At 48.3% G+C, this 142,604-nt stretch overlaps 4 protein-coding genes across 10 annotated transcripts in view; 2 read left to right on the top strand and 2 right to left on the bottom strand.

The window, feature by feature from the left end:
- Positions 1-32,349: 32,349 nt before the first annotated feature.
- Rnf186 (ring finger protein 186) lies at positions 32,350-33,627 on the top strand. The gene has a single exon (XM_003471362.4). It carries the CDS (start codon positions 32,569-32,571, stop codon positions 33,244-33,246), a length of 678 nt encoding a protein of 225 aa, XP_003471410.2. The 5' UTR covers positions 32,350-32,568; the 3' UTR covers positions 33,247-33,627.
- An 11,617-nt stretch (positions 33,628-45,244) lies between these two features.
- Positions 45,245-124,393, top strand: Tmco4 (transmembrane and coiled-coil domains 4). 5 transcript variants are annotated; one of them, XM_013154020.3, is made up of 16 exons: positions 45,245-45,401; positions 54,421-54,582; positions 59,770-59,938; positions 62,235-62,409; positions 63,511-63,538; positions 71,503-71,635; positions 79,320-79,417; positions 79,651-79,794; positions 80,444-80,563; positions 84,144-84,308; positions 84,821-84,957; positions 88,915-88,999; positions 91,797-91,862; positions 111,225-111,342; positions 118,347-118,464; positions 123,456-124,393. In XM_013154020.3, exons 3-16 carry the CDS (start codon positions 59,778-59,780, stop codon positions 123,858-123,860), a joined length of 1,953 nt encoding a protein of 650 aa, XP_013009474.1. In that variant the 5' UTR covers positions 45,245-45,401; positions 54,421-54,582; positions 59,770-59,777; the 3' UTR covers positions 123,861-124,393. The 5 variants fall into 5 exon arrangements, with proteins under 5 accessions (XP_013009474.1, XP_003471411.1, XP_023421497.1 ...); XM_013154021.3 differs by lacking the exon at positions 45,245-45,401 and adding an exon at positions 45,723-45,819; XM_003471363.5 differs by lacking the exon at positions 91,797-91,862.
- A 580-nt stretch (positions 124,394-124,973) lies between these two features.
- On the bottom strand, positions 124,974-137,280 carry Htr6 (5-hydroxytryptamine receptor 6). Of its 2 annotated transcripts, XM_003471364.5 has the most exons (3): positions 136,567-137,280; positions 127,039-127,197; positions 124,974-126,876 (listed from the first exon to the last, which is right to left on the bottom strand). In XM_003471364.5, the coding sequence occupies exons 1-3, from the start codon at positions 137,278-137,280 to the stop codon at positions 126,436-126,438; spliced, it is 1,314 nt and encodes a 437-aa protein (XP_003471412.1). In that variant the 3' UTR covers positions 124,974-126,435. The 2 variants fall into 2 exon arrangements, with proteins under 2 accessions (XP_003471412.1, XP_013009476.1); XM_013154022.3 differs by having other exon boundaries at positions 124,974-127,197.
- Positions 137,281-141,907: 4,627 nt separating this feature from the next.
- The window catches only part of Nbl1 (NBL1, DAN family BMP antagonist), a 10,257-nt gene continuing 9,560 nt past the window's right edge, over positions 141,908-142,604 (bottom strand). For both annotated transcript variants that reach the window (XM_063235627.1, XM_005004329.3), the window contains exon 4: positions 141,908-142,604. This exon is cut by the window's right edge and continues 816 nt beyond it. The gene's annotated coding sequence lies outside the window, so the exon portion shown is untranslated.

Raw genomic sequence — 142,604 nt, 5'->3', positions numbered from 1 at the left:
GGACCACTGGGTCTCCAAGAATGAATTCCACAGTATGTTCACCCTACCTATATCTGAGTATAACAAAGGTTTCAGTTCCAGCTATCAGGAGGGGGAGCCTTGAAAGTAAATCTTCATTTTATAAATCGAAATCCACCTTACTTCCTCCATCGGATGTTTCTCTTCAAGGGAGATAGAATAGTTTATAGGTTAATCAGTGTTCCCTCGAGTCTCATAAATTGGGAGGCAAAGGTGGGACAGTGAGAGGGGAAATATTTTATTAGCCCCATTTTGCAAAAGCAAGTTCCAGGCCAACGCAGGTGAGTCATAGAGGTGACAATCCAACACCCTTTCTCATCCATCCACCTGAATTCCTTCCTGCAGCGAGAGACTTTATGCCACCGAGAAACTCACTTCTAGGAAATACGCAAAGGAAGCCAGGAATGGTGGGATATTCCTGTAATCCTAGCACTTGGGAGGCTGAGCAAGAAAAGAGGGGCTGGGGATTTAGCTCAGTGACGTAAGACCTGCCTTGCAAGCAGGTGGTCATGAGTTCGATCCCTGGTACCGATAAAAAAAAAAGAAAGAAAATAATCATGATTCTAGGACAACCTGGGCTATGTACTAAGACCCTGTCTTAAAGAAAAGAAAAATATGCAGAAAATTTGGGGCTCCAGGTTGCTACTGGTAAGAAACAGGTGCATGCCAGGTCCTTAAATCTCCACTGTGTGGTCCCATCTACTAAATTTCCAGGACATAAATAATGACCCAAGCTTCTATCACATTTGTCACTGTGCTAAAACACTTTTATGCAGTTTTGTTCCATCTTCCCACATCCCCCGAAGGGTGTATCATTAGTCTCACTTCCAGGTTAGGAAATTAAGACTCCAGAAGTTAAGGCATTTGCGTGACCAGCTAGTTAGGAGGAGCAGACATTCTGAGGTCAGAGGCCTTCCACTGCCATTCCTGCCCACCTGGAAATGCACACCTAACTCCCAGGAGAAAGAGGGAGAATCCAAGAGCTTCTCTGACACCCATGCTTACGCAAAGTCATGACCCAGAAGCTGAACCCTAGAGCAAAGGGCATCAGGAAAAGGAAAGGGTTTTTCTGAAAACAGAAGATTGACGTGACAGTTGACATGGCAACCTGGACACACCTGGACACACCTGCTCCACCACCCAGATGTCCCAGAGTGAGGCAAGTGTCGCAGTATCGCGCTCTGTCTGCTGTTATTATTGTCTCTCTTCTGCAAACTTGTATAAAAGTCAGTTTTCAACAAGAGGATCCCACAGGACGAAATCTGGAGAACATTTGGGCACAAAGGTCTCTGCTAAGACAAAGAAAGTGCTGCCTCAGTGGCATCATCTCAGTGACGCTGAGAGCTATCCCTGCTCCAAAAGAGACCTCCTCCCTCATCAAGTCCCAGAGGCTGAAACTGTATTATCACAGCTATGCTTTTCCGATCAAAAGAATGAAACTTCTTTGCCAGTTTTAACATCTCTGCTCGATATTTGCTTATTTCAATATCACCCCATGTAAAGATGTACTTCCCAGGCTTTGAGAAGTTTATGAAACTTCCATTTGTCTGCTAAATGTCTGTTATGGATTGAGAACTGGTGAGGTCAACTTAACAGCAGCTGGATTACATCAGCATGGCATTGAGTGAAGATGCTCCACCTGAGGAAAGTTGCCAGGATAAATGGGTGGAGAAGAAGGGAGGTGTTGGAGGGTTGAGGCGTTAAGGAGGCATTGTGGGTTCTCCTACGAGTTGCTGTCTGAGGCGTTAAGGAGGCATTGTGGGTTCTCCTGGAGAAGCTTTGGTCCTCACATCGAGCATTGCTTCCTGGCTCCGGAGAGGAAGACATGTGCTGCTTGGTCTCCAGGATGAACTCGTCACGCTGCTTCCTGGCACATACCTGACTGTGCTTGTCATCGGAAGAGCTCAGAGCCTCCGTGTCACTGAGGACAGCTGTGGTGCCTTTCAGGCTAGCCCTGCCCTTTGTTGTGAGTGTGACTTCTCGGCTCCAGCGTAGAACCCTCATCCCACTAGCACAGCTCCTTCATCCTGCTGGCATAGACTTTCTGGCTCCACCGCTGACCCTTGGGTCTTCCCAGCACGGATCCATAAAAGAGACTGACGTGAGTCCTTCTTGTGGGCTCTGGGCCTCCAGTTGGACTCGTGAGAGGCATTGTCATGAGCTCTGGGTTTTTATCTGGACTCATGTGGGACATTGCCGTGAGGTTTAGGCTCTTGACTAAATCATCTATGTCTTTGGTGTTGCGGATAGATTTCCTACATTTTCCTGTGTTAACCCCCAGTGACCATTATAAAAACATTATAATCTCCATGTCCTAATCCTAGTTGTTCTCTGTGTACAACTCCTGACTACAACAGTGTCTGATACATGACGCTTGTTAGTGCCTCAGAGTAAGTAAGTGCTAGCACCTGAATCATGTGGTTTCAAAGTCATCCAGGTGCAACAGAACCCTGAGATATAGTGCTCTTTGTACTGCAAAAATTTTATATATTCTCCCCAAAGAACAAGTTAATGCCATAATATATATGTTAGATCACATCTATGGCAGTGGTTCCCAGACTGTCGTGGAGCTGAAAAAGCCCTAGGACCTTGTGAGGGAGTTGCTATCATTTGCTACACAAGATGTTACCCTGTGTATGTGGTGGGCTGGTACAAACAAGCCAGCAGCACTGCCAGTCATAAAAATACAGCACACACTATTACATACAATGCACAATCCTTGATAAATAAATGACCGTGCCTCAGCTTTATGTATTTATTACACTGTAATTTCTAGTGTTAAAGTGTGCTGCTTTATTACAAAGAAAAATGAACTGCAAAGCAGGCTCAGACATGTCCTTCAAGAGAAGACCTTCTACAAGATCTTGGCAGTTTGTGTTATCGTCCTCAAAGAGTTCTCGGCAGGACAAGATGTGGCGGGTAGAAGACAGTGATTTTGATGATCCCAACTTTGTGTGGGCCAAGGCTAAAGCATATGTTTACGTAGCAGTTTGTAACAAAACATTCAACGATAAAAGCCGATTAATGTTAATATTAAAAAGAAAACCGTAATGTTCAACTTTCTAAGGGATTACAGAAATTTAAAAACTAATAAGTCAAGCATGGTGGCACACATCAGTAATTCCAGCAGTCGGGAGGCTGAGACAGAAGGAACAGGGCAAGTTTGAGGCCACCCTGGGGTACAAGGCCAGCCTGAATTACATACTGAGACTCTGTCTCAAAAAAATTAATAAATAAAAATAAATTAGTGTTTAAATATAGAAAAACACATAGAATAGGTGTATAAAGGAAAAAAATATTTTTGCACAGCTATACAGTATGTTTGTGTTTCAAGGCCAGCCTAGACCCTCACACCTCACTCACCAGCTCCCCCAGAGTAACTTCTAGGTCTGTGAGCTCCCTTCATGTGGAGGGCTCTCTACAAGGCTGTCATGTTTCATCTTTTACACTTTATTGTCACTGTACCTTTTCTATGTTTAGATACACAAATGCCTACCACTGTGTTGCAGTTGCGGGCTTGTAGCTGTTGGGTCTGGGTACACGGCGCTCCCATCTAGGTACCTGTCTTGATTTTTCTCACAATGACAAAATCTCCCGATGATGGCTCCCTGGGGTTACGTGATGCATGACCGTGCCTTGGCAATCTGCCTTTCTTCTGCATGTTTCTGGGACATCAAGAACATCAATAGGGAAGGATTTCAAAAGGTTTGGCACAGAGTTTAGAGTAAGCCCAGCAGAAGATGCAGCTGGAATTACTGGTCTTTGGGGACTTAACCGTGAGATCTTTGGCCATTTGGCTATGGTATTTTACACCATCCTGTTCTGTCTCTTACAGAGCATTGACTAGGGCTGGCTGGGTTCACCGCAGAAAATGGGACACAGAGCCTCCAGCAACCAGGAAGCACAAATAGAAATTTCTCCCACAAAGATTCATGAGAAGCGTAGACAGCCAGGGGAAAAGGGAAAAAACAGAAATGGAACGTCAGGGAAAGAAAAAGAAAGCATGAGCAATGGACAGAGGGTGAGCGAGGAGAGAGGCCACAGGTTGGTCTCTACCTGAAAGGCTGACGGGATGTACTGGGTGGTGCCTCTATCTCGTCCTCCATGAGCACCGGGAAGAGGAAAGAGGGAGGACATGAAACTGCAAAGGAGGATCCAAGGACCTCGAGGAAGACACCAGCCCCATGAGGGCTGCGTTGTCCATCCCGTGGATGAGTCTAATCTTCAGATCGCGCAGCACCCAGCACAGGGTGACCGCCAGTCATCTCAGCCTGCATTTCCCACGACAGCCTCTTCTGCTCAGGACCTCCACCAAGTGACCAGCAGAGTATCCAGGACACTGCAGCTCCGTCATCCACTTTTATCAGCTCAAATATAATGATGTTTGCACTTTAGAAAATGAACAAGAAGTGGAACCAAACCCCAGAGCAAAAGATACCAAGTCAAGGAGAGGATTTCTCTGAAAACCACAGGATGGGTGTGCCTTTAAAAAGAATAAAGAAAAAAATTGCCATTATTTATTATCCCACCCCAAGAAATAATAATTGAAAATAATAACTGATATTCACTGCGTAATTATCATGTGCTAAGGGCTTTACATGACCTATCTCATTTAGTATTGACTTAGCCACTGTCAATTATCTTTATCTGTATACGATACACATATTTTTTTAATAGGCGTACTATGCCCTGTGCATATGTTCTCTTCATCTTTCTTCATATTATTTTTCTTATTATCTTAACTCAGCAAACCTGAGTTTCTCCTCCCAGGTTACAGGTGAGAACCCGGAGGCTAGGAAATAAATTGCCTAAGATCCCCCAGCCGGTAAAGAGAAGCGCTGGGTTTGAACTAAAGCAGAACTAGAAGTAACACCTGTGATTTCAAGCATTGCTTGTTCTGTCCCTGCTTTCCGAATATCCTTCCTTCACTCTGAGATGTGAATGAGAAGAAGCAGACTGAATGTTCCCAAGAGAGTCTAAAGACAGGCCTTTAACACAGTTCTGGGCCTGGACATGTGTAAGATGTGTTACGTGCTATAAGCCACCAAAGACATCCTTGGTTCATACGCCTGTGAGGACAGAGCCTGGTGACAAGGAGAGATGCAATCACAAAAACGTAGGCGATGCCAGGGTCCATCTGGGATGCCATCATGGAAACCAGGGACCAAGAACGCTCATCTGATGAGGATCACTTCTGTGACCACCTGGCCTTTTCTGTCTATGCGAGGACTGAACTTGCCAATGTCATGAGGGTAGAGCTGCCAGACAAAATCCAGGGTGTCCAGTTAAATTTGAATTTAGTTACTTAACCACCATCAGTAGTACAGATACATGTATACGTCTAAGTGTGATGCCACAAATATCATGTTCCTTATCTGAAATTCAAATTTAACTGGGTGTCCTGTGTTTTTGCTTGCTAAATATGGCAACCTGAGTAAAAAGCATCTTATTTTATTTTACTGTTTTTATTATTTTCCCCTTCCCTTCATCTTCCAAGTACAGTTGTTTTTTCCCAGCATAAGCATAAAATTAATTCTAATTAAATCTATCTAGTGTACCTTCTATTTGTTTTGATGTGTGTATATTAGAAAATGTATCCTATTGATTTGTGTGTTTTTAAAATCCACACAAATTACATTGTAATGCTATAAATCTCCTTCTGCTCTGACCTTTGTTTTTTCAAACACACGCTGCTTGAGATCACCCACGTTGCTACTGTAAGCCTGGATTGTTAGTTCTGGGTTTTAAACTGCAGTTCATTAAATGCAGGGTTTTACAGCCCACCCAATCCACCCCGGTGCACTACTTTCTCCTGATTCTAATAAAAACTTCTGGGTTAAAGTGTATACACATTTGATGGGTGTCAAGTTAGTGTCATTGTATTTTTCTAGTTATTCATGAATGTGAATACAGTAATTCTTCCTATATTTATTAGCTATTTGGGTTTCACTTTTCTTGAGTTGTGGCTCATACCTTTTGCCATTTTCCTATTGGATTTCCACTCTCTTTTGCTGCATATGTCCAAGAGTTACTTGTAGAGTCTGGAAAGTGTTATGTAATGAAAATGTAAGATGACACACATATAATTGAAATTGTTGCGATAGATATTTAAAAATAAAACAGGCATGATTAATTTTTACAGTACACTTTATTTAATCTGATACAGTACCTAAATATTATTGAAACATGTAATCAGTATAAAATATTATGGATATACATTATATTCCTCTGTGCGTGCTCACACTTTGAAATCTGATATGTATTTCACAGCTATTTTTGTCGTAAACAAGAATTCTGGAGACAAACCATCCGTGACAGGTATGGTGGTTCTACGATGCACCAGGGATTCATCTGCTTTCCTGTCTTTCTGATCAGCCATATTACACATCTCAGCTTGGACTAGGCCACATATGAAGAGTTCTGTAACACTACCTCGTGGCAACTATATTGGAGAATCCAGGTTTAGAATGTGATTCTAAATATTAATGTCCTTTTGGTTTTAGGTTAAAATACATTCCCGGTCCACCCATCACTTAATTTTGTTTATGATATCATTTGTTTAAATAGTATTCTGATTTTTATGTAACTGAGTATATTACTTTTCCCTAAATTTGTTGTTTTGACATCTTTAAAATTTATATCCATTGGGGCTGGGGATGTAGCTCAGTAGCACAGGGCCTGCCTGGCAAGTGTGAGGCCCTGAGTTCGATTCCCAGTACAAACAAAATTCATATGCATGGAAAAGAGACCAAAAAATAAATAAATTTATATCCATGTCAATAGGTCCGAGGTATAATCTTATACTTTTCTTCTACTACCTTTAAAATTTTTATCTTTCTTAGAAAGTTCTCCAACCCATTTAAGGATCTTTTTTAGATACTGTAGGAAACAGAAATCTAATTTTATTTTCTCCTATAGAGTGAGCTGGCTTTCCAACACCATGCACTAAGCCATCTGTCCTTTACATACTCAATTGTGAAGCCAATTCTATCATACATAAACCTCACATATAGATGTGAGTCTACTATTGAGTTTCGTGTTCTGCTATTTAATCATCCCAGTAACCCTTGTTATAATATGATCATTACATTACAGAGATTTTGGATAATTGGGGGGACTTGAATCCAGAGATGCCTGATACCATACAGTTAAAGTTGTATTTGGCTCCATGTACCAGAAACCACATTATGATGGCTGGAACATAAAGGGCTATTTTTGTCATAAACAAGAATTCTGGAGACAAACCGTCAGTGATAGCTATGGTGGTTCCATGATGCACCAGGGATTCATCTGCTTTCCTGTCTATCAGCCATATTAACATGTGGCCCTTATCCTCTTGGACAAGATGGCTTCCACGCCTTCCAAATCTGTCCTCATTTCAAGGGAAAAGGAAAAAAGCAAAAGCAAAAGCGAAAAACCATGCCCCGCCAAGCCTGGGCCTTTCATCAGGGAAAGACTTGTTTTTTACAAGTGGTATCCAACAGACTTCCAGAACTGTATCACATGGCCAAGCTTAACCGCAAGAGAACTTGAGGGATGGTGGACTGCCTGTAATATTTCAAGCTGGAAATAAGGCCACCGAAAGAAAATTTGAGTTCTGTTAAAAAGCTCAGTGGAGAATGAATATTGAGAGGTATTAGGGCAGGTTTATTGAAAAACAAATGAAACTTAACAACAGGGTGTCTTGTTCGGCAGGCTACTTCCTAGGCCCTACAGCTAACTTTGTATACTCAGGTTTATATTCTTTTTAATCCTCTCCCCATCCAATTGCACAAACTTCAGATCCCATAAATCTTGGCTCTGTCCCCCCTTGGCATCTGGCATTGCCACATATGCCAACGCCCACATTCTACTTAGGACTGAATTTCTCGGGTTGTAGAGTACTTCTAATTAAGTCCGCCAGGATTGACATTGATGCTTTTTGGCTCAGGACAAGAGCCTGAGAAAGAGTGTCAGTTCAAGAAAATTATAATAACTGATAACACGTATTGATTCTTAGTATCTAGAGCTTTCCTATGTTTTAGCCAATGAATTCCTTTTTTTTTTTTTTTGAAGGTAGTAAAATACAACAGTACAAGACAGAACAAAGCCAATTGAGACAGTGCAGTGAAATTGGTACAGAACTTTAGAGCAGGTTACTGGGGTGACAGTAATAGATATCATAGTATATCTCATTATCTTCATAATAGTTGTTCTTTCAATCACGTATAGCAAAATAAAACATTATAGAACTTATACTCAGAACATTATAGAACTTATCAAAACAGAATATTGAATAGAGCAGTATCATTGATCAGAATAAAGCAAAACAGTAGTAAAAATATTTGCTTTCAAAGAGATGGTAGAAGGAAATGCCCCTTATTTGCTCTATTGCATATGGTCAACCTTGCAAGAGATGCTCAGACCTCTGGTTCCCATTTGCTAATGGGGGGGGGGCAGGGGAAGTGGGATGTTTAACTCTCAGCCCATGCATCTGTAGACTTAGTATTGCTTAGCAAGGAGGCAGGCTGGTTGCTTGGTTTCCCAGTGCCCTAAGTTCCAACATGGTGCAGATCTCAGGAATCAGTGGTGGTTCTCCCCCTGGAGGGTCCAAAGTCTGCCACATCACAGCCGCTTACCAGAGGGCAGAGCTGGTTGCTTGGTTTCCCAGCACTCTAAGTTCCAACACAGCCAATGAATTCTTACAACAACATTTTGTGGCTAAGACGATTGAGTCACTTGTCTAAAGTCACAGAGTCTGTGGGACCAAATGGGATGTTAACCTAATATCCAAACTTGTCCAGGCTTCCCACTACACTATGACCAGAAGTTCCTTAAGAGCTTTGGGAGCTGTGTAGGTTTGTGATATTTAGCAATAAAAATACAGATAGGAAATGAAAAAGATTGTGTTGTGTTATGTGGTGTTGTGTTCAATGTAAGGATTATTTGCTGTCTATCTGAAATTCAAACTTAGCTGACCATCCTGGATTTAATCTGGTGGCCCTGCCTTTTACACATAGCCATGCAGTGAAGAGTACACAAACTACGTACATACATTTCTTAAAAGTTCAACAAGATAAACTATGCAAAGTTCCCAGGCCTCCACAAGGTAAAACCATCCAGTGCAGAAGTGTTGGGTTACAATCCTGCCAGGCAACTAAGTCACATTCTCTCTCTGGGGACAGCTTCCCTTTCTGTCGGGATGAAGGTCCATGACTCAACATCTTGAAGCTGCTACATCCTGTGACAGTCTGACAACTCTATCACCCTCACATGAGGCGATCCTGCTAGGTCCGTCATGTCAGCTCAGCTGTCCCTTTGGCTGTTTTCAGAGATCAGGATCACTATATTGCATGTGGCTATAGAGGATGACATAGTGAACAAGTGAAATGTCCTCAGCTGTCTGCAAACCACAGCTAGGCTTTCCATTTAGTCCTGGAAGATACTCCAGCTAAAAAAGGGGAGAGGAGTTCCCTGATCAGATAAGTTTGGAAACAATTTAGTGTGTATTTATTTATCCTGCACACCCTTTGGGAATTTACAAGCATTTACAGTGAAATGCAGAAGTGTGTCCTGTTTAACTTTACCATCCACTCCCCTAACTTTTTGGATGGGCTCCCTTGTTTGCAAACACCCCATTTAACATTTGTCCTGTGGGACTCACCTTGGGAGACACCAAGCTACAAGACCTAGGGCTGCTGTTGTAATACTGTTGTAATAACATGTCTAAAACAATAAAACTGTGCATGCTCCCAGGGTGGCTTTAAAGCAGGGCAAATAGCCACACATAACCCGGGCTTCAGAGAAATGCAGCAGAGTATTTCTGTGTTGACCTTCCCTTCCCCTCACACTGATCTGGCTCTCTATTTGGATGTGAATGGAGAATCTGGGAACCATGTAAGACAAACCAGCTAAGGTGGGCACCAAGGAGACCCGGACTGGAGCAGAAAACTGTGAATCCCTGTCCGACCAGTTCCTGCTCAGTGACCTTATGTGACTTTCCTAGCTTGTTCCTTTCCTTTGCTGAGTCTCACATTCCATGTCTAGAAATCAGACAGTAACACCTCCCACGTAAGAGGAAATGAGGTGGCTTAGGAAAAGGTCTTGCAGGTCCCTAAAGTATAGGAGGTGCTCATCGCAGCTGTGTTTTGCTGAACAAGTAGAAAGAAAGACAGAAGTGTCTCTATGTTAAAAGATTAACCTGCCTGGGCTCATAGGCAGGCTTGGAGAGCAGATACGGGACAGGCATAGGGTGTCCTCGTATGCGCAGGCCAGGGCACACAAAGGAATGTGACTCTGACAAGCAAGCTTTCATCCAGTCTTGTGCTGACCAGTGCCGGTAACCAGATTTGGGGTTGGGTAGGGCAGCATGATATCTAACCAAGGCCTCATAGGACCCATTAAAGAGCCACGAAAGACCCATGCGTGGGTCAGGTTTCTCTCTGAGTTTTGGCAAAGGAGGCAACGCCTGCCTCCTCCACCATGGAAATGTAATGGGAGAGGAAGTGCAGTTTGTGCAGGACAAGGTTTTATGGACACTAATAAAGCATCCAATGGGACACACCCACATAGATAAAATAGCAAAGTAAAACAAATACAGAGATGTTCTGTAGCACAGAGTCAATGTTTATGTAAGGGGTGTGCATTGAACTCAGGAAAAAAAAACATTTATTCTCTAAATCAGCTAATGGGCCCTACCTACCTACTGGAAAATTCCGTCTTGGCCATACTTTTGAGAGACCCTCTTCTCCCTAGCGTGATGCAAAAGTCCTTGGAGCTTGTGCCATGTAGAAAATTCAGGGATGGTCCCACCATTGACTCTGCTAAGTCCATGGTCCCAGCCTCTCTGGAAAGTGGCATTTCTGCAGTCTTGGAGCCAAGCTTGAGCTCCAGGGGCCTTCGTCCAGGCCAGAGAGCTCTGTGCCTGGGTCAGAACTCCCTCAGCTCAGCCCATCATCGCTCCCATCCCAGCAGGAACCGGTGCCTCTCTTCTGACTCCTGTGACATTTTCTGTCCAGCTCCTCCTAGTCTCTGGGGAATACATTGCAACTGGGCCACCCACCAGGATTGGAAACTCAGTCCCAACGAAAAAAAAAAAAACAGAGGGACAAAGCTTAACAAAAGAAAGACGATTTATTTGTAAAGAGGAAAAGGCAGGGAGAGGCAAAAAGACAGATAGCTACCCTGATAAGAAAGGGGGCTCCAGAAAGATAAAAGCCCTGTGGGCCCCTTGTTCCTGGCTGCTTTCATTGGGTGGTGAGTGACCCTTCCCTGCGCGCGTACACTTGTGTTAGTGCATAGGTGTGAGTACAGCCTTAAAGTTAGCCCCTCCCCCCTTGCTTCCCCTATATTTTATTGTAGGTGGGGGCAGCTTAATGTTTGTGCACCTGGCTTTCTCTCTGTGTCCTGACCGACAACTTTTTTCCTGGTCTCTCGGTGCAAGTCCCAAGGCCATCTGGTGCTTTTTTTTAAATGGTTCTTTCCCCTTCACCCCGTCCCCCATCCTTATCTAGCTTCCCAGGTGAATCTCTCTGGTAAAGTTTGTTTTTATCTCCTTCTAGTCAGGATTAGCTAGAAAACCCAAAGAGGCCACAATTTTGTTTTTCCTCTCTACAAACCTCTAACCCTGTAAGTGCTCCCAAATTTCTCCTCTCTCTACTGAGTGCTCCTGTGGCTCACCCCATCTTTTCTAGCCCTTGATGCAAAGACCCTCTCAGACAATCCCACACTGGTCACCCTGCCCTGGTCAGGACAGACTTAAGGGGTCCTGGAAATTCCTGCCTCTGATTGCCTTCTTGGAATGAGGAAGGGGAGACTATCTACTGTCCCGAGAGTAAAAATACAAATTGGTGTCTCAGCAATTAGGATGTGTACTCTTCATACAAAGTATGCTGGCGGGGGCAGGCGTTGGCTGAGTTTATTTTATTTCTAAAATAGTGTTCGATTTTACGTTAGTTCTTTGCTCACTCTTTTCATAAGAGATCCCTTTGTTTTCCAAGCAAGCGGTGCCTCTGTCAGGAAACTTACCCTGCCAGCCCTCTAGGTCCCCACACCAACCGGATGAAAGTCGCCCCAGTGCTAATTTAGTTGTCTTAAGAAGCAAATCAATTTCTTGAAGGCACATGGCTAATACCTGCTTTGTAGGGGAAGGACAATCTTCATGGTGTGTATGAAGATTAATGTGATGTCTACCTTTCCCACTGTGAAGGTATTTCTCCTTTCGTAATTAGTTCATTGTCATGTAGAGAGGTGCTTTGAAACCTTATTTTCTATGGCATTTTCAATTTGTTTCTTTTCTCATTTATATCACGTTTCCTAAGTTTATATATATATAAAATATTTTTAAATCGGGGATCAAACTCACAACCTCGCACTTGCCAGGCAGGCACAGTGCCACTAAACTATATCCTCAGCCCTGCCATATATTTGAATGTATCATTCTCATAGCTTTCGATACCAACTTGTCTCTGCTTTGGACAGAGGGACATAATTTTTTAAGCGCTTTCTTTCTAGCACAACATGTTCCTGATTCATCCATACTGACTCCATGCCAGTCTTGGGATCTGTCACCTTTCCAAAGAGTCCTGATTCCTTGGACTCCTTAGTGAGGGTTGGATAGCTGTGCTCACTGCTGTGGGAACGCCACTTCTCCTAGGTCCCACCAGCCAGAAATAAGCACTGTTTAAGCACATTTAAATTTATGTGTATTTCAGTACCTGTCTGCATGCATTGGAAGCCACAAACTCACACCTAAATTTCCAATTTCCAACATAGAAACCACATGCATGTATCTTCCTTCCCAAACAATGAAAATTAGTTTTGTCTCATTTTTGCAATACTAAGGGTTGAATCCAGGGCCTCACACTGAGGTACATCACCAGCCTTTTTATTTGCATTTTGAGTCAGAGTCTCGTTATATCGTTAAGATTCCCAGCCTGTACTCAAAATTTTAATCTTCCTGCTTCAGCCTTCCAAAGTGCTGATATCATGGGCATGCACCATCTCACCCATCGAGGTCCTTTTCTTTCTCTTAATTAAAACATGGCTCCCATACTACAAAATTCACCTAAATCGTCCAACTCAGTGACTTTTAGTATATTTACAAGGTTGTACACCATCACCATGGTCTAATTCTGAAACAGTTCATCATCTCCAAAAGAAACACTAAATCCATTGGCAGTGACTCCCTGAGAGCCTCCCTAATCCACTAAATTCCAGCAATCCCTAATCTTCTTTCTGACACTCTGTATTTGTGTCTTTGGGCATTTAAATGGATTACACAGTATGCGACCTTTTGTGACTACTTTACCCTAGTATAATCTTCCCAGAGTTTACTCACGTTGTAGCACATGTTAGTACTTCTCTTTTATACCAGAATAACATGGCATTTTACAGATACACCGGCATTAGGATTACCCATTCATCAGTTGGTGGACATCTAGGTTGCTTCTACCTTTGGAAGTTATGAAAAATGTACGAACATCCATACATAAATTTGTATACAGACATATTTTTCCCAGTTCTCTTGAGTGTATACCTAGGAATGGAATTGTTGAGTCCTACAGTTATTCTATACTCAACTTTTTGAGAAACTGCCAAAATATTTTTCAAAGTGGTTATTTTATTTTATTGTGGGGCATTTTCTCCATTCATCTCAATGTTGCATGATTCTATTTTCTAGTTATGGGTATTCTGATTTCTCCACATTTTCTTCAATAAAGTTAGCATCTGTCTTTTTATTATAGTCATTCTAGTGGGAATGGAATGATATCTCATTATGGTTTTTGTTTACATTGCCTTAATTATATCAAGCAACTTGTTATGTGCTTATTAATCATTTATATGTCATCTTTCAGGAATACCTGTTCAAATGCTTTGGCTATTTTAAATTGGGTTATTTGTCCTTTACTGCTGAATTTCAAGTTTGTTTTATATTCTGGTAATCAGATATAGAATGTGCAAACATATTTTTTCATCCTGTAGATTGTCTTTTCACTTATATAATAGTATCTTTGAAGCACAAAAGCTTTTCATTTTTAAAAAAGTTTTTATTTTTTTATGTTATTGGTACATGTTTACATGTAGTTTGCAACCATCTTGGAAGGTACCTGACACACAACAGCTTGTTTCTTTTTCTTTTCAATCCCCTTCCCCTTTTCTCTCCCTCCCTAAATCTTTCAACTTTAATGAAATGATTTTATCTATTTTCTTCTTCAGTTGCTTGTGCTTTTAGTGTCACAGTGAAGAAACCATTACTAACCCAAGATCATGAGGATTTACCTCTATGTTTTCCTTTAAGAATGTTATAGTTTCAACTTTCATATTTAAATCTTTGACTCATTTTAAGTATATTTTGGTATATGTTGCCTAATTTCATTCTTTTGTATATTTACAATCATTTGTTCCAGCACCATTTGTTTTTTTTTTATTTATTTAAGAGGAAAAAGAGAAAAACACAAAACAAAACAAAGCGGTGTAAGGGTACACGTAATACAGAACTACAAAAAAAAAAAAAACAACAACAGTAAGAAATCACCTGTTAATAGATTACATATTATCATCTTGAAAATAGTTCCTCAAATCACAGTATCAAAGAATACAAGGTGGACATTCAAACAGGGAGACTGCAAACAGCTGTGTTCAATGATCCAAAAACATTGATATAGTCAGCTATTTAACACCCCTAAACACACTTGCTGTTATATCCGTTAGAGCTCTTTTTTTTCCCCCTCTCTTTTTTACAACAAAATTTACACATTTTGGATTTTATTACTCCTTAGTGCTTATTACTTTTTTGGGGGGGAGAAAATACAGTCAAATATGGCAAAACAAAGCTGTCAGTCAAAACCAAAGATAGACATAGCACATGGTGTAGAACAGAGTACAAGGTTATCAACAATGGTTATCAACGTTGTCTCTTGTTTCCTTAAAAAGAATTGTCTATCTCATTAGATATTATAAAGTTGGACAAAACAGTAGAGAACAAGACCAATAAACTTAGGCATTGTAAACATTACAGGACTTCCAAAGAAGACAATAGTCAAACCAGAATGGGCATCTTAGTGAATCTTATTGCCTTCAAAGTAGTTGCCTATATCCTCAAACTTGATACTATCATACAGAATGGAACAGAGTCTAATCAGTCAAAACAAGATCGTGGAAGTATTACAGGACTTCAAAACAAGTTAATAGGAAATCAAAAAGAGTTACTATTTGTATATCCTAATTTTTTAAATTTTTTCCCTTAATTAAGACAAACATAAGTAATGACTAAATAATTTTTTTAAAAGAATAAGGGGGAGATTGAGATAAAACAGGACATAACAATATAACAATAGAGGTCAAAGCTTGACTGTTTCAGCAACCTAGTACTTCACCACCAAATAACCCGACTTAATAGTAGTTACCATAGTGTCTGTCTTTTTCCTTGAAATATTTGGATAAAACTTCATATACTCTAGCTTCAAATATTTCCATATCAAGAAGCCCAGAATAAAGCCTTTCTAATTAATGAGTGAAAACTTTATAAGGCTTCAAGGCCACCTAATGGGGAATCATGATTACCACATATTTTTATATATTTGAATCATTACTTACATTAGGGAAACTATTCGGTATTCACACATGCGAGATTGATTTATTTCACTAATGAGTGTGGTCTCAAGCTGCGCCCATTTATTGATAAATATCTCAATGTGATCCTTCTTTATAGCTGAATAATACTCCATTGTATAGAAATACCACAACTTTTTTATCCATTCCTCAGTTGATGGACACTTGGGTTGTTTCCAAGATCTGGCAATTACAAATTGTCCAGCACCATTTGTTTAAAAAAAAATGTTCCTATTGAATTGTTTTAGCATCAATGAATCAAAAATATGTGCATTTATTCCTGATCTTTCATTTCTTTTTTTTTAATTTTATTTAAGAGGAAAAGAAAGAAAAACAGAAAAAGGGTACAAGTTATACAGAATTTCAGAAAAAAATAAACAGTAGGAAATCACTAGTTAATTACGTATTGTCATCTTAGAAATAGTTGTTGAAGGTGCTGGGGATGTAGCTCAGTGGCATAAGCACCTGCCTTGCAAGCAGGCAGTTGTGAGTTCAATTCCCGGTACCGATAAAAAGGAAAAAGACCAAAAAAAAAAAAGAAATAGTTGTTGAAGTTACAAAATTAAAGCATATAGAGGGGACTTTCAAACAGTGAGACTTCAAACAGTTTTGCTCAATGATCCAACAAAACTCAGTAATATGGTTATCTATCTTATACACTTAAATATATATGCAGTTATATCTTTTAGAGAACTTTCTTTTCCTTTCTTTTGTACAATGACAATTACACATTCTGGGTTTCATTACTCCCACAGTTCTTATTACTTTTTTTTTTGAAGAAAGTAAAACCAAATGTGACATATCAGGACAGAGTCAGTCAAATCAAAAGGATGGACATAATACATAATGTAAAAACAAAATACAAGGTGATCAACAATAGTTACCATAATGCCTCTTGCTATCTTAAAAAGAATTGCCTATATCATCAGTTGTAATAAAATTGAACAAAACAGTAAAGAATAAGACCATTAAAACCAAAACATTGGAGACATTAGAGGACTTCAAAAGAAGACAATAGTCAACCAGAATGGGTGTCACAATGAATCTTATTGTCTTCATAGTTGCCTATACTTTCAAACTTGATACTATCTAGCTTAACAGAATAGAGGAAAATCAGTCAAAACAAGATGGTGAGAGCAATACAGAGTTTCAAATCAAGTTAATAGGAAATCAAAGTGGGTTACTATAATATATCCTGCTTTTTTTATTTATTTTTCCCTTAATTAAAAGGATAAAAATGAAAAAGTAGATAATAAAAAGGAGATTGAGATAAAAAAGAGGGCATAACAACAAAACAGTGCAGGTCAAAACATAGCCATTTAAGCAAAATAGTGTTTCACCACAGGATAATCTCAACATAATAGTAGTTACCATAGTGTCTCTTCCCTTAAAATCTTTGGGTATAACTTCGTATACTGTAGCATCAAACATATCAAGACAATGTAAACCCATTCAAGAGAATGACAGTATTATAGGGTATTTAGAACCAACTAACAGAAAATGAACAATGGTTTCTGTATAAGCTCCCTGTCTATAAAAGTTTTTGTTTATATTATCACATATAATAAAACCCAATAAGATACAACATGTTAAAATGGATGGAGACAGAAGAACAAAAGCTTGATAGGACTTCAAAACAAGAGGATATTAAATCAGCACTACCTATTATAATGTCTTGTTTTCTCCAAAATGGCTGTTCCTACCATCCAACCTTCTCTGCCTCATTTCTGTTGAGCTCTTTTTCTGTCATTAGTTGTCAGTTTGTCCTCTTCATTTTGCTTTCTGCTCCATTCATTGTGGCTGCTCTGCCACTGTTTCTGGAATCTTGGTATTTTTCATTTTTAGAATATCCTGCAGTAATCTCTGTAGAGTTGAATTGGTGGTTGCAAATTCCCCTAGTTCTTCTTTATCCTGGAAGCACCTTGTTTTTTCATCAATTTCTAGGGACAGTTGTGCAGGATATATCAATCTTGGCTGGAAGTTATTATCTTTCAAAGCTTGAATTATTTCCCCCCATGCTCTTCGTGATTTGATGGTTTATGCTGAGAAGTCTGCTGTAATTCTGATGGGTGTTCCCTTGTAAGTGATCTGTTTCTTGTCTCTGATGGCTTTTAATATTCTGTTCTTATATTGGATTTCTAGAATTTTGATTATTATATGTCTGGGTGTAGCTCTGTTTGGGTTGTAGGTGGCTGGGGTTCTGTATGCCTCATACATCTGAGTATCTTTACCTTTTGCTAAATTAGGGAAATTCTCCTGGATTATTTCTGTGAATAGCTTTTGTAGTTCATTTGTTTGGGTCCCTACTTCTTTTTTTATGTTCTTAATTCTTAAGTTATAGATCCTCTTATCATCTTCTAGTCTTTGTATTATTGCTGTTTGTTTTCTTGTTATTTTTAAGAAGTTTTTCATTTCATGCTCCCAACCTTAAAAATCTGTCCTCCAGTTTTGATAATCTATCCTTAGTTTCTTTCAAGCTATTATGCCAGCTTTCAATAGAGTTTTTAGTTTCCTGGTAATCTCTGCATGTCTAGTCAACTGATCTAGTTGCCTATTCATATACCACTCTACAGAGTCTTAGTCAGGATGGTTTGAAGAAGTTACAATATTTTCATTATTGTGAAAATTATGCAAGCATTGTATCTATGCTCCCAGCCACTCTAGTGGTAACTTTTGAAGTAGAGAAATATGAATCTTCAAACTTTTTCTTTTCCAAAATTGTTTCAGCTATTCTGGAAACTCCAAATTTCTATGTGAATTTTAAGGTCAGTTTTTCAGTTTCTGCTATAAAATCCTAGCTAGGTTTTTTATATAAATTGCATTGAGTTGTTGCACTAATTTGGGAGGTATTGCTACCTGACAATATTAAGTCATATATTTATGGTTAGTACAGATATTTACAGCTACATTTCCCTTGAACCACTGTTTTAGCTACATACAATCTACCTTTTTATGTTGTGGGTTTTTTCCCCATTCATCACAAGAAATGTTCTGTTTTATCCTCTGATTTGTTTTTATCTAAAACTGTTGTTAAATTACCACATATTTGTAAATTCCACAAATATCCTTCTGTTACTGATTTCTAATTCTATCCCATCATGGTCAGAGAACAGAACTTATATGATTTCAATCTTTTTGAACCTATTTAGACTTGTCCTGTGATGCAACATATGATTAAATTTGGAAAATTTATGATGCTCTCTGGAGAAGAATTTTTATTCTGTTCTTGTCAGGTAAAGACTTCCATAGATGTCTGTTTGGTCTAATTGCCCTTTAAGTGTTATTTGTATCTTCTATTTCCTTGTTGATTTTCTGCTAATTATTCTACCATTTTCGAAAACCAGGTTTTAAATCTTCAACTCTTGTTGACTGGTGTATTTCTCCCTATAATTTTGAGAATTTTTGTTTCATATATTTTGGAGCTCTGTTGTCATTACATGTACTTTTATAATTGCTATGTCTTCTTCATACATTGCCCCTCTTATCATTACAAAATATGCTTTTTCTCTAGTAATAAATGTTGCCCTAGTAACTATTTGGTCTGTTACTAGTATAGCCACTTCAGCTCTTTTTGGGGGTACAGTAGTATTACATAATATATCTTTTTCCATCCTTTTACTGCCCATTTGTTTCTATACTTGAATCTATTTCTTCTTAGACAGCATATAGTTTAATGATATTTTTATCCAGTCTTTCAGTATCTGCTTTTCAATCAGAGTATTTAATCAATTTACATATAATACAAATACTTATAATGTTGATTTACCATTTTGCTGTTTACTTTCTACGTGTTATGTATTTTTGTTCCTCTATTCATCTACTACTGCTTTCTTTTGTGTTAAATAGACAGTTTCAGTGTGTTACTATAATTGCTTGTCCTTTCACTATATGTATCTTTAATTTTAGTTATTTTCTTATTGGCTTCTCTAGGAATTACAATTAATCCAATTTATCATTATCCAGTTCAAATTAACATAAATTTCAATAGTATAAAAATTTTTCTCCTGCACAGCTCCATTTCTCTCCCTCCTCTTTCAAATGTTATTGCAATATAAATATTTCTCATATATATTTTATATCCATTAATACATATTTATAATTACTTCTATGTGGTTATCTTCTAAATCAGATAAAAAAAGAATTATAAATAAAAATACAGTCATGTTATCCTATATTTATTTATGCAACTATCTTTAATAGTATTTCTTATTTCTTCATGAGGATTCAAGTTATTGTCATAGTGTCTAGTGTGTAGTGTGCTTTTGGTTTAATCAAAAGAATTCCCTTTAACACTTCAGTGGTGTTGGTCTACCAGTCTTGAATTCTCTGGACACACTTTTCCCACTGGATGTTTTGAAGAATATCCTTGTGGATATAGAATTTTTGGTCAAAAAGTCTTTTTGACCTTGTACTTTAAATGTACTTTATGCATTTCATTCTGGCTTCCATGACTTTTGGTATAAAAAAAAATCAGCTATTAACTTTGTTGAGGATCCCCTGTATGTGATGAGCTGTTTTTCAGAAATTCTCTTTGTCTTGGTCTTTTGAAAATTTTGATTATGATATATCAAGCTATGAAATTCTTTGAATTTATCCTCCCTAGAATTTATGGAGCTTCTGGGATATGCAGATCATAGTTTGGCATCAAATTCAGGGTTTTTTTTTTCAAGTATTTCTTCTGCCTTGGGATTCCCATGGTGCACACATTCATACGTTTGATAGCATCCCACAGCTGTCTAAAGTTCTGCTCAGTTTTCTTTTCTGCTCTTCCAACTGGATATTCTCATTTTACCATAAAGCTCATCAGTTCTTTAGTCCACCCGCTGAAATCTGCTTTCAAGCCTTCCATGGGTTTTTCATTTTAGTTATAATTTTTAACTCTGTGATATCCATTTTGCTTCTCTTGTAATCCAAAAATGAGCCCCTTACATCCCCAACCTTGAGTCCAAAAATGGGGCAAGACATGTTTTTAAAAAGCAGTGCTATAATTTATTTTATCCTGGACCCAGCAACACAATGCAGTTGGAGTTCGCAAAAGCTGTGTGTCTCCCTCAAAACTTTTTAGACTTTTTGTAGAAAGCACTGTTTACAAAATAAGGGGTTATGGGTGTAGATCAGGAAATGGAAGATCCTTGATCTGCTAAGGAATGAGGAAGACCTTTGTTTCCCTTTGCACAGGACAGAGAAGTTTCACAGGAATTAACAATCGTTTGTCAACTTATTTTAGCACTCAATTTTAGATAACATCTGTTGTTTGCAGAGGGAAGCAATGGTTAACATATCAATTAGGTCAGATTCCCAGGGATTTACACTTCTTTACAGAGGGGAGCATTGATTAACATATCAATTAGGTCACCCAGGTACTTTGGTCATATAACTTAGGCATAACACAAACATAATGAAGCTCTTTTTGCTAGTGTATAGCAGCTTCCTTTAAAAATAATGTATCTTTATATTAATCTCTATTTAGTAAAAAGTTCTTCTTATAATGTTATAGCCTAGTTTTAACCCTTGTGCCCCCTTCCTGTTCTGTATGCACCATTTCAATAGAGATTAAAATTCCATCTCCAGTAAAGACTTAAGTTTCAGCTCCTTGAAAATCCCCCTCCCTTCCTATCTATCTAGGTTAAGTATCAATTTCCTGAGAAAGCTGTAAAAGCCCTAGGTATCAGTTTCCTGTAACCCCCTCCCCTACCCCTCATCCGGCTATCTGTAATAAAATGTGCTGTTCTTTAAGAAATGCTTAACTTCAAGGAAATTACAGGAAGTTCTATAAAGCCCAGATGCTACCTAACTGTGTCAGGGATTACAACATTCCTGTGGTTTTCGGCTTTAAAACCCAACCTTTCTAGCTGTAAGGAGTGCAGTCTCCAAATTGGCTCCTGGAGACTGTGATGCCAGGCCTGGCCCAAAAGAAAGACTTTGCTCCCCAAATTTTAATTTCTTGCTTCCTTGGGTTTTATTCCAGGGTCCGAGCTATCACAATACCCTTTTTAGATTTTTGAAAATTTTTTTCTATTTTAAAGATAGTAAAATACAACAAAGCAAGATGTAACAAAGCCAATTAAGACAATGCAGCAAAACTGGTGTAGAACTTCAGAGCAGGATACCAGGAAAACAATAATAGCTACCATAGTATATCTTGTTATCTTCACAATAGTTGTCCAGTCCATCAGGTATAGCAAAATCAAACCAAAAACAAAACATAATAAAACCAATCAAACAAGAATATTGAATAAGGCAAAACAATTAATCAGGACAACAATCAAAACAGTGAAAACAGTATTAGACTTCAAAGACAAGATAACAGGAAATCCCCCATCTTTGCTATATTGCCTACTGTCATCCTCTGGAGAGAGGCTCAGACTTACCCTAGGTCTGCATAATCAACCAAACAATACAAACATTTAGGCTTTATGTATCTTAATTGCTATCAACTCAGGCTGTCCTCAGAATCATCCACTTGCTAAGGGCAGGGGGTTGATTCTCAGCCCCTGTGCCCATAGGCTTGCACTACTTACCAGGAAAGCTGGATCACTGACTTCTTGGTGGTTCCCTCAAGTCCCAGCATGGCAGATTCTCAGGAGACACTGGCTTTTTTAGTTTTTGAGACATGTCTTCCTTTAGTTTTGAATGTATTTTAAATAATTCTGTTTGAGTTTTGGGTTTGTTTGTTTGTTTGTTTCTATTTTGAGACGGGGTTTTGTTATGTAGTACAGGCTGGCTTTGAACTCATGGTGATCCTCCTGCCTCAGCCTCCTGAGTGCTGGGACTACAGGCATGTCATACCATGCCTGGTTAAATAGCTTAGTAAAGTCTTTGTCTATTAAATTACATATCTGCAACTTCCTCAAGGAAGTTCAACCATCACTTTTTTGGGAGTAGAGTACTATGAATTAGACCAGGGCCTTATATATGCTATAGAAGCTTTCACCATGGAGCCACATTCCCAACCCTTTTAAATCCTTTTTCTTAATTGTAAGGCAGGATTATGCTAAATTGGGTTTATGCTAAACCTGAACTTATGATCCTCCTACCTTACTCTCCCAAATTTCTGGGATTACAATTATATCCTGCGGAGCCTAGCCTTATTAATCACTTTTTTCCCTGTGTAGTGGTCATATTTTTGTTTTTTCATATATGTCATAAATTTTTTGTTTGAACCAGACATGTTAAGTATAGTAAGCCCCTAACTTACAGACGAGTTCTGTTCCAGGAAATAGTTCGTAAGTTGGATTTGTTCATAAGTCCAACAACGTGAGCTTTAAACACCCTTGACATCAATATACAATGTGGAGCACAAAAATATCAAACACACATCAAAGTACTTTAACTAAACTTTTTACTTTTACAGTAACCTTAAAATGATAGTACAGTACAGTACAACTGTAAATAACTTTTGTTTGTTTGTTTGTTGTTTCCATGGTTATTGCTTTGTGTTCCCTAGCAGGTCCCTGCACATCACCACTGCTTTTCCTCTTGCTTCTGGACACCCTGGGCTCTGATGGACCCCTGTCCTACTGTAAGCACACAGCAGCTCCACTGTGACAAGGTTTGCAGATGCATGAGCTACTTGTGAGAGATTTGCGCACATCCTCAAATGTTTGTCATGCAAGATCCGTTCATATCTGTGAAAGTCAACAACTCAGATGTTCCTACATCAGAGACTTGGTGTAATATAGTGTGTCAATTCTGGGTGACCAGTTTCTCCCTATCCCCAGGGTTCGTTCTTATTTCTTGCTGTTAATGTTTAATGTTCTTACTGCAGTTATTTAGTTCATGATTTTTAGGAACAAATTGCATATTCTTTGTTGTGTGTGGTCACTCAAGTTTTTCCTTCTGATATTTAGTGGCCAGCCAAAAATCAGGCAGAGATTGCCTAAAATACCACAGATTTACGAGTCTTTGCCAAGAGCTGTGTGCATGCCTTCAACATTCAGCCAGGCAGCTAACAGCTCTGCTTTAGTATTCACTTCCTGTCCTCCCGGCCTGCCGCAGAGGTAAGAGCTTAAAATCTTCTCAGGTTTTTCCTAAGCACATGGACAGCCCTTAACATAATCATGGCTCTGCACATGCGTGTGATTTTCTAGATGCTCAGGCATAGGTCAGAGTTTCCATAGCCCCTGTGAATGTCTCATTCACAATCCTTCCCTGTAAGCGTTTGGGCAGCCTGTTGCTTGCACCAACTGTTATCCGTGACCTCAAGCAATCACAGAGTTAAATTATGCCTGATAGGTTTCTGAAAAACACTTCTGGAAGAAAGCTGTGAGCACTGGGTAAACTCCAAGTCAGGATAAATAAAGATATCTTTGCAAGTGGAGTCTATCAGGAAATAGCCAGACAGCATCAAATTCAGAAGTTGTTATAAAGTTAATGCCATACATACAAATTAGAAGTTATTTAGAAGTTGTTATAAAGTTAATGTCATACATACAAATTAGCAGCCAGACTAACAGACCAAAAACCATAAAACATGTGAGACAATTATACCAAATCAAGGTACACTTTTGGATACATTGGCCATGCTGCGTTACAATAATCCTTTCTCTCTCCTTTTCCCTATGGCCTGTCTTTTACTTTGCACTTTATTTATATATTGAATTTTTCATATGAAAGAAGCCATGCAATGTGTAAACTTGTGCACCCAATTTACCTCACATAACAATATGGCTTCAAAGTGTGTCTGTCTCCCTACTAAAGACTCCAGTTTATCCTTTTTTATAGCAGAGCAGTATGCTTTCTTTATCCATTCATATGTCCGTGGGCCTGTAGGCCCCTTCCAAGTTCTAGCAATGAGGACTGGTGTTAGTGTAAACACAGGTATGCAGACATCACTGTGGTACGGTGTCTTTAGCTTTCCAGGAAGACACCTAGAAAATAAATAGAAGATAAAAAATGGGATTTCTATTTCTAGTTTTTGAAGAATCTCCATTCTGGTTTCCACAGTGACTTTACCAACTTACACTTCTACCAGCATGAAAAAGAGTTCCTTTCCATGCCCCCCACCACGGTTTTCCAGCACTTGTTATTGGTTGATTTCTGATGATAGCTGGAATCTACCTGGTTTTAATGTTCAAGTCTCCAATGGCCAACAGTGTTGAACATGTTTGCACGTATTTATTAGCTACTTGAACTTCTTCATCTGGGAAGTATCTGTTTATTTCAGACCCACATATTATGCAGGTTTTTTTAAATTTGAGTGGCCTAATTTTGAGTTCTTTCTATATTCTATCTATTTGTCATTTGTCTGAGGAATAGCTGGCAAAATATTTTTCCCATTCTACAGGTTGTCTCCTTATCCTGCTGGTGATTTCCTTTCTGTGCAGTTTTTAAACTTGATATAATTCCATTTGTCCATTTTTATATTATTTCTTGTGCAGCAGTCTTTGCCTATCCTGTGTGTTCAAGAGTTTTGCCTGTTCTGTCTTCCAGCAGATTGTTTCTGCCTTAATATTTATATCTTTGGTCCATTTTTATTTTAATTTAGTGCATGGTAAAAGATAAAAGTCTAGGCTCCATCATTGGCATGTGGATTGACAGTTTTCCCAGGGCCATTTGTTAAAAAGGCTGCCCTTCCTCCAGCAAAAGTATTTGGCCCCATCTCAAAGATTAGGGAACTGAATCTGCCTGGAGTAGTTTTTGCATCCTCTGTTCTACTCTATTGATCCACAAGTCAGTTTGTTTCTTTGCTATTTGTTGTTTGAGGAGGCGTGGTTTGCTTGTTTGCTTTTGTTTTTGCTAATACCATGCTGTTTTATCACTGTAGCTTTGTAGTATAACTTGAATTCTATGGTTGTGTCCTCTTGTCTTGAATTGCTTTCGCTACTCTAGGTCTCTCCAGGTTCCATATGAATTTCAGAATTGTTTTCTCTATCTTTTGGCTGCTGGCTGTGATGACGTTGGAAGCCAAATCTTATCTTTCTTTGGACAGTATCTGGGCTTGGTTGTCTCCATCAGCTGGAAATCAAAACCAATACCTTGAACACACACAGCAAGTTCTCCACTGGCCTGAGAGCAACAAAATAGACCAGTAATTTCAATCAAATGCAATCCCAATACATCTTTGTGATGTTTCTCTTGGTCAAATATGTGTTACTCAATATCCTTAAGAGTGGAACCATTCTGCAAATTGTAGCAAGACAGATCCATATGAAACACATCACATTTTCTTGACAAGTATGGCAATACCATGCTAGCTGGTAGAACCATTTTCTACGTTGTTACATGGGTGTTTTAACTACGCAGATGGGAATAAGAGTGAAACCCATCTCCTGTTGGCTGAATTATCCCAATAGTGGGAAGGAAGAGTAATTACCACTATTACTACAATACAGAATTCATTCAAACCCAACTTACTATGTATGCATTCTAGTATTCATTTAAGAAAAGCAAAACTGAAGAAGTAAAATATATTTGACATCATATAAATAAGAAAATTGTTTGCTCTAGTTTTGCGAAGAATGGCATTGATATTTCTATTGGGATTGTGGGGCCAGGGATATAGCTCAGCAGCACAGCAGCTGCCTGGCAAGCATGAGGTCCTCAGTTCAATTCCATATATATGTATATATACTTTGAAGTATAGCCATTTTGACTATATTTGTTCTGTCTATCCAGGAACAGAGGGTCTTTCCATTCTCCAATATCCTCTTCAACCTCCTTCATCAGAGTACTGTACTTTCTCCACTGTCTGGATCTTTCACTGTTGTGGTTATGTTAACCCCTAAGTTTTTCATTTTTCTTGATGCTATTGTGAAAAGTATTGTTTCCTTAATTTCTCTTTCAAGTGAGTTTGCTGTCAGTGTACAGGAATGCTTGACTTTTGAGTGTTGACTCAATTTAATTTAATTGTTAATTCGAGGAGTTTTCATGGAGTTTTGGGAGTCTTCTATGTGAAGGATCATTTCTTCTGCAAATAGTGATAATTTAACTTCATCCTTTCCTATCCACATCTCTTGTACTTCTAGCTTTTGCCTAATTTTTCTGTCTGAAGTTTTGAGAACTATGCTGACCGGGAGTAGTAATAGCAGACATCCTTATCCTGTTTTGGATTTTAGAGGGAAACTTTCAATTTTTCTCCATTTAGTATGATGTTGACTGTTGGCTTGTCATAGAGGACTTTATCAAACTGTGATAAAGACCTCCTGTGCCTATTTGCTTCAGGGTTTTGATCATAAATGGATATTGGATTTTGTCAAATGATTTTCCTGCATCTATTGAGACAATCGTGTGATTTTTGGCCTTGTTTCAGGGGTGTATCACATTTATTGATTTTCTTATGTTGAGCCTGCATCCTGGAATGAATCCTACTTGGTCACAGTGTATGATATTTTGATGATTGGCTGTATTCAGTTTGCCCGTAACCACCTTTGAAGAGTGCATTCAGTAGGAGCTTATCAGTGGGTGAGTCTCCTGGTGAATACAGCACACCATGATCCACATCTTCCAAAAGCCCTGTCCCTGAATGCAGAAGCCTTTAGGGGGCCGTTTTGATCCAACCATAACACACTGTTAAGTGCTTTCCGTACGTGACCCCCAATCCTTGTGCAATTCTACCACAAGATGGTATCACCCCTTCTTACAGATGAAGAACCTAAGACCAAGAGGGAATAGGGCAGGGCAGCCATGTAGAGGAAACAGTGTATCACCATGATTGGAGTGCCAGCTTGGCAGCTGGAATTCCTGGACTGTATCCCAGCTACCGTGTGCTCACCACGTAATCCAATTTAATCTCTTTGTGACCTGGTTTTCTCACTTGTGAACAGAAATGATGTTTACTTCTTAGGTGTGCTATGGGGAGTAAATGACTGACCTGTGAACATGTTCATCTCACATTAGCTCCAATAAGAGCCACATGGCCAAGACTCACCGATAGCCAGGCCACCTCTGGACTTCCCCATCAAGTGAGCCAAGAAACTCCCTTTCTCGGTGCGGTGCGCCAGGTTGCATTGAGGTTTTCAAACTTGGCAACCAGAATTTCTGACCCAAACACTATTTTGATCTCCAGTTAGATAGATGAGGAACCTGAAGATCAGAGAGGTTAAAGGTGGTTGCTCACAATACCAGAATAAGACTTGGGCACGGTTCTATTTGACCTGTAAGTCTACTCAGAAACAGCCTTTCCACTCTCCACTCAAAGCCTGTGTGCTTGGGACCCTCGATTCCTGCTGGTGGGATTTCTTCTTACATGTTCTTTCAGAGGGCTCCACAAGGGCAAGAACTCGATCTGGGGAGAAAAGAGGCACCACTGTGGCAGCCTCCTGATCTTGGTCTGGCCCTCTGTTGAATGTATCAAAGATCACGCTTGTGAGGATTGTTTTGCTCATGGTCCACTGAACCATATCCCAAGTCTGTGCTCCCTGGAATGTGGTAAGAGGAAAGACAAGAGGAAAAATGATCTCAGACACTGCATCTCATTCCCAAGCCTTCAGTATCCAGGACAGCATGAGTGGAAAGAAGTGAAAGCCTTCTTTCTTAATCTTGAGCAAGCCAGATGCCAAGTTATATACCCTCATTCTGCCCACCACCTCTACCTTTTGTCTTACCTATATTTGTCATTTTGTCCTCTACTATTCTCCTTTTTCTATCCTCCTCTTTCCATAATTAGAATGGTTACAGGAAATATATACAAATGAAATAACACCAGATATCAGGACCAGGTGAATCACAAACTAAAATAGGAAATATGACTAAGGGTTGGGGATGAAGTGTTTGCCACATGCCAGATGAGGTGTTTCACTGTTGTTCTGGTAGAGCTTCCTGGTGGCCAAAGCAAAAATGGGAAGCAGAACTGATTTTGTAATTCAGAAAATTTGGTAAATTGGTTTTGTGATATATGAGTAGTGTGGAAATACATTACTGCCATCTGAGTAATATAAGTTTTTCCTAACCCTTGACTCTTAGAGGAAAATTTCAAATGCTGTATGCAGATGATAGTAAGTATTGTCATGTATAGTATCCATGGCCCTATCTCTGAGTGCAAATGCAGTAACAGGTTTCATAACATATTTCCTGGAATATTCTCTGAAGAAAGCTACCAGAATGGCTTCAAACTATGATTGAATGAGAACCTTTAGAAAGCAGAGTAAAATACAACTTCATAATGGTTTACCTTGATCCAACAGCATTTCCCCAACTGTGTTTCTCAGAACTCCCAGAATCATTTATAGCATTAACAAATGTCAGGTAAGAAAAGGGTTCCAGGGTTGGAGATGTAGCTCAGTTGTAGAGTATGTGCTTAGTATGTGCAAGGCTATGGGTTCAATCCTCAGCTCCACCAAAGGGTGGTGGGGTGGAGTTTTAAGAGGAAAATAAGCTTGAAGTGAAATCAGGACTCAACAAAATCAAGGAGGTGGGATTTTGGGAGGGGTTTTTGCTTTGCTTTGCTCTTTGTTGTTGTTGTTGTTTAATAACTGTAGCTGAGTCCCAAGGAACACAGAGGCAGGAATTCTGGGACAAGAATATGAGTGAAGACTCTTACAGCAGTCCAGGGCAAAGAGAAGAGAGAGGAGCAAGAGGGCAGTTGCTTGGGACCTGGCTCTCGGCTACTACTAGCATGGGACACGTGAAGGAGCTGGCTGTGAACAGAGGCCAGGGCTGGGTCAGCCAGATTGATTTCACCACATTGCAGCTCCCTGGTTCTTTCCCCGATGAACTTGATGTGAGATCAAAAGTTCAGATCAGAAACATCCGCATCAGGGTGCGAGTCTGTGGTTACCTGCACTGTGTGACTTCTGGGTGACCCCTCCCAGGTCCCTCAGGTGCAGCTGGTGTGAAATCCCACCCCCGCTTCAGTCTGTGCACCTCAGCCTCAAGATGAAAGAAACTGCATTTCAAAGAGAAAAAGAATAATTTTATTCCAAATTAATGAGTTTACGGTTGTACAGCAATTGAAACAAGCAAGTATATTTTCTTTGGAGATTTGGGAGGATTCACTTATGTTTCCGGACTTTTAAGATTACATGCATAACGTGGAGTTGGAAGTGAAATCTACCATTGTGCCATTTTCAGTCTCCAGAGACATTCTGTATCTTCCCTGGGGTAGGCTTGCTTCAAGCCATGCTCAGACCCTGCCCACAGGCACTTCTTTTTAAGAAATACTGTGTAAACAGATTGCCAAGTGTCTTTCCACATCCCTGGGAAAGATCAATTACACCCGGATCAGTTACGACTTAAGGTGCATAAATTACCGAGTCATCCCTGCCGAGCAGACTCCCAAGTTGGGGAGAGGGGAGCGGTGCTTAAGTAATCTTCCGTAATTTCCCCAAGTGTTATCATCTCCATTTTATCAAATTTATAACTGAACTTCGGGGAAGTTGCAGTTCTTGCTCAAGTTCACACGGCCAACAGAGTGACAGGAGCCAATTTCCAGCTACAAAGTTGATAGAGAGGCTAATTAAAGCAGGGCACCTTTAAGAAACAAAGCTGTCCCCAAGCGAGGATGACAGGATGAGGACAAACTGAAGGAGCCCACTTCGTGAGTAGACAAAGAAGATACAGGCCACAGGACTCCACTCTGTTGTTCACCTGATTTTTGACATCTTATAAATAAATGTGGTTAGACGTGGGTTTTCTCTTCCTTAGCCTCACCCTTTCTGAGGTCTAGCAAACAGAAAAGCACAATAATATGTAGGGCCATTTAAAGCAGGAAAAATAAACAGTGTCTTTTAGCATAGTAACACACAGACATGAGGTCACTCCTGGCTGTGTACAAAGTCTGATTGTCTTATCAGTGCTTGACCTTGTAAGACAGAAAGTAAAGGCTTGTTTTCTCCATCCACCTCTTTGTTAGTAAAACGCCTTTCATGTGAAGTTTAATTTAAACTCACTTACAAATAAAGCTTGGGAAATGTAGCTCAGATGGTAGGTACTTGCCTCTCATGCACAAAGCCAAAGCCCCAGCACCACAAAATACATACATACATATATACATACATACATACATACATACATACATACATACACACACATGGTCATTTTTTATGCGTTAATAAAACTGAAAAATCCAAAGACAGATTCTGGTTTCAGGCAAGGATAGACTTAGGTGTCCAAATAATGTCTCTTTCTTCTTCCTCTACCCTGAATTTACTCTTGGGCATGTTCTCTGCACACTGGCAACTCCTGAGTTCCACCCTCAGGAACACATTTTTTTTTTTTTTTTTTTTTTTTTTTTTTTTGAGAAAAGGAAACAGTTTTTCTCAAGAGTTCTAACAGAAATCTCAGAAATGAAGCTCATTGGCTGGGTTTACATCACGTGCCTATGGCTGAACCAATCGCTGCAGCCATCAGGATGGGATATGCTGATTGGTCTATCCTGAATAATGGTCCATCAGCTCCCCACCCCCTTGACATCCAGAGGGAAAGATCAATCCCAGCAGAATCACACCAAGCTGCAGTGGGGAGCAGTGGCTGCTCAGAGTGGAAACCAGGTCCCTGTTACCCACAGAGGGGAAGATGCTGGTCACCGATGCCCAGTGCTAGATCCAAAGTGCTGTCAGCTTGATCTGCATCAAACAGAAATGACTGATTCTAAAATAACCAGCTAAAAGTTGAGAACAAACGGGATGAGGTGGCCGGAGGACTGAAGTTCTGAGACAGAGGCCCAGAAGGAGAGGATGAGCCAGAATTACCCTACAAGGAGGGGCTTCCTGCCAGGTTGGCAGTGCCTGCCCCTTTGGAGACATTGTGTGACACTCAACAGGTGACACAAACAGCAGGGGACCCTTCGACACATATGATGTGGCCTTTTTAAGGCATTCTTGAGAGAGTGGACATCCTCGTACTATTCAGGGGACACATTTCCTAACTGCCTCGCTGCATCTATCTGCCAATCCACGTGAGTCTTGCCAGTCCAAGGCAGCTGTCTGAGGCCGATTGTGTCTGTGTGAACTAAGAAAGCTGAGTTCCAAGAGACTGTAAACCAAACCTTGGATACCTATAGGTCCTGTTCCTCACGGCAGGGCCCCTTGTCATGCAGCCAGCAGGCTTACCTGACCACACGCTACCCTTGTTTCCAGGGCTCCAGAGGATCACAGTAAGACCCCGGGAATGGGGTTTGCTTAGAGTGGACCCAAGTAAATAGCAACTATTCTCATAATGATTAGGAACAGAATGCATGCCGAGGACACCAAAACAACGGGACATTATCAGGTGCTTGCATGTGGCAGGGTCCCAATGAGATGTTCATGAATCAGCAACTTAATACAGCTGTTGAGACCACAAGGACCTGAACAAGACAGCAAGTGCTAAGGACCTGGGGTGACTTTGGCTTTTGTTTCTATATTTAGCCTGCCTTCCTCACCATCTGCTCCAAGAACTTCTCAGTCACTACTTCTGTCTTTCACAGAATCACCTGTTTTTCCATGTGCTCAGGCTGATCCTGATATCCAGAAGGTTTTGTCTGAGACCTGCCTGTGGAGACATTTCTCAGAGTCTTCTGTTCCACCTGCATCAGAATCACAAGAATGTTTGTTAACTGTGCAGATGTTTTGATCCCATCCAGATCTCCTAGATGCCCGTCTCTGGATTAGCAATTGCATTTTACAAGGTGGAGAGGAGGCTCGAAGGGAGTTTGTGACCATATCCCAAAAGTCATGTAAGCGCTCTCTGGAGAGCTGGCTTAGACAGGAAAGTCCTGATTCATTAGGCCCCACCCCATTTGGCCCTTCTGTCAGGCAATTCAAAGTCTCCAGGCCCCCGAGTTACTGATTAACCTTTGGTTTCGAGTAAAGAAATAATAATAAGTGAAGGGACAGACATAAGCCAAGAAAGGAGCTGGAGAGCCCCAGGAGAGAGTGGTGCCTGACAGCTGTTAACAGAAGGCATTTGGGGAACGTGAAAAAGAGGCTTGAAGAGTCTGGCACAGGATTGGAATCTACCCAAGTCCTGGTGGCACTGGCTGACCCTCTCTGTCCATGTCCAAGCTCTGAGCAGCTCTGTCTCATTGGCTCTGCGCCCAGGATGTCCTACACTGAGACCCCACAGAAGCCCCAGCCCATCGCAGTAGGAGCCACCACCATCGCTTTGAGGCCCGCTGGTCATCACAGAGGCTCCACAGGGGTGGATTTGGAGTGCCTGGTATGCCGGGAGCCCTACAACTATGCCCGGTCACCCAAGCTGCTAAGCTGCCAGCACAGCTTCTGTGCTGTCTGTCTGAAGCTCCTGCTGTTTGTGCAGGAAGACACCTGGTCCATCACCTGCCCGCTGTGCCGTAAGGTCACCGTGGTTCCCGGGGGCCTCATCTGCAGCCTGCGTGACCAGGAGGCAGTGATGGGACAGCTGGCTGGGCTGTGCCTGGAGGTGCAGCTCTGTCCCCAGGGGCTGGAGGGTTCTGCCACTTCGACAGTGGGGCATCCAAGTTTGGCTGGAGAAGATGAGCAGGATGCAGTGACTGCCAACCAGGTGGCAGCTCGGCGCCTGGCCGTGCACCTGCTCCTGCTGGTCCTGCTCATCATCCTCATCTTGCCCTTCGTCTACCCGGGTGTCATTCGGTGGGTGCTGGCTCTTGTCATCACGCTGGCCTTGCTGATATCCACCTTGTTCTGCTGTTACTCTCACAACCAAGACAGCTGCTGGCTCTGCCCCAGGACTCACTTCTGCAGAGAACAGAAACACAGTCAGATCACTTCCATCGCCTGAGAACCCTCAGACCCTGCGGCTCAGCCGCTCAGCCGCCTCTGGGCTTCTGGGGTCCCTGACTTTCACAGACCACAGGGTAAGGAGCAGTGAACTCAGCATGACTCCTTTGAGACTTCATGCCAGCTGAATTTGCATGCCAAAGCCAGAATGGCCGCTTTGGGTCAAAAACTCTGTGCTTGGGCAGTGGGCTGGCACCTACCCTTGCTATGGCACAGCCAAATGTGAACGGTGTGGGGAGGAGGCACAGGTGACTTCAGTGCAACAATGGGGGGTTTTCCATTCCTCTTGTGATGTCCTTGTTTTTTTCTGTATACAACTTGAAAGTATTGTAATATTGACCTTGCAGAATATATAGAACTGACTTCTGTTTTGCATTCGCTATGGCTGATCTCATCTTGATTTGGCTTAGGTGGGTGCGTCGTGCTGGGGGTAGTTGGTGTACATTTTAGCTGTTATGAGTTTTCTCTCCTGGGAAGCAACTTCCATGCTTTGTCTGACATGGTTCAGGCTGCCCATTCCAACCTCACCACAGGCCCTATTGTTGGGGTATCCCACTGGATCAATCCCAGGGTGGGCAGGAGAGGGGTTGTGTGAGGAATGGTACTTTGATGCTATAGAGGAGCCTATATTTAGCAGGCAGAGTTGAGGGGTAAAGGAAAGGAAGGTGGATCTGGGAATTGCTCCCAGCATCTAGACTGGGATTCCCACTCTGCACTATGAGGAATCTCAGGGTACAGGACTGAGTCCCACACCCCAGCGTAATGAGTCCATGCCCATCTGATGCCACAGTGCCACAGCACAGAGCCAAAACTTTTATGGATGGTGCTGTCTTTGTTACTACATCCCATACCCCATTTGAACTTTTGCCATAAAGATAAGAGGCCTTGTAAATGCAACGGTCCTCACCAATAATCCCATCTTTCCGACTTACCCTGACAGTTGCAGTCACTGGAAAGGCTCTGGTGTCTTCTCTTGGGGGCCATTCCCGCTTTCTTGGATAAGAAAGGCATCTGCTGGAGGGGATGAGCTTCCACGGAGGGCAGCTCAGTCAGGGCTCAGTCAGGGCTAGGTGTGGGAGCACAGGGGAGCAGACGGTGGGAGATGACCTATTATTTCCTTCCAAAGGCCTCATAATTAAGAACAGTTTGAAACCTCAGCAGGGTTCACCATGCACTGCCCATCCCTTGCACTGACTTCCCTGTCCATCCCCTTTTCTCCTGGTAGGTATAAGCCACATCCTGGGCACAGTGCATGATGATGGTGCCTTTGCCAGAAGGGATGAGAGAATACTGCCCATGAAGCAGGAACTGAACCCAGCTCTCTCTGAGCTGCATTTTCCCCAAGAAGCCAGCCAGATTGCATTATTCCTAAAAACCCCTAGAGCTGGGGGCACCAGCAACCCCAGGATAACAGACATCGGCTGTGCCCTCTGTGGATTCACACAAAGAGAAATCTAAATATACCCTTGAAAATTGGTGTTCCTTAAGTCTGATTGCCTTTTTTTTTTCTTTTTTTCTTATAAGGTACTTGCCAAGCAACTCTGGGTGCTGGGGGCTGGGAGTAGGTGTGCATGGATGTATGCTAGTGGTCCAGGCCACTTGGGCCTGAAGGACACCCTGTCCCCATGGATGAGCAAACAAAGAGGACTGTTAGCATCTCCTGAGCTCGCCTGGGGCATGCACCACTTGGGATGACTGCCAGTCAGGTAGAAAAAGAACATTTCCTCCCCACCCACTCCTCCAGGCCCATTCTAGCTAGTTCCTGAAACCTTCAGGCTTCAGATTCTAATGACATCATTTCTACCATAATAGTGGGTGTATGTTAATCCAATCCTTAAGGGTGCCTAGCTTAGCCCCAACTGATTTACATGGCTTATCTAATCAAATCTTCTTAATGAGCTTATTATAAAATAGAGAAGCCATGATGGCTCACACCTATAATCCCAGCACTCGGAAGGCTGAGGCAAGAGGATCATTGCGAGTTTGAGACCAGCCTGGGCTACAAAGTGAGCTCAAGGCCAGCCTGAACTGCATAGAGAGACCCCGTCTCAAAAAGTATATATAAAATAAAATAAGAGACCATTATTGTCTCTCTCTTCTGGCAGAAGTGACTGAAATTCTGAGAGGTGAACTCACTCGCCTAAGCCTGGAGGACCTGGTGATGCCAGAGCTCCCTTGAGAATTAACCCAGGCCTCTTCCTGTCCCACCATGTGGCCTCTTTTGGGGCAGCTCCAGAACAATCAAGAAGCTGGACAACATTTGCAATGCCTCTGGTGGATGCCACAGGGAACAAGAAACAAATTTCAAGAGTCTCCAGATTCCAGTGGTCAGAGACTCAGAGAGGTCAGGGAATTTTAGAACTCATACTCAAGAACAGAGAATGATAAAAGGCAGGACGGTTCTCCTGCAAACTGTCACCACCCAGTGCCACCTTCCCTGCAGGGAACCAAGCTAGCAGAAATACTGATATCCCATGTTTGAGACCCCACCTGCCCCATCTGCATGCTTTAACAGGTTCCCTTACCACCCTGAACCTCAGCTTGTGAAGGCCAGAAAGGCCCCTAGAGAGATGAGTCCTCTGGTATCATTCCTGGTACTTGGTATCCTCCACCCAATACACTCTATGTTTCCTTCTGCAAAGGTGTCCTGACACTGATGGCCCCACCCCCTTCAAAGCCCAGCTGGTGCCCCTCTGGCCTTTGGCAGCATGGGGATAGAGAATGGCAGAGGTTGATGCCACTAGGCTATAATAGAAGTGGGCAGAAGAAACAGTTAGCACTCATAAGGCCCAGGGTTCGAGGCCAAGCTCTGACTTGGGGATAGAAGGAAGTCACCGAACTCCTGTGAGCCTCAGTCTGCGTCTGTAAGGTGGGGAAGGGAGTACCCATCTCCCAGGGCCTCCCTGGGATTAGGATTAATGCCATCATTGACTGAGGAGAATGGATTGCGGGGGGGGGGGGGCTGTTTAGTGTGACAGCCAAAAAGGCCCAGCCTCAGTGGCAGGGTAGAGAAGCCAACCCAGGGTGAGGAGAGAGTCTTATCCAAAGCAGAGAAACTGGGTACAGATTCTGCTTCAGTCCTTAGGATGGAGAAGAATTGGGAGTGTCGGGGACAAATTCCACCCCCTTCAGATCAATCCTCTGCTAAGTAGTCTTAGAGGCTGGAATCTATCTGGCTGGAATTCCAGCCTCACCTCTTACAAGTCACCTCATCTGTGCGTCTCAGGTTTTTCTCCATGAAACAGAGGTTCCAGCCAGGTGTAGCGGTGCAGGCTTTTAAACCCAGCACTCTGAAAGGTGCTCAGCCCCAGCAGGTGGCACCTTAATCTCAGACTTCTCACTAGGACTGAGCATGAACATGCATTTCCACTGGTGTGGCCCCAGTCCTGGGACACCAGCACGGTACTCCCTGTGCTCATTAAGACGGACTACTTCAAGTTCAGCTAAATGACTCGCCCATAATCCTACGGCAAATGCTTAGCAACATCAGGCTTAATATCAAGTCTGACTGATTTCCCAGTCTGACTCTCACTTTCTTCTCCCATTCTGCGTATATTTTCCCCCTAAATGTTCAACATCTTGTAGACGGAGTTAGAATCAGAACCTTTGTTTCTCAAATTATTCTTAGTTTTCCTTTATGGGTGCTCCGGGGACAGGGACATGTGGAAACAAAGCCAGGGTGGCCAGTCCAGAGCCATTTGCATGGCAAAGGTAGGCATCCAGACATGTAAGAGGTACTGAATCCTACACCATAGCAGCAGCAGGATCAGTGGGGAAAAGCAAGTAAGCTGGAAAGTAAACAAAATATTTGGGGCAGAGGAAATGGTCACGGGGAGCAGGGCCTGACACTCAGGGGTTTGTGTGGCAGTTAGGTTGTTGGCTCTCAACTCGATTAGCTTGAAACATACCCAGGAGACCACTAGTAAAGCACATCTGGGAGGGTCACGTGAGCCTGGTCTTGGAGACTCTAGCTGGTTGGTGGCCTCTTCTTCTCCAGGGCTCTTCCCTGTTCTCTCTGCTTGCTGATTTCCAGGAGGTAAATAATTTTCCCCTTCTGTGCCCTTTGGCCATGATGTTTCTGCCTCCAAACCAACCAACCATGGACTGAAACCTCTGAACCCGTGAGCTATATAAACTTTTCTTCCTTTAAGCTGCCAATTGTTTTGGTCACAGTGACGAAAGCTAACTAATACAGGGAGTCTGCTAGGCATGTGGCAGAGTGAGGTAGGTGAGCCCAGAGTTTCCTGGTTGCCCAGAAGCTCAAACATTACAACAGGAGATCTCTGCTGGCAGACTCTGAGGGGTAGTCAAGATGAGCCATTAAACAGATATGTCTACGAGAGTAGGTAGGGGTCCAGGGAAGAAAATGCCAAGGAACTTGGGCTGTTGCTGTGCTATGGATGCCAGGGTAATCCCCTATCTTTCTCTGCGAGATTCTGGTCTCCATTAGCATCATCCCTGTGTGGTAAGAATGCAGGATAAGGTCATATCATACTGACATGATATTCACTTTTTTATTCAATAATAAATATTTGTTGAACACCAACCATAAACCAGATATTGGGTTAAGTCCCAGAGATATAAAGGTCAGAAAAACATAAGGGCTGGGTCCCCAGTGAGCTCACAATGCAGGGGACAAGACTTAATTTTGTTTGTGTAGTAATATGTCTAATAGTCTGGCTCCGGGGTCATGCTTTAAAGGACTCTGATAGAATTCTGGCGTGGCTGAAAAGATAAGAAGTATGAAATATAAATGACCTTTATTCTAAGAATGTGGGGAGAGACCCCCTGACCCTCCGGAGTCTGGCATTGTCTCCGGGGGCTGGCATTCTCTCCAGCAGACACGTGGTATGGGGGCACACATGTAGCTTAGGTTTGGGGTGGTGCTAAGGGGCATTAGTGGTGCACAGGTAGCCCACTGGTATTCATTTCACGCCACGGGTAAATTCCTAGGGGCTGGGAAGATGGAGCCCCCTGGTTCCACCTCCCAGCCTCCTCCCAGCTACAGTGTCCGCCCTAGGGCAAGATTCTTTCATTCCCGTCTTTTGATTGTTAGGAAAAAGGGCGAAGATTTTTTTTATTACTTCCTGCTGGAAGGGGGCGCTGTAATGGGGTTTAGGAGAGTAGACGGGATGACAGTTGATGCCCATGTAGAAGCTGGTGCCAGGTGTTTTAGCCAGGACAACTTTATCACTGGTGAATGCCCATATGTTAGACTGGAAAAACAAAGAGACAAGGTATTAGGAGGAGGCATGGCACTATCATATTTAAGGACCCAGGTGAGGTAGGAGGAAAGGTGCCTTTGATTTGGATATGTCATTTTATCAGGACCACGTTGAGGTAGAATCATTGCCATGGTAAGGTAGAATTCTGAAAAATAAGTGTGGGGTTAGGAGGAGTGATTATTCCCCTATCTGAAAGGTAAAAGTTAAGAGGGTAGGTAGGTAAGGCTTGTGTCTGGTATGCATGATGTGGGAGTCTTTAGGAAATACTGTTGAGAATCCTGCTGTAAAAAGGATAAGAAATTAGGAACTAAATTGGATAACAAAATATGATAGCCTGAGAGTTGTGGCTGTGAGGCCTTGATAAGGTGAAGATGGGTGGGCAAAAGGATGGTTAGATCTAGGGCTGGAAGGGCACAACTTAGCCTGAGTGATGTGAAACCAGGATGGCAATCTAGCAACTTTGACTGCTGTTGAGGTTGCCAAGAAGACCAGGTATGGACCGCTTTAACTTGGTTGTAGTCCTTGTGATGATTTGCTGTAACAGAACTTCAGTGAGTATAAGAGCAGTCTCTCTGGTTGTGGAAAAGGCTTTTATTTATCCTGAAAAAGTATAAACAAAGGCAAGAAGATAAAATTTATCTGTCACTCTTGACCAGAGTTGTGTCTGAGAAATTGGTGAATAAGAAAGGAAGGGGGTGGTATGTGTCCCTGAGGAGAGGTTTATTAGTGATAACAGGTATAAGCTGTTGAGGCTTCAGAATGTCTAGGTCAGTCTGCATAAACACAAGGGAATAAAAACATTTTTAAGATTTAGGACATAAAGTGAGTAGTGGAGGGAAGATTTGGTACCACTGGGTGGATTGGGAAGAAGCAGTCTGGAACCTGCATGAAATAGGTCCTGTTTGTAAATGGCATAGGTTGACCATCAATACCCCCTATAGAGACTGAGGACTTAATATAGTGGCCTGAAAACTCAGGAAGAACCCTATATATGGCCTCTATGTCCACAAGTATAGAGAATGTCTTACCTGAGACTTTTAGTGGGACTTGGGACTCTGAGGATGACCTTAATGGGGGCTGTGGGACCTGAGCCCCGTCAGTCTTCAGCAGCAAGTTTAACCAGATCTGTCAGCGATGAATCTGGCAGTGTTGGCATTTCCTGTGAGGGCTAGAAGTTAGGATGGCTTACCCACTCTCTGGTGGCTAGGACAGTCTAGTAGCCCTGGGGTAAGGTCTCAAAGGAATTCCAGGATGGGGCACTCTCTTGCCCAATGTCCTTGTGCTGCATTTGAGGCATGGTCCATGGGGGAGGCCCAGGCAGCTCCACCTTGTGCCGGTTTCCAAGTGTCACTGCTATCTCTGTTGTTGACAACACCAAAAGCCATATTAAGAAGGTCTCGGTGGGGTTTGAGGGCCAAGTTTAGCCTTTTGTTTTGGGGTCTGGTTTACAGTAGAAAGTATCTGTAGAATTTAATTAAGTATGCAGGACTCAAATACAATCAACAGGGTATTTATAATTTTAGTAATGGCTTCCCATAAGGAGGAAAAGGTTTAGGGAATTTTAGGAATTGACATGTCATTTATGTCATATATAAGTATTTCTTTATGTTGTTAAAATATCTAATGCCATCTGATTTTTGGAGGATGGACTGTTTTATTAATTTTTCCCTTTCTATTTAGGAGAGAGATCAGCTACGGTGTCATTTAATATCAGTTGACTATAGTTAATTATGGCTCGGTGGAGGGCAGAGCCAGGGCAGGCAGACAGGCTGGGAAAGGTTTAAGTCTGGCTTCTGCCACAGTGTTGGTCTTGTTGTTTTGCATCAGACTCTATGCTGGCCCACCTTCGGTAATGCCTACAGCAATAGAGCCTAAGAGGCCAGGAGGATACCCCACTTAAGCCTGAATTCTGGGTGCCAGTACCTCCAAGTTTCTGGTCGAACAGCACCCAGCCTATCTCTAGCCTGCAAGAGTAAGGTATTTCCCCATCTCCCAAAGTGCAGGTGATTCCAGGAGCAGTCAAAAGGCAGCTGTCTGTGGGAGGCTGCAGTGTGTGGGCTGGAGGGCCCACAGGCCTGGAGTTACAACTTGGCAAGGTATGGAATGGAGCTGATAATAGAAAGAGAAGAAAGATGGGCAGGGATCCAGGACCATGTTCTGGTTCAGAACTCCAAGGAAGTGGAGCTTCTAAACTCAAGGCTGGTCTTCCTGGGGGCCTTGAAGGTGTAATCTGTTGGGGAGGAGGTTTGTACTCTGTGAGTCTGTGAATGTTAAGGCTGGACTGCTCCAGCCCATTAGGTTCTGAGCCAATCTCTTCTATCAGATATTGCTTTCCCAGACTCCTTTGCAGCCAGGGATGATCATGTGATCTAGACATGTAATCTCAGCAAGGGGGCTTCTGAGAAATACTTTTCCCTGACCGTGGGAGTGCAGCCAAGAGCAAATGAGAGAGGCCTATTTCCTCTCTTCTTTCTGGCTTTCAAGTACAACTGTAATCCCATGGAAAAATTACTGGAATTCCAGCAAATTAATTGCAATCTACCACTACCCTGGTGAGAATAAAGCCAGTAAGACATATTTATAGCTACGGGAAGCCAATAGGGTCATAAGTCCAGCTTAGACAGAAGTTCACTGGAACAAAGACCTCGGCCCAGGCCCAACCCAGATTTTATTAATTCGTGAACAAGGGAATGGCTTGAGGATGAGTGACCGTGAGAATGGTGGGAAATACATGAGTACTGTAAGCTGGGCTAGGGAGGAGACCTGAAAGCACCTCTGCAATACGCAGAGATAAGGTTATGGTGATAATTGCCTTTTATTCAAGGAGAGTCATCCAGGTGGTCCTCTACAAGTAACCATAAATCACACTTCTGTGTAAGGGATAAGGTAGGGAGCTACAAAATATTACCTAACACATGAAAATGACAGCAGAAAAATATGCACCCCAATAGCTTTGACTCCAAAGCTTCATTCACTGCATGGCTCTGCCAATGCCAATGAATGATTCAATTAACCCATCATAGTTCAGTTCTATGGCCAATGATGTCTTGGACATACAAACAAGTGATTGTCCAGCAATGCAACAGCCATAGTCACTGCATACCTTCCACGTCCCCTCTATCCTGGCCCTCATCCATGGAAGGGTCTAGCCCCTCCCAATAGAAACACTGCTCCTGTTTCCATGTGTGATTGGAAAAGAAGTGACCATAAATAGCCTTTGGGGCTGTTCACCTCAAATTCAGCACAATGACAGCAGGAGTGCACTTTATGGGAAAGGATATGGGGCTGCCTTCAGTTGATGGTACCAAAAATTCATTTCCATTCAGCAAATATCCAGGCCAAGCCAGCCCCCAGGATGGACATGAATAGGACATAGCAAAGACACTTCTCCCTTTGATGATCCATTATCTGCAACCCATATCAATATCTTTGCCTCTGCATTGCTATTTCAGCCTGTGGGAGAGCAGAACAGCAGGATCAGTGAGGCCTGAGTTCAAATCCTGGCTGTGCCATCTCGTAGCTCAGTAAGTCTGCCCAAATTATGTAACCTCTCTGCATCTTAATTCCCTTCTTTGAGGACTGGGGCTAATGACAACACATCCAACCCAGAACTGAGTGACATAAAGTATGTATCCAAAGCACAGAAAGCCAGACCAATGCCCCTTTAACAGGATTCATAGACACTTTTGTAATAATCCAGCAATGCCATTGTTCCAAACCTGTTTGATCATCAGAATTGCCAGGGACCTTATTAAAAATATAAATTCCTAGACCCCTACAGCCCTGAGAAATTCCAAATTGGATAGGTCTGGTGGGGCAAGACCCAGTTGCCTATCCTTACATACCGTTGCTAGCTCATACTGGTATCTAACAAATATAGGCCCTTTCCCTGGTCTGGATTATCATGACAGCTTCCTAAGCAGCTGTCTCTATCTGCTCTTGTCCCTCTGTCCTTTCTGTGTCAGCAACTGGCATCTTTTTAAAAGGTAGGATCACATCAGTGCACTGTCTAAAACCCTTTACAATCATCCATATCCCTTAATTGAGTGAGACAAGGCAAAACCCCTGGTGTGCCTGTGATCAATACCTACATCTGGCCTGATTCCAAACCAAGGGAATCAGAGTTTCTGAGAATATTTCCAAGGCCTAAGTATCGATGCCAGATAAAACCCAGGGCTCCCATTTATATTTTTTCCCATTTATATTTAAAAGTCAGGAACAGTGAATGTCCTGTGAAATAGTGGAGTATTTTCACGCTAGATATATTATTCAGGTATAACCGAAACTCAAATACATTGATTTGTTAAATTTGGCATCTCTAAGCCCCAGTCTCAGCATTTTTAGAAAGCTCACTGTTGTAGTTTACATTTTGAAAATCCCCCCAAGGCTCCACTTATTGAAGTCTTGGGTCCCAGCCTGCAGTACTACTGAGAGGTGGTAGAAGCTTTAAGCCGGGGCTGGCAGAAAGAAGTTAGGCCATTGGGGGTGTGCCCTGGTTTGCATCCCTGGTCCCTCTTCTGTCTTCCTCTTTGCTTCCTGGCTGTCATGAGGTGAACAAGCCTTCTCGGACATGTCCCACCATAATACACTGTGCCCCTATGGACCCAAGCAAAAGGGACAAACAACTACAGACTGAAACCATGAGCTGAGACAGACCTTTCGTCCTTAGAAGTTGATAGCCTCAGGTATTTCGTCACAGTGACAGAAAGCTGATTGAAACACTCACAATGGCACAGCCTCTGATTGTGTCTCCTCTATTCTGTTTTGCACGCTCCCACCTCAGCATCTTTGGAGTTGCTAGGTCCACTTGGGATGCTCCATCCCCATAAACCATTGTCTTCTCCTCACCCCAAGGTCACCAGCAGGTGTCACTTGACCCCTTTAATCTACTATCACTTTCCTTGCTTGCTTTTCCTTTACAGCTGTGACCACTGTGGAAAAAACTACTATCTGTTTATCGTCCATCTGCCCTCTCCCTGTCTCCTAAACCAGAATATTAATTCCAGAATATTATTGGAAAAACATAATTCCTAAACCAGAATATTATTGGAAAAACAACCTCGGTCCTTTCCCCTGCCCCTATTTCCAATGTCCAACACTCCACCAGCTACTCAATAAATCTAGATGGGAGGAGTCAGTAACTCCCCTTCCAACATAACCCCCTAAATATTCTTTTGCAAGAGAGTTGGTAAGAAGAAATCTTATTAGAAATATCTTTCATGATTTTGTGTGCCCTTGGTGCCTTTTGAAGTACTTTACTCATGAGTATATGCTCCAATCATCTGCATGACCACTCTTAATGTTGGAGGGCATCATATCCTGATTTTACAAATAGGGAAACTGAATCTCTCAGTGTCAAAACCAAACTTTAAAAAAAGAAAACCTCAAAGGCATGCACCATGAAGCTTAAATATGTCTTCTCCACTTTCTCCATCTGTGTTCTTTATTTGGGGATCGATCCTATGTGTGGCAGGGGTCACCAAAGTGAGGGGCAGTGGGTGAGCCATGGCTGTCACTGAATCTAATGTCCAGAGGTGCATGGGTCCAACACAAGGTTTCCATCAAATGAGGCACAGAGCAAAGCCACCGTGCAGAGAAGCGTGTCATCACAAGGTGCCGTTCTGCCTACACCGGGCCACCAGGCACTGAGCAAAGGAGGGCTGGCTGGAACTTTCCACCGTCACCCACTGCAGTAAGGCTTCTCTTCCATCTTAACAGCCACAGGCTCAGCTATGACACTCCTGCCCCAGAAGCCTGTAAAAGAGAAACTGACCCACTGGGACTTCCTAAGAACCTTCTAGCTGCTTCTCTCTGTCCCAATTGACCACTGGGGAGATGAGGCAGTAGACACCTGGAGCGTCCACGCCATGTGTGCAGCTGGTACAGGCTCCCAGGGGGAATACTGACCTCTGATGCCACCCACTCACAGCTTTTTCTCCCACAGAACCAGGCCACCATCACTAGCAGGAGCAACAGCCTTTGAGGCCGTGAAGATTCATATTCCAGCATTGGGTCTCATTATGTGTACCCTGCTGGGCTCTGTGTCTTCTCCTGTACAATGGGTGTAAGGAAAGCTCCCAGGGTTGCCAGGGCAACAAGGTCTCTCAAGGGCCCTCAGGGAATAGGCCCAGGCCTGGGCACACAGCAGGGAGGGAGGTAGTGGAAACCCCCACACCTGGAGTTTTAAATTCAAGTGGAGCAGGCAGACTGTAAACTGGCAAGCAAAAACTGAACAAAATAATTTCATAGTGTGATACATACCGCGATTAAAATATAGCAGGATGGTATGCCTGGTGTGTGAGCCCACAGCCCTCAAACAGGGTCTGACACTTTATTTTCTTTATTTTTAATTTTTTTTTAAAGACAGCATATCGCTGTGTAGTCCAGGATGGCCTTGAACTCACTATGTAGCCCAGACTGATCTACAACTCCCGGTGGTCTTCCTGCCTCAGCCTCCAGGGTGCTCAGATGACAAAGTATGCACTGTCACACCCGGTTCACTTTCACTTTATGCAGCACATTTTAAAAATTTTCCACCCAAGTCTCTTCGGGGTCCCCCCCTCTCGGTCCAATCGAGCCTGGCTGCGCAACTTCTGCAGAGTCCAGCTTTAAAGGCCTTCCCGGCACCCTGCTACCCGGCTTCCCCACGGGCCAGGAGCCCGCAGGAGGCTTGGCCCAGCGGACCGGCCCGTCACTTCCTGCAGCCAGCACCCCTGCGGGTGGCGCGGGGCCGCCGGGCTGGGACAGGCGGTTGGCGAGTGCACCCGGAAGGCCCGGGCGCACGGGGCGGGATCGCGGCTGCTGGCGGGACGGCCGGGCCGGGAAGGGACTGGACGGGCCGGGGAGCTGGGCGCGGCCAGGGCGGGCCGGGGCGGGCCGGCGGGAGGAGCCCGACCACCTCCGCCGCCACCGCCGTCGCCAACGCCTGCAGGTAAGCGCGCGCCCGCCCGCCCCGCGCCCCGACCCTTTGCCCCGCGCCCTCGTGGACACCGATCCACTCGCTGCGGCCGCGCGCACCGGGGCGCTCACTGCCCGGCGCCCAGCTACCTGGCGTGGCCACTTTGCTTTCTGAGCCGGAAGTGCCCTAAGAAATCACGCGGAGCGGCACCTGGGGAAACTGAGGCCAGGCAGAGCAGTCGGTGTCTCTTGCCTTCCAGCCCCGGGCCTAGCCTGCTCTTTGATAAATGGGGGTGCAGGCCTGGGCCGCGGGGAGAAGGACCTTTCCCAAGGTCACACAGGATTACTGGACTTCCTCCAGCTCCTCGAGCTGCCTCCCTGGGCGCACTGCTGGGCGAGGACTCCAGGGACCACAACCTCCCATCTGCCTTCCCGGCCCCTGCATCCCCCAGGTACAGGAGGGGGCTCTAAACTCAGCCCTAAGGGATTTGGGGAGCCTGGGAAAATCCCAGTCACCTCCTCAGTGCAGGGGGCGTGGCTTGTCGCTGGAGGAGTACGGATCTGTGCTGCTGAATTTGGATGGATTTTTACAGCTGGGTAAAGTGAGGCAGGAATTCCCCAAGGCTACGTGGGTGGGATTAAGAAGTGGGTAAGAACAGAGGTCACTTCACATCAAAGCCTGAAGCACACAGCTGACCTTTCAGTGTCCTTTCCTCTACTCTTACCTAGGGTCACACAGCAAGTTAGCAGACCTGAGCTAGAGCCCGTCTTGACCTAAACTAGAGAGTACTGCCCACCTCAACTTAGCAAGGATTGCCCTGGTTCTCTTTTTCCTAATTTCTTGATCATTGCACTGCAGAAATTAAATGACCCTTTAAGCTTCAGGAGCATCCATCTATTCATTCATGAAGTATTTATTGACCACCTACTGTGTGCCTGGGTGTGCATTGCTTAGGCACTGAGGATGCAGCAGTGAACAGGAGTCCTGTCCTCAGGTGTAGACACTAGAGAGTGGGAGAATCTTGGGGTCATCCCAGCCACAGCAATATCTAGAGGCCAGGAGATCGGACATCTCTCTGGGGGTGATGTTAAAATAGCGTCAAGCCCTCTGAGTGATTGCTTTTGTGGGCCTCTTGCAAGGTGCTTCTGCCAGCCTGGGTTTTCCCACTTCCCAAAGATTGGGGAGCAAAGAGTGGTCCAGAGGGAACCATATACTAACCTCAGTGCCTAGAGACCCGGCTGGCAATGGCCACTTCTTGGCTGTGTGTAACATTGGTATCTCCCTTTATTTCTCGGGGCCTCATTTCTTTGTTGTACAACAGGGTTTGTGGTACCTCATCGTGCTGATGAGTTTGTCATTGCAGAGCGTGACCTGTATCAGAGGCCTTACCGCCCCAGGTGGAAGCTGGGCTATCATTCTTTTCTCTTACAACCCCCACTTTGGTGGCCAAAGATGCCAGAGCCTCGAGCAAGCTAAAAACACGTTCTGCCCGCGGAGCTATGCCTCCAAGCCAGGGAAGGGTGGGTGTGTTTCTTTAGAGGCTCTGGTGACTTGATAACCTGTTTCTGCTCCCAGTAAAGAAACGTTAGAGGCAGAGATGGGGGTGGCAGAGTTTCAAAGAAAGGAGGCTGAGGCTCCTTTCTGTCCCCAGAAACACAACACACACCTCACGGTGAGCATTTCAGCTTTTACAACCCTGCAGCCTCATGCAATGTCGTTTCCCTGCAGCTTGGTGACTTCCTAACCGGCTGGTCTTCTAGACCTCTGGATTGCCTCAGTCTCCTCATTGGTAAAGTTCCTGGCCCTGAGGTTCTCATTTGTAAAGTACCTGTCTGCCAGGTTGTGGTGCAATTCAAAGGCACTGGTGCCACCAAGGGTACCTAGCAGTGTCTGGCACTCTGGGAGCATTTTGATCCTCCTAAGCCTAGGACAGCTGGGGTGGTTGGGTGGGCACAGCTCAGCCTGTGGTCCCCAGGAGGAGGAAGTTCTGCAGAATTTCTCATAAACCTGAAAGCATCTCTCCTTACATGGGTTCCGTGGACCAGCCACCAGGACTGACAAATATGGGGCCCGAGCAGGATCATTTGGTTTATCCTTGAGGCCTCTCCTATGCTCTGAGTGTTTTGTAAATACTGCTTGTAATTATAAACTGGGCTGCAAGTGAGGAGTGAGGGGAGAGGCTTTGCTTCCTTGAATGTGTTACAGGGAAGGAAAGGACAGGGAGAATCCAACCCACTTTTCACTTAGCTGCCCCCACTTGGCAGCTGGGCCTATGTGGTTGTACCACCGTCTGCCTAAATCTTTAATGTGGACCACAAGACACTGCCCCCACACCTGGCCTGGGCGTCCAGCCCATTTCAGGACACTTTGTCAATGGTTTTCTGTGCCCAGGAACGCTGCTTGGCTTCCCTGCGTCCTCTCCTCGTCCTCTCCTCTTCCCCTGTTGCATGCTGGGTACCTCCTCATTCCTCCGCCTGCCCAAACCAGATTTGCATTCCTAACACCAGGGGCCACGAGGCCATGGTCTCCAGGTTAGAGGTTAATCTCCTGAATGGGATTTGTTTGTTTGTTTGCTTTTGGTGCCTGGGATCTGATCCCAGGGCCTCCCTAGGCTAAGCAAGTGCTCTACCAGTGAGCTACAACCCAGCCTCCTTGTGGGGATTAGTATCTACTTGTACCCTGAACACTGGCTTATGACTTTCTGGACCAGGTCTGGGTTTGCTTTGTAGATGCTTGGTAGTAAAATCTACCTGAAGGAAACACCTCTTAAATAAATTGAGGCCTCGTTTATATACAACTCTACTGTCCTTCAAAAATATATACTGGAGTCCTTTCTGAGTTGTGGACATAGGTATTCATTCATTCATTCATTCATTCATCATTACTCATCTTGTCTGCTAGAAACTCTCCTGGTTGCCTCAGGGACCAGGATTCAACAGCTGCTGCCCTCAGGGAGCTGTCTGCAGTGAGGGAAACACGTTACCAGGCAACGCTGGGACCAGTTTGATCAAGTCGATGCATTCACTGAGTGGGGTGGGAGGGCAGAGGGCTGAGATGGCTGTTCAGACCTGAGTGCATAGCCAGAGCTCTGATGGAGAAACCCTGCGCCCACCCTCACTCTGATCTTCTTACAGGTATGTAAGTCACCAACTGTTATACCAGGAAGGGAGGAGGCCCAGTGGGCACCTGTGGGGCATCAGAGGCTGCAGGTCATGTGTTAGCTCAACAAACCCAAGAAAGCAGGTCACCCTGTTAGTGAAATGGAGAGGAACTTTGGGTGAGGCACACTGGACTTGGTTAGCAAATAGTGCTTTTTTTTCTGGTATCGGGAATCAAACTCAAGACCTTGTTCTTGCCAAGTAAGCACTTATGCCACTGAGCTAGATTCCTGACACAAATCATGCTTTTGAAAGTGGATACTAGGACCAGGGATTTAGCTCAGCAGCACAGCGCCTGCCTGGCACAAGCAAAGTTATGAGTTCAATCCAAAACAAAGAAAAGAAAGGGGCTAGCTTTTGCCATGGGAACCCAGGCCAGGAGGACAGCATGAGCTGAGACCCTGGCAGGGATCCCTCTGGGCCCTGGAAGCAGTGGGTTTTGCTTCAGCAAACTGGGAGGGGAGGACAGTAAAGTGGAAAAGGTTGGCTGAGCCCATGGGGCAGCTGGCCAACAAGAGGGGTGTGAGCCTGTGGGCAGATGGCATTAGTCCAGGTTAGTGGTTTTTGAATGCTGTTTGAACTCTTTTGGGCTACCTTGACCAAGAGAAGTGAAGTGGCTTCAGAGTTAAGGTGACTGGCTCAGACAAAGACCTGAGTTCGAGTTTAAGTACTATGTTGTCTGTCTAGTGACCCAGACTTCTTGGGACCTTCCTGCCCCCACCTGTAAAATGGGGATAGTAGCAGCTTCTTGGGATTGTTGGGGAGCAAGGAGAGAGTGCATGGACAGAGGCTACACATGGCAAATGATTTTGGAAAAGTTTTTTTTAACTGTCTTAAAATACGTGTCAATGTACCTTCTTCATTTTCTGTGCATGTTGTTTCTAATGTTAGTATATTCACATCATGGTGCAACAGATCTCCAGAACATTTGGACTTACACATCTGAAACCCACTGAACAAGAGCTCCCTCTTCTTCCTTCCCCCGGGTTCCCCTTCTTCCTTCTGACCAGGAGATTGTAACTACTCTGGATGCTTCCTCTGGGTGCAGTGATGAGGTCTTTATCTTTTGCTACTAGTCCGTGTCACAGCGTCGTCAGGGGTCAGTCCATCACCGGTCACACCATCCTTCCCTCTGCGAGGTCCATCAGTGTTCTGTGTGTCTGTTTGGTCTTCTGTTTATCCGTTCTTCTGTCCACAGTCATCTGTCTGGGTTGCCTCCGGCTCCTGGCTATGGTAAACACTGCTGTGGACATGGGTACAGGTGTCTGTATGATAGCCCGCTTTCAGTTCCAGAAGTGCTATTCCTGGATCATCTCCTGGCATAATTTGAAGATGGAGTGAGAGGGTTCCCACTGTGTCTCCTCTTACCCATCAAGGTCAGAGAAACCCCAGGACCCCAAAGAATGATTTCAAAACTAATGCGTGACTTATACCTGTACTCTCAGCTACTTGGGTGACTGTAAATTTGAGCCCAGCCTGAGCAACTTAATGAGACCTTGTCTCAAAATGGAAAAGAAAAAGAGTTGGGGATGTAGCTTAGTGGTAGAGCACCCCAGTACTGAAAGAAAATTAGTAGGTCACATGAAACATTACAGGGTTCTTCGCTTGCCGCTTACCTCCTAGGCAGATTGGCCTCTAGGATTCTTTTCCGGTTATCTCACGTGAAGCTACTGTTCATTCAGGAAATGTTCATAACTGTGTCCTGTGCTGACAGGTGAGCAGTGACAATAAGCAGTATGCATGAAACGGTAAATGGTTTGGTGTGTCACCATGTTGGGAGCTGGGGACAAAGCTGAGCTGCAGGGAAGAGGGGTCAAGAGACTGGACCTTCAGTGAGGTGTGCGATTTAAGCAAAGATGGGAGGAGGTGTGGGTTTGGTCACATGGTGGGGGTGGCATTCAGCAGAGGGAGCAGCCTGTGAAAAGGCGCTGGTCTTACAGTGCTGAGTGAGGTCAGGAACAGCAAGAATAGCGTGGCTGGAACAGAATGAGTGAGATGGAGAGGGGAAGAGAGGGGTAGAGAGGTCAGGAGGCCCATCGCCTTCCTTATGGTCACGGCTGGGTGAGAGGTGAGTTCTAGGAGGGTTTAGAACAGAGATGGGAACACTCTGACTGCCCCAGATGGCACTATCTTGACACAGTACAATGAATGGCAAAGAGAGAAGGAAGCAAGGGACTGGTGAGGATGCCCTTTGCTGGACCCTGGTGAGAGGCCAGTGGCTTGAACTAAGGCGCCAGAGGGAAGGAAGGGAGAAACAGCAGTAAATGGGGACGCACATCCCACGGCCTGATGGCAGCCAACTGTCACACCGCCCGTCCTGCCTTCCTTCCATCTGAAGCGAGGTGGGATGGCAACTTTCCTTCTGGGCCAACACCTCCTTTTCCTTCTGGTGTGATTGTCAAATGTGATTGTCAAAACCCTCTGAGCTCTTCTGGGCTGCCGCTGTTGTCATGGCGACCTCCTGAGATGCCTCTGGCTTCCAGATAGAGGTGTAGGATGAAGGGGGGTGTCTCCTAAGTGTTTGGGGAAGGGGAAGGAGGCAGGGGACATGGTAAACCAGAAGCATCTCAAAATTATCCATGCGTGTGTGCATGTGTACGTGCATGCGTGTTTACCTTTCAACTGTGATCTTTAGTTTCCAGCCCTTGGACGGCGCTGTAGCTCTGTGTTGGAAAGCATTTCTTTAGCTAAATGCTGTCCCATCTTGGCTCAGAGCAATTAGTCCTCCGCGTTCCCAAGGGACTGTAGCCATTTCTCTATTAATTATTCAATTGCACTGCAGAATTGTATAAAAACTCAGCCGTGGCCAGAAAGAGGCAAGAAAGAGAACCGCCCCCTCCTTCCCAGAAACACATTCCCATCAGATTTGACCTTGACCTCCACTGACTGCTGCAAAGGAGCCGACAGGGCACAGCTGGAAAAACAAAAGAAATTCTTTTCTTGCATGTGATCGTCTAAAGGCCTGGCTCATGCAGTTTTTAGGACAACTTAAAAGATGTTCAGGAGTGATATTGACCATACTTGATTTCCTCATCTTCTTTGCTGGTGTTGCAATTTTTTACCACCAAAACATAAACCCCACCCTGGGGTGTGGTGGTACACAGGCCTGTAATCCCAGCACTCCAGCACACGGAGGCTGAGGCAGGAGGATTGCCTTGAGTTCACAAGACCAGCATGGGTTACAAAGTGAGCTCGAGGCCTGCACCAAATAGTGAGATCCAATGGCAAGATGTGTCTCAGAAAGGAGAGAAAGAGGAGGAGAAGGAAGAAGAGAAACCCCACTCCACTGCTTGTAGTGTCAATCAACGAATCTTCCCTGAACACTCACCGAGGGACCCCCATAATTAACATTAGTGACTTGGTCAGCATTTTCTTTGGTGACAGTGTAGCCGATCAGACAAAAGTCGTAATCGTGGGGGCAACAGCGAGGTCCCGTTCCATAATAACCCTGTGCCTCCCCAGTGTGGGCTGTGTGGTCCAGCCATAAGCGTGGTTGCTCATACTGTGTGCCCTGTTTCTCTGGCAGCCGCTGCTCTTCTGGGTCAAATGTGGGGCTTTCTTGGAATTCCTTGGCCAAGATGAGACCCTCGGGAACTGCTGAACCAACCCTGGGCACATGAGATGACCCCAGGGCACAGAGGAGCTACTAGCTGACCAGCAGAGTCTTTTCCTTGTCATAAGCACCCAGCATTCTCTCTCAGAATCGCTGTGGCTTCTCGGACACACTTGAGAACTTCAGCTTAACTTTGGGCTACATCCTGACCATGAATCACGTCAAGGGGTAGAGGACCCTTGGGAACAGCGGACACAGCTCAGGTGGCATGTTCCCCACCCCACAGCTGCCGCCTTAGCAGGCAGGGGGCGCCCCTCAGCTCAGGCAAGGGGGCCGTCCTCCTCGGAGTTCACACAGTTGACTGAGTCCCCCATCAGGATGGCTGAGAACCGCCTCTGTCACACCAACCCCTGTCATTTCATTATTAGCAAGGCCAGGTGAATGGGCTTTAACCCTGACCTCAGCCGCCCTGGCTTGGCTGGGCCATCTGGGCAAGGGCTTTCTAAGGTAAAGCACTCCCATTCTAGAGAGCAGGAGGCAGAATTTTTGTTTTGTTTTGTGATACAGGGGATTAAACCTAGGGCCTTTAAACTGTGCTGTATCTCCAGTTCCTTTTCTTTCTTTTTTTATTGGTTGTTTTTGTTTTGTTTGAATTTGGGTTTGGATTTTTTTTGCTTATCTTTGGTGTTTGTTTGTTTGTTGTGAGGGGGGCACTGTCAAACCCAGGGCTTCATGCATGCTAGGCTCTACCCCTGAGCCACATCCTGTGTTCTGTATTTTTGAAATAGGGTCTCACTAAGTTGCTGACTTACCCAAGGTAGGCTTGAACTTATGATCCTTCTGCTTTAGTCTCCCAAAGTGCTAGGGCTGCGGTCATATTGGCCAGCTTCAGAATTGTTACTAACTCAGGCTATTTTTTACATTATAAAACTATCAGTGACCAAAAAAATGACCAAAAAGCTCATGACCAAAAAAAAAGCTAAAAATACAGAAAAATAAAACAAAACCCAATCATCTCTAGTCCCTCAGCCTCACCACCAAGAGACAGTGATCATTTTGATACATATTTCCTTGTGCTGCTTTTGCTCTACAAAACACTTTTTTAAAAAATAACTGGTATATTACACATTCAATGCTGTGCTGGCATACAGCCTCTCTAGAAAGAAAAAAAATCCCTGATTTGTATCATTTGCCAATTCGTGTGGTATGAATATCCCATGTTCCTAACTCTGGCAATTTCACATCACTGGCATGGCTGAACACAGAGCTGCGAAGAAGAGACTTACAGGATTGATTCTCCGAAGCCAGTGTGAACCAGCTCCTGTGCACTAGATTGTAACTTAAAATCGTATCTTTTTTTCTGATCCTAAAGTCAATACTTATTAATATTGAGAATTCATGGAACTCAAACATATCAGGAAAACTATTAACATCATCCAGAATCCTCCCCTTAGGTTGGCCGGCATCAGGACCCTGATACATTTGTCCTGGGTCCTTCCATGGAATTTTCTTTTCTTTTCTTTTTTCAAACTCATGACCTCGCACTTGCCAGGCAGGTGCTTCTACAGAGAATCTTTGAGAGAGTCTAAAAGCAACACATATTTGTGCCAGAAAATGTGGGAAATACAGAAACGCCCCTGCATCCTTGTAACATATTGACCTTAAGGTTCAAAGAACCTCATTTTTAGGCAAAGTACATTCTGTTATCCCAGACGAAGATGACTTGCAGGGACAGGATGTTATCCTGATGACTTATGGAAAGCCCTACTGATGCTTAAAGAGGCAAACAATAATATTCCTGTTTCCTGGCATTAAACAAATGCAGTAGGTTGAAGCTGAAATTATTCAAAGTTTTGGGGAGACCCTCATTTGGGGCCCTTGGCCATCCTTGGGCAATTCTACATGCGAGGCCCTGATCCATTTCTTTTTTCCATATGAGGCTCCCATGGAGTATAAGAGCATGTGTCTGTAGCAAAGAGAGAGCTAGAGAAAGGTAGCTCTTGATTACACCTAAAAACAAGTTAATTCATTCCTTCCTGCAGCCAGCATTTTCTGAGGACCCATCCAACAGGCATCTGGCTGGGCCCCACAGTAGTATGTGGAATATGCCTGACTTCTGGTGCCCAGGCTAAACCAACAGTAAGATGCAGTAACCACACCTCAGGGCACAAAGAGTTGCATCCGGAATATTAAATGAGCCAATCCACAGAAGTCCCAGAGCTCTGTCTTGCAGCTAGGCAGTACTGGGTAAAGGGGGCCACTGTCACCTGCAGGGACAAAGGCCTAGGGAGTGAAAGTACCTGCCAGGCCTCTTGGGCTAACTGGCTCCTTCTCTCCTTAGGAATTCTGCTGGTGCCACCCTATGGACCCAAGGGCTGGTTTTTCTGGTTTGCTCCCCTGGGGCGATTTGCATAATTCTTTGAAGAACCCTCCAGAAGCTGAATAACCTGTTTTCATTGGACTTGGAAAGAGGAGAGGCCCAGGGTGGTTTCTCCAAATCTGGGTAAGTATCCTTTAAAGTTTCTTCTTTTCAGACCCCTGACCATTATTTTTTAAAGTGCCTTATTTTAGAGCTTATGCATCTATTGCCTGTTTCTCTCCCTAGTATGAAGTCTCCATGAGGGATCTCACTGTCTGCCTGTCTTGTCAGTCACTGCTGTGTCCCCATGTAGCATGGTCCCTCGTACCTAGCAGGCCCTCGTATATTGCTTATTAAATTAATAACTGGTTAATTTGTAAGTAGGAATGAATACCTATTTACAATTTACTTAGGCCTTTGAAATTCTATACACATACCCTACTTTTTTAAACTTTAAAATAATTTAGATGCACAGGAAGTTATAGGAACAGTAGAAAGCAGTCTGTCTGCTCCCTGCATGGCCACCACCTTTACAACTAAGAAGCACCTTCCCTGGACGACTCAGCCCTTCGTGGGTAACCCTTGATGACTTCCTCCCAAGCCTATGTCTTCCCTGCCCCACCCCATGGCCACCCATTGTCCACACCCAGCTACACCTAATATGTTTTTGGGTCTTCAGAAACATTTCCTCTTTTACCTCTGGGTCTCATGCTGCCCTGTGCCTGCCTGATTCTCTAGCCATCTTCTCCAAAGGAACCAATTTGGGGTTCCATCTCCTCTCTTAGAGCTCCTCCATCACAGCATTTAGCCCACTCATTTGTCACCATTCATTTGCTTACCTATCCCTCTGCTTCCCCCCACTGCTTCCTCTTCTGATCCCTGCCTCCATCTATCCACCCATCCATTCATTCATCCATCTACCCACCCACCCACCTATCCATTCATCCATCCAACTAACCACTCATCCACCCATCCACCCATCCACCCCACCTATCCTTCCATCTATCTACCCATTCACCCCACCTATCCATCCATCCATTCATCCATCCACCCACCCATCTCTCCATCCATCCATCCATCTATCCATTCATTCACCCACCCAGCCACCCATCCGTCCATCCATCCATCCATCCATCCAAGCAACCACTCATCCACCCACCCACCCATCTCTCCATCCATCTATCCATCCATCCGTCCATCCATCCGTTCATCCATCCACCCATTTATCCATCCGTCTATGGCCTCTGTTACAATGACATCTTTCATCTGTAGACAGTAATCACCTCTCACTCTCCTTTACTCTGTACCCCCTTCCCCTGCTCAGTTGCTCTCCTCCCTCACCACTTCCTGGCCAAATGTTTCCTGGTTTATTTAGTAGACTGTTAAGAGCTTGGGTCCTGCAGCTGGACCTGAATCTTACCAATTCTATGCCCTTGACCAAGCTGCTGAAATTGCTGTCTCCTTGTGTATTGGTGTATTGTAGTCTGTCTCCCACTAGAACAGACTCCCTAGAAAGCAGGGTTTTTGTCACTCTTGTCTCCTGACCTGCCCCAGAGCTTAGAATGAGGCCTCCCACGTCATAACCCATCTTCATCCTCCAGCAAATACCTGTCAAATGCCTGCAGAAAAAGTAAGAACAGGGCTGGGGATTTAGCTCAGTGGCATAAGCGCCTGCCTTGCAAGCAGACAGTCGTGAGTTCAATCCCTGGTACCGAATAAAAGGAAAAAGACAAAAAAAAAAAAAAATAGAAAAAGTAAGAACAGCTGAGGGCTGATCCAGAGTTTACATCGTATGTGTGTACACAGGTGAACCAATGAGTAAAACTTCATTTTAGTTAGGAAGAAGCACTATAAAAATAGAACAGAGTGCTGCAGTAGAGGACCAGGGTGGTCAGAGAAGGATTCTCAGAGATGACTTTCAGGCCAAAGTTGAAGTCAGGGGAAGGATATTCCAGGTCTGGGGAAAGGCAGGAACAAAGACTCAGAGGAGAACAGAAATGCAGCCAGTGTGGCTGGAGTGTAGTGAACAGGACAGAAACAGCATGCAACAGAATCTGGAGGAGACAAGCAGGGGCAAGATGAATACTTGTAATCCATCCACGAGTATTCGGATGTGTCATGGTGGAAAGGCAGGCAAGAGACCAAAATTCCACGATGCTGCATAGAGAATTCACAATGGAGGATTGAGAGTGCATTATCTGGAAGGAAAGAAGGCAGGAATTTATGAATGAATGAATGAGCTGAGCTTTTGTTTGCTGTGCTTCCCTGTGGCTAGAAGCAAGCTGGCTCCTGCTTTTCTGATCAGGAGGCCGCTTATTCCTGAACTAAGAACTGACCTGCAGCTCCCCAGATACCAGCTGTAAAATACCATCTCCAGCTCCTCTGGGTAACAGGCGCCGTTACAATTACGCAGCCTCCAACATGGAGTTGATTAAATGGGGTGGAAACTGCTGAGCCAGCTGACATCACAGCTGGTGGTGCCCTTACCGATGGCCTCAGAGCATGATCTGAACTGTCCCCGTCTCTGCTGCCGTGATATGGGCCGGTCCTCTGAGCCCAGGAAATCTACTCCAAGTCTCAGACTTGAGTTCCTTGGGCAAAGTCATCACGTCTCTGGGCCTCAGTTTCTCCACCTGAAATGAGGGAACAAAGGTCCCTATACCATTACAGAGGGAAGTACTCAAGAGTTGAAGTCAAAATCTAACGTGGATGTCATCCATTCCTGTGTAACTTTAGGAACATCACTGGGCCACTCTGAGCCTCATGTGTAGGAGGAAGTTAGAACTCTTCTTGCCCAACTTAGCATTAAGCAGTAGTTATGAGAATTCAGTGGATGGGAAAGTGCCTTGCAGACTGTCAATTGCTGGAAAATGATGTGTTGCTTTTGATGATGTCAGGATTGTTCTGAAAACTAATGAGAAATGAGTTGTGGTCAGACTTAAATAATTCCTCGACACAACTAGTGTTTTGAGAACAAAGTACCATATGGCTCAACCAGATGAGAATAAATGCTTGGAACAAGAGCAGCGTGGTGCATGGTTATTGGACTACAAAGCTCTTAGCAATGTGACGATTGTTTAAAATACAGCTGGGAACTCTGGCTTTGGGCTCTGTGAGCCTGCCACTTCCTGGGGCGGTGACCCCAGCATGACTTCCCCTCTGAGCCCACTTCCTCCTTTGCCTGAGGTGCTTCCTGGGCTCACAGAGTCTGCCAGAGCCTCGGTGTTACCCAGGGACACCTCTGTCTTACTGGATTTTATTATTATTGATTATGCCCCATGCTATGCCAGGTAGCTGCTAAAAATCTTGTTTGTTGATGATTTTATGCATTTATTTCTTTAACAAACGTATATAGAACACACCCTCTGCCTGCTCTGGTGGGCTGTTTCGTGGCCCTCGCAGGCAGCTGTGTGCAGTTCTGTTTGTAGGTGGAGGCCACTAAGGGCAGAGGCTGAGTCACCCAGGGCCCTCTTCTGTTAGGTGGAGGTGCCCAGATTCCCACCCAGGACTCTCTGGCCTTGAGCTGCATTTGTGTCCTCAATACCCTGTCCGTGAAGCTGGCTCCCCTCCCTGGATTTGTCCCATGGCCAGCTCCAGGGCCCTCCTGCCCAGTGGCTGCCTGGGTTGGCTTGGTTTATACCTTCTCTCCTCCTTCTGTGCTCTTAGGAAGGAAGGAAAGAAGGGAAGGAGGAAAAAAGGAAGGCTCTGTCTCTTTTTCCCCTCATCCATTGATGTGTAACATACACAACACAAGTCTTAAAGTGTACAGCCTGTTAAATACATTAATAGGCATAAGCCAGGGCTGGAGAGAGAACATTACATCGTCCAGCAACTTCAGCGTGCTCCTTCTGAGCCAGTGCTGTGCTACGAGTGACCTTTTCTGATTTCTGTCACCACACATTAGTTTTACCTGCTCTTCCACTTCATATGAACTGAATCCTGCAGTTCTGCTTGCTGTATCATCTGTAAGACACTTTCATGTTGCTGTGGTTACCTATTGTCATCGCTGTATAATATTCCATGGTACAAATACGATACAGTTCATTCAGTCCTCTGTGGTGGACATGAGAGTTGTTTCCAGGTTGGAATTACAGTTTTTCCTCAGATCTAGAGGTTGGTTGTAGGGGCACTTGCAGGTACGTAAACGCGTCCATGCTCAAATCCCTTATGTAAAATGAGATAGTATTTACACATAGCCTACATGTCCAGAGTGTACTATAAGTCATTTCTGAATTACTAATTTAGCTACTAATGTGCAGTAACTTTTTCACTACTGGGATAAAATACCCAACACCCACAACTTAAAGAAGGAGAAGTTTAATTTGGCTCATGGTTTTGGGGGTTTGGTCCATGGTTAGCTGGCTGCAAGGTAGAAACAGGATGGTGGAAGGATGTGGCAGAAAAAACGGGCTCAACCCATGTCAGCCAACAAACACAGGAGGAGGAGGAGCCTAAAACAGGAACACACCCTTCTGGGTCACTGCATCTCCACAGACTAGGGCCTGCCGCTGAGCACTGGAGAGTTTTGGAGGAAATATTAGATCTAAACTTTAACAATAATAAGTGCTCTGTAAGTAGATGTTAATGTTATGTAGTTTAGGGAACATTAATAAGGAAAAACATCTGTACACTCAAGTATAAACCCACCTTGTTTCCCTGAATAGTTTGATCTGCAGTTGGTTGAATCTGCTGATGCAGAAACAAAAGATGCAGAGTCGACTTTTGTGGATAGAGCTGCTCTGAGCATTCATGTACATGTTTCTTAATGGACACAGCCCTGTGTCTCAGTCATAGAATTGCTGGGGCAAAGAGAAGACACACATTCATTGTCAGTCATTTTTCAATGGTTCTACAAATTTCCCCTCCTACCAGGGGTGGAAGTGCTGCTGACTTCTCACCAGCACTTGTTGTTGTTAGTCTTTTTAGCTTTACATTTCCAGTGGCCAAGTGATGGTACCTTTATGGGCCTTTAATATCCATTTCTCTCATGATTAGTGTGTTGGCCCCCATATTGTACACATACTGGCCTTTGAGATGCCCCTTTATGAAGTATCCATTTGAATCTTCGGCCCATTTTTTATTTGCTTCTTTTCTTTTTCATAATGGCTATAGGAGTTGTGTAGATGCAATGGACATGAATCCTTTGTTGATGCACATATTGAAAACCCCAGTCTGGGGCTTGTGTTTTCATTCTCTTAAAGGTGCCAAGTAGAAGTTCTTTGTTGTAATGAAGGATAACATAAACTTTTCTTTTGTGGTCCATGATTTTTGTCTCCCCTTCCAGTACCCTCTGCACCTGGAAGCATTTCTCACCGGTGTTTTCTTCTGCAGAGCCAGGAATGGCCACATGGGACAGGCCAAGCCAGAAGCAGCCTCAGGGGACCGAGCCAGCTGCAGAGAGGGAACCCGTGGGCCGGGAGCTGGCAGAGGCCAACCGCTTTGCCTATGCTGCCCTCTGTGGCATCTCCCTGTCCCAGCTGTTTCCAGAACCTGAGCAGAGGTGAGTTCTTCTGCCCCGTGGAGGGAAAGTCATACTTCTTCAGGGTGAGGGCTTTTTTCCCCCAGGGGTGGGCATGAACCCAGGGCCTTCCCCCTGAGCCACATCCCTAGCACATCCTTTGTTTTTTTTATTTTGAGACAAGATCTAATCAAGTTGCCCAGCTGGACTTAAACTCAGAATTCTCCTACGTCAGCCTCCCAGAGTGCTGGGATGACAGGAGTGTTCAACACATCCAGTAAGGAAGGTAGTTATTCACAGCCAAGCTGCCTGCCAGGTCCTCAGGCACCATAAAGTCACATCCGTGCCTATAAGGGACTCAGTTTGGCTGGAGGATGACATCCCTTCCTTTAGTTATGCCTTCCCCAAGCTTCTCTGAGCATCTGAGCATCTTCTGTGTGCTGGACCTGGTTTGTAGGACATGGAGGGCATATACAAGTGAGTCAAATAGAACACTTGCCTTCTCTCCCTCAACTAAGACAGTCTTTTAGGGGATGAGAGATGTATTCATTCATGAAACATGCATTAGTTGAGTACCTACTGTGTGCCAGATACAGTGCACAACCTGTGAGAAGAGAAAGAAGAACAAAGCCTCACTTCTCCCCTCGAGGTGCTTATGTCTGGGTGGGGCACCCACCTGGCTGACCAGGCAGTGGCAGATGGTGGCACTGGAGGGCTGCGCTGGGATGAGATGTGGCACTGGATTGAAAGGATGGCAGGTTTAATCGAGAGGTTATATTTCATATCTGTCATTGGTGGTTGCTGCTGCAAATGTGCTTGATCATATATTTGGAGTCAGAACAGCAGAACCGTTAAGTGCGTGGGCTTTGGCCTTTGAAACCTCCAGGATTTCCAGGGAGAGTCTGGAGGTGGCAGGTGGACACTTAGGAGGCTGATGGGGCTGCTCCAAGGGGGCCAGGGAGGTGACAAGTGGTGGACGGAGGCCCAGAGGAACAGTGTTTCCTCAGGGAGAATGGAGATGATTTGGCAATAGGTTGGATATTTGGGGTGAGGCTGAGGCAGAAGCTAACTGTGGCCCCAAAGACTGAGGCAAGGAGGAGTGTTCAGGTGGCCAGGGTCGGTATTACTGGGACAGCAAACAGCGGTTTGGGGATAGGTGATAACTGGGTGTTCTTGCATCCAACATCACACACAGACTCAGAGCCTCCCTCCTGTCTGGGACCTGGGGGGTTTAGGTGTTCATCTTTCTCTCATATTTGTCTTAGTGGGGGTCCCTTCCACCAAGGGCCTTTCCTAGCCTGCCCCCCAGATCAGGCTGTTCCTCTCATCTGCTCATTCCCTGCCATATCCGGGAAGCCTCATCTTTCCAGAGGGTTCCCCTAACCTGATACACCTACACCTAATAAACCCCTACCTGCCAAACTGCTCTCTAGCCAGGAAGAACTGTATGTTCTTTCCTTCCGTAAACAAATATGAACAAGGACTGAGCCAGGCCCATCCTGGGCACCATGTGGGAGGGCACTGGGAAACCTGAGCTACCGTCCATGTCTGTCCCCTCTCCCAGCCCATATCCACGCATGGCTGTGTGCGCGTGCTGGCCACTGTAAGCGTTTGTTGTGGGGGCTCCCTCCTGTGAGTTACCAAGTCAGGATGCCCGACATTGCCACATTTTGTTCTCTGAGACAATACATTTTTTTTTTAAAGCTTTCATCTTTTAAAAGCCCAGATAGACTGTTGGTTGTGATTCTCTATAGAAAACACTTATAGTTTTCACCCACATGGGGCTTTAAAGCAGACCTCTAAATGTTTATTTCTTATCCATGTTGTAAGCCCCATAAATTAATTGTTCCTTACGGTTTATTATATTTATGGACAGGGATGTGGTCCAGTGGTATAGTGCTTTTCTAGCATGCACAAGGACCTCAGTTTTAATACCGGCACTGCAAAAAAAGAAAAAAATTATTAAACAATCCCATTTATTAAAAATGAGAAATTGGCAAAGTAGAGCAGAGGCCAGCAAACTCCTGCAGGGTCTGATATTTTAGGCTCATGGCTACGGGGTCTCTGTCATTCACCTTGCTGTTGTAGCCCAGAAGCAGCGAGGCAATACAGGAAGGAGTGAGTGTGTTACCAATAAAACTTTATTAGTAAGAACAGACCACGGGCCAGATTGCAGTCTGTAGTTTAGTGGGAGAAAAAGGTAAAATCCACATGGCCTAAAACTGTATTCCATGCACCACTGCCACTTATATCCGTGACTGCAATTCACATAAATCCCCGTGCTCTCCAGAGACTGAGCTTGCAGAGATCCAGGACCTAAGCCAGGCCTGTCTTTCAGCTCCTTCTGCACAGAATTCATGGCAGGCCTGGTGAAGTGGCTGGAGCTGTCTGAAGCCGTCCTGCCAACCATGACTGCTTTTGCCAGTGGCCTGGGAGGTGAAGGAACTGACATGTTTGCTGAGATTTTACTGAAGGACCCCATCCTGAAGGGCGACCCATCACTGATCACTCAGGTACATCTCGGAGCTGGGTGACGGCTGCCAGGGACAGGCGGGTGGTCATTTCCTTTCCAGATCAGTCTAAGAACCACATCTAGTGCGATGGAGTGGTTGCAGGATAAAATATCCATCACAGCATACAACAATGACATTGGTCATTGCTGATGAGTATTGACTATCCATTTAATGCCCTTGTGGTGCTTACGTGCTTGTAGCTTTACAAAAATTATTCATTCAATTCTCAGCTTTCTGAGGTAGGTCATACAGGTTGAGTATCCATTCCAAAATGCTTGAGACTAGAAGTGTTTCAGATTTGTTGGAAATATTTTCATATATTAATGATGGAACCCACATTGAGACAACTGGAATCAGAAAAAAAAAATTTTTAAGTGCTAAGGATGGAAGCCAAAACCTCAGGCATATGCTCTCCCATGTCCCCCATCCCATGGAACCCAAATAAAATATGAAGTTCATTTATATTTCATTCAGGCCATATACTCACAGCAAGTTTATACAGCATTTGTAATCATTGGGTGCATGAAACGAAACTTTCATGGTGGAACTGGTGGCAGCAGATTGGTGCTCAAAAGACTTGATATTTGGATGTATTCGGATTTTGGATTTTTTTGGATTAGAGTTGCTCAGCCTGCGATCTCTCTGCATGAAGCAGAGAGAAGTCGTGTGACTTGCCCACATGCTCTTACCGTTCATATGAGGTCAAGCCAGGACTTGAGCCTCAGTGCCCTGACTTCAGGACCCGTGCTCCCTAAGCGGTGCCCACCACCCTTTCTGCAGCAGCGGCTTTGCCCTGGGCCCTGACATGTCCTGGGCCTGCCCCGTGTGCAGCTGAAGCAGGCAGAAGCTTGTGACAACCACGGTGACCGACTGAAAACAAAGGCAGAAAGCAGCCCCTTCTGCCCTTCCCTCCCGTGCCTGGAGTTGGCTCCTGTGCTTTTTTATTTGCTTGTTTGTTTATTATCTGAAGCACCAGTGTGCGAAAGGGCAGAAGGTTTTGTCTGTCTTGACCTGCACAGGGGAGGAGTCCCCAGATGTCTGCCCTCTGAGCGTCTGATTGTCTGTCTGCGGGCCACTGACTCCCACTTTCTCTTTCCTTAGGACCTTCTGAGCTTCTCACTCAAGGAAGGTAAGTGGATTTGCTAAGCTCTATAAAATGTGGGTGCCAGTCTCAGAAGCCAGAGAGAGGTGCTACCCTCTGTGTGTGACCCAGGCTGAGGCAGCTTTTTTGGCAAGGGAGGGGCGGGGAACCAGTGTTCCTGGCGAGCTCGGGAGTCCCGGTACTCTGTGCTGAGCACCGCGTGGTGCTGCTTCACGCCCGGGCTATGTCTCCCTCCCTCCCTGTGGTCTTCCTTCCCGAGCAGCTCTGGGGTCTGGCCCCTTCCACATCATCTACCACCTTGGTCTCAGCCCCTGCCACGCCCTCCTGAGTGACAGCTGGGGTCTTCTCACTGGTCACTCTGGCCACCCTGCATCCTGAATGATCTTTTCCAAGACCTGGTGATTGGGGACCAAGAGCCAGCTGTTCAGTTTTCTAATAAACAAAAACATTCTCTTAACTTACAAGATCTTTGGTTCTAAGAGCTCAGGAAAAGCTAGGAAGCTGGGTATGATGGCGCATGCCTGTAATCCTAGCATCCTGGGAAGCTGAGGCAGGAAGATCACAAGTGAGAGCCCAGTTTTGACAGTCCACCAATTTAGCAAGACCCTGTCTCAAAAAGGAACTAGGTGGGGCCGGGGTTTAGCTTAGCGGCATAAATGCCTGCTTGGCAAACTCGAGGTCATGAGTTCGATCCCCAGCACCAAAAAAAATTTTAAAAAAAGGAACTAGGTACTGGGGATGTAGTTCATTGCAAAGGCTCTGGGTTCAACCCTCAGTACTAAAAAAAGAAAGAAGAGCAGAGGAGTCAAGGGCCTTTAAAGAGAAGCTCAGTGTCACAGATGAGCTTGTGGCCCAAGTCCTTTCCACAAGATGCTTGAGGACAGAGCTTTTGTCTGGCTTCTTTACTATTATTTCCTACCCCTCTACCACCGAGGGATACGTGGTTAATATTTGTGAGAGGGAAGAAAGAAGGAAGGGGAATGGAAGGAAGGAAGGAAGGAAGGAAGGAAGGAAGGAAGGAAGGAGCAGGGCTGGGGAGAATGTGGGCAGAGAATGGACGACTGGCCTTTGTTTAGAGGACAGGACCAGGACAGTTTGTCCGAGAGTCCTCCTCCCAGGAGACTGGTGGGCTGGGGCATGCGCAGGAGGCACTTCCCTAGCTGGTGGCTTCCTCCTGGGTGTGAGACTGAATGAGTAATCGTAAGCTGGCCCAGAGAATCAACGTGAAAAGCTGCCTTTCCCAGAACTCCTGGAACACTGACTTTTATAGACAAGCTTGGGGACCTTAGTCACAGAATGAGTCCATATTGGCAGCTGGGTGTGATTTTTCCAGACTGCTAATCATTTTCTGCTCGTCAAGTGGAGATCTGTGAAACTCCTTGACCACACAGCTGTAAAAACATGTCTTCTAAGCTAAAGGTAGGCAGCCTGTGCCGATGAATGAGGTAAAGCTTACTCAGCTCGGCTCTGTTGATGTCTGGGCTCGATAATCCTCGATGATGGGGCTGCCCTGGGCACGGTAGTATTTTTAGCAGCTTCTCTGGCCATTAGATGCCAGGATCACTTTGTGGTTGCAGCAACCAAAAATCCAACACCGTCAGATGCTCTCTAGGGAACAGAACAACAACAAAAAAATCTCAGGCAGGGCCAGATCATTTGCATTTGATAATCTTTATAAGTCACCCTGGTTGCTCTTTGCGCCCCTTAGATTGTGAATTATTACACAGCGTATAACTTTCAAATCAGCTACTGAAATATGCGCTGTTATCTTCACTGGGAGGAAATTAAGGTGCAGGAAGGTTAAGCGACTAACCCAGGGTTACACTGAAAAGCTTCAAAGTACCATTTAAGGTGAGGTGAATCTTAACTGTGTCGGCACCGGGGAAACCAGTGGAATCATGACTTGTGCCCTCTGGACTGAGTCTGTAATCTGTGCTCCGAGGATCAGCACTCACCCAGGGGCACGAGGCAGACACATGCACGTGGGCCACACGCACGTGAGCCCTGACAGTCGCTGCCACAAAAGTGGCATTCTGCAGAAAGTCTGTTCCTGGAAGCCAAACCCTGACTCCCTGAAGAATCGGATAGGTTTGAGGTGGGACCCCTTGGCTGTGGTGAACCGCAGGTGGTGAATTCTCTGTCAGCATCCTACAATTTGTTATCAATATGGAAACCGCTTGGTTCATCCATTTAGCCAATAAGAACTGAACATCCACGCTGGGCATAGTGATGCATGTCTGTAATTCCAGCCCTGTGGGAGGCTGAGGCAGGAGGATTACAAGTTCAAACCCAGCTTGAGCAACTTAGAAACTTAGCAAAACCCTGTCTCAAACAAATGAACTAAAAAGGGCGCTTCAGCTTTTAAAAGACAGCCACAGTGGAGTGAGCAGAAATGTTGGCACCAGATAATCCTGCATTACAACCTTCTCCTCCGTTCCCTCAGCTGTGTGACTCTGAGGAAGTTTCTCAGCCTCTCTGTGCCTAGTCTCCCATCATTTGCAAACTAGGGCATCCTAATGTCAACTTCCTAGGCCCACTGGGAGGAGGATAAGCAAGGTTTTTTGTGTCCTCCTTGCAAGCTCCTCATGTGATGCCTGGCACATAGCTTCAGGCCTAGGATGCTGGTGGCTGATTTCTTTGCCTGCAGAGGTGGCAGGAGGGTCCTCTTGATCACCTCTCTCTAGGGACAGGTGCATCCAGACTGTCTAGGATTGGGAAGAGCTGGCCTCTGCAAAAGGAGAGTCCAGCTGCTTGGGGCAGGGACAGTCCCCTACCCAAACTCCTAGAGGACTGCCAGGAATCCAGATTCCAGAGCCCTTCCCCTGCATAACGAGCTGGGGAACCCAGGGTTTCATGGGCTCCCTCGTGACCTTTTGCTCACTAAAATTTAGGAACCACTATCCACATTGTGGTCACAAAGCCCCATGTTACCAGGTTGCTTTTGAACTCTCAAGTCCACATGACCTTGGACTTTTGACAGTGCCTGCCTAGGGAAAGGACCTCAGAGGCCAGCTCCTAGTCCTTGGTCCAAAAGTCCTGGACCAGAATCAGAGCGACCCCCAGAATCAGAGCGATGCCGCTGGTGGCCGAGGCCTCTCCTCTGTGGTGGGGCTCCCCTTGCTCCACAGTCAACAATCAGGGGCTACTCTAGATTCTAAAGGAGGCCATCAGAGGGGAGCAGAGGCCAGAGGCAACAGATGGGCTTGGGAGAAGCATGCAGGTGGGCAAGACAGTGTCCAGCTGCCTCCTGGCCTCGCTTCTCAGATCACCTGTGAGGTCAAGAAAATAGCTTCTCCAGCCAGCTGCCCACCTCACTCCTCACCAGCTGGGTGGACCTGGGCAAGTGCCAGAGCTTCTGCATCTCTTTGCTCTCTGCTAAGCCACAGTGATTCCCAGCATCTGCCTCTGTGGTGGCTGGGAGATTCCAGACACCAGGACATGCAGAGCAAGCAGCACAGAATCTGGGCCAGAAGGAGCAATAAATGAAGAACGATCACACATCATTGGATGTTTCTACCGGAAGGGGGTGTGACACTCCGTCAGCATCACCAGCCTCCATACTTTGGTCCTCTCCCAACAGAGATTTGTTCATCCAGTTACTCCTTTATTTATTCATTCCCTACTTCATCCTCCAGTCCTGCAAACACACTAAACCCGGTCTTGTTTTTAGGCACTGACCTAGGTGCAGGGGAGACAAGTAAGTTTGGAACTTAGGTTCAAGAGCGTAAACCATAAACAAGTCAGCAAATAAAACAGTGTAGTTTGAAATGGTGATGAGAAGAAACCCCTAATGGTGAGGGGACAGAACGCAGTGGCTTAGGGCCAGAAAGGGCTTCCCAGAGGGGGTGATCTTTGAGGAAGGGGCTGAGCCATGAGCAAGTCTCAGAGAGTTCCAGGCAGTGAGAGAGCTCTGGCACTTACAGAAAGAGAAGGTTCCACCCAGAGGAGGAGCACGGACCCTACATCCCCAGGTCCTGAAAACAGAGGGTCCCCAGAAGAGGTGGGAGGCAGGAAAGAGCTTGGGCTGCTTGGGGCAGTGAGCATGACGGGGGACCCTGCAGGCAAGGGGGAAATTTGATGGGCAAATGAGCCAGCGCACCCTAACTGTGCACTTACTAACTGGGGCATCGGCTCAGGCACTGGGAGGTGGCAGAGAACAAGATCAAGGATCCTGCCCCGTATGACTGGCACAGATGAGCGATGACATCCATAATGCAGTGGTGGGAAAGGGTGATGGGGGGGATGCTCTAATTCAGGAGGCACCAGCCTTGCCACAGAGTTGATATTTAAGTTGAGGACTGGCTGATGGGCCAGGGCCAGCCCAGCAGAGCTCTGTAGGAGTCGCTTCCCAAGCCGAGAGCTAGGCTTTGGACAGGTGCTGGTATGTCCCTGTTCGTAAGCAGGGACAGGCGGTAGCCAGTAGAGGCCGGATGATGTAGTCTTGCAGACCAGAGGAAAGAAATGTGCATTCCATGCTAAGGGTTTTGGGGAGCTGTTGGAGAGTTGTATTAAACCAAGGGGGAGAGGGACCAGGTAGGTGGCACACATCTGTAATCCCAGCACTTGGGAGGCTGAGGCAGGAGGATTGCCGTGAGTTTGAGACCAGCCTGGGATACATGGTGAGTTCAAGCTCAGCCTGAACTACTAAGTGAGACTCTTCTCCAAAAACAAACAAACAAAACTAAACCAAAGAGAAAGCACAGATTGATGACTTTAAAGACTCTCCATGGCAGATGAGGTACAGGTATCAGAATGAAGGATGAGGAGCCAGTGGGCTGGCTGCTGGGGGCTGACAGGTGGTGGCACATGATGGCAGCAGAGATGGGGTGAAGAGCTCAGGCCCACGTAGGAGTTTGGAGATGCAGCTGTCACCATGGGCTGGTATTGGATGTCAGAAGAAACAAGAGCAATCCCAGGCTTTTGGCCTGAGCCACACAGTGGACGGGTGGATGGGCCCATGTTATAGAGACAGGACAGCTGGGCCCCTGGGGAGTGAGCTGGCCACCTGGCAGGCTGGCGGTGAAGCTGAGACCAGAGAATTTTCATGGCCTGGGTAGCATGGGATTTGTGACTCCATGTACATTCCTTAAACAGAAGCCCAGCTCTGAAACCAGCAGCCCAGTCACCAAGGCCACTGACCCTCACACGAGGCTGGGCCTAGCATCCTGACCATGGGAATATTAATCACCTGTGCACCTGGCAGCTGGGCTCTAGCAGCTGAATCACTGTAACCTTGACCGATGGAGTGTGTATGGCACTAATTATAATTACCACCCATTATTTATCATGACCAAGCCTTGACTGCGCCGCCTGATTATCACCAGGGCACAATAGCCTCTGTTCCTTCAAAGCAACAAGGAGCTGCTTTGTCTGCGGAGGTTTTAGTCACCCATTAACCCCAACATGCGACGTGCGATGGTCTGTCTCTGTCCCTCAGCACGTAGCCATCCAGGGAGGTGACCAAGGGCGTCCAGGAAATGTGGCTGCACCCTGAGAAGTGACAGATGGCCACCTCTGAGGATCCTAGGTCAAGGAAGGACCTCGTTTCTTCTGCTAAAACCTGAAACTTAAAACTTTGGGGGCTAAGTCATGTTAAACAAGAAACACATACCAAGGGAAAGGGGGCTGCCCGAAGCCAGGGCTCAGGAAACCTCACTTTGGAGAAGTTTCTCAGCGCGTAAGGCTAATTGATGGGCAGCTGGAACTGTAATCTGGGAATTAGCGTTTTTCAGCCCCTACTGTGTGCACAGCGCCCCCACAAGGAAGGTTGGTGTCAAATATGCCAAATCCTCTCCCTTATCAAAGAGATCAAGTATGGAAGCCATAAAGACTCAACACTTGAATCGTAAAGAAATTGTCATAAATATCAGAAGTTTGTTCATTCGTAAGTACACATTTTGACCTTTTAGAGAGTGTCTTTCCATGGACAGGTGCTGGGGTTGGACGCCCAGGTGGGTGAGCTTGTGGTCCATCCAAGTAAAACACAAACAAGGACAATCACGTGTGGAAGACATCAGGAGAGAGTCTTCTGTAAGGGACCTGAGACCCCACGGAAGGAGTGACCCAGAGAGGATTTACAGAGGCAGCTGAGCCTCATCTTGGAGGGAAAGCCAAGTGATAGAATCACACACACACACACACACACACACACACACACACACACACTTAAAACTGAGACTGTCCAGCTGGAGAGCCTCGGGGCAAAGGGGTGGTCCTGAGGAAGGGTGGGAGCCCTGACAGCTGATTCCCACAGTGCCAGGCTACTGGCATGGACTGAGTTCTTCAGGCAGCAGTGTGGTGGGGGCAATGCAGCCTGGCTTGGCAGAGGCTCTGAACAGGAGCCCAGGTGCTAATGTGGGAGCTTTGGAGATGGGAGGAGGCGAGCTGTCGCCATCTGAGTGACTCCAGGACACTGCATGGTAGGGGGAGGGAAGAGGATGGGGTCCCCTGCCCTTGGCTTGGGTGATGGGGAGGTGTTGTAGTCTGAGGTCACCCGAGAGACCAGAGAGTCCCTTATGCCACATAGGGCGCACGGAAGGGAGTTGATGGAAATCAGTCTTAGATGAAGGGGACCTTGCTTAGGATGCTGACCATTGTGGTGCTGCCTGGGGACAGAAATCCTCTTTCAGCCCCACCCCAACCCCCACCCCACCCCACTTACTAACCAGGTATTAACATTTTTACAAGCTCTGGGCTATGTAATTAAAGTTTGTTTCCATTTTGATAGATTAATTTTTTACAATTATAAAGTGAGCTCAAAGTTCACTATGGTTTGTTTTGTTTTGTTTTGTTTGTTTTGAGACAGGGTTTTGCTAAGCAATGCACACTGGACTTGAACTCATTCTGTAGGCCAGGCAGGCCTCGAACTCGTCAGGATCCTCCTGCCTCAGTCCCCCAAGTTCTGGGATTACAGGTGTGCGCCACCATGCCTACCTCACTGTGGGTAATTTTGAAAAAGAAAAACAAATCACCCACTCTTGCTAGCATGGTGATACGTGGCTATAATTCCTGCACTCTAGGAGGCTGAGGCAGGAGGACTGCCAAGTTTGAACCCAGCTTAGGCAGTGTACAATTTAGCAATAGACTGTCTCAAAAGAAAAAAGAAAGGGTTAAAGATACAACTCAGGGCAGAGGCCCCAGGTTCAATCCACACACATACTCTCTCTCTCTCTCTCTCTCTCTCTCTCTCTCTCTCTCTCTGACATATCTCCTTCATTTTTCCTAGGAAGTGTTAGGCTTCCTTTTATCTTGTTTCCCTTCATTGGGACCCTATAACATATCAGTCTTCAACCCGCTTTTAACATTTGTTTCGTTGTGTATGCATTTTTCCAAAAGTTACAGCAAACTTTCCTTAGTAATCATTTCATTACAGGCCCATAAATTTCCATGGGACAGATCCACATAGCTGATTTAATGCATTCTTGACACTAGAAATCTCCAGATTATTCCAGTTTACATTCAAAAGCAGATTTTATTTATTCTATTGCCATGTTTACTAAGCACAGTGTTTTCGCCATTAAAGATTTTTTAAATTAAAATTCAAAACTAGAATCCTTGGGACAAAGGGGATGTACTTTTTTTTTTTTAAGTGGACACATATTGCTGAATTTTTCCCTCCAGGAAGTTGGTACCAGTGCATACGCCCACCAGTGGTATGTTTGAGTACGTGTTTATCATCTTATCAGTACTGGAATTGGACAAACTGATCTTTGCTCATTTGACTAGTGAGAAATACCACCTGGCTTTTGGTTAACATGTTTGATGGCTGCGTAGTATTCTACCCGGAAGTTGTGCTACTGTTTTATCAACTGGGTCATAAGGTTGTGTCTTTAGATTCTTGTTAAGATTGAGCCTTGGGCTTTTGTCATTTACACCGCTGTGAAGATCTCTTTGCCTAAAAACCAAGTTGATTCTACGGCCATACCACCCTGAAAAAAAAAAAAAAAAAAAAAACCAAGTTCATTTCTCTGCTCATCTTTTTCTTTTTTGAGGACGCTATGATGCTCGGGCCAGAGTCCTCGTCTGCCATATCACCTCCCTGCTCCAGGTGCCCTTGGAGGAGCTGGATGTTCTTGAAGAGACATTCCTGGAAAGCCTGAAGGAAACCAGAGAGGAGGAATCTGAGTAAGGGCCCTGCAACCACGGGTGTCCACTTGGAGATAAGGGGCCTGTCCTTCCCAGTTGAGAGATGGGATAGGGAGGCAGAAGGAACGTGGGATGGAGAATTTTATCTGCAGCCCTGACTCACTGTGTGACCTTGATGAGTCACTTGGCCCTCTCTGGGCTTCTCATCTTCAAGAAGAAAGGGGGAATAGATAATTGCTAAGGGCTGTGAATCAGTGGTTTGACTGTGGGTGTGTGAGCTTCCTCAGAGCTGCAATCTTCCTATCTGCAAAATGGGTATAAGGGTAGCACCTTGCCAGGGTCATTAGGAGAAAGGAAAGAGGTTGTATTTGGTTTTGGGTTTTTGGCACTGGGGATTAAACTTGGGACCTTTGTACTAAGCTATACCCCCTGCCCTTTTTTAAGATAAAGTCTGACTAAATTGCCTAGCCTGGGCTTGAACTTGTGATCCTCCTGTCTCAGCCTCCCAGAGAGCTGGGATTATAGATATGTGTGACCACACCTGGCTGGAAAGGGATCCTATTATAAAATGATCAGTTCAGGGCTGATGCGGCAAGTTCTCAGGCGATGCAAATCTTCTCTTCCTCTGTCAGTTGTAGAGCAGCTTTGCTGTTGGGTATGGCCAGAGTACGTAGAGGGAAATTATCCTGGTAATTGGCCTGAGCACGTTCTTTGAATGCACCTTCTACAGAGTCGAAGCTCAGTGCAATAAATCAGTTCCAGTCATAGCTTCATCTTGGGCTGCTGGCACCAAGCACATTTGGGTTTTGTCAATCAGTGATAGCTTCCTTTGATCGGCTGGGTTACATCACTTCAGCCCAGCTTAAAACGTAATCCCAAAGCCAACTTGAGACCTAGAGCTGTCCTCCTGCCACCAGGGCTTCTTGCCACAAAGGCAAAAGCATTACCTTTGTTGAAATAACCTGAAAACATTCCTGCTTTGAATCCCAGAGCTGTGTCAATGAAGAAATACCTGGATCAGAGCAAATTACCTCCAGCCCCCAAGGGCTGCCCAAGTCTTGAAAATTCATAGAGTCTTATATTTTGAAATTAAGGAAACTCTGTTACTATTTGGAAGTCTTTTTAGCAGAAGAAATGTGTTGCCTAGAAGAATTTTTGATAATATCAGTAATCCTGGATCAAGGCAGATGTAAGGTAGAAGTTTTAACAAAACCTGGCTCTGCTGTTTTACCAAGGGGGTGATCTTGGGCAAATTAACTTTCCTGGGCCTCAGTTTCCTTACCTGCAAAATAGGATAATAATAGTATTTCTGTTAGGGTCCTTATGGGTTGAAATGAGTTCATGCATGTAAAGTGCTACAAGTGTACCTGGGACAGATTAATTACTCTATATTATTATTTGTTATTGTTAACAGCATTAATATAATTGTGTTGGCACATATGAATGGTTTCCCCAGAAAAATATCTAGTTTTAAGGACTCTAGAGACTCAGATTCTATCTATGGTCTTCAGCAGGGTCAGAAACCCAGAGGAAGCATAGCAACCGTGCAATCTGGAAACCTGATTCTTACTTTGATTCTGCTACTAACCCTCTGTGTGGCCTTGCATAGGTTGCTTGCCCTCTCTGGGCACCAGCACCAATTTTTTTCACCTATGCAATTAGAAGATCAATTATACGTGAATTTCTTTTAACTCTAAGGTCTCATGTTCTAGGAGGTGAGCTTATCTGAGGCACTTCTTTGCAGTGGGATCTCAAGTATGATGTGTCACCCTAACTTTCTGGGTCGCCATCTGAGCCCTGAGGCTTTCCAAGCCTCTCTCACCTGTTGCGTGCCTGTGCCTGTCTGTGCTTCAGGGTCTTCATCCCTAACCTGGGGGTGATGTTCGCATCCACATGAGAGGGCTGTGGAGAGGGTTAGACTAACGTGCATCAAACCTTGGCATCACACCTGGCACACAGCAGTAAGTATTACCCAGGGGACTGCTGGAGTAGACACTGCCTGCCTCCAAGAAACATGGTTACCATCCAGCTTTCACTGACTGCTTCTGGGTGCAGGCACAAGCCACCATCTTTGATGCTCATAACCATCCACTGGGGAGTTCATAGATAAAACAAGTCAGACCGGTGATGTTACTCATCCGTGTCACACCACTGGTCAGTGGCATCATGATTCAGCTACCATGTCCAGTCTGGATGTCATTTACTGAATCCCTCAAGGTCTGGTTGACAATCTCAGGTTTCCTCCTTAACTCAGAAGAAGGCAGTAAAGGAAATTCTGGGTTCATCTGAGCTTTGCCTAAGAAAGCATCTATAGACCTCAGAAACCAGCTCACCATGTTTGTTAACAACAACAACAAAAAATTGTTTTTAAGTTTTTAAGCTTAGGGCAGAGTGCTTGCATCGTGCACATGAAGCTGAGTCCTGTGGCCAGTGATGCAGAGAGAAAACAAACCAGCAGGTGATCGTCAGGACAGCAGGGATTCTCACTGGAGACGGATGGCAGTGAATAAAAACTCTTGTGGCCCCGCAATGCAGGCAGAATTGTTTTATTCTTGGGGTATCTTTGGCCTCAGCTTGGGATCTGACCCAAATCCACAGTGTAGCCTCTGCCACTGTCTGTAGCCGAGGTGGAGCGTCAATTCCACTTTGTCTCTGGCATTCCAGAGTGCAGTCATAGGATGCTACGAGTTGCCACCGTGTCTAACGAGAGAGCAAAGTCTGTAGCAGGGACAGAGCTGTCATTTGCGTTCAGAATTATCTAAATCCGTGCTTCTGAGAAAAAAGAGGAGCCTTCTAGATGTGACTCAGAGCCCACGCCTCCTGGGCGTTAGAGGTGCAATTCAATCAGCTGAAGTAATTGCAAGAGAAAAACGCTGTGATAATTAACAGCGTCTGGGAAATCTATTCATGTTATGTAGAAAACAATTACTAAGAATGTGCAGTCTTATATAAATAGAGAAATAGATGAGCTGTTTGGGTGAATATCGGGGCACAGTGCCTTGGCTAAGTACCTGTGGGAAAAAGTGCCTTCTTTTCAAATCAACAAATGTTTATAAACATTTAGTAATAATACAAGCAGAATATTAGAGGGCTAGGGATATAGCTCAATGGTAGAGGACTTGCCTGGCATGTGCAAATTACTGGGTTCCACCCCCAGCACTTCAAAATAAATTTTTAAAAACTAATACTAAAAGCAATGAGAGAGCATACCATCCATCTCATCTTTGTGAAGTTGATTTAATAAACTAGAATTCATGCATTTAAATCACACACCCTTCAAGGCTCATACAGTATTTATTTTTTTAGTTGCTTTATTCACTTTAGGCCATAATCTTTGCATCCATCAAACTCAGTGAAAAGATACCAGCTGACTGTCAGGTATCTTAGATGGCAGATGTCACTGTACGAACAATCTGAAAGCAGACAGTGCCCAGAAATGTCAAGGGCACTAACTCAGGAATTTGATTAGATGTTTAATAATAAATCTGTATTAATCATGAAAAGTCTCTGACATTTCAGATTGGTCCTATTATCTCAGAAATTTCTATTTGGATGGCAAGTGTCCTATACTCTGCCTACATATTTTTGTTTAGCCAAAATATCCTTTCTGTGCCCCTCTGGTTTTCATGGCACATGGAGAATTGTGTCACTGCAGTACAGTGGCCACCCTCAGTCTTTGTTGGAATAATTGAGTTCTATTCAAAACACATTTCTTGAGCGTCTCCAGGGTGCAGAGCTGCAGAGGGTAGAGAACTGTAAATGGCTTGGCCTGTTCTCTGACAGTGCAGGCTAGCAATTTTTGACCTTGGGATACCACAGAATCCCTGGACATATTACAAATACACATCCCTTACTCTCACTCCAACATACACCCCAGTGAAGCCCACCCTTTGAAAATCGCTGGACTAGAGTCTCAGGATAATATAGTACAAGGATTTGATGTGTTCGGAGTCAGGGCATTTAGGTAACCGTGGGGCTCGAAGCCGGCTTCTGGTGGGCGGTAACACATCAGCTAACTCTTAAAGCAGACATCATGTCAAGCTATACGCGAGCAGGAAGAAGGTCCTTGGGCACCTAGGCCAGGAGGGGCACAGGCATGAGACAGTGTGCATGTGAGACTCTGTGTGTCCACAAGTTAGGAAGTGATCAGAGATAAAGCTGGAGAAGGAAACGGGCGGGGACACGGAGGTCCTGAGTGTCATGACAGGGAGGTGACACTATCCGAAAGGAGGCGAGCAGGCAGACAGGCATGGTTACACTCTCCCGCTTGACATTGGCTGCCGGGGCACCACTGTCTCACAGAGTCATTTTCCATTTTCTTTTCCTAGGTGAGGAAATCAGGAGTCAAAAAATCAGGTAACCCAGCAGAGCCGTCTCCAGCCCCTTTCACCCAGTTTCCAGCTATTTCCCACTCAGGGTTTGTTGAATCAAGGTGCCGCTGCTGGTCGCTTTACGTGCTTCTGTTGTGTGTTGTCGACGTGCATTTTTTTTTCTTTGTCCTTGAACCGTGCAGAAAGCCAATAATTTCCAGCCTCTTTGTTTGAACCGAATTAAAGATCAATTAAGGAGCAAAGCAATTAAGGGTCAAAGTATATTGCCAGCTACTATTTAGTAGGAAATTATTGTAATCATGAAAAGGATGATTCCATATTCCACGATTACAATATGCCAGTCGTATGAATCATCTCTTTTCTTTCTCATTGAGTTCTTTGGAATTGCAAATGATTATTATCATCATTTGCTGGATGAAGAAACCCAGATGTGACGAGTAGCTGTGCACAGTCAAAAGCTGTAGACGGTTCCAAAGATTGGTAAAGCTTGCTGCTGTGACAAAGGACCCCCAAATCTCAGTGGCCCCCACAGCAGAGCTTTATTTCTTTTTTTTTTTTTTTTTTTTTTTTTTTTTTTTTGTCTTTTTCCTTTTTATCGGTACCAGGGATCGAACTCACGACTGCCTGCTTTACAAGGCAGGCGCTTATGCCGCTGAGCTAAATACCCAGCCCCTAGAGCTTTATTTCTTGTTCATCCCGTAATCTATCCATTGCAGATTGGCTGACTCCCATCCATACTATTTTGATTGTGGGTTCCAGCTGGACAGGGTGACTCCTGTCTAGATGTTGCTGGTCCCTGGTCACACAGGAGACAAGATTTGCACCAGCTGTTAAAGGTTCTGCCGTAAACGACGTCACTTCCACTTGCTTTTCATTGGCTAAAGCCGGTCACATGACCAGTCAGCTCACGAGGGCGAGGATGCGCAGTGCTCCTCCATATCCACAGGTTCTGCAGCCTCATATCTAACCAACCAGCCGCAGACTGATTTTTTTTTTTTTTTTTTTTTTTTTTTTTTTTTTTTTATCAGTACCGGGGATTGAACTCATGACCGCCTGGTTGCAAGGCAGGTTCTTATGCCACTGAGTTAAATCCCCAGCCCTTGAATTTTTTTAAATAACTGGATCTTTATTGAACATGGGTAGTATTTTTTTTCCTTGTCATTATCCTCCAAACATTACAGTATAACGATTTGCATTGCATTAGGGTTTATCGGTAACCTAGAGATAATTTAAAGGCCATAGGATGTTATGTATAGGTTATTAGCAAATTCTGCACCATTTCAGATAGGGGAGTTGAATGCCCACAGATTTTGGTATCCATGGGAAACCCTAGAACCAACCCACAGATATGGAGGGATCACTGTATACTCTTCCCATAGGGAGGGGTAGGTGGATATTTGGTGAATGGTGGCCCAATTGTACCATGGCAGAAATCAGAATTAAGCCTGCCTTTGCAGACTAAGTCCTGACCTCAGGCCCCTCACTTCTGCCGTTACCCTCCCCGCAGTCAGCTGATCCGTGCAAGTTTCTCCTCATCCCATGTGCTGAGAGCATCCATTTCAATCGCGGGCGCTGGGGATGCAGCTCGGTGGCAGAGCCCTTGTCGAGCATGCATGAAGCCCTGGGTTCCATCCCCAGCACTGAAGAAAATTCAGTTACAGATAAGCAGTGCTCATTGCTGGTTTCTGCTGCTCTGCACTGAAGCAACCAGGAGCTTTAGACCAGGAGCTGCCCAGGAGAAAATTGTCAAGGTGAACTGGCAGAGAGTCACAGAATGTGGCAGCTCCCCAAACTCAGAACCCTTTCTTGGTGTGATCTGTAAGGAAGGAATCACATGTGTGCTGAGGACATAGGTTTTCTGCTCATGGCTACCTGCTACTCACAGGCGCAGCACCAAAAGTGCCAGCACAGTGTGCATTCATGGGAAAAGCTTATTGATTGAGCTCTGCATGGCCGTGCAGGGCTGTTAACCTAGCACTCGGGGCAGCTGAAACAGGAGGATCGAAAGTTTAAACCCAGCCGGGGCAACTTAGCAAGCCCCTGACTCAAAATACAAATGGCTAGAAATGTGGCTCAGTGATAGTCTAGGTTACATCCCTAGTGTGGATGGTAAGAAAAAAAGGAAGAGAGGGAGAGAAGAAGGGAGGGAAAGGAGGAGGAAGAGGAGGAAAGGAAAAAGTAAAGGGGGGCTCGGAATGTAGCTTGGTAGAAGAATAGTGAGGAGGTGGAGGAAAGGAAGGAAAAGACGAGATTTAGCTGAGTGCAAAGGCCCTGGGTTCAATCCCCAGTACCATCAAAGGGAGTGCTTATTGATTGAACAGACAGAGCAGGAATTAATTTAATCTCTGCAAAGCAACTGTCTTATGAGGGAGACCTTACTGTTCCATTTTAGAAAAGAGGAGATGAGGGCTCAGGATGATACAGTTTTATGAGCACAGCCACTGTTTCACCCAACGCTCACAAGTATTCTCTCCCTCAAGGCCAGTGATCTCTCAGGCAGGAACCTCTGTTACCTCCTGGTGCACCTGGGACAACAATGAAACTTTACCTTAGGATGAGATAAAGGAGGCGTGGGAAGCACAGAGCACATGGCTGGTGTTAGGAAGCCCTAGCTAAAGAGTAACCATTTCCCTTCATCACCCGCACACCCCCCATCACTCTGCATCCAGTCGTCTAAACTCCAGCTTCGGTTCAGAGTCCCATGTCCGATGGCTGGGGCCCGCCGCTGCCTCTCTTGCTTCTGATCGCCCTAGTGTCTGAGATTAATTTAAGTCTCACATGGAAATGGGGTGTCCTGACTTCAGGCTGTTCTCAGGATGCATGCCCCTGGCCCGGGTTCACTGAATGTGCTCCTTTTCTAGATTTTGTACCATTTCTGTTTTCGGTCTGAATGTGTCTTGCTGTTGCTCCAACCAAACCAAGGTCTCCCATGTAGTTATTTCTCAAGCCAATCTGTGAAGTGATTCATCTGAAGGGAGCTAGTTTCCACGCCCGTAGAGAAGGAGGGGTCCAATGGCAAAGTGGGGGGCCGGGGAAAGGGAGGGAGGCAATCGAATCTGGGATTCTATTTTATAGTCATTCTGGGTCCATTTTCTAAAAGATATTTTCTGTGCTTTTCTTGTTATTATTATTCTTTTTTGTCTTTTTATTATTCAAATTGCAACCTTGTTAGGATGGATCCACCGGGTAAGTGGTGTACCCCATACATCGAGATTCCCCAGCTGGGTTTTGGAATATTTTCAGGTTTTTAAAACCATCAATGTGCCCAGGGCAACTTTGGTAGCTTACTCTATGTGAGTGTTCCAGCCTGCCATCGACCTTGGGGTAGGGGTTGGTGAGATGGGAGGTCTCGGGAGATCCCAGCATGGAAAGACCAACCTCTTGTCTTCCAGAACCGCTGAGGCTTCCCGGAAGAAGAAAGAAAACCGGAGGAAGTGGAAGCGTTATCTCCTGATAGGCCTGGCAACCGTCGGAGGCGGGACAGTGATTGGTAAAGCAAGCTGGGCATGATGGCCTGTGGGCTGGGACCACGCAGAATGAGGGACAGCCGGATTTGGGTGAAGAGATTGCACAGGGGTTGGCTGGGAGGTGGCCCCAGCAGGTGGCAGGTGCCTGATCAATAATAAATACAGCTTTTATCATTAATAGGAGCTTCCATGGAAGCAGTGGGTAGCTGGTGGGAAAAAACTCACCTTCACTTGCCAAGGGCTGCTTTCCCTGCAGGTGTGACTGGGGGTCTCGCAGCCCCCCTGGTGGCCGCCGGAGCTGCGACAGTCATTGGCAGTGCTGGGGCAGCGGCCCTGGGCTCAGCGGCTGGCATAGCTGTCATGACCTCGCTGTTTGGTGCAGCTGGAGCAGGCCTTACAGGTAAAGTTTAAAAGGGATTGGGGGTGGAATGGACCAGCATGGCCCACCCTAAAGGACACACCCAGGTGTTCCCCTGGCTCTGCATTCCCTGAGTCCCGCCATGCCCAGGTTCACGGAGAACCAGGCTGGTAGCTCAGCACAGGCTGAGTTTGGGAAATGTGCTCCCCACACCCCATGTGCCCTGGGCCACTTCCCTACAAAGTGTCCAAGTAAACCAGCTGCCAACACAGTGGGTTCCCAGGCAAGCACCCCAGAGATGCGTGTGCTTCCTCATGGTCAGACTGAGCATGGCTCCCCTTCATTGACCAGCTCATCTGTCTATAGCCCCTGGTCACACAGAAACCCCCTCCTGCTCCCCTGCTGAGGGCCCTGGCTGGTTCAGTCCACTCCCACTAAGGCCATGGGTCACACGCTGAAGGACAGGCATGAAAAAGATGCAGCCAAGTCAGGACAGGGCAGTAGAGAGAGCCTGAACGCAGGTCCCTGTCTGCCCCTCCGCAGCTGTTTACCCGCCTCTGCAGTCGGGTACAGTGATGCCACTTGCTTTAGAGAATCCACAAACAGCACGCGTTGTTGCCAGGGCAGGGCACACGGTCATTGCCCTGCCCCACCCCAGCTCTCATTCTCATTCTCATGTTGGGGCCTCTAGGGTACAAGATGAAGAAGCGGGTCGGGGCCATTGAGGAGTTCACGTTCCTTCCTCTGACGGAGGGCAGGCAGCTGCACATCACCATCGCCATCACTGGATGGCTCGCGTCTGGCAGATACCGTAAGGACCAGAGCGGGAGGCAGTGGGGTGGGCACTGGCGGCGCGGGGCCTTCAGCTGCCAGTCAGGCCTGGCTAGGTCAGAGGTGGGGTTGGGGAGCCCCATTTTGCAAAGGCAGAAACTGGGGCTCAGAGAAGTGACCATCCATATCCATCCACCTACCTACCCACTTACTCATTAATCTATCCATCCATTCATCGACCCAGGTAGCCAGCAAGCAATATTTATAGAATATGCACTCACTCATCCACTTATCCATCCATCCATCCATCCATCCATCCATCCATCCATCCATCCCTCCATCCCTCCATGCATCTACCTATTCACCCAGCCAGCCAGCCAGCCAACAAATTTTTAGAATCTCCACTCACCCATCTACTCATCTACCCACCCCTCCATCCATTGCTGCATGTACCATTCATCCATCCTTCCATCCATCCATTCATCATCTACCCAGCAAACCAAATTCGTAACATATTGTACAGAAAGCCAGGCTCCAGGAATTCAGTGGTGGGCAGTGGATACATGGCTTCTCTCCCATAGAACATGAGAGATACAAGGCAGACCAAGGAATCACAGGGAGCCTCCATGGGGGACACAAAAGGAGAAACAGAGGGTGTTTCTGGGGAAGGCTCCTATAGGAAGTGGTGTTTACACTGAGGGCTGGCTTGAAGTTATCCAGGTAAAAAAGAAGAAAAAAAATTTGTATACAACCAAAAGGGGCAGCACACACAAGGTACAGCATACTAAAGAACCAAAAAGAGCACAGGACAGCCAGAAAGCAGGATTGTGGGCAAAGTCACAGCATGCAGGAGCATGTGAGTTGTGGTTTGAATTTGTCCTCAGAGTAAGTGGAAGGTAGCAAAGGGTTTTAAGTGCATGGATGAGAGATCAGTCTGCTGTGACCATGTGACTTCAAGCAAGTTACTTAACTTCCCCAGCCTCGATAACTTCATTCAAGTGCAACAGATGATTCCTGCCTTCTAGAGTTGCTACCAAGATCACACTAAGCTAGACAACTTGTGGCAGACGCTTGGTTTCTGGCTGGCATTTTCTAAACATCAGTGCCCCTTCCTGCGTGCTCTGGGGGCTCCTAACCAGGGTGGCTGGGGGGACTTACACCCTGGTCCACTCACCGCCTGACCCTTTGCACATGTCCAGCACAAGGCTGAGCAAATAGACATGGCTTAGTAAGAAGGCAGGGCAGGCCAGGGAGCTTCTGGGTTCCCAAGTCTCTGAGGTCCAAGCAGGGGGGGGCCCACAGCTGTTGTAACTGACACAGAAGAAAGCGGGTGAGTAAAGGGTGAAGGTGTCACCATGTTCCAGTCTTAGTGGTGTACGACTGCCAGTCCCCACCCCACGGTCTCATATTAATAAAGCACCTGGATCGTGCCACCTGGAGTCAGGCATTTCACCGGCATAATCGGAACATGATGTCCATCCCTCGTGTCACCCTCACCTCCACCGTCAAGTTGGACACTGTTCTTATCTTGATCTGTCAGACAAGGGAGCAGAAGGGTCAGGCGGCAGGTGCAGGATTCAAACCCAGCTCTTCTGACCCATAGCTGAGGGTTTTTGTAGTCTGTTTTTCTCTTCATCATGATGTAGGAGGGAAGGAATGTGAGCAAAAATCTAAAGGAGTTTGATGTTCTGACCAGCAGGGACACCACATCCCTTGGCTTTATTTTGGCCCCTCTTTGCCAGGTCAAAGGCCAAGGTCACTTTGGGGAAAGGAAACCATTTTTATTGTGTCTCATTCAAGCGTGTAGTACAGGCAGAGGAGTAATTAAATGAAATACAACCAAATAAAGATGGATCAGGAAGGAAAAATCACCCCTTTCTGTCTGCCAAAGCCTCATCAGCCTCATAGACTTGCTTGCACGTGATGGGAATCAGTAACCTTTCCTCGGCTCACTTGCTTATTAATCATGATGTGTATATTAGTGACAGTGGCTTTGTAGCTAAGCACCCACCTGGAGCCCAGGACTAACCCCAGCATTGTGCAGGCTCTGCCTCCTTTGCTTCCAACTTCAAGCCAAAGTGGCAAGCTTTTTTTTTTTTTTTTAACAAGGATCAAACTCTGGACTTCATGGTTGCCAAGCACATGCTTGTGCCGCTGACCCTGCACCCCCACCTTACAGAAGAGAGCACCAAGGCTCAGAAGGGTTCCGGGGTTGTTTACACAGCTACTAAGGAGCCCGGCAAGATGCAGCCCTCTTGTGTCTGCTGGTTCCCCGGCCGTGCTCGTGGCCACTGAGCACGGCACAGCGCAGTCAACACACACTTCAGGGTTCATCTGACACTTTTCACCCAGTCTCCCCACAATCTCCGGAAACATCTGTGAGAATGAGTCCATTCTCACCCCACCTAGACCCTGAGGTTCAGCAGGGCCTCGTGCACCGGTGAGGGTTGAGCACTGCAACACATCGAGGCTGTGCGCCCCCTGCCGGCCGCACCTGCCGCTTTTCTCAAGATGACGGCCCCTTTGTCCTTAGAGACTAGAGACTCCTGAGTTGTTGCAGAGCCAGAGCCTTTGGGAAGGGAGGGAGCACCTATGGGGCCATCTCTGTGTCCTGCAAGTCAGGGCGAGGCCTTGGGCTCAGGAAGGCAGGGATGGGAAGCTGATGTTCAGAACCTGCAGGCTCTGGGGAGCCGGCTTGTGCTTTCCTTCGTTGACGCTGCTTTTCTGGGCATTTACCCTGCACCCATCGCCTGGCTTGGGAGCGTGCTGCTTGTTCCCGCAGGCTGTAGAAGAGGCAAGAGGTGTACATCTGAGACAGGAAACAAAAAACAAATGCAGGATGTGGTGCAAATTTACTGGTGCAGTGCAGGCCCCTTTGATCTGTCAGAGGGGCGAGGAAGGCTTTCCTGGGCAGAGAGGCAGTCAGACAGGAAGTCCAGGCCAAGTGGCTAATGTGAGCCTCGGGGGTTAGTGAAGGTTGGAGGCAGGGAGGAGGTTTGTGTCCTGAAAAGGTCCCCCGGGCCACAGGCAGAAACCAATAAGGGCCGGACTGGGTGTCCCTCTGTGCCCACATCCTGAAGGCAGCGGGCAGCCATGAGAGGAGCAGTGGGACAGGCAAGCTTGGTTATGCTTTTCTGCTTGATGCTGGCTGCTGTGGCACTGTTGTGTCATCTTTCCTCCTACATCATCATTTTTCAGGTCCATTTCCCAGGCAAGGAAACCGAGGCTCAGATCAGCATTTGCCATGCTATAGAACCAGAGCCATGCTCTTGTGTCCATCTGATGTCAGCAGCTTAATACCAGAATTCAGGCTTCATACACAGAATAGTCCACATGCTCCATTCTCACAACTACCCTAGGGGGATGGATTGTAATCACCCCACTTCACACATGAGCCAGGTGAGGCTCCGGGTCATTGTAGATAGTGATGTTCCCAAGGTCACCTTGCTAGCTACTCGTGAGGCAGGAGTAGGGGTTGAGCCATGGGGTAACAGGGTGCTCCCCTCTGCCAGTGCCTCTCGTCTTCTGCACTTGTTTGAGCAGCCCCCCATCACTGCCTGTCTGGTGCAGTGAGGGGGGCATTCGCTACCATAAATGCCACCTACGTGTCTTCTTCCTAGGCACCTTCAGTGCCCCATGGACTGCCCTGGCCCACAGCCGGGAACAGTATTGCCTGGCCTGGGAAGCCAAGTACCTGATGGAGCTCGGCAATGCCCTAGAGACCATCCTCAGTGGCCTTGCCAACATGGTGGCCCAGGAGGCTCTCAAGTACACCGTGCTGTCTGGTAAGCCTTCCTCCCTGCCCCCAGCAGCACAGTGGTACCTCATCCTTGCATGCCCATGGCCCCCAAGAAGCCAGGCACCAAGCGGGAGATGGAGACCATGTCCTCATTCTGTGAGAGGGCTGTGGTCTTTGGGAGAAGAGACAAGTCAGCAGCCAATCACATAGTGTATCTGTTGGCTACTGCTGCATGACAAGCTGCCCCCAAACTCAGTAGCCTAGAACAATAAATTTGTTACAGTGGCTCAGGAGTGGAGAGGCTGGAGCAGGCTAGTCTCAGCAGGGATGATTGTGGATCTATGGGTCAGGTGGTTGTTGAGGGGCAGTAGCTAGCCTTACCTGGGCAGCCAGAGAAACTTGGCTGTGCTGTATATGTCTCCTCCTGGAGTCAGCAGGTGAACCCATCGTAATGGGGAAGTTTGGCAACACTTGGGATACACAGATGTATAGATGCGCATGCTTGCGCTCACCTCCCTAGAAAGACCCCCCTTCATCACTCATGTTCCACCTCTCTAGGCATCGTGGCCGCCCTGACCTGGCCCGCCTCGCTCCTCAGTGTTGCCAACGTCATCGACAACCCCTGGGGTGTGTGTCTCCATCGGTCAGCGGAGGTTGGCAAGCACCTGGCCCACATCCTGCTCTCAAGGCAGCAGGTACTGGGCATGGCTGTGGGGGAGGCTGGGAGGTGAAGCGAGGGCCTGACTCCTGCAAGCACAGAAGTCCTACCAGCAGGGCCACTTAGAAGGAGTCTGGGGACTTTCCTGCGGTAGGTGTTTGTCTCTGCCCGCCAGGGGAAGCCATGCAGAACGCCTAGGATGCACCAGTGAGAATTACAGACCACACATCTCTAGGTGGTAATCAGAGGAAGCCTAAACACAGGGCCATCTGCAGCTTGGCCAAGGCTGGCAGGACTTGGAAAAAAATGAAAATGACTTCAACGAAAGAGTTTGGCATGGTGTACACCTGTAATCCCATCTTCTCAGAAGGCTGAGACAGAAGGATTGTAAGTTCAAGGCCGGCCTGGTCAGCTTGGTAAAACCTATTTCAAAGTAAAAATTAAGGCTTGGCATGTGGCATATGCCTGTAATCCCAGCACTCAGGAGGCTGAGGCAAAAGGATTGCCTTGAGCTCAAAGCCAGGCTGGGCTACCAAGTGAGTTCAAGCCAGCTTGGACTATACAGCAAGACCCTGTCTCCAAAAGAAAAAAAAAAAAGATTAAAAAGGCTATGGGTGGGGCTCAGTGATAGAGCCCTAAACTAACAGCACAGACCCTGGGTTCAATCACCCACACCAAAAAAAAAAAAAAAGTTTAGCAATAGCTGAGTGCATTGGGCAAGGTTTTAATGAAAGCGTCTGATTCAATCAGCAGTGAAGCCAGCACGGCATAGGACACCACATAGATACCTCTGATGGCTTCCCACACTCAGGGGCCAGGTGTTTCTTCCTAGACATGTGAAGCAGTCATCTTCAGTGGTCTAGAGATTCGGAAAATGGCTAGGAAGAGAAATCTTCATCATATTTTAAAAGTCTGAATCTGGTAAAGGGAGAGTTACAAAGTAAATAAAAACTATCTCCTTCAAAATAAGTTTGGTGCATACCTAGAATCCCAGCACTCTGGGAGGCTGAGGCAGGAGGATTGCAAGTTCAAGCTCAGTCTGGGTAACATAGTGATGTAGCAAGACCCCGTCTCAAAATGAAAAAAACTAATTAAAAGGGGCTGGGGATGTAGCTCGGTGCAAAAGCCCTGAGTTCAGTATGCCGTGGTGAATAAATAATAAATAAGTAAGCCTGAGTAAATGGAGGTGAACATGTGAGAGGTGGTAACAGAGTTGGCTGTGTTGTTGGGATTGCTTTGGGCTGAAAGTGAGAAAAACCCATATAACAGTGACTTCAACAAGGTAGCAGTTTAGTTTTCCTAGAAAAATGGTTTTTAATCTCCTGGTCCAGGATGGCAGCAGCTCAGTTCCAGGCAGCAGGAGAAAGGAAGAGCCAAAGGAGCAAGCAAAGGCCCAGAGCGTGTCTGTCCCTTGGCCAGAGCCCAGTCACCAAAGCACATCTTCCATAGAAGGTTTCATTTGCAGGTTCCGAGGGTGGACATCCTGGCAGACGCCGTTATTCTGCCCTCCACGGGGCCCCGACTCCTTCATCTGGTGGCCTTTCATCCTGTACATTTGGTTCCCTCCATGGGAGATATGGCCTTTATTCTGAGTGGCAGTCAAGCCAGCTGAAATTCAATTACCATGCACAAAAGGCTCTGCAGACATCCAGAGGCAGCTGGCAGTTTCTCCTGCTGTGGGTGAATCCGCCAAGGAACTGATAACTGCTTCGAAGTCCTGCATAGGGAGCTTTGCAAAAAAAAAAAGGAGAAGGAGGAGAGGGAGAGAGAGATGAAGAGGAAGAAGTTCTTTGGTGGGTTTGGCTGTAAGGAAATACCAGAGCGGCACTGGCTGGAGAAGGTGGAACTTATTCTCCCCCAGTAACAGCCTCGATGTGAGCATCCAAGGCAAGGTGATGAATTCATTTCCTATTGGAGCAACCCACCGAGAATGCTGGTATTGTTACAGAAAAACCAGTATCAAACCGGATGGAAGACTCTGCACTGAGGAATCTAGAAGACATTATACCAGCGGGGTTGTGGGACCAAGTCCAAATCACCAGCACTGAGGCTGTTTGGGGTTTAGTTTAAATACAGTGTACAAGCAGGAAGCACAAGGCATCACATGATTGGTTGCGTGGATTGAATTAAGTCATATATTGAGAATTGTTTATCATAACATAGGGACATCCTGGAGATGAGGGAAGGGAGTTCAAGTGGAGCAAACAGAGTTAAAAAGTATCTTAGCCTGGGTTACTTTGCCCCAGCCAATGTTCTTGAAGCCAGTTAGAAGCAATACATTTTCTTAATTAAGGGAAACATAAGCTGAGAATTGTCCAACTGGCCCAGTGCATTATCAGAAGAAAAGCAGCTGGACCCAGACAGTCAAGGCTGACTGAATTCAGCAGGGTGTTTACATGGCAAAGCAGTAGGAGCATGGGCAGAGGCCACTATTTGATTTTAACTGCTATAACATGTCTGTACGTTTGTTATTCTGTAACCGTACCTTTACTAATCATATCATTGTGCCCCAGTGCTGTTATCTCACAGCTCTGAAGGACAGCGGTCCAAAATGTACCCTCAGGGCTGTTTGCCTAGTGGATGCCCCAGGAGCATCCATTCCCCAGCTTCCCGAGGCCTCCTTCATCCTTTGCCTGGTAGCCCCCTCCCGCATCTTCAAAGCCAGCAGCATGAGCAGCATCTTCAGCTCTGTCCCTCTGCTTCCCTGGCCTCCCTGCCTTCTGTCCAACTCACTTCTTCTGCATCCCTCTTATGAGGACGCCTGTGATCGCAGCGGGTCCATCAAGGCAATCCAGGATCATCTTGCCATCGCAAGATCCTTGAAGTTGATCTTATCTGTAAAGCACATCTTCCATAGAAGGTTTCATTTGCAGGTTCCGAGGGTGGACATCCTGGCAGAGGCCATTATTCTGCCCCCCACAGGACCCCGACTCCTTCATCTGGTGGCCTTTCATCCTGTACATTTGGTTCTTTCCATGGTTTGCACACGCTCCCCAGACTTTCAGAAGAAGGGAAGTGGAATTGAAGTGGAATTGAAGGGAAGTGGAATAGAAGTCACAGCTGCCTCTTGTCTTCAGTCCCTTCGTGAGGTCTCGGTCCTCTGCCATCCCTAGGTACAAAGGCAAAAACTGTCCTTGTCTGGGTCGTGGAGTGCCCAGGGAAGCTTAGTAGTTCTAACACCCAAGGATGGAGGGAAGAAAGGATATCTGGACATGATTGGCAGTTTTTGCCACAAGGTTCTGCAGGGTGGAGGACTTTCTGTTATGTAGTAACTGGAGCAGAGGAGATGGATTGCAGAGGGAATGACGGAAAAACAAGAAAGGGAGGAGACCGGTACCCCAGAGTACCCTCCAAGAGCTCACCGGCACCCGCCTCTCCTTCCATATGGAACTGGCATCCAGGGAGCGCAGACAGCTTTCTTTTTCTTTAGAGCCGTCTGCTGATAACCCTCCTTTTCTACAGATCGACGATTCCTTTTAATCTCTGCCTCACTACCTTATCATTTAGAGCCAATATTTGATGTCCCACCTTCCTCTCTAGAAACAGAACAGCCGCACCCCCATCACTCCTTGCATTTTAACCCATCACACACGAGGGTACCTTCTGTCTAATCTCCCCACCCCCAGAGGGGTCCCACGTCACTGCAGTCATCTGCCGCAGGCAGGGGAGTCCAAGGGAAGGAGCCCTTGTAATTGACTGTTCCCGTCTCCAGGGAAGAAGGGGCTGTGGCTGATAATGATTGGAGATGAAAGGGAATTAACCCAGCCCGAGGCTGCCTGGTGGCCTCGGAGGAAGCAGATCGGAATGGCACGTGCACTTCTGCATAAATGAGAGTCCTGGCTGCTGATGAAAACCTCAGAGCTGGGGACCAGAGTGGCACATGCGTGATCTGGCCCACGCACGAGCTGGCACTGAAGGATGTACCAGGCTGATGGCGTGAGGGAACTGACTATGTCCCCTCCAGACACCTGTGTCTTTCCCCCCCTCCCACCAGGGCCAGCGACCTGTCACCTTGGTTGGCTTCAGCCTGGGAGCCAGAGTCATCTACTTCTGTCTGCAAGAGATGGCCCAGGAGAAAGGTGAGTCTGTCTCCTTGTCACAGGTACTGAATCTGGCTGGGGTCATGAGCTTTGCAGAGTGTATTATTCATGCTTAGAAATAATAATGAAAGGGCTGGGGATTTAGCTCAGTGGCATAAGCTTCTGCCTGGCAAGTGTGAGGTTGTGAGTTCAATCCCCGGTACCAAAAAAAGAAAAGAAATAATAGTTAAAAGTTACTAGTTTTAATATGAGGGGGAAAAACAGGTAAGCCATTTGGAAAATCATTTGACTTTTGCTATGCAAAAATCAGAGTTGATGAATGGCAGTCTTTTAGTAATGGCAGGGGCCCTTTCATTCTGATGTATGCTTTCAAATGGGAGGAAAGGAAGCAAGAAATCCAAAACCAAGGGGTCAGTAGGACCGTGTTTCCTCTGAAGGCTCTGGACCAGGCTCTTTCCTCGTCACCTAAGCTTCTTCTAGTGGCCGCCAGGGGTCCTTGGAGCTCCTCTGTTTCTTGGCTTGTAAATACTTGCAGTGTCTGCCTCCACCTTCCCATGGCCTCTCCTTCTCTGTTCTCTTGTAAGGACAGTGTCATTGTCTTTGGATTTAGGGCCCACTCACATCCAAGATGACATCCTTCAAGAACATCTGTGAATGTCCTATTTTAAGAAAAGTCCTCACAAGCTCTGGGTGGGTGAATCTCCCAAGAGGCCACCTACTGCTGGCCTTGGTGGGGTACAGGCTTCAGGGAAGGTGCCAGCTTTGGACCCTTGGTCAGTGGAGGGGTGGCACCTCACAGCACAAGACCCAGAAGCAAGAGAAAGAATAGAGGAGCTCCTGGGCCTGAGAGCAGGGGTGACCAACAAGAAGGGGCTGGAGTGACAGCAGGGCCCTCACATGCGGCTTTCCCACTGCCTCTCTGAGCCTGGGCTTCCACACTCCATGGGTTGTTTTGAGAAGCAGGCAAGGTGTCCCGTGTAGTATTTGTCCCACGTCGTGCTCAGACCCGTGGCTAATCAGAGGCAGCACAAGGTTGTCAGTGTACTGTTTTAACCCGTCCAAGTTTCTCCTGACCTGCAGCCACGTCCTCCTTGGGCAGCCCAAGCGGGGGCACAGTCGCAGCCCCTCTGCAGCAAGCGGAGGGATGGGAAGCCCCGCCCGCTCCGAACCTGAAGCAGCTGGAGAATCGGGTGTTGTTTTCAGCCCTGGCTTTCCCAGGTGCTGCGGGAGCAGCCTGGACTTTAGGACCACGGGTCATGCTCATTCTTTACCTTACACCAAAGCATCTCCCAGCATTAGCATGGACTAAGGACCAGAGCTGTTCTTCCCCACCACAATGCAGGATACTCGTGGCGTGAACTATACAAGGACCAAACTGCTGGGGTGCGCTCCACCCTGGACCCCTCCATTCACCGTGCCTCCCTCTTTTCCCTGTCTTCGTAGCTGTCAGCAGCCTCCTCCTTGTCCTGGTTTTGTCCGTAACAGCAATTGGGAGACATCTTTGTCCCATGTCCAGTGGCTCTGGGTAACCTAAGAGCACCAGGTAGAAAGGGCCTGAGGAATCTCTGGGCTGTGCTCACCAGGACAATAGAGACGCGAGTCAGAAGTCAGAGCCACCGAGGAAGGGGGGCTGAGTCTGGATAAAAGTGGACCTTTTGTTACTGTGGACGCTCTCCCTGCTCCAGCCGTCACTAACAGTGAGGCACCGTGATAAGCCATCTTCTCCTTTCTTTTCTTGGGCACCTCCTCCTCGGAGTCGACCTGGGCCACTCTGGCTTGTTGGGAAGAGTGCCCTAGATCCCCACGGTGTCTCTGTTGCCAGCTCTTTGCAGATCACCGTCTTGAATTATAGCAGCACCACTGAGTCCTGCAGAAATCCATGTCTTTAGTGCTGCTGCTTTGTACAAATTAATAACTACATTGTCAGACTCTGGGAAAATGGGGGCAACAGAACATAGGGCTTTTGCCATAAAAAGATGGGTAATAAGGAGGGGCTCACTCTCAGCCTTCCCAGGCTCCTCCCTGCTCTCTAAATCTCCTCCTCAGATAAAGCCCCTTAAAAAGCTGTCATCCTCTGCACTGTCTTCGTCTCGCTCCTCTCCTGGTCATCTTTCTGCAGCCCATTCACAAACCACCATCCCGGCTCCTTACCTGGAGTGATGTGTCTTATTAATCAAAGCGATTCATCACTGGGAGGAGACGGTGTGCTTCTGCCTCCTGTGAGCATAAATTACACGCTAGCTTCAGATCATTAGTACAAGCCAAGCCTTCACTTCTCCTGCTGAGCAAATTGAATTATTACTATCACTGGCCATTTGGCTGTGATCAGCAGGAGTGAAGTTGCCCAGCAGAGTAGAACACTGAAAGCCAGTGAGAAGGAAGGAGATGGGCTACATTCGCGTGACTCAGGATGCTCCTGGACCACAGCCTTTGGGGGTGACAGTTCTCACGGCAGTGTCCTCCCAGCATCTGTGCTGTTCAACACTCCCACTCGTGGGTCTTCGTAGCCCACTCAAAAGAACGTGGATTGGGCAGACGTGGGTCTGGCACTTGGCTTCTGTCACAGACTAGGCTGTGGGGCACAGGAATCACAAGGAAGGGTGTTGTATAAACAGAGGAGCTTGTCATTTTCTATCTCCTTCCCCAAAGTGGTCTGTGAACTCTAGGTTGGCAGGGCCTGGCTTGTGCCACACTGTCACCCTGGTGCACAACATAGCGCCTGGCACATTTGCGTCTTCAGGAAGGTGTTGGAGCTTGATTTTGGGTGAAGGAACCAAGCAAGGGCCATGTGCCCATGTGACCATGCACTGGGTACACTATCTCCTTTCATTTCTAGCCTGCCCCAGCCCTGGCAATGCGCATGGCCATTCTCCCTGCTGTGCAGAAGACCAAAGCCAAGAATGTAAGTCGCGAGGATACCAATGCCAGGGCCAGGATCCAGCATGAGGGCACTGGGCACTGCAGCCCTAACCCTACGTACTCTGAGGGGATGGAAAGGGCTTGTGGGCTGGTGCTGGCTCCAGGGCTTCCCAGGGGTCACCAGCATGGCAAAGGTGGGGTTTTTGAGTGCTCTGGAAATGGGGAAGGCTGGTTCTTCCACAGCCAGGGAAGTGCCTGTGGTAGGTTGCTGGGAGATGCTGACAGGTTAGCATGGAGCCTGGCATGCTGTCAGGCTAAAGACCCGGAACCAATTGGTTGAGTGCTGGAGAAAAGGCTGAGGTCCCTGAATCATGGAGATGTTGAGTGGATCTATGAGGGGGCCAACACTGGGCTGCCCTGTACCCACCACACCTGTATTCAAATTCATACATGTATGTGCACACTCACACACATGTGCACACACGCACACGTGGACACAGCAAATCAGTGGGCCTCAGTGGTATCCAGCCCCCTACTGTTGTCTAAATCAAGTGTAGATTTTGCAGCATGGTACCTGGGCCCTCATGTCTGCCCCCAGCGTCTTCTCCACGGGTTCTGCACCTCACTGTGCACCCCCCACACCCAGCTGTCCAGCCTGGCCCTGTTTGTCTCTGTGCTCTACCCTCTCTTTTCCCAATAACTCATTCCTCGGGTCTCACTGTATCTGGAAGCTGTTCCTCCAGTAGTAATCATAGAGCCAGTAACGGCAGCTACAGACACTCACATGACACTTGCCATACTTTTTATGAGCCCTGTACAGTCCTATCCTCACCACATAGTATGTGGTATAATCCTTCCAAAAACCCCAAGAGGCAGCTGCTGTCATTGTGCCCATTTTACAGATGAGCAACAAAAGCCCAGAGCTTAGGAAAGTTGTCTGGTTGACATCAGTCAGCATGTGGCAAGGCAAGCAGAGCTTGTGTGAGATGCACCCCAGGGCTAGACTACTTCTGTAGACTACTTGTGTAGTCAAAATCACCTGCATAATGCTTTCCCCAAAGTATGTATGCCAGAGCCCTAAATAGGATGCAGTCACCCCTATTTTAGAAATGGCCCCCTGGGAAGTTCTAGCAAGTGGTCTGTTCAGAAACCACAGCACAGACAGGGCATAAGTGGGCAAGGGTCCTGCCATGTGCCTGGCACATCCCAGCTCCCCATTGAACACATGACCCCTGACACTAGAGACCCCTGACCCATAGAAACGGATGCCTTCCAGGAGGGGCTAGGGGCCTTGCTGGTGTGTGAGTCCCCCTGGCTCATGTGCACGCCTCATAGAAAAGAAGCATGTTGCGTCAGCTGTGTGTCCCCAGCACTTGCCACAGGTGGCCATAAATGCTTGAGGGAAGCAGAGTCTCTTGTACATGGGGACCATGACTCAACGTTTTATTTAGAAAATGTCTGCATCTGCAAAAAAACTAAGACAGGAGGCTTTCCAGTTAACAAGGATTTGATAGGAATGTGACTTCAAGGTGAATGGATCCCTGCAGTCAAAAGTGCAGCTGGCTCAGTCCCCCTGCAGTTGCTTTCAAAAGGACAAAGTCAGGGCCAGAAGCTCTGAGCACTGGTTTTTATTCCCAGTTGGCCCGATCACGTCCTCATACTGAATAACCTCCCGTGAGCCTTGTGTCTAGGCAGGAGGTGAGAGGTGGCTCTGGTACTCCCACCCTTGACCTTGACCAAGCACACTCTAGGTGGCCGTGACTTGCTCCAGCAGGAGCAGCACTGAGGCTCACACCCATGGCTGAGCAGAAGACCCCGCCCCAATCGGTGCCACCCATGGCTGAGCAGAAGACCCCGCCCCATGCATCGGTGCCATCCATCCCAGCAGTGCCAGGCAGAAGGGTGCTCTCCCCTGTTACACCCCAGTTTTCCCTTTTCTTTCTAGAGGGTAAGCTGGGGCCCCCACATAGTTTGTAGGAACAGGAAGCTAAAAGCAAAATACTGCCCACCTGCACAGGGGACCAAAGGCTCCCAAGTCCAAACATCAAGCCTGCATGTTTGGGGATCTAGGGCAGAAGAAGCTGTCAGGACCTAGAGCAGAAGCTTCCTCAGCAGCTTTAACCCCACAACACAAATGGGTACACTTCCTTATAAAACTGCAGCCATCAGATGATGGCCACATGGTAGGTGACCCAGCCTGCACATGGGAATTGGGGGGACCCTCCAGATTGAGGTGTAGAAGCAGCAGTGCATGGAAATGTGGGCTCATAGTAAATCTCTGTGATCGTTACTGAGCCTTGATTCCATTCTGGGAGCTGTCTGCAGCATAATGCATGGGAGTTGGCGTACGGATGGCATAGGCTGTAGACCTCATGGAAGAGAACTTGGCCTCCTCAAAGGGTCAGCCCTGCAGTCCCTGTTGCTTTCACACCCACCTGCTCCCCTCAGCAGGCCTCCTCCAGTCCTCGCCTGTGTCGCTCGGGAAGCAGCTTCCATCCTGGCCGTGATCCTGCGGGGACCCTTTGCCCAGGCATGCACTGGCATCCAGTGCATCCCAGCTTGCTGTCTGGTTTCAGGCAGCCCCAACTATTTAACACCCACTCATTAATCTGCACACGGAAGAGACCCGCTCCTAATTGCAGAAAAGCTGTCATTATCCAAGTTAGGAGATGTAAAAATGGAATTACTCTAATGCATTTCAATCTAGTAATTGTTTTCTGGAGCCCCTTGAGAGCCAGTAATGAAATGTAGCAATAAATCCCAGAGTCCACAGTCCTCCAACCAGCCTCCCTGTCCCTCTCTTTGGACTCCTCCTTCTCCCTAAGAAAAAACTGCTATCTTCTCTTCACCTCTCTTTTGAGGTGATACTACAGACCTTGAGGTTTTGTTGGTCTGGGATACTACTACCACTCACAGAGAAGCCCTCACGGCCTGATCTGCCCCTTGCCTCAGGCTCTGAATAGTCAGCTTCCTCTCAAGGTGTCAGCCACTTGAAGGCAGGATTCTGTCTGACTGACCTCCTTGAGTCCTATCATGAGACAAATCCAACAGAAAGTGTGTGCTCTGTGAGCAACTTGAATATGATATCTACTATTGTAGGCCTTGACTATGTATCAGTCAGTATAAACTAGGTTATGCTGCAGTAACAAGCATCCCCGACTCTTAGAGGTGTAACACAACCAAGATTCATTTCTCACTCATGCTGTCCGACTTCTGAGGGTAGGCAGGAGCTGATTTGAGTTACTTAGCCTGCCAGCCCAGAAAGGCACTACCGCAGTATGTGCCTCCTCTATACGGGTCAGAGATTTGTGAGTTGTACGCTGGTTTTGGTTTTGTTTTTTAATCCAGAAGTAACACATCTTGTTTGCTCATGTTTCATTAACAAAAGCAAGGAATATGGACATTCCTAACATCCATAAAGGACTGGTGAGTGAGTTCCTGTCATGTGATCAGAAGACAGAGAGGTAGACCCCCCTGGGGAACAGCAAGGTGGTAACCACGGTGACTTTTTTTTTTTTTTTTTGTCTTTTTCCTTTTTATCGGTACCGGGGATCGAACTCACGACTGCCTGCTTGCAAGGCAGGCACTTATGCCGCTGAGCTAAATCCCCAGCCCCGGTGACTTATTTTTATACCTACTAACCCTGAGGCCTCAGGCTCCACAGAAGTAGCACTAAGAGCAGTTCATTTCCTGAACACATACTAGAAACCCAGGCCCAGGTAGCAGCCAGAAGGACTTGGTGGGTTTCTGGCATCGATAATGAATTTTCAGCCACAGTATTGGCACTGAGCCTGTTTCTTTGTCCCCAACTTTAGCTCACAAGAGCACCTTGGAAAGTAGTAGGACACCGTCAGGAAGTCAGTCAGGGACCAGCCTTGAGAGGCGTGGGTCGGAGCCCCAGCCATGGATGGAACTGGGAGCCTAGTGCTCAGCCAAGAGTCTCCATGCAGCTAGGCAAGCATGGCACCAACATGCCACCCGACGAAGGGACAGAGCCAAGGCCACTGTGAGGCCGTGGTCCAGGCAAGCAGGTGGCCGGGCCAGGCAGATCCGAGCCAAAGCTTGGATTGCCTTTGACAGCATTTGACCCAGAGAATCAGGAGGCGTGCTGGTGACAGTGCCCAGAGATATACAGCTGCCATGAGTGGGAATGACAGTAATCATAGAGTGACAGCAGCAGTCCCTGCCATGTGGGGAGACCCAGCCCCTTTCCTGTTGGTTAGAGCTTTATGCACATTCGTTTCCATTCCCAGCCTATCTGATTCAGGTAGCTCTGCTGCCATTTTTCAGATGGCAAGAATGAGACTTAGTAGAGTTACCTGTCCTAGAATTAGGATTACAAATGTCCTTTTCCAACTCCAGAGCTCCTGTTTTATCATATGATTTTATTTCAACCCTTCTTGAATGGATGTTTTCACTCAAAGCCGTATCCCAGATCAGATCTCCCAGAGAACTATTCAAGGGCCTGGGATTTAGCTCAGTGGCACAGCCCCTGCCTAGCAAGTGTGAGGTCATGAGTTCGATCCCCCTGAACCAAAAATAAAATGTGACAGAACTATTCAAACTAAAATTCATCCCATCAGCTCATCTAGCTAAGCACCTACTATGTGCTGGGCACTATGTTGGGCTAACACAGGTTCTGTCATGGAGTTCACAGTCTGTGGAAATGAGCTGCACTCCTGGAGACATGAGCTGGGATCTTGCGGAGTGGGTGTAGAGGTCAGCAGTGATGTGTGCCAGTCATAGAGAGAGCAGCTGGCAGACAGTAGGTGCTTGGGAAAGGGTGGTCTTACTGGCCTCCATCCGCCCTGGGCTCTCGGCAGCCACTTGGTTGAGGCTGACATTCCTTTTCATGCATATCCTGCCCGGAGGCAGAGACCACTGTCTCCACCGCTCCAGACCAGAGAGCGAGCACAACCACAGTCACGAAAATCCCAGAACAGTTAAGAGCTCCACAAGGATTCTGAGTGTTCAGGTGTCCCCAGGCTGAGGGGAAGGACCACTTCCGGGGAGACACCCCTCGCCATCTGCACGAGCATTCTGAGTGCTTTGTGTAACCCGAGGAATCTTTTCCTCATACAGAAATAGGCCCAGGTACCCCTGGAGATGCTGAGATCCCTACTACCTGCTTGCATGATAGATTGATAATTTCTAATCATCCTCCTCATCACCTGGCCAGCCAGCTGTTACTGGGCACCATCACCACAAACACCTGGGTACCCCAGAACAGTCCTCTGAGGTTTTGATTACTCCCATTTCATAGAAGAGAGAACCAAGGCTTTCAGAGGTGAACGAGAGAGTAGTCTGAAGAGTGGAGACGAAGCTGGATTGGGACCCACAGTGCTGATCCATGCCCTGACTTATAGCTTGATCCCTGATCTTCATAGGCACTGGAGGTTGGCACCATTCAGTGGGACAGGAGGTGCAGGCTCAGTGGGAGGCAGGGTGCTTTGCCTGGGCCAGTCTGTTAGGAATTTTTGTGACAAGTGCCTGAGATCTCCACCTATTGTTCTTTAGCCACACCCAGAGCTCCCCTCAGTGCAAGAAAGAAACGTTGAGTTCAGGGCAACTCCCACCTCCTGAGCATCTGCACCTTCACACCTGGTCTCTTGTCCAGAGTGCTCCCATCTCCCACCCAAGCCCATCTGTGAGCCACCCAGACACCCGCTGCACGCTGTCCCCACCCTCCATGCAGAAAGGAAGCTCAGATTCCAGACGATGTGGGGAAAAAACATTATTTTTGGTTTGTGTTTTTAAAACAAGGTCTCACTGGCTTTGACCTCACTGTGTTGCTTAGGCTGACCTCAAACTCATGCCCATCATCCTGCCTCAGCTTCCCAAGTGCTGGGACTATAGGTGTGCACCACCACGCCTGGCTAAAAAATTGCTTTAAAAAAGGGTAGAAACTAATCAGATTGCTGAGACCTAGCTTTCCATGCTTGACACACTCCAGGTACATGGATTCTGTATCCTTGGATTCAAAGAACAGCAGACTGAAAATATTTAAGGAAAATGAACTGAACTAACATGCACTGAGCATATATAGACCTCCTTCCCTTGTCAGTACCCCCTAACATGTACAATGTAGCACCCATTTACTCAGCATTTACCTATCTGGGGTATAATAAGTATCTAGAGATGATATCAAACACCAGGAGATTACATTGGCTGAATGTAAATACTGTACCGTTTGATTTAAGGGCCAGGAGGAGCCTGAGATATTAATATTCACAGGGGTCCTGGAACTGACCCTCATCACATACCAAGGAGTGGTTGTACTTAAAGGAAAACGTGTGTGCAAGTGTACACACACACTCACAGTTACCAAAGTTGCCAAGTTTCGTGAATTTGTTCTTGATGGAAAAACTGATATTTTCTCAGGTCACCAAGCCACCTGGGTGGGGCCTGCAGTCCCTTGGCCATGCACGTTCTTAATGCTGGGGACAGCATGGCTCTCTTCAGGGAGTCAACAGCTCGTTTATTTGGGGGAACTAGATGGACACAGTGGCCCCGTTATTTTTGCTTTCTCACTTTGGGAAGAGTGTGGATTTGTTTTTTCTGTGCCCTGCTCCGTCACAGCAGGGTGGGGTACACTCGATGAGGCTGATGGCAGGGATTTTATTAACTCTGGTCGGCACCGCATCCTAGATATGCTTGTTCAGCCAGTTCAGTGGAATCACAGACCAGGGACTGAATCTCAGCCAAAGGGATTTGCCCAGAGTCAGCATAGGCGGTGACACAGCGTGCTGTCTCCTTCACCTGAGCCATCACACTGTGTCCAGCCACCTCCTTCCCTGTCCCTGGCACCTCACTCACCTTGGTTGCCACCTCCCCGTGCTGGGTTACGATGCATCTGCTCTTGGGTCTGTCTCTCTGCTACAGAGGGCTCAACATTGGGCAGGCCCAGACTTCCGTAACCTCTGTGTCAACAGCTCCCGCTTTGGGCCTTGCACACAGGAGGTGCCAGGACACAGCAATAGCTGGTTTTATCAGTGAGATGTGAAGATGGTCATGAAGCTGCTGCAGGTGCTGCCTCCAGAGGATGATGCCCGAGGTCTTGGAGGGTGGAGAGGCTATAAGCTTCCCAGGCCCAAGGGACACCACAGCCCCACAAGACCCGAGCCAGCTGCTTGACCTATTGTCCAGGCCTCCCAGTGAGGCCGACACATAAAGGCCCACTCAAACCCAGGACTGGATATGCACCTGCCAAATGGTGCCCTGGGGCAGGAAATGAACACAGTCAGGATTCCCAGAAATAAGCGGCCTCCCCCACTCGCCCTCCGGAAGTGGTCTGTGCCCCAGTCAACAGGAATTTGCTTTGGGAGTGATCGACCCTGCAGGTGGCAGAAAGAGTCACCATCTGGGTATTTGCAGAGATTCCTGGCCCCAGATCACAATGAATAGCTCATCTTTTTCAATGTATTTGCTTTAAAAAGATTGCAAAATTTGAACAGTTGGATAGGGAACTCAGTTCAAACTGACTCACAAAGCTGGCTCAGCCAGGAAATGCTCACATGAACTAAGAAATCAACTGCTACTTCATTTGATTTATGCATTTATTCTGTTCTTCATTCCAAGAGGATTTGAAGGGAATTAATTAAAAGCATCACATATTGTCTCACCCAGTGGCCATGCCGGGGCACTTGGGAAGAAAGACATCAGCAGCTGAGCCAGCTCTCCTGTGGGTGAACTCACTTGGCACCTGAAAGGCTGCAGGACCCGCTCCATCTGGGCACTGAGGTTTGTCCATTCTGCCAACCCTGGCTCCCATCCCTTTCCCACTGCAAGCTGGCTCCACTGGACCACTTTGCCTAGTGTCTTAGGATGCAAAGGAGTCAGACAACCAGTTGAGATAACATAAACAAAGAAACAGCGGACTGAAGGGTTAGAAACCTGAGTTCAAATCCAGACTCAGCTAGTTACTCACTGATGCCCTTGGGCGGGTCACCTTGCCTTTAACAGCTTCAAGCTAATTAGTGATATTGGGATGTTGATGCCTTTTGGAGTTAACCTTGGATTTCATAACTGCCCCATGGAACACTTGGTGCATACCAGGTGATACACTAAACGTTTTGGCTGTTTTCTCTTAGTTATTATACAAACAGCCCTAGCTCTGAGGATGATAGGACAAGGACTGTGCCTCTTGAGTTCCTTTCTGTCCCCGGCACCTGACGTGGAATTTGGCAGGCAGGAGGTGCAATAGTGTATGGATAGTAGCCCCGGGATTCCACTTCGGCCTGTGCAGCTGCTTTCAGTGTGGCAGATGCGACCACGCAGCACTCGGTACCCAGGAGGCTGCCTGTGAATAAGCATTCCTTCCCCCCTGTCTCCATCTGGTTCTCCAAATCTGGCCAAAGCACTCAGTACTTCTCAGCTCCTGACTACAACAGTCACATCAGCTCGCAGGACATTGGGTTCCCTGATTTCCCTGCCTTAATCCAAACTAAAGGCTGATCAGTTTCCGCCGTCTCTCCCAGAGCCTCTGCTGATTTCGTTTGAAAGGCATTTGCTTATTCAATGGGATGCTGACCCCCTTGGCTTAGCAGTCACCACCTGCTGAAACAGTCCCAATCACACCCTGAATGTGGGTCATCATGATTGCACAAAAAAACAAGGGTGCAGGAGTTTGCCTTGCTCCCAGGGCCTGGCCTGTGCCGTACCACTAACCCATAAGGCACAGCCAACTGAATAAACCCATATAATTTCCAGGGCCCTGGGTCAGAGCTGAAAGAGACTCTAGGATTCTCCTTCATTTCAACAGTGAACAGAAGGGACCGGATGACTATGTGCTGTGACAGGAAGCTGCGGCTGGTGTTGAAAGTTTGATGCTGTTACGATCGGGGAAGCCAGGCGTGTCTAAATCCTAGCTCTGGAGCTCACTCCCTTTCTCTCCTACTGGCTTCCCAAGCAAAATAAACACAGAAGCTCCAGGTCCGTGATGACCAGACCTAACACCACCTGGACTCACCTGGTAACCCCCCAAAGGATGGAAGAAGCCATGCTGGACCCCGTGGCAGGTGCAGAACCCAAAAGCTCCAGAGCTGATGTGGGGCCAGGTTTCTTAGCCAGTGGCACAGAGAAAAGAAGGCCCCATGTGAGACAAATTCAAGGCCTGTGTGTCCTCTGCTACCAAGCTACATGCCCAGCCCTGGATAGAGAGCCCGAGAGAAAGTGGCTCCACCTGCCTCAAACAACTTGGCAAGCACAGGCAAGGAGCAGAGCTGCCATCGGGTTTCCTTTTGCATGAAAACCTGGGAACTAGCACCTGGGACCCTTCAGTGTCCTTCCACTTGGTCAGTCAACTGACCAAGCAGGTGGCAGAGAGATGCCCAGGCATGAAAAGAGACAAGGCTGAGATTTCCTGTGTCCCTGCAGCTCTGAGTTTAGGAACCCAGGCTCCTTACAACCAGGGAATCCTTCCTGCAAGAGCTGCCAGGGTGTTTTATTCTGGAACCTGATCAGCCTAGCCTGCCTTAAGACCTGATCTAGCCATTTGTAGACATGCTTCCTGCTCTGAACTATAAAGTATGTGTAGAATGAATTGATTGAAAGTCTGCTTATAACTACCCAAAAAGCCACAGTTTTCCATGCCACGGTCAAAACCAGGCATGGTGGCACATACCTGTAATCCCAACATTTAGAAAACGGAGGCAGGAGGATCACCATGAGTACGAGGCCAGTCTGGGCTACATGGCGGGACCCTGTATCAAACAAACAAACAAACAAAAAAAAAGATAATAGACTCAAGTCAGAAAGCCCTATGTTCAAAGCCTGGCTCCTCACTTATAACCGTGTTAAGTTACATGAGTTTTTCAAGCCTTCCTCATTAGCAAAGTAGATCAGATGATACCTGCTTCATTAAGATTAATAAACTAGCACAAATGTAAAGCCTGGAGCACATAGTAATGCTCAGTGGTTGGCTGAGGTCACTGCGCAGGAGGTGGGCTGCAGTCCGGAGAGCACTGGAATACTGTGAAGGGTTCAGTCACAGTGTGATGGGCCAGAGGGCACGTCAGCGTTGTCCTGGGGTCAGTACTGCACAGTGGACCTTGGTTCATTCCTTCAGCTCATGAATAGCAGAGATTGTGCACTGGAGGTTTTCAAAGGACATTTGAAGTCATCTGGTACAAACCGGTGCACTCTACAGGATCCTTTGTCCATCGAAGGTGTCCACTCAGCTCTGCTTAGTTGCTTCCAGTGTTAGGAATCTTACTACTCTGCTGCGGGTAAGAGGAATTTAGAAACTGCAATTTAAGAGGAGAATCAAATCACCCAGTAATGGTTCTTAAGGCTGTTGCTGTACCCCTGTCTTCTGCTAAACAACAGATTCTGGGTTTGGGGGTCCCTGTCTCTGTCACTGTAGCATGAGATGTCACTGTGTGAATTCTGACCTTCTGGGTCAGAATGTTCTAGTATGTTCTAGTATGTTCTAGAGTGGTCTAGTATGTTCTTCGTCACTCTTTATTTCTCCCATTGGTTGGTTAGTCATTTACTGAAACATCATTACTCCATCACCTTCTTCAAAGGATTTGCAGGTGTTTAACAAATAGAACCATTAGAGCAACAACTTGTGGATAAATGCAAAGTATCAGAGCCTGGGGAAAAAAAATCAGCCTGCACAGGAGATATGATCCCATTGGCAAGATCCTCTGTAGAGCGCCCAAGCCTGGATCTGAAGTCCAGCTCTGCTTCTTCCAAACTGAGCAACAGACACAATGTACATAGGCTCTAGGCCTCAGTCTCCTCACCTGAGAAGGGGTTCAACTAATACTGCCCTTATAAGACCATTAAAAGGACTAAGTGGGATCATGGACATAAAACACTTGCCAAGCTCCCCGCAAGTGTAGGCCATCTGTAGCCGGCACCTTTCCTTTTAGGAGTTGAAAGCTCAAATGGTTCCCCCGTCTCTGCCTTTGGCAAGCTAGGGAGGTCGGGCGTGAGGAGGTCGCCGTGGCTGAGAATGACCTTGACAAGCTGCCTGTCGGTACAGAGATATGTTGGAGACACTGCAGCAGGGACTTTCTGCCTGCAGTTTTGGCTTCCACTATGGTGAGCACCTGGGCATTTGGAAAAGTCAATTAGGTGACGAGTCTCGAGCTGGATTTTCACTTGGGTGGTTTTACATTTTGTACTAAGCTGCTGTAAAAGAGGAGACTTTGCAGGACTGTTGTGTGTGAATCTCAGACTCAGCAGTGAAAGGGTGGGGTTGAGTCCTGGTACATTCCTCTGCTCAAGTTGGATAGAAAATGCTCACTCCTTGCAATACAAACCATTGTTACAAGGAGAAGAGAGCGGGTGTGTATGGAGCACCTGCTGTGTACTTGTGGGAACAGACCCACCTTGATTGTTTTTTTTCTAGTCATTTGGAAGTGTGGACTTCCTGGAAATACATTTTCTTGTTGGGTTTGCTTTGCTTTGCTTTGAGACAAGGTCTCGCTATATAGTTCAGGCTGGCCTTGAACTCATTATGTAAACCAGGCTGGCCTCAACCTTACATAGCTCTTCCTGCCTCAGCCTCCCGAATCCTGGGATTACAGGCATGGGCCCTCGAGCCTGATTTGCAGTTCCATTTTTAAAGTTGGGGAACTTGAAGCTCAGGGAGTTTAGATGACTTGTCCAAGAGCACACAGCCAGCAGTTAGCAACACTGGGCTTCTAATCCCAGGTGTCTCATCCTGACCATTCCCTATTAACTGCTTCTTTGTGCTGCCTCTTGTGACAAGCTTGCTGTCCTTAGCCTTAAAGCAGGGAAGTTACAGTACCAAACACACCTCCAGGGGCCTAGACGCTAGGGGCTGTGGTGATTCAGATGAGAGGTCCTCTCCCTCCAGAGCGCAGAGAAAGCTTCAAGGGGAGCGGCAGCTTTCTAATGGCTCCCCGGAGCTGTGAGCCCAGCAGGAGGCCTGAGGGTCTGGGACTGGCAGTGCCCAAGATCCAGAAGCAGGAAAGAGACTGCTGGGGAGGGCCAGTGACCCGAGCCAAGATTTTTCAACCACTTTGAGAGGATAGTTTGCAGAGAGGAACAGGGTCAGAAGTGCAGGCTTGCCTTGAGTGTTCAGGGGTAGCATTTTCATGGGATGGATGTATTTATCTGTCAGTCAACAAACTGCTCTTGGGAACCTACCGTGTACCAGGAGCAGTGTAGGGCAGAGGTGACCATGAACTGACCGCTCCATTCTGCCAGGTGAGACCTCAGCACCTAGACCCTTAGCACCACAGAAACAGGCTGCACAAATGCTCCTTGAACTCCCCAAACAAAGGGCTGAGCACCTCCTGCTGTACCCCTGAGCTACTCCCCAGCCCTTTTTAGTCTTTCCTTTGAGACAGGGTCTCACTGAGCTGCCCAGGCTGGCCTCAAGCTTGTGATCCTCTTGTCTTAGCTGCCTGAGTAAGGAGATGACAGATGTGTGCCACGGCAACCAGCTGTGTTCCCTTTCTTTTAAAAAAAGAAGAGGACTAGGGGTGTAGCTCAGTGGTAAAGGCAGGGTGCTTGCTATATTCATAAGGACCCGGGTTTGATTCCCAGCATTGCCTAAATAAGTTTTATTTGATCACAAAGAGAAATGGAACAGGAGAATGAGAGAGAAAAGTATCTAAATTCCATAATGACACTTGCAGTGAGACTTTGAACACATAAGTGTTGCTCTGAGCTTTCCCACTGTAAAGCAGAAGTCATGCTTACTTATTACTTGGGATCATTGCAAGGAGTAAATGAAATAACAGATACAAAAAGCAATTAGTCTGGCCAGGGAGTTAGCTCACTAGCACAATTGCCTACCTGGCAAGCTTGAGGTCATGAGTTCGATTCCCGGTACCAAAAACAAAAGCAATTAGTCCTGAGCCTACCCTAAAGGAAACTGTGATCCTGAAGAAGAAAAGAGGAGGAAGTGGATTAAGAAAGGGAATTCCCTTACTGCACTATGGCTCAGTGCTAGAGCCCTTGCCTAGTATGTGTGAGGCCCTGGGTTCTAATCCCAGCATTGCCAAGATAAGAATAAAGAAAAATGAAGAGACAAAGAGAATTCCAGAACCTGGTCTTAAACCAGCCAACCCAAAGCCCCTCAGCAGCAAAGGCTTCCTCTCCTCGCCTGTCCCTTCGTTGCCCCCGAAGCTGGGCCACCATCCCGGGTCCTGAGGTTTGCAAAATGAAACCAAGGCATGGAGGGTTCATCAGTGCTCACACGTACGTCTGCCCATCCTGACCCTTGAGTCTCAAAATTCCCACATAGTTGAAAATTATGTCTGAGCTGTCACTCGACGCCAGCTGAAATGCAGCAGACCGTCCCCTGCCCCCGGTCAGCTGGCTCTTTCATCTCCCTGATAGCAGGCATCATGTTTGATGTGATTTATTTCCCTTCCATGGAATTGCATCCACCAGTTGCTTTATCCTCAGACAGACCCAGCTTTTAGTCCCTTGGGGGGAGCAAGGCAAGGTCAGGCAGAACCGATTGGTTTCCAGGGTCCCAGGGTGTGGTAATAGCTTTATTACTTTGCGTGGCCAAATGAAAAAGCTGGGAATCAAAAAGGGGAAATGAGGGCTTAGTCTGTGCCTTAAAGAATTCATCCCAAATCCCAGTAATAATACATCCAAACGGGCGCCTCTAAGCAATTCTTCCCAGTGTGACCCTCCTTCCTTTGGGGAGAGCCAGGCCGTTCAGTCAAAGCCCCCTTTCTCCTTTCTCGGTCTCGGTCCCTTTTGTGGCTTCTCCCTGCGTTTATGATGTGCACATGTGTGTATCTTTGCAATGGATCCCATTTGTGTTAGACTCAGTCTGCGCCGTTTCCTTCCAGCGCTGTCTGGCGGACTCGCAGTCCGGAGATAATTCTCTCCTTCCTTTGCCACCTTATCACTCACCGCACACGCGAACCCCTGCCAGGCGGGAGAAAATCCGTCCATTTTGCTTCTTGAACTTGAGATGCTTTGGTCTTGGCAGCCAGGAGAATCTCATTACTGACAACGTGACGGGCATGTGGGATGCGGGCAGCTGCCTGGACAGTTATTCCATGCAGTTTCCGGGAAGCTCTGTGCAGCAGCTTCGCCTGAGTTTAAGGAAGTTGTAGGGAAGGATGGGCTGACAGAGGTCGGTCAGGCTGCTCCCATCGGCACAGCGCCCCTCACCACACAGAAAGGTTTCCAGGGGGCTCTGGACAGAGCAGGCCCTCTGTGTTTAAGCGGGTCACATGCTTGAGAATGTTTGAGTTTGCAAAAACTCAGTCCATATCCAGTTTCTAAGAACAGGGGTGTGGGGGGAACTGACATTCACTGCTGTGAACAAGCTGACCCATCTCAGCCCTCGATGGGTTCTGCAAAGCTTTAAGAACCCCCAGCTTGCTGGCAGAGGCGACTGGCCACAGTGCCATTCCAGGAGTGTGGGGCAAACTGCCAGGGCATGATCAGAGCAGTGATTTATCTAAACCCTGATCAATAAAAGGAGAGGAGGAGAACTGTGCCACCACGGGAATGTCCTGGGGGCTTCTGAGCCGTACATTTAGAAAAGGAAGAAATGGGCAACCTTATGTGATACGTTTCACTTTACCATAATGAAAAATTGAAAAAAAATAAGTGGAGGAGGAAGTGTCCAGCTGCAGTTCCCAGCTCTTCAGCTGCTTCCCAGCATGCCCGCTTCCCACCACTGCTGAGCACCCAGAACAGTTGCTGCTGTTCTTGGCTGGGCAGCAGCAAATATCGATGGCCTGGCCCTCCCCAAAGACGACCTCCCATCTCTGGCATTCTGCGTAACTGCCACGTGGATGGTCTACATAGCAAGAAGAACAGGGCGGGCACTGCCCAGGCTGTGTGCCACACCCCATCCTGTGCACACAAATACCCTCTGGCCCTGGGAAATGGGGAGTATTATCTTACAAGTTCAGCACACCGAATCCAAGGATCTCAAATCCAAACTGCTCCAAAATGCAGAATTTTTTTCAGTGCCTAGCAAATGCCCTCAGTAGACAATTCCACACCTGACTCAGTCAAAACCCAGACGCACTACAAATATAAAGTTGCCTTTCATCCATGTGAATAAGGTGTAAATGAAACGTAAGTGAGTTGGTGTTTAGACTCGGGACCTATCCCCGGGATATCTCAATACGTATATGTAAAAACCGCAAAATCAGAAACACTGCTGGCCCCAAGCATTTCAGATGATGAATATTCAACCGACATCTTCCTTTTACAAATAAAGTGAGACTTCCAGTTTTGAAAGTCCTGACCTCAGTTAATGTAGTGGCATGGCTAGTATTTAAATCCAAATTTCTGTTACACCAATTTCTCTAACCCAGTTCCGCTGCACTGGTTGGTGGTTCCCGGTCTTTCTGAGTACAGGGTCCCTTCCTGATGGCAAGCGTTTTCAGACTACACATGCAAGCAGCCTTACCATAGTGCTGACTGATGGAGAAAATACGGCTGGTGGAGCACTTGCCTGACAGATGCAAGGCCCTGGGTTCAATCCCCAGCACTTCAGGGAGCCAGGAAAGAAGGGGAGAGGGAAGGGAAGGCAAGGGAAAGGTAGCGAAAAGATACAACAGACATGTCACTCTGAATCCAGGAATTCTGTAACACAACAGCATATGCACGTAGTCTTGAAATCATGCTGGTCAGTTATGAGACTTTAGAGACATTTAACTGGGTGTCAGATGGGGGTACGCAGTTGGCTTCTCAGGCCCTAGTGTCACTCTTGGTCTTTGCATTCTGAGCTTTGGTGTCACCCACCAGCGAGAGGCCAGGGGACGCTGAGTCTCTGCTCCACGTGGGCTGGGCCTGCGGGGTAGAAGCTTCGCTCCACAGTGAGTGCCAGGTGCTCCCTGGGGCTGCCACGAGCCCCTGAGTCTAGGACAGTGTTGGCTTTCAGAATCATTCATGGATTTCCTCGCCTGCTGAAGACCGCTGGCTTTCAGAGAAGGGTCGCTGCCCGGGAGCAGAGCCTTAGAAATGAGTGGCCGAAAGGCTGAGGACGGCCGTTAAATTCTGTGTGCCGCACAGTGTTCCGAGATCCTCGGCCATAGCTGCCGGAAGAACTTGTGCCAGGGGGTGAGGGAACAGGAAAAGACCCCACACACCTTGCATTTATTCTCAGCATGAAGATTTTATACGATGGAGTCTTTTTTCTTTCATTTGTACCACGAATGCTAACTGAGCACTAATCTCCATGCCATGCACTGGGATTCAATGGTAAAGTCAGAGACGATGATCCTAGCCCTGCAGAGCTTACTGTTCACCACTAAGACCTGGAAAGGAAAACTGGACAGCCATCAGATAGTGACCCATCGGTGGAGAAAAGTAAAGGGGCAAGGTGGCTGGGGTAGCAGTCAGGGTGGGAAGTGGCCTGCAACTGTCCTTGGGGAGGACAAGGAAGCGTGTGGGTGTCCAGGAGCAGAGCCCTCAGCAGGAGGGAACCACAGGGCGGAGGTCTGGCGCGTGCTGACACATTAAAGCCAGTGCAGCCGAGCAGAGCCAGTGAGGGGCAGAGCCGTGAAGTCATGCAGGGCTTCTGAGGCCATCACGGTGCCTGAACTTTGACTCCCCAAGAGGATCCAGGTAGAGAGGTGACAGGATCGGGCTCCTCTGCTGTATAACTTGCTTATCACAAGAGCCGCTGGATCATGTGTTAAAAAATAAAATGAAGAGGTGAACACCTGGTGGTGCACATCTGTAATCCCAGCACACTGGGGCAGAGAGATCGGAAGTCGTGGGGTCCAGTCTGAGCACTGTAGTGAGACTCTTGTCTCCAACTAGAAAATAACAAGGGCTCCAAAGGCCCTAGACTCAATGTCCAGCGCTGGAGGAAGGAGAGAGAAAAAATAGAGATGACGGAGGGAGAGAGAGGGAAGGATAGAAACAGGGAGGGAGGGAGGAAGAAAAAGAGAGGAAAGCACGAGAAAGAAATGTGTTTCACCACTCAAGTCAGTGACAGGCGGTCCAGAGGGTGGAGAGCTGGAGACAGGCCTGATAAGCCGTTCTTTTTTTTAGCTCCCAGAGGTTTGACGCCTCCTTAATGCTAAAGTTACAACAGGATGAAAGCCTGCCAGCTCCCAACAGTGAAAAGCAGATGTTAATCAGATGTAGGGACCTGTTTAAAAGATGGGAGATCCAGGCACAAAGGCTGCATGTGTCTCTGACTCCCAAACTTGATGATCCCCGCCCTCTTCTACATGAAAATCTGAATATTTATAAAGCGGTGGGCTGAGGTTAATAGTTTAAAAATTCACAAGAGGCAAAGCTGATGGCGGCAGCAGGGATAAAGCCAGATCCGTTTCGGCAAGCACTGCGTCCCCACCGCAGAAAGGCGGCCGGCTCTTCTGTTAGTTACAGGCATGATCCAGAGACGTCAGTCCCGTGACAGGGTTCTGTTAGGTACTGAGCATGTCACCGGGGGAGGATTCTCTATACATTGTCTAGAAGACCGAAATCCTTGATATTGTAAGGTTCAGGACCAAGCAGTGGGCTCAGATTTATTTTTTCCTTCCCAGCAGCTAAGATAGCAATTTATGCCTTCTTTTCCCAAGCAAGTTTCTGTCCTTACTGTCTAGTCCCTGGACATGTGGGAGTGGGGGCTCAGACCCCGTTTTCTCTGGGGTGGGGCTGAGGCGGTTCCTGCTGACCTCTCTTAGCTATACCTGTGCATGGCTGAGAGTCTGCCACATGGCCTCTCTACAAGTATTTGACCATGCAGCCAGCAAAGCCCCCCTAACCTTGGGTAGCTGACCTGGCAGCCTTCTGAAGATGAACAGGGAAGCAGCTGCCCGCTGGCCTCAGAAAAGGGAAAATGCGTTTCCAGCTCACCGCCCACCCTGCCTTGGGTTGCCTGCTCACTGGCCTATTTTATGAGGTTCAACTGCAAGGCTCAGTTCAAGGTCACTTGGTTTTTCCAGTCCCTTTCCATTGATCTGAGCATTTGCTTAAGAATTTGCCCATTACCACAGCTGCCCACAAGGGGGCCCAGCCCTCCCGCAGTGGCACCAGGGCTGAAAAGCACAGTCCTGTGAGCCTGATTCCACAGGACATAGAGGGGCACGCTGAGCCCCAGAGAAACCTGCTGGCCTGGTGGTCATCCAGAATCCACCCCTGTTTGGTGCTTTTGGAGCACCCATAACCCCCATGTGATCCCTGTGCTGGTGGTTACTGCAACAGCAGACAGATTGGCCCCCCGAGACCCAGCAGCTCCCCAGTAGCCTGGTGTGGCCTCAGCTTGATTGTCTCTGACTGTGTGACCCGGGGCAAGCCCCATCCCTTCTCTGAGTCCATTTCCTCTTTGGCTAGGGAAATGGCTGCAGTGAAATCTCCTTGATTTCTCAGGGCCCTGATGGTCTTGCCAGCAACATAACCACCTGAAACTCCTCCCGGAGAGGGGGCTCTGAGCCCAGACTAGCAGCAGCCTGGAGTATTCAGCCCTCCGCCAGAGCGTCCTCTCCCTAGAAGCAAAAGGAGTGAGGTCAGTTCTGTGCCACGAACACTTCTAACCTCAGAGGCAGGGAGCCATCAGAGAGCTTGGCTCTCAGGGCCCCCAAACTCTTGTGTACCTGGCACCCTTCATTAGAAAACTCTGGCTTGGAAGCCCAAAAGGAAACAGCAGTGCTCTGGTTACAAAGTGGGGCCCAGAGAGAAGAAACCAAACATACCATGTCACTCTGCAAAAGAGAGGGCAGAGCTGGTGTAGCCATTCCACCAGGATGCATTCTGCAAGGGCCACCTGCATATGTGGCTCCCCTGCATGCACAGGAGCTGGGCTTCTAAAGGAAGCGCGGGGCAGGACAGGGGTTTGCTGACTTTGGCTGTGTTTGTTATGCTGGCTTCTTCCCTGCACTGCAACCTAATCCTCATAGACACCCCCCTTCATCGCTGTCCTCTTTAAGGCACAGAGAACTTAAGTGATTTGACTCGCGTGACAGAGCTCAGCAGTGGCAAAGCTGGGTATCAAAGTCCATTCGCTTGCTTTCCTAGTGGAGCCGCTCATCTGTCTGGCTCCTTATTGAGTGCCCAGAGTGTACCAGCTGCAGTTCTAGGCCTGGCACACAGCTGTGAAAAGGTAGCTGGAGTGTGTGCCCTCGCTTGCCTTGATGTGAGAGGAGGAGACAGGATAAACAGATTCTGTGAGACCTGCTCCCAGCTCGGCTGTGTCATTGGCTCCACATGTGATCTTGCAGGTGCCCTGGGTTCCTCTTAACCCTAAACTGGTGGCTGCAGTGCTTTGCAGAAATAGATCTAGCACAAGAGAGCTTGACCCAGGGTCCAGACTCAGTAAACAGAAGCCCCATTACTGAGCATGCTTGTACAGGTTTGCATGTGTGTGTGCACATGCATAGGTGTGTCCATGTACAGAGGTGTGTGTGTGTGTGAATTCCTCTCCCTCTGCTAGGACCCAGTGCAGCCAGCGACACTGATGGCCTTTTCTGGTGTCTCTTTCCAGGTTGCCAGGGGATCATTGAGGATGTGGTGCTGCTGGGCGCGCCAGTGGAAGGAGACCCCAAGCACTGGGAGCCGTTCCGGAAGGTGGTATCTGGGAGGATCGTCAATGGCTACTCCAGGTCTGTCCTTGCTTTGTGCCACTGGCCACCACCTAGTGTGCCGGGGCATGGTGCTGGGAGTGTCTGCAGCCTATCCTGGAAGATCCCAGGAGCCGTCAGACACTGGTGCGTGGTGGGACTGTGTGTCCTGATGTGGGAGGCGTCCAGCCCCACAAGATGGTTGGCAACAGCGGCAGCATCCTGAAGAGGAAGTCCCTAGATCAGGCCTGAGGCCACTTGCAGGTTGATGGAGAGGCTGGCGGAAGTGGGGGTGCAAAGGCTAAGGCAGGAGGACAGAGATGGTGCCCCAAACACGAGGTGTTAGGGTGAACTGACAGCCCTGGTGTTCACTGTTGACTGTGGCAGAGGGGTGGTGGGGTCCAGCTGAGCTGCCAGAGCCCTGGGCCAGGGCAGCAGGACAGGTGGCTGCCACAAGGGGCAGCTGGTAGCTGGCCAGTATTACAGATGTTCCAGCAAGAGGGAGGGGCCTGCAAAGGCTGCTGGCCACAGGGCTGGGAAGGAAGCAGCCCTCCTTGGGGTCTGAGAAGGATGACTTGAGGGGTCCCCCAGGCTGTGACCCAGAGCCACCCACGCCTGGGTTCTGTTGCTGCCCTCAATTTCTCCATCAGTAAAAGAAAGGTGACAGTGACAAACCCCCTGAGGGTGACAACAGTGACCAAACAGTTTCCAGAGGGTGCTCATAGTAGGCCCATAAATAACAGGCCCCATTAGAGTTTATGATTATTTACTTTATCATCATTATCAGGCACAGGGAATAATCATCCAGCAAAGTCCTAGTGAGCACCAGCCTCATGCCAGACCCCCTGGGGGCAGACAAGGGAAGGAGACCCCACCCAGCCTTGTGAAACCAGGCATCCAGCCAGCACGACAGGCAGGGGACACAGAACACCCCAGACAGGCACACAGAAGCTTGTCAGTGACACGGAAATCCGAGAGGCTCTGGAAACCGCAACCTTTTTTCCAAGTAGAATGCAAACTCACTCAGTGACAGACTCACCCAGGACAGAAGAGACACCACTGTGGGCTCATGGGCACCCCAAACCTGGCAGGAGCACTCACTCTGTGATACCAGGCCCCAGAGTAGCTGACTTTTGTAAAATGATGAATTTGGAAACACCGCAGATCACCCAAGGAGCCTATGTTTTGGGGTCATTGCCATTCAGAGAAGGTGACAGCAAAGGTTAATTTGGCTTTTAAGAAATGGCGGGGGCTGGGTGATTCTTGGCGGTGGGGGGGGGGATGAGGAAGTAAAAGGCCTCCAGAGCCTCTGTGGGAAGTGTCTGGCTCCACTGACACAACTTCAGAAATTACAATTTTAAAAAATCAGGAAGGGCTGAACAAGGCCACGGAGCTGGCCACTTTCGGAGACTGCTGAAGCAGAGGAACAGAGAGGTGGTCATTTGGCAGGCAAAACACTGGATCCTGGTTCCGAGGAATTATCTCAGGATGAGAAAAGGAGGCTCCAGTTCGTGGCGAGGGCACCGCAAAAGCACTCAACAGGCCCGGCGCTGGGGGGCTCACCTACAGCCCCAGCTGCTCGGGAAGCAGACGCCGGAGAATGGCTGAGCGAAGTCCTGAACAAGGCGTGACTCAAAACCAAAAGTGAAAAGGGCTGGGGACATGGCTTAGTGGTAGAGCGCCCAGCTTCTCTCCCCAGTGCTAAGGCAATAAAAAAAAGCACCCAACAGAACCAGACACCGTGGTACACACCTGTGATCCCAGCACTTGGGAGGCGGAGGCTGAGGCAGGAGGATTGTTTGTTTGGGGTCAGGAGTAGAGACCAGCCTGGCCAGCACAGCACTGAATAACAGCTCAAAAACAAATCCCACAGCTATGCCCAGGACCTTATTCCAGGCATGAGAATACAAAGGTAAACCCAGTGAGAGGAGGCCACAGCTCATGAACAGGACACGTATGGAAACATAGGTTTAAAAGAAAAAAACCTAAAAATGCCATAAAGCAACAGTTGGGTGGGGGGAATTAGAGTCCACCACCTGCCAGGCCTCGGCTTTGTCATAATTATCTCTTTTCATCTTCCCAAAACCTCGTGGTGTATTATTAATCCCATTTCACAGATGATGAAACTGAGGTTGCATCACCTGTCCAAGCTCAGTCCCAGAAGCAAATATTTCAGGTCATTCTGATTACTTTGGAAGAGACCATCAGGCCTCTAGGAGTTCCTCTCCCTTCCAGGACAGGACCTCTATAGTCAGTGGTGGCCTGGGTTTGATCCCTGGTACCAAAAAAACACAAATATCAAAACTTGTCTCGCTTCCTTGGCCCTTAGGGAGTGCATCTTACGTGCTAGGCACTGGGGACTGCTTTGGTCACCCTCAACTAGAACAGTCTCCTTTATCTCCCTCTCTTCTCCCTAACATCAAACAAAACAGGCTAAAGTCCCCACCCTTATGGAGTTTGCATTCCGATTTTATTCATCAAGAATTTACGATGCGAACATCACACCAGTGTCTATGAGTGAATCACTACACCTTGAATCATGCATTGTATAATTTTCAGCCCTAAAAGGTGTTTTACTTTTAGCCTCCTCCCTTGTTAGTAACTAGTTTATGCCCAAATGAGGACAGTTAACTTTGATTTAATCTCAGTCATTCAAAGCTAACCAGAGTTGATTTGCAAAGCTTTTATGACTTGGATGGTTTGACACATGGCAGTAATCTAGTATCACAGGCATGGTGGTGCATGCCTGTAATCCCAGCATTCGGGAGGCAGAGGCAGGAGCATCACTGTGAGTTTGAGGCCAGCCTGGGCTACACAGTAAGACCCTGTCTCAAAAAGCTAAAAAAAAAAAAAAAAAAAAAAAAGTCTAGTATCAGAGTAGCTCAAAGCTAGCGATGATTTACAGTCCTGTATGAAGGGCGTTAAACACAGGAGTGTAGCTGGTTTGTCACATCACTCACATTCTAAACTGAGCCTCAGAATCAGGATATGGTCGAAAGAACAAAGAAACAAAAGACAGCCATAATACATAAAGAGCTTGTGTCAATCAATAAGAAAAATATCTAAGAAGAAATTAGCTAAAGGATATTGTTACACATAGAATAAACACAAAGTTGGTAGACTTTTGGAAAGATACCCAGCCTCTCCACTAATGAAATAAATACAGAGTATACATACAATCACTGCAGCTTTATTTATAGTTAGAATGCTAAACAACCCAGACGACCATAAATAGGTACAGGTAAGGGCTTTGTCTTAGTTCCTTTTCTCATTGCTAAGACAAAATATGCAACACCCAAAGTTACAGGAGGAAAGGTTTATTTGGCTCACTGTTTGTAGAGGTTTCAGTCCATGGTCGGCTGGCTCCAAGGTGGAGGGCCATGGCAGAGGGGCATCACAGGGGAGAAACAGTCCATGGTGGGTAGAAGACAGCAAGCTACAAGCAACAGCCAACAGCCCACTGCCTGCCCCTTGCATTGCATCCAGACTACACACCCTTAGGACGAGGGCCACTCACCCAGGTGGGACACTCCTAATCCTACCCAGAGCTGGGCCAAACCAGTCAGTGCACTGATTCAGCAATCACACACCCTCAATCCCAGCATCATGTACTCCAGATCCAGCCACCTCCAGAAAGCCCCACCTGTGAGTGCATGAGGCTTAGGGGGGATGTCTAGACCCAGGCTGTGACAGGGAGAAGAGGGAAGTACAGTAGTTTACACTGTGATCCCATTTAGGTTTAGGAGGGAAACCATGTCTGCATGTGCACATGTGTAGCTGTGGGTGTCCACACATGCACAGCCATGGTGTGAGAGAACTGCTAGGACAATAACAGGGGCCCCCTAAAAGGAGCAGACAGAGACAAAGTAGGCTGCATCGGAGGCTTTTTAAAGTAAGCATAGGTTTAAAAAGAATAGACTAGATGTGGTAGCACACACCCGTAATCCCAGCACTTGGGAGGCCGAGGCAGGAGGATTGCTACAAGTTTGAAGCCAGCCAGTGAGTTCAAGGCTACCTAACTACATGGCAAGACCCTGTCTCAAAAAATTAAAAAAAATAAGGAAGAGGAAAAGAAGAAAAAGAAAAGAATAGACAAAGTCTTTGATATCAGACAGTGCTGGGTTAAAATCTTGACTCTGCTACTTACCTTTCTGGGTGGCTTTGGGTAATTTCCCCGAATCTCAGTGTCCCTGCCTGTAGGCAGGAATTATAATCCCTCCTGCCCAGGGAAGATGATGATGGGGAAGGGCTGCCACTGACAGCGCCCCAGTAAGTAACAGCAGTCATCACATTTATTACTGGGCACAGCCACACGACACGTGGTTTTTTGGGTACTTGTAAACAAGCAGAGAGAAAGCATTAAAATTGCATGTGTGCCCTACAAAAGCAACAAAATCTTATTAAATCTATCTGTTCTGTTGAAAACTTACAGCTAGTAAGTTTGGTTTTTAATTATTTTATGCAGCCCTAGGCTCTCTCTCCTAGGAGCAGAGAAGAGAGCACACAGACCCAAACCATAACTGTAGGTTCTTGGTCCAATTAAGCACCAGTCTGGAGCTCTGTTTTGGCCCCAAAAGTCTCTTAGTTGCTGTGAACTTAAATTTAGAGGCCTGGGGGGTGCAGGAACAGGTGGGAAGGAGACTCGATCAACACGCCCGAGCTGTCTGCATTGCTCAGTACTCGACTCCAGCACCCTTTGCAGACTCAGTCACAGTCTGGGCCTCCCTTGGCCCCTGGGTTGAGTGGTCCTGCACCCTATGCCTTCCCCTCCAGGATGGGAATCTGGGAGTGGGGACAGAGACTCACTCAGGACCACAGGCAGAGCTAGGCTGAGCTCAGGAGACAGCAGGGACTAGGGACAGGCCTGTCCTAGAGAAAGGTGAACAACCCAGGAAGCTGCAACCCAAGGAGGTTTTGGGGTGAACATCACAAAAGGGGCTGGTTCTGGCCATCATATGAGGACTGAAGGATGGACAGGAGCCTTCAGTTGCGCAGGGGCCGGGGCATTCCCTGGAGCAGGCAATATCCAAACCATGTTTCAAGAGGATGTGTGGAAAACACCATCAGAGGCCATCAGAGACAGAAGCATAGGCCAAGCTATCGAGGGCCCTGCCTGGGAAGTATCAGTCACACTGAGGCTCCCTGAGCAGCTGTATGTGCATCTCAGCTGAGACTCACACAACTCTGGGGCTAAAGTACACTGGGGAGACTGAGCCTCAGAGAGGTCAAGCAGCTTGTCCAAAGTCCCACAGCCCTAATGGACAAGACAGGATGTGAGCCTGGCTTGTGTCAGCCCACAGCTAGGAGAAAGGTTTTGAATGCCAGGGAAGGTCCTGAGGTTTGCCCTGCACAGTAGAGAGGATGCTCAACCTTTATGGTCCTGATCTGTCCTTAAATGCATAATTAACCCAAAAATGGGTAATGAACCTATCAAGTGCTGTCTTAGTTACAACAGAAATAACAGGCAGGGCAGTGCCGCCCTTGTTTATACAGATCTGAGACATTTACAGGAGTATGTAGCTTTCCTCCCTGGATGAGACAGGCCCTGCCTGACCTCAGCATCTCAGCACTGGAACAGAAGGGATGGATAATGGGGAGTGGGGCAGAAAAAGAATCAACAGTCCTGAGGCACATACAGAGATGTTTTCGGTTATCCTAGCACTCTGGGAGGGAGGCCGAAGCAGGAAGGTCGCAAGTTCAAGCCCAAGTTGAGCAAGTTAGCATTTAGGGAGACCTATTTCAAAATAAAAAGTAAATAATGGCTTAGTGGGAAGGACTTGAGTTCAATCCACACTACCACCAAGAGGGGGAAAAAAACTAGGATCGCAGGCAGCCTGAGGCCTCCTGCCTCCCGGCCACCTTCCTGTCCCCCCACCCCCACCCCACACCCCCGCACACACAGAAGGAAGGGTAGGGGGATGCACATGCGCAGAGTGGCAGGGTACCGCCCCCCGTGCACTGCAGGTGGCCGCCCACTTTTCTGGGCACGAGGTTCAGGAAACCAAAGAGAGAGGGTCAGTTGTGAGACCCTTGGCTGCTGCCTTACAGAGATGGGTAGAGGGGTCAAGGTTGCAGCCTCGGGAGTGCAGAGGGGTGTGCACCTTCGGAGGGGCAGGGACGCGGCTTTGGGCACCCATGAGAGTGCTCCAGGCCTGCAACCCACCGGCCTCCTGGGAAGTGGCAGAGGGCGGAGAGGAATGCAGGCTGGACCAAGGCTGTTCTTAGAAAGCAGGGCCCAATTTCCAGCCCTCCCCCAGACCCCCTCCACAGGAAGAGCCCCAGGAGCCCTGCTCCAGCTGCCTCTTCCCAGTGGAAGCAGCTGCCTTGAGCACAGCGCTCAGCTGCCGGACCTCCATCCGTCGTCCCCTCTCGTTCATTAGGTCTACAGTCAGTGGGCAGAGCTGACTCATAGCTTGATGGTGGAGCAGAGGCCTAGCATACGTGAGGCTCTGGCTTCCACCCCCAGCATGGCAGAGAAAAAGAAAAAAAAAAGCCAGGCCTGGTGGTTCACACGTACAATCCCAGCAAGGTGAGAGGCTGAGGCAGGAGGATCCAAAGCCCAAGCCTAACTTTTAATCTTCCTGCCTTCCAGCAACTTACTGACGTAGCAAGACCTACCTCAAAATACAAAAGATAAAGATGTAGTTCAGTACAGAGGCCCTTGATTCAATCCCTGGTAACACACAAAGAAATTTTAAGTTACCTGTTTAGGGGCTGGGGATTTAGCTCAGTGGCCAAAGCACTTGCCTGGCAGATGCGAGGTTGTGAGCTCAATCCCCGTTACCAAAAATTAAAAAATAATAATAAAACAACCTGTTTAGTCAGCAGGCTTTCCCTGCCAGACTGTCCTTGACTCTGGAGCCACCAGGGTGGTGTGCTCAGCCCTTGGCACGGTGCCCGCCCCTCCCCCAAGCTGGTCACGTGTCTGCGCTACTCCCAGGACTGCACGGCCCTGGTTTCCCACAGAGACTGAAGTCCCACCCAAGGGGCCGGCAGGGCCCAGCCTGGCCTTGTGTGACTGATGTCACTCTGGTCCTCACCCACAGGGGAGACTGGCTGCTGAGCTTCGTGTACCGAACGTCGTCGGTGCAGCTCCGGGTTGCAGGCCTGCAGCCCGTGCTCCTGCAGGACCGCAGGATGGAGAACGTGGACCTGTCCTTGGTGGTGAGCATTGGCCGGGCCCTCACCAGGCTCTGCGTTTGCCTGGTGTTGGGCGTGGGGCACGACATTACCCCAGCCCAGCCACTCGTGGCCCCTGGAGACAGGGGACCCTGCCCACTCTGCCCTGGAAGCAGAAAATCAGCCAGGAGAAATGGCTCTTCCTCCTGCCACCCCTCGGTCCCAGCCCCCTGCACCTCACCAGAGCCTCACACACTCTTGTTCCCATGTCACAGCTCAGGAATTAGAAAAGGTCACAACTAGCAGTTAACAGGACTAGATCTGAACCGGAAGTGCCCATTTCCTGGCCCCCACATCGCTGCCCTCTGTGGCTCCACTGCAGAGCTGTCAGACTGATTTACCTCTCCAGGAACAACCAGGTTGAGCAGGGGCTCAGGTGTAGCTCGGGCAGTGGCACCTGACTGCCCTCTCACAGCATAAGCTGTAGAGCTGAGCCAGCACTGGGGGAGCTCATTTCAAAAGAACATTCCAGCCAGTCACGGTGGTGCACACCAGTAACCCCAGCGCTCTGGGAGGCTGAGGCAGGAGGATTGCAAATTCAAGCCCAGGCTGGGCAACTTAGTGAGGCTCTCTCAAAATAAAAAAGTGTTGGGAATGTAGCTCAGCGTGCAGGCCCAGGGTTCAGTCCCCATTACCCCAAACAAGTAAATATGAGCCTAGCATAGGGTAGCATCCCTGTAATCCCAGCACTTAGGAGGCTGAGGCAGGAGGATCATCATGAATTCAAGGCCAGCCTGAACTACCTAGTGAGGGCTCTGCCTCAAAAAAAATTTTTTTAAAGAAAGAACATATAAAACAGTACAGTATTTACAATTTCTAGATCACCTTTCAGGTGTAAAGAAACCTTGTGCTCCGTACTATGGCTGGGAGGGCCTCGCCTCCTGGGTGGGCAGCTCTCCATCCTACCTCAGCCCTTTTCAGGGAGGGCACTGAGACTTAGGGACCACCTGGGGACTCAACCCCAGCTCTGAAGCCAGTAACCTTTCCCTGGCTCAAGGAGTTTGTGAAGCAGAAAGCGTGCCTGGAGCTGGAGGAAGGGGCCCTGGTGCAGCTGCCCCTGCAAGCCAATCCCCGCTCAGGGACATGGTGGCAGACCAGGGCTGGGAGAACCGGGACTTTAGCTTCTACTTCTCACAGACATGGCTGCTGTCCCATCGGGTACCAAGGGCAATCAGGCAGAACCCGGCTTCTACATCACAGCAGTCTGAGCAGTACCTTCTGCTGAGAGCAGACCTCCCCGGTGGAGGATGAGGGGAACCCAGCTTTTCCCTTCTGCATCAACAGCTGCTCCCATCGATGGTGCGTGGAGCTGTGTCCCTCGGGCCACCTGTGCCCTCCCTAGTACTGTGACCCTGGCTTCCTGCCTGTTCTTGGAAACCTGACTGCACAGCTGCTGGTGACATGGAGGGATTAGGACAAAATACAGAACCGAAGCTTCACTTGGCACTGCTGCCCCTAAAGGCCTCTAGCTCTACCTGCCTCCAGGCTCCTGTGCCAATTTGCCCTCACTTGTCCCCCACCCCACCCCGGGACCAGCTCGCCCAAGGCTCACACACACACCCCAGCAGCAGGGCTGAGTGGCCGGGGCCTTCCCACCCACTGCGGGCTCTGGGGCTGCGAGACTTCCCAGCACAGACCAGAACTGCTGCTCCGAAATCATCTTGATGCATCTGACACAGGAGACGGAAACCCCACATGCAGCCCACGCACGCCCCACTCACAGAGAAGAATGCCGGGAACTTGAGGCCAGAGTCTGGACTCAAACCCAGGTCCGAAGCCTCCACTGTCCACTTCCCTCAGGGATCAAAGACAGCTGGGTCACAAGGCCAGGAAACCACAGATTTGAGTGACCACCTCCCAACCAGCGTCCAGTGCCCTGTATCTGAGGGTGCCGCTGTGCTTGGGGTAACGGGAGCTGGAACTGTGTATGTTTCCAGGAGTCTCCTTCAGCCAAAGCAAGCATCAAAAGGGCACCTGAAAATTCCTCTTCATACCCCAAAGCCTTAAATGCTGCAGTTTCAGGCGTGTGGGGTGCAGCTCAGCAGCATGCTTGCCTAGCACACACAAGGCCCTGGGTTCCTACCCAGCTGGGGGGAAGGGGAGGATCCTTCTACCCCAGGAAGCTGTGGATAGTATATGGTAGGTAGGAAGAGCACAGCCTTTGGCCTGGCTTAGATCCCAGCTCAGCTGCAGGTGTGCTGGCTGTGTGACCGAAGGCGAGTTACTTAATTTCTCTGTTCCTTCATTTCCTTGTTTATTGGAAAGTGGAGACCTTTGCAGGGAAGGTGCCTGGCACATAGTAGGTCCTATGTAGGAAGGGAGCTTCCTCCTTTCCTGCAGCTGCCACTGTCCCCTTCTTTGCCTTTGGGATCAGCTGCTTCCAGACTGTCTCCCTCCTCAGGCTGTCTGGGTGGCAGCCTCCTCTAGCTCCTGCCTAATAATAGCCCTTTATCACATTAGGAGGGGCCCAGAAGCAGCACTTTCCTCCTCCGGGTAATTAGAGGTAATTAGCATAGCCTCTGGCCCTCCTTCTTTCCTTGCAAACTGTGGAGAAGAGGCAGCTGCCCCTCCTTCCCCCAGGCAGAGACCCACAGATCTGCAGGTTTTAGGGGGCTGTGGCCCAGCCCGGAGCAAGACTCTCATGTCCCAGAGGAGGTATGAGCTCAGCAAAGGGCAGGGCACCAACCAGATCCTCAGATACTGACAAGGACCAGCATGGGCCAGGCCTGCACCATGCTCCGCCAGGATCTGCTGTGTGACCCTGGATGGCGGCCCATGAAGGCTTCCTGAGCCACCGTGCAGGTGTGGAGACGGAGGCTGCCTGTGAGTTGTGAATATGAGGAACCTGCTTGAGAGCTGCGCCCCTAACCACACATCTGGACTGACTGTGCGCCTACAGCTGTGGCCTGGAGAGGCGGCTGCCCTCTGCCAGGGAGCCTGTTCCACATTTGGCTACGAGTCCTCCCACCAGGCCACACGGTGCAACCCAGGGCCCTCACACTGAGCCTGTTTTTTTAATTTTTGAAATGATCTCACTAAAGTTGTGCAAGCTGGGCTTGAAACTTATCCTCCCACCTCAGCCTCCCGGAGTGTGGGGATTATAGGCATGCCCCACCCTGTCCGCCTCACTACACCCACTTTACAGAGGAGGAAACTGAGCCCCAGGAGGTGCAGGAAACCAGGGGCCTGGTAAACCTAGGTAACCCTAGGTTTGCATGATGGGGGGGGGGGGGTGCTGTTGAGGGAAACAGCACTGTCACAAGTGTCCAGAGCTGTCAATCTATCAGCAAATCACTTGTGTGAGTAGCTGACACTGAGGGTTTATTAAGAGCCAGCTCAGGTGCACAGAGGCCATAGAGCCCCAGAGCATCCCCAGCCATGTGGGGCATCGAGAAAGGCCTCTCCACACTAGCACTCGAGGTAGCAAAGTCCTGCATGTATCTAACCCTAACCATGCCAGAACATTCCACAGCTAGGATGACTCTTTTCCTGCCTACCTCACCCCTGCACTGTCATCCGCTGTCACAACCCCGACAGCAGCTTCTCCCTCCTGAGTTGGTGCAGAATGGCAGCCCAGGCTCTTGGTTTGGCAGAGGAGGGCTGGAGGGCCAACAGCTGCGTGGTAGGATTTCTACCGAGTAAGCAGGATGAAGCAGCCGGCAACCTCGCCCTTTCTCCCTGACCTGTTTCCACCCAGCGCTTGCCCTGGCCTTTCACCGACATTGAAATGGTATAAGGAGACCTTTTTAGTTACTGTTTCACAGTTGGGAGAAAATGTGCCACACCCACAAGGGAAAGGAGGCTTATTTTAGCTTGCAGTTTGCAGAAGTTTCAGTCCATATTCAGCTGACTCCACGGCCGAGGAGGAACAGTCCCTGGCATGGCAGGCAGGAAGCAGCCAGGGATCAAAGAAGGCCTAGTGGGGCCACTTGGGAAACTACTTCAAGCCCAGCCTGGGAAACTTAGGGATTTAAAAAAATAAATAAAGAGCTCAGTGAGAAGACCCTAGGTTCAATCCCTGGTGCTAGCAAATATTTTTTTCTAAAAAGAAGAAAGCAGGAGCCAGGCGTGGTGGGGCACTCCTGGAATCCCAGCACTCGGGAGGCTGAGGCAGAGGCTTGGTGCAAGTTCAAGACCAGCCTGGGCTACACAGAGAGACCAAGGCCAACCTGAACTGCATAGCCAGACCCTGTCTCAAAAAAAAAAAAAAAAAAAAAAAAAAAAGAGAGAGAAAGAAAGAAAGCAGGAAAGAAACCAGAGTAAGGGTGTGTATATTTGTGGAACACCTGCTACCTGCCAAATATTGTGCTTTGTGATGGGCATGTATGATTTCTTCCTGCCAACACTTTGACTGTGGACATCACTAAATCTCTATGCAAGTGTTTTGGCTCCTGTTAGAAGATCACAGTGCAAGACAGAGCATACACTGGCTCCTGTGAGGTGCCAGAGCCTTGAACTCTGTAGTAATATTCAGCCTCATGAGCCGCATTTTACAGATGGGGATTCAGGAGATCATGGGACTCAGCTGGGTTCCCGGTGAGAGCCAGAGCCAGGGCCAGGACCCATTTCTCAGAGCTCAAATGTAGGTTCTTTCTGATGCCATATAGCCACTAACTGTGCCTCGTCCTGCACAAAGGCCCTGGCCCCATCGTGACCTCCACCCTGAACCCCGGGAGCAAACAGCCTTGCACACCTGTGTGTTTTCACAGAGAACTGTTTGAAAGTGTTTGTGGGAAAAGAAACGGGGCAGGCAGGTGCCATTGGAGAGAAAATAACAAAGCCCTGTACAGAATCGTCTTTCTGTGTTCTTAAAAAGTCATTTGATTATCCAGTGTGATCTGTCACACCGTGGAAAGGCAGGTGAGAGACATTGAGAGCTGGAGTCTTGGCACTGATGGTTGGGTGGCTAAAGATGCCAAGGGTCAGATCCAGAAGCTTTGCACTCACCCTGACCTTTTCTTCCTATCCTCTTGCAGGTCGGTGGCCATTTGGACTATGCCAAGAAGATGGACATCATCCTGAAAGCCGTGGGCATCCGCACCAAGCCAGGCTGGGGTGAGAAAGGGCTTTTGCTGGCCCCGAGCAACCAATCCCAAGAGGAGCCTCACCAGGCCACAGCTGCCTCCTCAGCGGGCCAGATCCCCCACCAGGATGGGCAAACCCAGGAGCCTGCACCAGGAGACACCCCCAAAGTGGCTGAGCCCCCTGACCCCAGCCATACCCAGGTGCTAGCAGAATTGGACCAGTCTGAAGGGGCCTCACTTCCTGCTATTCAAGGCCCAGATGAGAGTGCCCATGTCTGCAGCCATGGCATGGGCCCCAACCCACTAGGCTGTCCCAACTGTTCACAGTCCCAGGGGCCCTGCCCAGGACTGGACTGACCCCAGCACGGACCTGAACTGTCTTCCTTGGTCTCTACGTGCAGCTCATTTCCACCCACCCAGGCTCCAGGTGAGCTCTGAAGGTGGAGATTTCTACAAGTGCCTTTCCTGAGCTGGAAGAACTGGACTTGAAGGGAGCAGAACTGGGGGGTAAAATGTTGCCACCCTAGTCGAGCAAGGGCTCCCTGCACTGCAGGTCCCAGCTGTGAGGTCTGGCTGCCCCTCAGGGAGTCCAGGGAATCTGTGATGCCACCTACAGAACAGGCCCAGGTGCCAAGGGAGCAGCTTTCTCCCTCTGCTCCGAGGGGATCCAGTCACGTCTGTCTTGTACCACCACACAGGCTGTGCACTGCACAATTCAGAAGCAGCAGTCACAAATATGTGATAGGAACAGTGCCCTGAAATTGTGCAGCTCGGGGAGTCTGGACGTAGCGATACAGAATAGGTAGGAGAAGGGACAGTGGATTATACAGAGGAAGGATGTCCTGGCAGGATCAGGAGTGATGACAGTAATAAACAGTACCTACCACGTACCCAGGGTGTTCATGATGTCAGTCTTCAGAATCACCCTTGAGTAGCTGCTGCTGTCAACACTTTGTACTCGGTGAACTGCGGCTCTGAGAGGTTAGGTAACCTGCCAGAGCTTGCAGAGCTAGTCCAGTGGTGGAGCCAAACCCCAGCCAGTGGGACTTCAGAGCCCAGCTCCTAGGCACCTTGTCCACATCCCCCAGTGCCTTCCTCTGTTCCTCCTCCTCCCCCTGGACGGCAGGGCCAGAGGTGACCCTCCCTGCACCCAGGCAGAGGACATGTGGCCAGGCTCTGGGAAGATGGGAGGAAGGCAGGAGCAGCGAGTTCCAGAATACAGGTGCTGGATGGCGTCTCCAGCACGTCTGAATTTGTTAATTTTGCAACATTTATGCCACCCCTCTGCTTCTCATTCAGACCACTCCTGTCCCATGTGATAAGCTGAGCCCCACCTCCAAAAGGATTTTGCTGGAGTCCCAAAGCAAAGTAGAAGTTCAGACCAGAACCCAGGATGCACGGGCCCCATGTCTCTTCCCTCTGCCCCAGCTGCCCGCACGGCCCCTCCATAGAATCCGTTCCACACCGTGGTCATGTTCTTTATCTTTAGTTTATTGACAGCCCTGGTGGCATCCAGGGAGCCCCAGCAAGCACCATGGCCCCTCCACAACCAGCAGCCAGGACCGAATTGAGTCTGATCAGCACCAAGGAGAGCACCTGGTCCCTGGTAGTTTGGGGGTTGATGGAGTTTAGTGGTGTTAAGAAAACCCTCAATAGGGCAGGTAAATTAGGAACCAAGTTCCCACACCTTGTGCCCAAAGAGTCTACCTGCCTGCCTGTTGCCCCAGCCCACACCAGGGACAGTTTTCCAACTCTCCCCTGTGGATTCAAGTGGCCACCAGTCCAGTCTCCCTTACTGGCCCATGGAAGGACAAGGGCCTGTGTTAGCTGCTCCCTTTCAGGTCCAGGAAAACCTAGGGTAGAACAAAACCCATCCCTGATGTTCAACAAGAAACTTCCATGGCCCCCTATGCCCCAGGGAAGTCAACAGAGGCCCGGAGCGGGGGAGGGGGGTGCTGAGCAATCGGAACCCCATCTGGCACCCAGAAAAGGAGTTGTGGAACCAGAGTTGGGTGGTGGAAATCTGGACGGGGTTGGGGAGCGGTTGGGGGTAGAGCACGTGACTAGTATGCCCCAGGTCCTGGGCTCCATCCCCAGCACTGCAAAAGATAACAGTGGGAACAAACAGTCTTTCCTGCCCAGCAGAGGTCATAAGGACAACAGGCCACCCCCTGTGCACTGTCCTAAGTCATAAAGCTACAAAGTGACATTGTTCTCCCACTTCACTCCTGAGACATCCATGACTCAGAGCGGTGAAGGAACCTGGGCCAGCCCAGAGTGAGGAGGATGAGCGGAAATCCAAAGCTTGCCTGCCTGACAGCCTCGGGTATTTTGCTGTGCTAACACTCACACTCTGGAGGCTGTCAGGTCTGAAAAGTGTGCAGCAAGTCCTCAGGGTGAAAGGGCGTCTCAGCCAGCACATCTCGAACTGTGTCACCCGGGACCTTGGTAACACACGATCCTGACTTAGCAGGTCTGAGGCAGATGGATGGGCTCTATCCTCTGTGTAAATGCCCAGGAGGTGAGGAGTTTGCTGATGGTCCAAGAACTGCACATTGAGTAGCCAAGACCGGGCCACGTGTGAATCCACAGAAGAAGTGCTCCCTACCACTAGCCTGAGAGGAGCAAAGGTCAGGGTACTTCTAACCTAATCTGAACCAAGAGGTCCTGCACCCCATCTCCCACTCTACCCAGCATCCTCTACAGAAACCGCAACTTGCTCTCAATGGCGAGCATCTGCAGCGGGCTGTGCCAAGCCAGCTGTCCTCTCCCTGGGTCAGGGCCCTGGAGCAGTGCGGGCTCAGGGCAGCCTCTGAAGCTCAGAGGGCTCCCAAGACACCTGCAGTTTCCTGGCCTGAGCCAGGAGTTGGCTCAGGGCCCCAGGGACTTGGTCCCATCCAATCCAGCTCTCCCTGGCCAGCTCCAAACCTGGTCAGTTCGTAGGGGTACCGAGAGGGTGCAGTCGCAGCTCAGGCTCCGCTCGATTGATGTTGAAGAAGTTGACTGCAGCAGCGGGCCTGGGGGGTGGCAGGGGGTCCCGGGTGGCCTCTCCAGGCAGCAGCAGCTGGGTCGTGAGCTGCAGGCCGGAGGAACCACCGGAGTCTGAGTCTGAGGAGTTCAGAGGCAGTGGCAGTGGCAGCACATGCTGCAGGCTCAGGCCAGGCCGGGCACCGCTGTGAGAGGTCCGCATGGAGGGGGAGGCCGGGGTGGCCCGGGGCTCTGGAGGACAGTGAGGGCAGGGCAGGAACTTTCCCAGAGCCCGCTTGAAGTCCCGCATGAAAAGTGGGTAGATGATGGGGTTCATGGTACTGTTACAGTACCCCAGCCATGTAAGGACATCAAAGAGGCCCGGGGAGATGCAGTCACACACAGCCTGTGGGGGACAGGATGTGTCATGACCACCCACCCAGCACAGATGGAACACACACACAAGCATGGGCACGATGGGAGACGGCCACCCTCTCCCTCCCCGAACCTGGGCTGGGCTGACACTTGAGGTCGCCCCACCACATCCTGGATCCATCTGTGGCATTACCTGGATGATGTTGGCCACAAAGAAGGGCAACCAGGTCACAAAGAACATGCCCAGCAGGATGCCCAGAGTCAGGCTGGCCTTCAATGCCTTCCTGCTGTGCTTGGTGGCCAGACGCCTGCTGTCAGTAGACTCCAGCCCTGGCTGTGGGGTCTTGGGCACCTGCAGAAAGGAAGAACACATGAGTTAGCTGAGAAAGAGCCCTAATCAGATCCTGATTGTAGCCACAGACTTAATCTCAACCTTGCTTGTAGACTGAGCCCTAGTCCCAGCGATAAACTGAGCCCTGATCCTTGAGTGAGCCCCATTTGGAGTCTCAGACCAATGCTTAACCATGAGTCCAAAGTGAACCTTGACTCTGGCTCAGGGTCACACCCTGACATCGACTCTAAACCCAGGTCTCCAACAAGCACAGACCCAGACTGAGCCCTGATCCTGGGCCAGAACCTCACAAAGAGCTCTAGGCAGCATAGGGAGAGGGTGGCACCTCTCCAGCCACAAGTCAGGTGGTTCAGAAGAACAACCTGCTAAGTGAACCCTCAGCACAGCCTGGCACACACAACAGCGAGCCCCAGAACCTTCCAAAGCCTTTAGCACTCCAGGAATCAATTCTTATTGAACAGTACTTGAAAAAGAGACACTTCTGCTTTCAGAGCTCACAATTTCTCTGTATATGGATTTTCTTCGTATTTAGGGATAATGGTTTTTGCCTGTCACAATTACCCTCGTGCTCCACAAGTGTCTGGGTTTGTCTTTGTGTTTGAGAATGTGCACCAAAAATGGTGGAAATTAAATCTCTCATGGATCACTAGGGATGCTAGGGATCTCAGCTTTTTATAACTCGATTACAGTACGGACTGGCAGATGTCTCCACAGAGAACTGCAAGCTCACAGAGGAGAGAAGTGAGGGAGGAGAGAAAAGCTGCCCCTTGACGGCCACCGGGAGGAGGACATGGGCTGGGAGGCTGGGATTTGACTTAGCCCCTGGCAAGCAGCAGACTCAGCGGAGCCTTCGCACTGATGATGCTGCAGCCTAAGAAGTTATTTTCTTTCTCATTTGTTTTTTTTTAACCTTAATAAGCCTTTTGATGATTTAATGAAATCTGCAAAAACCCCTCCCCAGAAAAATTAAGGAAATGAAATTTATATACAGACACAACAGTTGAAAAAGTCCCACTCTTCCAGAGTTGAGAGAACACCCTAAGGTCTCCAGCTGCTAACATGAAGCCCTGAGAAGCCCTTGGAAGCCAGGACATGAAGCCCTCCTCCAGTCCAGACTGAACCCTAATACCGGCATAGGGCAGCCCCTGCGTTTCTCCCCTTTGTGTCATAATCAGTTTGGTTTTTTCTCCATCAAAGCTGGACCCAACTAAAGCAGGGCATGGTGGGGGTGTACGTATAATCCCAGCACTCAGGAAGCTGAGGCAGGAGGATCGTTGCAAGTTTGAAACCAGCCCGGGCTACAAAGTGAGCTCAAGGCCAGCCTGAACTGCCTATTGAGACCCTGTCTCAAAATGACAAAAAAAAAAAAAAAAAAAAAAAAAAAAAGTTAGACCTAGACCCACCTAAATTTACAATTTGATTAAGTGTTGGTGCGTAACATCCATCAAGAACTGTGCAAAGGGTGTGTGTGCTGCCTGGAACATACTCGGGCCTTGAAACCAGGGATTTGCCCAGCGTTTCCTAACTTGTGTAAGAGCCCAACCCCTTTTGCCAGCGTCCCTGGCCTCTTCAAAGCAGCACAAGAGGTCAAGACCAAGGCTTTGACTCACCACTGCCTAGCTGGGGCTCTAGAGTCAGAGACCCCCTTCTTTCCGTCCCCACCGGACACGCATCTGCTCCCAGAGGATGTGGGGAGACAGAAAGGCATCTAGATTCCCAGGCAACCCTCTGCAGATGGAAGGGGGCGGAGGAGGCAAAGCCAAGATGTGTCGATGCCAGGGACCTCAAAGCCAGCACCCCAGCCCACTCTCAGCCCGCTCTCCGCTCTCCGGCTCCCCGCCGGTGCCTTGTCCGCGGTGCTGAAACCCCAGCAGCAGGCTGTCTGCCCACAGGACCAGGACTTCTCTTTCTGGAAAGGGGATGCGGGAATGAGTGTCCCTTTCTGTGTTTATCCAGATGAAATTTAGTTTTACAAATATCAAGGGTAAAATTTAAAAAAAGAGTAGCCTCAGAGAAGTTCTCGATGTCTCGCCATGGCGTGGTGGGGCGGCATTGTGCCCAAGCAAAGTCTGGGCTTTGAATACAGGTGAGCCAGCATCAAACCGTGCCTCCACCCTCCTCCCACTCCGCGATCCTGAGAGAGCTGCTGCGTCCACGAGGTATAAAGCGGGAGAGAGGAGCCCTAAGCTCACAGTCCCCGACCCTATGGAAGGTGGATGCTCGCACAGTACCTGACAGAGCCAGTGCTCAGCGGCCAGGCTGCTGGCACAGTGATGTGGGAATGGGGCCGGGGTGGTCCCCAGCACCCACAGAGCAGGGGATGGGGAGGAGATAAAGAAAATAAATGTAATAGAGACAAAGTGCACAGTAAGTGTAATGCATTTGTGCCAGGCATAGTGGTGGATGCCTGTAATCCCAGAACTCAGGAGGCTGAGGCAGGAGGATCACTGTGAGTTCAAGGCCTGCCTGGCCTATATAGTGCGAATTTGTCTCAAAAATAAAGAAATAGTAAATGGAATGCACTCAAAGCATCCCCAAATCACCACCTCACATCAATGGAAAAATTCTTTCGCAAAACTGGTCCCTGATGCCAAAAAGACTGGGGACTACTGGGGTCAGAAGATTCACTTCTCACCCCACCCAATACCCTTACCACACAATAGGGGAGGGAATGGTCATTGTTTTCAGGCGTCCTGCTGAGCCCTGGACCCAGACAGTGTTGGGCTCTGGAGTGTAAAGGCTGTGAGGTCCAGGGCGGACATCAGGGTAAGGGTGAGGGTGAGCTGAAAGCCTGTGGATCTCCCAGACAACAACCCTGGGTTTTCCTCCCCGCTTATCCAGAAAGAATCAGCCAGAAACATAGGCAAGGAAAGGGGCTCAAAAGACAGGCCCAGAAAGGGCAGAAAAGCTTCCCAAAGGTACCTGAACCAAAGCCCAAGTGACCCCAAACCAGCCCTGTCATCTCCATTTGTTGACAGTCTCTAGGTCATTTAGTCAGTTTGGGGGGCAGGGAGTACGTCCCCTATTTTTCAGAGGAGGCAACTGAGGCCCAGAGGCAGGAGTCACACAGCAGGAAAGAGCCACAGCCGGGCTCCGGGCTTCTGTCGCCCCCAAGCTGCACTCTTCCCACTTGGCCATGCTGCTTCCACATCCCACAGTGGCATCCCCAGTGGCAACCCCACCACTGTCACCAACAGGCCCTCGAGAAGCAGAAGTCAGTGGCAGCCACCAGCCCACACCCCAGGGTCCAACTGAAGCCAACTCCTCTCCACCCCTTTCTGACTTTCCTGCCACCTCACGATGCCTGGTGGCCATGTTCTGATATCTACATATTCACGGAAGGTGGCACTGTCAGAGGCCAGCTGTCTGGCGGTGCCCTATAAGCCAGTGATTCCAATTACAGATTCCTGTGCTCAGCAAACCCTTTATGTGTGGCACACACAACACTGTGTGCACAGCACTGGGAGAGGGGGCAACCTGGAAGAGGCATAAATGTCCACCAGAAGACCACAGCACCCTCCCACTGCAGAATAACACAGGAATGTGTTTAAAGCATGCACTGATTGGCCGGATGTGGGGGTGCGTGCATGACATCCCAGCACTCTGGGAGGCTGAGGCAAAAGGACTGCAAATTTGAGCTCATCATGGGCAACTTAGCAAGACACTGTCTCAAAATACAAAACAAAAGGGGGGCTGAGGATGTAGCTCAGTACAAGCCTCAGTAACACACACACACACACACACACACACACACACGCACACGCACACGCACATGCACAGAATGCATTGATCAGATGGGAAGATCTCCAAGGCATATTATTAAATGATGCTGGCAAGTAGCAAAAGAATATTCAGTATGATTCTATTTGTTTAAAAAGTACACAAAACAAAACGCTGTTTCTTTAGGAACTGATGCAAATATGTAAACATACAGGGGCAGGAACAGGCTATAAATTGATAGGGGTGTTCCTGGTAATGGAAGAAATTCATAGAGAAATACATATATATAAAGACTGGATCTTGGGGTGTAATCCAGGCTGGACTTAGACTCACCATGTAGCCCAGGTGGCCGCAAATTCACAGCAATTCTCCTGCCTCAGCCTCCCAAATGCTAGAATTACAGATGTGCACCACCACACTCCACTTGAATTTTTATTTTCCAGTGTGCTTACTGAGCTGTGGATGTGGCTCAGGGGGAAGGGGTCTGTCTGGCATGCATGAGACCCCAGTTCGATCCCTAGCAATGCAAAAACAATAGAGTGCTGATGCATTCCTCCTCGTGCCATTTAAAAGGTTCACAATCATCCCCAGTAATGTGAGGGTCACAAGACAGGCTGGAGCCACACTGCCTGGCTTCACATCTTGGCTCCATCACTAACCAGTTGCTGACTTAGCCCCTGGTGTACAGCGCAGTGCCATGACATGTTCAGGGTCATCCAGTTGTGATGGGAAATAGGGAAGACATGAGCCACGAATAGCTGGACACCACGCTCCTGGCCTGGCCCCAGGAGCACCAGGTCCCCAGTTCAGGGCAGCAGCCAAGCCTGCCTGCTCTGCACAGCCTCTCTGCCAGCCTTCCCAGCTCTGCCCCCACCGCCCCCGAGCAGATATTTTTGTGATCTCAGCCTCCTCCTCTGAGGAGGTGGAGAGACAGAGATGAGAGACAAGATTGCTAAGACAGAATGATGCACCCTTGGGTGAGGGAGGAGGAGGAGGCAGGGGAGGGGCAGGGAGGAGGAGAAAATGATGGTGGGGGAGGGGATGGCAGGGACACAGAAGCAAGAGCTGAGAACTGTGAGGGAGGGACAGAAAGAGGAGGCGCACAGAGGAGTGGGCAGCAGAGATACAGGAAGGGAGGAAGCCGCAGAGCCAGAGGGAGGTTGGGGAGACAGCAGGGAACTCCTGGCTGCTCCTTCCTGCTACTGTCCATCAGGCTGGACACCCCCGCTGCCTCCCGTGCTGCCAAAGGTGCCCTTGAGCCTGAAGACTCGTCCAAGGCTGACAGCCACCAACATTTGGGCATCATGTTATACACACATCCTCCTGCCCTGGCCATGGCTCACAATGACACCACTACCCAACCTCTGCCCCCCCCCAGCCTTCCCTGCAGCCCCAGCTCTCAGCACAGCCCTTCTCCCAGCCCTGGGGATGCCCAAAGCCCCGATGGAACCACTGGCCAGCTGGGGGGCTTCTCAGAGCCCATTTTCACACACAGGCATGTGGAGGGGTGATAACATCCTGACCAGGTCCCAAGTCCCCACTCCCAGGGGATCCAGGGCCTCAGGGACCCGTCACAGCTCCCTATCCATTGAGGGGAAGCTGAGGAAGAGTTCAGGGCTCGGAGAGGTTGAACACAGGAGGAAAGGGGTCTGGGCACCCCAAGTTTTATTTATTCTCTTTAGTTGTTTTAGGTACACACACACACACACACCCCAAAATGGAAGCTGCTAGTGGGGAACCAGAGCAGACACAGGGTGCTGGGCTCGAAGCCCAGAAGGTGTCCCCCACCCTTGGTTTTAGGGTTCACTGTGACTTTGTGGCTCCCAGTGGGCAGACATGGAATGTTTCCTGGCCGAGGCTCCCCAGAGCACCACAACCCTCCTGAAGGCGGCACTGCCCCATCACGGTGCTCTCTCCAACCAGGACACAGGCACCATCAGAGAAGGCCCTCACCAACCATCCTCATTACCAAGCGAAGGAATTCATGTCACAAAAGGCACAGAGACTCCATCCTGGACAAGAACGGGTCCCAGAGGGAGCGGGAAGGCAGCAACATGACCAGGGTGGTCCCAGGCTCTTCGAAACTGCCTGTTCCTCATTCCCTCCATAAACATGGACTGAGCACCTATGATGTGCTGGGTGCAGATTCAGGAACATGGCAGGAAGCAAAAGGCCAAGTTCCCTCTCTCTCAGAGTCTAGAGGAAAGCAACTGTCAGTCAATAGACGGGCAACTGTACAACATGCTGGGAGACTGTAAAGGCTACCCAGAGAGGTAACCCAAGGAACCAGGACTAGCCAGCCCCATGGGAGGGTGGCAGCTACTATTCTTGATGGATGGAACAGGGAAGCAAATGAACAGAAGCCAGAAGAAAGAGATGGAAACTCAGAGAGAGCCAGGCAGAAATATAAAAGACACACCATACAGAGGGAACCATAGGTGCAAAGATCCTGAGGCAGCAATGTGTTTCATGTACTTAAGGAACACCAAGGAATCCAGTGTGGCCAAAAGAGAAAGAGCAAGCAGTGTGGTGGAGGGAGGGGAAACCAGATAAGGAGAAAATAGTCAGATGATGAAACGAGCTTGGACACCGGACCCTCATCTACCAGCTGTGGAGCTCTGTGCAGGCCACATCTCCTTTCTCTGAACTCCAGTCTCCTCATCCATCCTACAGGATGGTGGTGGGAGCACTGTGCTTGCCTCAGTGGGTGGGTGGGGACTAAACACTCTAGCTCAGTGCACCACAGGTCAAGAGCACTCAGGGGGCTGCAGCCGGGGGCCCCAGAAGGCTCCCCCGAGATTGCAGGGCCACCATCACAGAAGCAGCCTGGAACCAGCTACCGGGTTCCCAGGAAGAAAATCTGCTTCACAGCAGCACCACCAGACCCTGATCTCTCCTTCCACCCCAAATTCACACAGAGCAGTCAGCTTCTTACTGGTGCAAAGGGGGGAATGGAGGGGCTCTTGAGTAATAAATAGATGCCCCACAAAACAGCGGCGTCACAGACAGCGTTAGCCCCAGGCTCCATCCACCTCCTCTGATCAAACATCGAAGGGAAGCCTGTGTGGACGCTACCGTGTTATTAACACCCCTGACACTTAAAGAGGAACCGGGCCTTGGGCTCAGTCACATGGCTCTTATTGAAGGGACCTCATGATGCCACTGGGATTTCTCCAAAATTAGGTTTGGGCTTCCTCCCTACCTATGACAAGGAATAGCAACTTTACATTTCCAGAAGAGCTATGAAGTTTTCTTTCCAAATAAATTGCCAGAGAAAAAAAAGATAAGTGAGTCAGCCATGATGGCACATGTCTGTAATCCTAGCACTCAGGAGGCTGAGGCAGGAGCATCGCCGTGAGTTCAAGGCCAGCCTGGGCTACATATCAAGACCCTGTCTCAAACACACAAAGAAACAAAACAAGATAACTGAGAAAACTTTTTTTTAATGTTAAATATATAAGAGTTTAGCAGATTAAGGAAGGGATGGATGTAAAGAGATTGGAAGGCATCTATCCCCCAGAGCCTGATGGCCTAAGATGCCAAGAATGTGAAGGGAGTTTGGGGTATCGCACTCAGCAAGTGCAAGCCTGGCATGGGTTTGATCCTCATGGCTGAAAATTTTCTTAAACCTCTCTGCAAAAACCCAGGGAGATGGCCATGTAGGCTTTCCGCCAGGAGACCCCGGAGCTGTCTGCATCAGAACACGAGCGCCCACACTTAACTCGTTCACTTCGTGAATATCCTGAGCACTGGGTTCAAGAGATTTTTTTTTATATATACCAGGGATCAAACTCACGACTGCATGCTTGCAAGGCAGGCGCTTATGCTGCTGAGCTAAATCTCCAGCCCCACACTAGGTTTTTTTTAGCTCAGAAAATTCACACAGGAAGGAAGCCTGTGTTGTCATTTCTTTTTCTTTAGTCAACTTAGGGAAACTTCAAGGAAATCACGAAAAACAGCAACAAACTGGGAGTGCCTTATGGGACAGGATTATCTCACTGACACTGGGAATAAAGTAAATCTCTGTTGACACCAAAGAAAAAAACAAGGCAGGCACGGTGGTACACACCTGGGATCCCAGCACTCGGGAGGCTGAGGCAGGAGGATCATCATGCGTTTGAGACTGCCTAGGCTACACAGTGAGTTCAAGGCCAGCCTATATAGTGAGAGCCTGCCTCAAAACAAACAAACAAATAACACAAAGAAGCCGGGAAAGCACTTGGATGACCCAGAATGGCCATCCTGCCCTGAGACAGCAAATCCAGGTCACAGCCTCCCGCTGGGGCCTGACAATATTCTTGTGAGCACAGGCAGGGAGATAGATCAGGGCTGCAGCCAGGACCCCTGTCCACCTGGGCCTCCTAGATAACAGGCTTGGTGCCACTCTAGGCCTCACTGCTGGGTGCCACCATCAAATCCCCAGATACCCCATGCCTCCCAAGGCACCCACCACCATCCCAGAGTCTCCTCCATGATGGCTCTGGTGAACCCCCCCCCCAAGGCCTTACATACAGTAACTTAGGTCCCTGGGGCTCAGACCTGGTCAGTCCACATCCCCTCCCCTCAGAGTGGGCCACAAGGCCGGAGCACAGCGTGGCTTGGGTAGCAAAGGCAGCCACTTCATATGTAGACTGTGCAGGGCCTTGGGGCAGGAGCACCTTCCCCCTTCCCAGGTAACCACTGAGCACCTACTGTGTGCCTGGGAATCAAAAGGGACCCAGATACCTGTAGCCTCATATATCTAAGAGCTTATATTCAAGTCAGGAAGCCAGAATGACCAAGCTGACAAAGAAACTTGGAGTTATGGGGGAGATAACGGGAGAAGGGGGCTGCAGACAGGGCAGTCAGGGCTGGGCAATAAGGGAGGCTGACAAGGAGCCAGGTGAGGGTGTCGCAGGCAGAGGGCACAGCCAATGCCAAGAGTTTAGCACAGATGCAAGCCTGGTGCTGCCTGAACTGTCACAGGGGACCCGAGGCTGATACAGAGCATGAGGAGGAAAGGGAAGGCAGCGGAAGGGGCAGGCGGGGTTACTTCCTGGGGCCACGCTGGGAGGCAGACGGGTTTCCCCCTTGAATGCAGTGGGGATTTGTGGCAAGAGAGCAACGTGATCAATTTTTTAAAACTGCTCTGGCTCCTGTTCAGAAAACAGACAGTAAAGAGGCAGGGATTTAGCTCAGCGGAAAATGGACAGTCGTGGTCTGGAATGGAAGCCAAGGAGCCTGAGGAAGTCTCCAAAGGCTCCCAGCTGACAAGTGACCAGGGCGAGCATGAGGGAGGTGGCAGTGGCAAGGTAGCTATTCAGGAGGCAGAACAAAAAGGCCTCCAGGCTGAGGTGCAGGAGCAGGAGGGAGGGAGCTTCTTCCCAAGTTCCTGTGTGCCACGCCGACAAGGCCTCCCGGGCTCAGAGGGGGAAGACCAGGAAGGAACTGACGGAGGAGCCGGACCTGCCTCTGCTGCCTGCCACATTTGTTGGCTTCCTGACGCGTGGAACTGTCCCGTGAACAGCCAGGCACTAAGTCTGGAGCTCAGAACGCTGGGAGCTAGAATGACCCCAGAAGTCGTCAGCACGAGTTGGCTGAGACAGAGCCACCCAACAGCTGCTCGCTCCCCGCATCCCACAGGTCGGGTCTCCCAGGGCGCCCGGTTACCTGCAGCGTCTCCAAGGCCTGGCCGGCAGTGCCGGTGGTGAAGGAGGCCACCTGCACGGCCTGCTTGCGCGCAGCCAGCAGAATCCTGCAGTAAGTGAAGCAGATGGCACCCGAAGGCAGGAAGAAGGTGAGGCCCGACGCCACAAGGACGAAGGGCAGGCTGGCCAACAGGCGGCACTGGCCCGGAGCGGGTGCCCGAGCTTGGCCAAGTTGATGCCAGCCCAGCAGCAAGGGCAGGAAAGAGGCCAGCGAGGCGAGGCTCCAGGCGCCCAGGATGAGCGCCAGGGCGCGCGAGGGCGTCATGCGCAGCTTGTAGCGCAGCGGCGACAGGATGAGCAGGTAGCGGTCCAGGCTGATGAGGCAGAGGTTGAGGATGGAGGCGCTGCAGCACATCACGTCGAAGGCGGCCCAGAGCAGGCAGAGGCTGCGCGCCAGCACCCAGCGCCCGTACAGCACGTTCAGCATGGCCGGCGGCATCACCACCAGCCCCACCATCAGGTCCGACGTGAAGAGCGACACCAAGAAGAAGTTCGACGTGTTGCGCAGCGCCGGCTGCGTGCAGATGAGCGCGATGAGCAGCAAGTTGGCGGCCGCCGTGAGCACGATGACCACGCACAGCGCGGCTGCCACCCAGCCGCTGCCCTCCGACTCCGGCGGCGGCCCAGACGCCCAGGCCAGGGCGCTGTGGTTGGCAGGGCCCGGCTTGGGGACCATGGGGACAGGCTGAGGGCCGGGGACGTGGGAGGGTGGGCGGGGGGCAGCTGAGCCGCCAGCAGGAGAGAAGCCCGATGGGCGTGGACGGTAAGGACACCCTGGGCGCTAGATGAAAGGGTCAGGGACCGTGAGCTTCTAGAAGGCGGGCAGCTGTACCCCCCTGGGAGTGGGCTGGGGGGACACGACTCTTGGACAGGAAGTTTGGGCAGGGGCACCCGAGATGCTGAGGTCCCCAAAAGGAGAGATGGAAAGTTAGAGGGAGGCTGGATGGGCGCCCCAGGCAGGACGGGGACCCCCGAGGGCGCGGGGACAGCGTTCCCGGGGCGATGGAGCAGGGCGCGAAAGGGCGCTCTCCAGCAGGCTCCCGGGTGGGTGGGCGTGGGGGGCGCTCGGTCCCCGGCTGTTGCGCTCTGGGGGTCCCTGATGGGGGCACGGGCGGGGAAGGCTGGTCTCCCACGGCGCGGAGGCTTCCCGGGCTCGCGCGCCCTCGGCCTGGAGGCTCGCGGGAGGCCGCGGAACCGGCCAGCAGGCCCGCAGGGCAGCGCCGAGCTCCGCCCTCCCCGCCGCCCAAGTCGCAGCGCCTCCCGCCCCAGCCGCTACCTGGGCGCCCGCGCTGCTGGCTGCGGGCGACTGCGGCAGGCACCGCGGGGTGGAAGCGGGGCGGCGGAGCGGGAGGCGCGGCGAGCAGCCGGCGGTGCTGGAGGAGCGCGAGGTCCCGCAGCCCCAGCCTGCGCCCCGCCCCGCGGTGGGCGGAGAGAGCAGAGTCCCAGCCCGCGGGAAGTGGGGTCCCGGACCATAGGCCTGCGGAACGACACCTCACTCCCCACTCCACACGTGGTGATGGCGCAGGCAGAACCCAAAGAAGGGGGCTGTGACCCGCCTGTACCCAAGAACTGCTCCCCGGTGGGGACCCGGCTGCTCGCGCAGGTGTCACTGCACTAGGGGAAGCCAACTGGATCTCAATCGCGGCATCCATAAAATGGGTTCATTATTCCTGGCATTCTTCACCTTTAGTCTGAGCAGAAATCATCCCAGGGCTGGCGGCGCCAGGTACCATGGATGAAGTTCCTGACTTGTTGGTGCTCCCCCAGGCCTGGTAGGGTGGGTCACTGCAGACAGAGGATAGAGTGTGGCGCCTCCTGCCTGTGTGTGCACACCCCCACCCTCTCACTCCCACCTAACCCTCCTGTGTAGATTCATTCGACAGTCACCGCTGGCTGTCACTCCAGAATATTTCCTGAGCACCTAACAAGTATCAGCGCACCAGATCTGACCAATCAGGGCGCCACAGCGACCAAAACAAAGCTCCCCACCTCCAGGGACTTACACGATGGTGGAGGAGACAAATAATAAGCATAATAAAATACGAAGTGATAGCCGGACATGGTGGTGCATGCCTGTAATCCCAGCACTTGGGAGGCTGAGGCAGGAGGATCATTGCTAATTCAAAACCAGCCTGGGCTACACAGTGAGCTCAAGGCCAGCCTGAACTGCATAGTGAGACCCTGTCTCAGAAAAGACAAATCCATATGTGTAGTGATCTTAAAATTACAGTTGCTACAGGAAAAAATGTATAATGTAAAAGGGATCTGGGGAAATCTTTTTTCAGAAATATAAAAATACGACTCACATCTAAGGCTCCAGCTCTATTCTGGTGTGGGGGGATTATATCATTGTTACCCTTGTATCTACATGTAGAAACAATGGTGCTGAAAAGTAGGTATTAAACCGGCAGAGAGGTCAAGGGCCTCTCCCAAGGTCACCAGCAGCGAGCAATCCAGGGGGAACTGAAACTCCTTGGAGGCAAAGGAAGCCAACTATAGTCACGGTACAGAAGCCTCAGAACCTGGGCCCCTGTCCCTGCCCCAACCCTGACATGGGGCTCCAAGCCGAAGTGCCTGCTTAACAGAATACAGCATCTGCCTTCCAGGAGCACTGACGAGATGAAATGAGCCTGATATAAATGTCAATTGGTGTTGTGTCCATGCTAACTCTTGGCCTCAGTGTTCCCATCTGTACAATGGGAATGTGTCCAGCCCTGCAGTCACTTTGTTAATCCAGGGATTTCTAAGCAAGCATCGGCAACCCTGGCAGATGCTTTAGAGATGGATCTTGCAGCCGAGTGATTTGGGCTGGTTGCTCTTCATTCTGCTCCTTGCTCTGTGAGATTGGCGAAGTGTCCTCAGTTCTCTGCTGCTGTGAAATTAGGGCTCTGCAAATGTGACTGGTATTTCAACCTCTTGGTAAAAACAGATGTGCTTGGTAAAAAACATTTTAGCTTTGTAAAAAAAACATATATATACATATATATATATGGAAATAATACGTCCTTTGTTTTAGATGTTTCTATAATGTATGATGTCTTTTATTTTTATATAGAAAATGTGATGTTAATTTTAAGAGTTGTTCATCAGGGGCTGGGGGTTTAGCTCAGCGGCATAAGCGCCTGCTTTGCAAGCAGACAGTCATGAGTTCGATCCCCGGTACCGATAAAAAGGAAAAAGACAAAAAAAAAAAAAAAAAAAAAAGATTTGTTCATCCTGGTGATGATAGATCCACGGATGTTTATTATTCTAAAATCTGTACTTCGCTTTTTTTTTGTTTTAAAGATTGGGTCGAGGTGGTGGTGCCCTCTTGTGGCACGGTGTCGTTATTTTGAATCTGCGGCCTCTTGCGTAGCTCTGCGTGTAAACTCCTCCGTTTGCAATTCTGTCATGAAACAGTGAGGTCCTGGGCATCTTTAACATTTCAGGGTAAAGAGTGGCTTTCAAGAATGATCATCCTTTGCTGATGTGGGGGTACATTCCTGAAATCCCGTCTACTTGGAGACTGAGGCAGGAGGATTGCACGTCAGAGCCAGGCCTGGGTAACTTTAGAGTTACCTGAGTTCAATGCTCAGCGCTTCAGAAACAGAAGAACGATGCTCAGATTTTGCTTCTATCTCTGCAAGAAGTGTCTGGGGCTATAATGGAACAGCCAAGCCTCAGGAAAACTGTGCACCAACTCAGCAGTAACAGCAGCTGTAACAGTAATTTACTCAGGTCTTCCTAGTTGCCAGGCACAGTCCCAAGCACTCTCTGTGTCGTAACTCATGACATCCACACTGACTCGGAGTGAGGCTGTGTCACTAGGAGGTACTGTTTTTCACAGAGAGAAACTGAGCCTTAGAGATCTTACATGACCTGCTCATGATTGCGATTAGGAAGGGCCCACCAGGATTTGAAGCCCGACAATCCAGCCTTCTCCAGAGCCTTGGAACGGGGGAAGAAACCCGGCTGATAGCTGGACCCATCCAGGCAAACAAGGTGGGGACGCTGGCAGTGGTGACCCAGCCATCCAGAGAGGGGCCGGTCTTCACAGTGCCTGTGTGGTCACCAATCCCATGTAAGGATTTTAGGCGCCTCCAAGGGGCAGAAGGGCTAGTTTTATTCCTGGGCTCATTTGGTGGCTCAGCCAGAGCTTGGCGAAGATAAAAATCAAGTCACTACACAGACACACAGACTCGCGAGCGCGCGAACACACACACACACCCTCTACTAGAAATACTTGTCAAATCGGCATTCTTCAAATGTGGCTCCTCCCCCTCACCTACACCCACATCCAATCAGCAGCGCCTCTCCCGTGTGGCCACGCCCCCTAGCGCGGCCCCGCCTCTCCAGTCCCTCTGAGGACTCAGAATTGGGTCCTTCAGGGTCGCCCCGCCGAACTGCCGCCTTTACCCTTGCTGGTCTCCACCCTCCCCTTTCTCCTACCCTTCGCAAATCTTGCCGAAGTGCGGACAGCTTGCTGCAAAGTCCGACATCTGCTTGGCATTCCAGACCCGCTGCCAGCCTTGCCACCGCACCTGCCTGCTCCTCCCACCCAGTCCTGGTTAACCTGTGGACCTGCATCCTGCCCGGTTCTGCGCAGGAGGGTCGGGACTCCAGCCAACGGAGCAGCGCTCCTGGGCTCAGAGGTGCAGCACCGAGGACCCCTAGCGGCCCATTTATTGTTGACATTTTGACTGCCATGCTAGAAGTGTCCGGTTGACATGGGGCGGGGGGGCGCTGTGCGCCTATGCGAGTCACACCTGTGCTTCTAGAGCCTGTTTCCCACTCTGCAGAACAGGCGAGAACGCCTCACCCCATCGTGGATTTAGGATTGCTGGTGTCCCCAAGCACTCACGGGCCCAGGACCAGACTACCCAGGATCTGAGTCCTGTGGATGTGGTGTTTTAACTGTATGGCCCTGGCAGAGGTGAGAGGGGACTTGACCCTCTGCACCTCGGTCCTTCATCTGGAAAAGGAGAGCCACGTTGCCACGCAGCATGAGGGCCAGGTTAGTTTATGTGCATTACTTAGCAAGACTCCAATCTTATATTTACAGCAGGTGGCTTGAGATTTTGTTTCCACCGTGAGAGGTAAACCCAAGGAACCCAGCTCTGAGGCCCACAGCATACACAAGGCCCGCAATGGGCACCCATGGGAAAAGGTGGGAGCCAGGGAGACAGGGGAGTAGAGCACTGTGACAGGGCACAGGGGACCCTGGGGGTGGCACCAGTGGAGCAGCTGCTTCCTATCACACAGGCCTGGGCCCAGCTCCTTCCTCAACCTCCCAGGCAGACCCTGACTAGAGGGAAGCAGACACAGGCATTGAAGGCATTTATTCATGAGAAGACTCAGGGTCCTTCAGGGGGAGTCTACTGATTACAAGCTCTACAGAAGCTCTCGTCTGTGGGAACAGCCAAGGGGCCAGGTACCCCCAGGCAGGAGTGGGGGGCTGCCATCGCCCTGGGCACACATGAGAGAGCAGCATGGGCAGTTCAGGGGGCAGGGGGAGCTTTACCCTCTGCCCACCCACCCTGGCCCAGTCCCACATCCCTCTAGGTTTAAAGTGCAGCTGGTGGGGGGCAGGATTAGGGAGCTAAAGAGCCGAGATCACAGGTCACCCACAGGGGTCACCCTGTCCTGGAGCTCCCAGAGGCTCAGCCAACATCCACTCTGGTCCTGCTTGGACCCTCTGGTGAGAGAGACCACCCCATCCTATCGGCCCCCAGAAAGACCTCCCCCTGCCCCTGGAGCTCTCTGAGGAGCTGGGGCAGGGGCACAGGAGACACTGCAGTGTCTACCACAGAGGGACCCTCTCGGGATGACTGGGAGACTCACCCGCAACCCAGGCCCCAGGGAGGCTCCGCCACTGTCCCCAACACCAAGCAAGCCAAGGAAGCCAGAGCAAGGCCCAGAGGGCATGGCCCTAGCCCTGGTGCCCTGAGTCAGCAGGGTCCGGCCCAGCCTGACTCCTAAACCATTCTGTTGGGTGAGGGGCACTTCGTGCCCAGGGCAGAT

This window comes from Cavia porcellus, unplaced genomic scaffold (assembly GCF_034190915.1).
Source record: "Cavia porcellus strain 051 isolate PalLab524CR breed Dunkin Hartley unplaced genomic scaffold, mCavPor4.1 scaffold_25, whole genome shotgun sequence".
In the NCBI taxonomy this organism is placed as follows: Eukaryota; Metazoa; Chordata; class Mammalia; order Rodentia; family Caviidae; genus Cavia; species Cavia porcellus.
Note: the sequence above shows the minus strand (reverse complement) of the source record. Positions and strands in the feature narration are given on the sequence as shown.

Coding starts and splice junctions, on each gene's coding strand:
- Rnf186 (XM_003471362.4), top strand. CDS start 32,569: ATGTCCTACACTGAGACCCCACAGAAGCCCCAGCCCATCGCAGTAGGA.
- Tmco4 (XM_013154020.3), top strand. CDS start 59,778: ATGGCCACATGGGACAGGCCAAGCCAGAAGCAGCCTCAGGGGACCGAG. Junction 62,410..63,510: donor ACCCATCACTGATCACTCAG/GTACATCTCGGA, acceptor CTCTTTCCTTAG/GACCTTCTGAGCTTCTCACT. Junction 84,958..88,914: donor TCCTGCTCTCAAGGCAGCAG/GTACTGGGCATG, acceptor CCCTCCCACCAG/GGCCAGCGACCTGTCACCTT.
- Htr6 (XM_013154022.3), bottom strand. CDS start 137,280: ATGGTCCCCAAGCCGGGCCCTGCCAACCACAGCGCCCTGGCCTGGGCG. Junction 127,198..136,566: donor AGGCCTTGGAGACGCTGCAG/GTAACCGGGCGC, acceptor TCCTTTCTGCAG/GTGCCCAAGACCCCACAGCC.